Source organism: Alosa pseudoharengus, unplaced genomic scaffold, assembly GCF_046254945.1.
Source record: "Alosa pseudoharengus isolate Yale_2024_CS ecotype anadromous, Long Island Sound unplaced genomic scaffold, YU_APseudo_1.1 YU_APseudo_1.1_scf_10, whole genome shotgun sequence".
NCBI lineage: Eukaryota > Metazoa > Chordata > Actinopteri > Clupeiformes > Clupeidae > Alosa > Alosa pseudoharengus.
In genome coordinates, this window is record NW_027468565.1 from 19,290,635 (window position 1) to 19,425,348 (window position 134,714).

Consider the following 134,714-nt stretch of genomic DNA (forward strand, 5'->3'; position numbering starts at 1 on the left):
TGTACATGTCACACACACTGCTTAGCCATAGCGGCCTCTCACACACACACACACACACACCAGACTGCATAAATCTTACTTGCTCTATCCACTGTTACAACAACGCTAAATCATGACAGAAATTACCCGCAATGACTAGAAATTGATTTTTCCCCCCATACCCCATCCCTTTTTATAGCAGAAGCCATTTTGAAAATTTAATCAGCCTATGATGTACAGGTTGCCACGGTAAAGTCAGCCCTTTTGTTATGACATTGAGAATGTCTCCAGGCACTGGACAGTTACAGCTATGTCTGTCCATGAGGAAGAACTCGGATGCCATCACTTTCCACATTCACATCCAAGAAAAGGTGATAATGAACATTTATTTTTCCTCGGGCAAGAATGGAAGAAATCCAATGACAGGGGTACTTGTTTGAGAAATCAGAGGTTCACACACAACTCTTTTAGGGACTGAAAAGAGAAAGTAAAATCACAAATTGTTTTCTTTTTTACTTGTAATTGTGTGCATGTCTGTGCTATGTTGGTGTGTTTATGCCCATGTTAGTGTGTGCATGTCTGTGCCACGTTTGAGTAGTGTGCATGCTTATCCCATGTTAGTGTGTGTACATTTGCACTGGACAGGCCGGAGAGCTCTCTCACACACACACACACACACACACACACACACACACACAGGAGAGCTTGATCATTTCAACGCCATTAACACTGTCAGCAGCAATAAGCAGCACTGTCTACTCCAGTTAGTGTGAGCCATAGGTCCACACACACACACACACACACACACAATAAGCCGTAATGGACTGCCTTGAGGCTAATTGATTACAGTGGCAGAGGAGTAACAGGATGAGCAGTGGTGGGGTGACCCCTGAAATTAGTCACATGACCCCCAGACCTCGAAGGTTGCTCGGGTGTCATGCCTTAATGTTGGGCTAAATGGGGTGACTCTGCTGTAAATGTGTGTCTGTAAGTGTGTGTCTGTTAAGTGTGTGTTTCAAACTGCCTCTTGCATGCACCTCTGACAGCACTGCTTCCAGTCAACCAGTGAATGTGATTCAGAATATGTCTTTGGGGATTACTTTTGAGGAATTACAAGAACCAGGGAGAAAACGGGAGCGCATCCTGAACACACACACACACGCACGCGCGCGCACACACACACACACACACACACACACACACACACACACACACACACACACACACACACACACACACACACACACACACACACACACACACACACACACCTCAGTGGAGGCAGTGGAGGCTTTACTCACATGTGTATAAGGAAATGGCAGGGGTGACTGTGGAGGGGTGTCCTCGAGGTGGAGGAGGATCAAACCATCCCCACAGGGGCGTGGGGGGAGTTTGGTGATCCACTCAAGCTTTCGGGAGACTCCACTCCTCTGTGAAAGGGGTAGGCTCTCACCATCCTCATCCAGAGTGACATCTGGCTCCATAGAAATGAGCTGAAGAGACCAAATAAAAGTGAACGCCTTCCTTTACCTCTTCCCAAAATAAGCAACATAGTCAACACAAACTAAATATTTACCTGCTTCTACTTATGTGCTACACCTACGTTACTGGAAATCATTGCTATTCTTCTAATACTTCCTCACTACTAGAACAATGCTCCATCTGCTTACTGGCAGGACACTCAATGATAAATTGAATAGTGACTCTCCAGTGAAAATACTGTTTACCTCAGGAATAAGGCTTAGCCCTGAGGAACAACCCCAGCTGGACATGGGTAGAGTTAGCCACACCACACCACACCACACCACAGCACCACACACACCACCACACACCACACCACACCACCACACACAACACCACCACCACCACACCACACCCCACCGTGTGTTACCTTGGCTTCTGTGGTCTGTGGAGATGGTGGTGGAGAAGGTCTAAAGTCCTCTGGGTCCTCCTGGGCCCTGGTTCCATTCTCCTCTGGTGGCAGTGGAGGCCCTGGACGTGTAGAGGGGCCTGAGAATGATGGAGGAGCCCCACCATCAGGCTTCTCCTGCCCCTGCCCTCTCGTCCCATCATCCCCTGGCTGGGCCGCAGGCGGAGGGGAAAGACGGCCGATGCTCCTGTCCATAGCGACGGGCCGCGTCTCGTGGAAGGCCACTGTGTAGAGTAAGCGGCCGCAGTGCATGGCCAGGTGGTCGTCGTGGGCCCTGAGGAGCGCCATGATGCCGCTGTACTGGTATAGCTCCTCATCCGGACCAGCGAACAAGTTGATGCGTGGCGCATTGGTGCGTGGGTAGATGGCGAAGAAACCCTCGCCAGCTTTGCTGGCCTCCTTGGCGCCAGAGTCAGACAGTAGAACGGCTTCCACTTTCAGACGCACGTCGTGGTTTTTGTCGTTCTTGCAAAACCCTTTAAAAATGTATGTTGCATAATGTGTATTCATACTTTTTTTATTTATATGTGCCATAATGTAGTAGAAGAAATCCAAAGGGATTAATGCAGTTTCTGTCAACATTACTTGTGAAAGCCATCAGAGAAAATAATCATGAAGAATTAAACATCTGGAACACAGGAAACACATTTTCATTTTCCCTATGGCCACACTAAGTCATACGAGAGGTACCTACCTTTAGGGAGAGTGAAGACAAACTTCTTAGGGCTGCATGTATACATGTTGTCCACATTAGCCTGCTTGATGGTACCAGTGGAGCTTGAGTTGGCTTGGAGAACCTCCCCATCGTTGACTCTCAATCGGACCCCAGATCCAGAGTTGTCCAAGAGCGGGTTCTCCGCGGTCAGAATCAGCTGGTACTGACCCGTCCGGTTAAATTGCACACTCACCAACTCAAAGACAAAGTCCAGCTCCTTCTCTTCAACCTTAACTTGGCTCCTGTGCATGGTAAAGGAACTTACTATAATTTATTTCTATTTTCTTACTTACGGTATTTCATTAAAAGGGTATTTTGAGTGAGTCCTTGTTATACAATGTTAAACAGTGACAAACTGCAAGCCTGATCACTAACATTAGTAGCCAAGGAGGGATATGATGTATTGAGTTGTCTTTCATGTTGCTGCAGCTACGGGCAGGGCGCCAATCCTTACCTGTCATAAAGGTAAACACCTGAAGCAAACCTATTGGCCAGCTAAGATAATTAAAACGTATAGCAAATACTGTATGCCCTACTGCAAATGTTGGCATGGCAATATATGCATCAAACAACATTATTATTTTTTTGTAGATTTATGATATCAGATAATTAAGGCGGCAATGAAATGTTATGGTTCTATGGTTATATGTTACCAGTGAAGTCAATAAATCAGAGGCAGCAATGAAGCCCTGATAACTGTAATGGTTCAATAGCATTTAAGCCATGATTTTGAGCTTGGGTGCAGTATAGTCTTTGTTGTACTTTCACCTGTGTTTTTTTTCCCCCTCCCACTCTCTATCTTGAGTTAATTCCTTGAGATTGTAGACACCACAAGAAAATGGATTGGGTCAAAGTCTGTTGTCTACTATGTGTGCCTCGTGCAATATTAAGACTGGCTGCAGCTGCAACTCAGTGTTCAGTTATTGACAAAGAATCCACACAGCTGTAAATATACAGCAGAAAATATGATCATCTGATAATTACAGCAAGTTGACTGACTCCGCTGTGTGAATTTAAAAGACTTGCAACCACATCCTCATATTGCTTGCTTGGTGTTGACTAAAGGATAAAGGATAACTAAAGAGGGAACCAAGAAATCAAGGTAAAGAAATAACACACATCACTAAGGCTACATTGATAATTGATGACACTGATACAGTAGGCTAACTCTCTATTAGCTCGGGTGTCTGTAGTATTTTTTATTTTTCTGACTGGCCATAAAGTTTTTTTTTTTTGTCTGACTAATTTATTTTTACCATAATGCTAATAGTTATAGGCTCAGACCGCTAAACGCACGTTGCAGTAACGAGGGCATTCGGTTTTTTTTAAGGCTTTTATAAGTTTAGTTAAATACTTTTTAAAAATTAAAGGTAAACTAAATTTCGAGTTGATTGGCCTACCTGTCCAGCGTGTAAATTAATGGAAATGATAGTGATCTTTCTCACTGACAAAGATGAAGTTCAGTTGTTCGTCAAGCAAGTCCATCATCACTGAAGGAGGTAAGCTTTTCAGGAGTTTGCAGGTGTAAAAATGACACCGAGCACCTGGAAGCATGGTAGCAAGCAAAATTGAAATTCGGTAATCGTTAACAATATGTTATGATGTGTAATGTTAATATCTGCATTTGTCTGGCCACCAAGGTGTAGGGTTTGGATTCTCCAGGCTATATAGCCTACACGGAAATGTCAGAGGATTCACCAAAACACTTGCTACAGCATTCAACTTGCAGCACGCTTGGTGTTTGCGGACAGGTTTCTGGTGAAAACTGCAATTTGTGGCTGCTATGCATCTTCAGATTCCCCTTTCCTCTACGGTCAGTGGATCTTCTGGCCAATCGATTTCCGTTTTAAAATACAAAATCGAAAAACGAGAATCAAGTCGTTTTCCGTTTTCCTAATCGGTTTCAAAACATCAAAATACAAATATCGAAATTAGTCTTAAATTTCGACGGTCATTATTCAATGAAGCCTAGTCTTAGGCTAATCTGAGTAGCCTAGGCTACCCAGAAGCTCGCACCATAGTCTTAGGCTAACTTGGTAAAAATAGGCTACCTGTTAGATATGGCGGCCTTGGGAAGTGTTGCGAGGGATATAGAAGAGATGGTTAAAAAAGACATGTCTTATGCAGAAAACACTTTAAATAACTTTTGTTCACAAAGAGGTTACTCTGAGAGGAGCATCCGATGATTTTGCACCCAGCATAATTAGGCATCTACTAACTCGGGACCACCTGGGAACTAAGGTGGCAAAAGCAGTTTGCGAGGTAGCCTAGGCCTTAGGGGATGCCAGGCCTGCGGTCATGTAGCCTACCATGCCTACTGTATGCAATCACTCATTTTACTTTGATGTATTTATTAGGTTGGTCCAACATACAGTACCTCAGAATTATTGGCACCTCTGCTAAAGTTGACTAAAAAGAGGAATGTAAATCTTTTGGAAATTGATCTTAATGCCTTAAGTAAAAAAATAGGAAATATTTAACCTATAACACCAATTTTCTTTGTGAATGATTAATGTATCATAAATAACTACATTTTCTTCCTTAAAATAGGGTCATAAGAATTGGCACCCGTATGTTACATTGACTTTTATTTTTAAAGGCCAGTTATTTCATGGATCCAGTATACTATGCATCCTGATAAAGTTCCCCTGGCCTTTGGAATTAAAATAGCTCCACATCATCACATACCCTTCACCATACAGATTGGCATGGTTTTATTTCAGTTAGCCTATAGCTGGTTTGCATTGAGCTCAATGAGCATCAATCATCCATAGTGTCTATTTGTTTACTGCTACTGCTCTACTATTACTATTCTACTGCTCTTCATCCTGCACTTATTCTTAATAGGCCTACTATTATAATGTTACTGTTTCTGCACTACGATGGTACTGTTACCACACTGCACATAGCTGTACATACTGTACATATCTGTTTATATGGTTCATACTAAATATCCATATTTATTCAGTTTTTCTGTAATATATTCTGTTAATACACTGCATATATCTATATTGTTCTTACTACTATAATGTATACTGCCACTACATTGCACATATCTGTACATGAAGTTCATATATTGTTCATATTACAGCCATATTTATTCTGCTCTTATAAGGTTACTGCTAATACACTGCACATACTTATATTTAATTTATACTACTCTAAACCACCTTCTGAAAATAACTGTATACTACTGTCTACACTGCACTATATCTTTTCTTCTGGTTAGACACAAACTGCATTTCATTGTCTCTGTTGTACTCTGCACAATGACAATAAAGTTTAATCTAATCTAATATAAGATAATCTGAGAGAAAGTGGAATAGAACATTATGTCCAATATTCCAATATATGGTTTAATGTTCTGCATTATGTCCAATATTGCAATATGTGGTTTAATGTTCTGCATTTCTCATTAGTGAGTCACTTTGATACTAAAAGTATGATTCTATTTAATGACTGTATGATATCTGTACTGTCCCTGTGTATATCTGTGTGTGACTGTGTTTAGAGATAAGCAGGAACATTATGACTTTGCAGTGTTTCACTGTTCTGCATGGCTGCGTCAGTAGCTATCTGCTCCGGATTGCCAGGTTGCCACTAATCAGGGTCTGATTCAGTGTAGTCCACGTGAGATGGGATGACCAACACCATCTCCCGTCAGCCTGGAAGGATACTTAAACCCTAACTATTTCCTTGTCTAGTTAGAGCAGCTGATGAATCTTTAGGTGAAGTCATGCTGTCTTTCCCTTGATGCGCATAATTGTAAATAAACTCTGTTCCTGATTTTTCATACTATTGGTCTGACTGGGTCTCTATTAAATCTATGCTATCAAAATTACCATCAAATCAAGCATCTGAGCATCAAATCTGAGCATCGAATCTGAGCATCAAACCAGGTGTCCTTAGGCTATACGTTGGATATTTCCTCATTTTTCTACTGGCATCAACTTTAGCAGAGGTGCCAATAATTCTGAGGTACTGTATGTTGGACCAACCTAATAAATACATCAAAGTAAAATGAGTAAAATGATTGCATACAGTATAGGCTACGTGACCGCAGTAGGCCTGGCATCCCCTAGGGCCTAGGCTACCTCACAAACTGCTTTTGCCACCTTAGTTCAGGTGGTCCCGAGTTAGTGGATGCCTAATTATGCTGGGTGCAAAATCGTAGGATGCTCCTCTCAGAGAAACCTCTTTGTGAACCAAAGTTATTTGTTAAAGTGTTTGGGATTTCTGCATAAGACATGTCCTTTTTAACCATCTCTTCTATATCCCTCGCAACACTTTCCAAGGCCGCCATATCTAACAGGTAGCCTATTTTTACCAAGTTAGCCGACTATGATGCGAGCTTCTGGGTAGTCTAGGCCAGTGTTTTTCAACCACTGTGCCGGGGCACACTAGTGTGCCGTGAGAGATCATCAGGTGTGCCTAAGAAAATTACCCAAATGTCACTCACTGGTCCAGAAAAGCAACTGTTGCATCAAAGAATTTATAACCACATGCTCTCATTGATTGTATGATTGCACTATTTGTGGTATGCAGGCATTGTACAACGGGGCCCCATATCCAGTATTCACAGAATCATCACATATCCAGCACAACAATTAAATTAGATATAGTCACCTACAAATGAAACAGAGGGCGCTTGTTTTATTGAGCAGGTCTTGCATAGAAGCCATAATAAGGCCATATCTGTGTATTATTTGAAATTTTAGGCTATGGTATGTTTATTTTTTCTTCACACAGGATGTTAGTGTGCCGTGGGACATTTTAAGTGTCAAAAGTGTGCCGTGGCACAAAAAAGGTTGAAAAACACTGGTCTAGGCTACTCAGATTAGTCTAAGACTAGGCTTCATTGAATAATGACCGTCGAAATTTAGGACTAATTTCGATATTTGTATTTTGATGTTTTGAAACCGATTAGAAAAACGGAGAACGACTTAATTCTCGTTTTTCGATTTTGTATTTTAAAACGGAAATCAAATAATCCCTCGTTTTTTGTTTTGTTAACTTTCTAATTTTCATTTCCGAAACGTAAATCGATTGGCCAGAAGATCCACTGACCCTCTACACCTGTGCGTCTTTCACTGAGAAATTGAGATGGTAAGTTGCTACAAAGGCGCCATTGTTTTCCACGGTGCAGTTGAAACCGCTTCAAAGCTTGCCCATTTTGAGAACATCGTCCATCAGACATAATCCTCCATGTGGAAAGACAGGGAGGCTGGCGCGGAAAGGACAAATAACACAGGAGTCTGATCATCTCAGAAACACAGAATGTGGGCGAGTTGAGCATTATATAGAGGACTGCTAAAGCTTTATCAGAAAGGTTCCTAATTAATCCAGAACTTCAGCACAGCCCTGCTCTTTAGGAGAGCTGTGGATTTATCAGTTCAAAGCTTTAGATCCGCCCCAGGTCTCATGGTATCAGTTCTGTTCATTTGTAGGCCTAACTGCTTATTCTTCAACATTACAGGAAATTGTCTGTCTTCTCAGCAACATCAGTTTGATAGGTCTTCGACATCGACCGTGAGGTCATTCTAATTAGTTGTTCAGTGGTTACAGACGTACAGGTCTCAGCCACTTAATAAAAAGTAATAACAGTAGACCTACACAACACAGAATAAGTGAAAAAGTGAAGTGCTACCTATAGCCAGTCTGACAGTCTGTCCAAACACCATGATCTGTAGTTACTGAGAAATGTAATCTAGCTCTTCTTGGCCTGAACATACTGTGGATGTGGATGAGCAGCGCTGAATAGCATTACCCAGAATGTAGGCCTACTGTCAAAGTCCTTTTAGGCAAGTCCCTCCACTCGGCAGCCATAATGCAACGCTTTTTGGGCACTCATCGGGCATCCTATTTGGCAGAAATGCGCGTGCGCAAGGCTTCAGACACCAGCCTTACTGCAGCGGCGAGTTCACAACACATGATTGGCACGATGTCTGCACAACACACCACATGATTGGCTCAATGTATTCACATGTCGACGTTTTGCCATGGAAGGGGTGGGATATGTGTAGACAACGGCCATATTGGCATTACAAACTAACACCATGCATTTTTATGGAGGATTTTTTGAGTGCTGTGTCTCCTCATTAGAAAGTATCTGGTACTGTAGCCTACTCGGCTCAAGTGCAGATGGATTTGGAATATCTGTGTCCCTTTTTATAATGTAACTATTGTACAGTGTGTTGATTGTAAATCTTTGATTTAATACAACTAAAATTGTATAGCAACACAAACATCACATACAAACTAACACAATGTATACACAAGACACAATAACATGATCACAGAAATTATGGATATAAAAGCCCTATCAGAGTTGCTAGTGCCCCCCTGAATGAAGGAAATGGCTAAGGCCTGCCTGTCTAATGTCCTGGTGACTCAGGACTGTGATTTCCCACATGGCGGTGGAATTCCACAGAGACAGGCTGTCTTTGCGCAGGCCGATACAACAGTGTGTTTCCCCATGGCTCCAGGCCAGCCTATGCAAAACTCACTGACTGACACAGATAGTTCCTGTAAAGGTCAGACGCAGAGTAGCCCATTCCGTTTTGCCTCTTGTCTTCTGATTAAGGTAGGAAATATATTTCTCTCTGTGGTGCAGCTATTTTTAAATGCCTACCAAAATACATCTGGGCAGGTGCCTTGCCAATCAATTAGATTTGATTACTTAGTGTGTGATTTCAGATGCAAAGAATTCATCCAACTTATCTTTTTTTTTTAAATAATAAAACTTTGACAAATGTATCACTTAAAACTGTTACATTTTTGTTTATTATAGTGAAGGAAGATAGGTTGAGGAATAGTCACAGCAGGGATGAAGCTTGGTCTTGTGGTTATGAGGAAGAGCAGCACAGTGTTCCATGGATCAGGTTAATCCCATCCATGGGAATTCCCTCTATGGAATTTTAAAGGCCTTCTAATTCTACCACAGAATGCTTCCAATTCTGTGATTCCCTATTGTGCCTTTGTCAGGCTGGCAGACCCACCTGTGAGTTGGGGAGCTTTGAAGACAATTGGGGTTAAACAACCATCACTTCTCTTTGGCACCAAATGGATGTCTGTTTTTCCTCCATTAAACGTTCCGCTCTGTCAGTGAGACACCTAGTTTAACACACATTTAACACACACACATATACACACACACACACACAAACACACCACCACTATTCCCAGTTCTTGTCTTTAACTGGCAGACTTAAGCACCCCCGTGGGGGTTGTTGACGGATGACGGCCAGTACAGAGCCATTATGAGGAGCATCCATCTTCCTCTCGCGCTCCCCTCTTCTCTCCCCGGTGCCTTTAATCAGATCCGCTCCTGTTCCGTCCCGTCACGCTGTGCCGTGGTGGTGGTACACGCTGAAATAACAGGCCTTTATAGTGCTGCCAGCGCAGGTTGTGTGAACCCGCTTCTCAAGCTGTGGTTCACACGTCGCTTCGACATTCTCCTGACTCTGCGGTCGGCCGCATCAAGGCCCATGATCTGAGCTTGTGGGAATCATTTTTATAGTCATTTCTGTGGATAGACCAGATGCTTAGCTTTTTAAAATGGGGGTTTAATGGAAAATATGGACTTAGTCAAATGTTAGCCAGTTAAGGAATCGGGTTCTGAATTTTGTTATGTTGTGTGGTTATCAGGCCTTGGAATATCAAAGCTCTGACATCGGTTCTCATTGTTAAAACAGTGTACCAGTACTCTGTTTTTGAATCTGTCATTTAAGTAACAGAGTCTTACTTCACACCAACCACAACAATACAGTATGTGTTTCAGAGTTTCTATTTTTCATGGTAATTTACAACCTTATCTGACATCCATCAGCTGAGTATTGTTTCTTCACATCTTCAGGCTCCCTGGCCTTTTAGAGGTGCAGGCGAACATGAGCGGATTATGACATTGACTTGAGGAGTGTTTGCATTGGTCCGGAGCACATTAGTGCGCTGCTGTTAATCCAATCAGGCCCATATTAGTGATGGGTGAAGTTCATTGTGTTTCCCCTGACAAGTTGTGGTGGTGAGAAGCTGATCCAAGCCTCAGAGGTTTTAGCCTGGCTTAGTGTTCGCCCATAACTGCACCTGATACAAGCTCCTCGCTCTCTGGCTCAGACCCAGGGCCATGGCAGTGATGTAATTATCACTCTTCAAAGCATTCTTTGTTCCCTGACCTTTATTTGTTAAGGCTCGCCGGTCGTTTTTTGAGGTTTTTGTCTGGGGAGATGTATTAGTTTTGGGGGTCCGCTGAAGCAACTCTCTTGTAAGACACCAGTGGGCGGCTGTGTGTTTTCTCAGGAGTGTTAGGGGTGGGTCTCTGACTAATCCCGGCATAATGAGGGGGAGCAATTCATTTTGACGCTGGCCTGCTTGCAAAACATGATCAAGGGAAGGGAATGGGAGAAGACAAGGAGGGAGAGGGAGAGAGAGAGGGGGAGAGAGAGAGGGGGAGGGAGAAAGAGGGAGAGAGAGAGAGAGGGAGGTAGGGAGAGAGAGAGGAAGGGAGGGAGGAAGAGAGAGAGAGAGAGAGACATGGAGATTTTAACTTACATCACAAACAGATACAAAGGGAAAGCTTAAAATCCTAGTGTGACTCTTTTCCCCACAGTTCTATTTATAGCTCATGCATGTATTGTATGCAAAGCTGGATGTGCGTATCAACTGGCCGGCTGCAGTCACTGCCTTTATTTAAATGCTGTGTTCTTTAAGAGGTATGCACATTGGTATAAGGAGTGGGAATATAAAAGGACCCTTGACCTATTCCTGTCCTCAGTAACTCACTGGTGTTCACACTTTCTCGAAGTGTTACCAAGCAAATGGGTAATGAGAATAGCCACTGACCAAAACAGCAACTCAGAGATCGAGTCCCACTGAGAAGGAAGTATTTTGACTATGGAACGATTTCACTGGGCAGCAGAGAAAGCATGCTGTTCTGTGACGTAGCTGGTTCCTAAATCAGTTTAGTATATGGTGCTCCCCTAGCATGTCACAACAAAAAATGATTCAAGAGGTGTTTCCTTGCTTCAGTTTATGACGTTACTCAACTTACAGCTCACTGTAGCAAATGGTTGCCAAGCCTGTTTCATTTTGTAAGTATAATTGTGGTGTATCTTTTTGTTTCTACCATCATAAAAAGTGACTTATCTTCCAAAGTGCTTAGTTAATTGGGCTTGTGTCTGTGTTAGCCAGATGAATGGTAACATTGTGCAGACATGTATATCCTAGATTCCCCTCAGATGGGGCTGTGTGTGTGTGTTTGTGTGTGTGTGGTCCTAGGTTATTTAACACTTAAGGCATCAGAGGGTGTGTGTGTGTGTGTGTGTGTGTAGGAGGATAGTTATTCACTGCCAATGTGAATTTTCCTGTTATCATTATGGAAGGTGTGACTCCCTGATAGGGTGTGATAGTGCATCTCTCTCTCTCACACACACACACACACACACACACACACACACACACACACACACACCCTTAGGTGTCGGGCTTAAAAGGCCAGGGATCCCTCTGCCTTTGTCTCTCTTGCTCCCAGCTGTAGGCTCCCAGCTGTAGGCTCCCTGCTGTAGACTCAGTGCTGTGCTGTGTTGTGCTGTGTTATGCTGTGCTGTGCTGTGCGCTGTCCAGGACGTGAAGTGAAGTGAAGTGAAGTGAAGTGAAGTGAAGTGAGTGTGAGCTCCAGCCCCACAGCTACAGGTGGTCCAGAGCAGAACGGAGCAGAGCACGGCTCACCCTGTCTGGAACATTTCTCTCCCTCCTCTCACATCACTCTCTCTCTCTTTTTCTCTCTTTCTCTCCCTTCTCCTTTTGTGCACTTTTTCTTGCTTTACCTCTCTCATTTCCTCTTGTTCATTTTGTCGTTCTCTCTCTTTATCTTTCATTTTTCCCTCCCTTTGACCACTTCATTCTCTCCATCCCGCCTTCCTATTCTCATTCCCTCTCTCTCCCTCTCTCTCCTCTCTCTCTCTCTCTCTCTCTCTCTCTCTCTCTCAGGTCCTCCCCGTTACTCTGTTAGTAATCCTCATCTGACAAAGGGCCTGTGCAGGGGAAGAGGATTGGGGGGTGGCACTCAGCAGCCTGCTCCCGTCCCAGTCACATCACACCTCTGCAGGAGCAGCGAGGGACCTGCAGATACGCCGAGAGAGTCGGGAAGAAAAGAAGAGAAACAGGGTGAAGAAGGAAAAGAAAGAGGAGAAAAAAAGAGCAGAGCACGGACACTGGACCCCACAACGGCAGCAGCCACGGCAGTGCCAGACACACCAGCGACGCTTTCAAACTTCAGAGAAAACTTTTTTTCTCTCTCTCTCTCTCTCTCTCTCTCTCTCTCTCTCTCTCTCTTTCCTTTTTTCCTGCCATCTGCCTGCAGTGAAGCGTGAGCCGCAGAAGAGGAGCCAGGGACGCACTGTGAGGCTCTGTGAGGACAAGGACCACATCGAGGACGAGGGCTCTGGTGTGTTTTTCAGAAACTGGACTTGGGTAACACACACCTGGCACCATGAGTGCAGAGGTACAGGACTACTACAGTTATGACTATGGGAACGCCATGCCCACCAAGCCCCCCAAAGAGTGAGTACCCAACTCTTCAATCTCATATTGCTGCAACCTAACTTCAGGCTATGTTCATTAGGGATGGGATGAAATGATTTGTCTATAGAAAAGGTAGTTAAGCCTTGACTGGGCCTTGTCATTGGCAGTCTGTATATGATGCGAGAGAATGGTGTGCTGGAGAATGATGCTGTGTCTTGTTTTAGACAGTTTGAAAGGATTTTAAAATCTGTACTGTACCCTAAGTCATAGTGTTTGCAGTCATGTGTTTGAAGTGTTTAAGTAAGCACAGCAGAGCAATGGGAAACGCAAGCCAGAACAAAGCTCAGTTCAACTTAGGATGTCTTCTTATCGTACCCATGGTCTCTATTTTCAGTTCTCATTCATGCTGGCCCTCACACTTAATGTGTGGGAGACCCCCCAATTGGTAGTGGTTCTCTTCTCACATTAAAGGTTCTCCCTCAGAACGTGCTAAATTTCTCAGGAACGTGAGTCCAGCTTAGTCGCATTGACCAGCAATCGGTTTAAACATGTAATCTGTGCTTCGGGCAAAAGTTTGCCTGTTACAAATGGTCTCCTGACATGAAAGGGTGGGCTGTGTGTGTGTGTGTGTGTGTGTGTGTGTGTGTGTGTGTGTGTGTGTGTGTGTGTGTGTGTGTGTGTGTGTGTGTGTGTGTGTGTGTGTGTGTGTGTGTGTGTGTGTGTGTGTGTGTGTGTGTGTGTGTGTGTGTGTGTGTGTGTGTGTGTGTGTGTGTGTGTGTGTGTGTGTGTGTGTGTGTGTGTGTGTGTGTGTGTGTGTGTGTGTGTGTGTGGCAGGGTTCTGTTTGGGGTGATCAGTTACCCACATGTGTGTGAGTAATCGCTTTAGACCCCAACATCTCACAAGCCTCCTCTCTTCTCTGAACCTTCCAGAATAATCCCTCCCTGTGATCCCACAGCGGACGACAGGCTCTACCACATATGCATTGCAGCAGTGTCCGTGAGTCGCCCTTTCTCATTTGTGCATCTTGCTGTCAATCACTTGCTTTCGTTCATTGTTCTATGCCCCCAATGAGTTATACAATGAAAAATGAATGTTTTCAAACACCGTCAGGCCCTTTGCACCAGTTTATGTGTGGCTGTCATGTAGCTGCAATTAATCAAATGTTTCCCCAGAACAGAGGCATTGTAGTCATACAACACAACTACCTGTGAATGCTATTAGCAACATTAGATCAACTAAACAACCCATTTGTAAATCTGTTATATACCCTAAATTTGGGCTGAATGCATAGAACTCTGTCTCAAATACCATCCTTCTAAGTGAGAAAGCTGTGAAGAGTAGAAAACTTGAGATTCAGCCGTAGCCTACTGGTTAGCGCTTCAGACTTGTAACCGGAGGGTTGCCGGTTCGAACCCCGACCAGTAGGAACGGCTGAAGTGCCCTTGAGCAAGGCACCTAACCCCTCACTGCTCCCTGAGCGCCGCTGTAGCAGGTAGCTCACTGCGTCGGGATTAGTGTGTGCTTCGCCTCCGACTGTGTGCTGAGTGTGTTTCACTAATTCACGGATTGGGATAAATGCAGAGACCAAATTTCACTCACGGGATCAAAAGAGTATATATACTTATACTTATACTTATACTTATGCTTATACTTAGATTCAGTTGGATAGCTGGAATTAGATACGGGCTTAGGTAAACTAGAGTTACATAGAGTCCAGTCGCGCAGCTGGACAGAGGAACACCCCCATCCCGACACACACACTCTGCCTTCTTTGATGCTTATGAAAACACCCCTGTGGTAATTGAGTGTGATGGACCCATGGTGTGATGTGAGCTCTTGTCTGGGACTTTCTGCTGGGTCAAAGGTCAGGATCATCAAGGTCCTGCGACCCAGCCCTGGTCCTGAATGATCGTGACTAATAGGGGACATCTTCACGTCTGTGTCCGGGGAAGTTGGGTGTAGAGGGTGGCGCTGTGACCCCTCTCTGATGAGATGAATGGCTGGTCTGGGGGGGGGGGGGTGTCCTCCATCTCTGCCTTTGTCTTGGTCTTGGTCTTCCGCTGTCTTCACCACTAACGACTGTCAAGGGTCATAGGGCAAGTTTGGCCCTCTGTGTGTGTGTGTGTGTGTGTGTGTGTGTGTGTGTGTCTGTCAGAAAGGAGGCCTAACATATGTGTGTGTGTGTGTGTGTGTGTGTGTGTGTGTAGCTGGTGATCATGCTGGTGCTGGCGGTGCTGGCCAGGAGGAAGAAGGTGAACGATAACCTGAGGGGATTCTCAGGACTGCTCAGGTGAGCCGACGGCACGTGACACTGACACACAGGATGGTAAACACTGACTTTGACCCCGGGACAGGTTACTGAAGTTCAGACTCCCCACAGCCACACACACACACACACACACACACACACACACACACACACACACACACACACACACACACACACACACACACACACACACACACACACACACACACACACACAAGCCTAGATGTTGGTTTCATTGAAACAAATGCACACTTACTTTACATGGAACCATCATACTGGATTGGTTTGTTTGATCATATGGATTATGGATTGATCATTATCAAAAAAGACTACTCACACACACACACACACACACATACGCATACACACACACATACGCACAAACACACACATAGACACACACGCATACACACGCACACACACACACACACACACATATGAATACACGCACACGCACACGCACACATACACACGCACACGCACACATACACACACAGGCATTGCTGATACTAAATGCTGGTTTCTCTCCTCTTGGCAGCCCAGTAAACTTCCTGGACCACACTCAGCACAAGGGCCTGGCGGTGGCGGTGTATGGGGTGCTCTTCTGCAAGCTCTTCGGCCTGGGCATCTCCCCCAGTCCCCTGCCCTTCGTTAAGGACTCGGCCCACAGACGTAAGAGCAGGACAGAGTTCTGGGCAGTCTGACAGACATGTGGCTGGGGTGTGGGGAGACATGGGTTTGGGGAATTGAAATGATTGATTGTTTATGAAGCCAGATTCAAGCCAGTTTTCTGATTTTCTGTATTCTGATTCTGAATTTGCTTCCATTGAAATTAGTTGCTAGGTCCCGGTGATAATTGTTGTGAGGTGTTGTGATGTATAAAAACGGAGCTCTTGAGAAGTAGCCTTTTACTTTGGTCTTTCATACTGGTTCTACATGAGCTCCCTAGAATGTTCTTCTAGATCTAGCTCTTATAGTTCTTTGAGTTCAGTGTGTTCTTCTAGAACAAGGTGCAAAGAACCGTACAGTCACCACGGGATCGAATTCCCATTTCTGGAAGCACACCCTGTGATGGTGAAATGAAACACCTGTAGAGTATGTCCAGACGCTGTGGCAGATCTGCAACAATAGAGGGAGAACAGGGGTAGGACACAGCCAGCGGTGCAAGGAACTTGGGATGAAAGAGCCTTTTTAGCGAATTAATGTCCATGTAATGTGCTCTTGCTTGGGTAAGAGGGAAAGAATGGCAGACAGTAACCAGATAAAGTAGTCACAGGCATAAAGGTGTGGATACCAGTTCTGTCTCTGTCTCTCATTCTCTCTCTGTCTCTCTCTCTCTCTCTCTCTCTCTCTCTCTGTATCTGTCTCTCTCTCTCTCTCTCTCTCTGTAGAGGTATCAGGCTGTCTGTGCAGATGGTGTGTTTTATCCCCCGTGGGCTCAGTGAGTGAACCCTACACTGTGTCTGTCTGATGAGCAGACACCTCGGCAGCGCTTGGCCCCCTTCTCAAAGAGACTAAACAAAAGGAGTTTCTGTCTAAAACATGAGGGAGGGAGGGGAAGGGAAAGGAAGAAATGCTCCGCTCGCATTGGCCAAGCAGCCACCGCTTGTTGTTGTTCCCTTTTGCTCAGACGCCCAGGCCTTCAAGGTGTGTGTTGTGCAACTGGATTATCATGCCTGGGTTCGGAGCGCTGCGGCTGAAGTTCACCGCTGTGGCTGTTGCGGGGCTGTTTTGTGTTGTGTTGCGCAACGGGTTTGGCCTCTTACGGCGCCTGTGGCCTTGCGATTAGTGAGAGGCACGGTGGCTCCAGATATGGGACAGCATGGCTGTGGCAGTAGTGATGGTGTATTGTGTGTCTTATCATGTATGTCAGTTACATCATTAACATTCACATGTGCTTATTTAGTAGACTCCTCTCTAAAGCACACACTGCATGGGGAGGGTACGTCATTTCTCACTGTGAGTGATTCCTGGATTCAAAACAATGGCCTTAGTGCATTGTGACTATAAAGTTGAATCTAATCTAATCTATCTAATCTTGTGTCTGAACAGAAACTAACAGTGTCCGTCGACATCTGCTTATGGTGTTTTTGCATCTTTCTGCGGACCAGTATATTCTCACAACATTGAAGCAGTGACTTGACTTTACACTGATTCATTAGAATGTCTATGTTCTATCATAGCTGGGTAGCATAATGTGAATGGTTGGTTTCAGACATGGCTGTATGATATTGGTTGATTGGTTGACACTGCTACAATTGAATTGGTTGGTTTCTGTTATGTTTGTGTAACACTAATGCAAGAGGGTTGGTTGTTTTTTTCTTTCATAGCTATGTCAAACTGCTGTAATATGATTGTTTGCCATCATTTCATCATGGTTGTATCACATGGTTGGATTGTTTTGTTTTTTTAGACCGACTGTCAGATGAACACGTCCCAGAACATGAGATTCTGATAGAGTCGATGCCACATCAGAGTCTCGTCCATGAGGCCAAAGTCATCTGCTAATCTGTAGATGGACTGCAGACTGTACGCACTGTGCATGGCATTCAGGAATGGGCCATTTGAGATCTGAAAATAGATAGTTATATACAAGGGCTTGACAAGCTTCTGTTAACTTCAGGGATGGGAATTTTCCTTGCTCTAAGCCATGCTGATGTCATTGTTGTCCTGTTTCCTCAGAGTACTGGATGATTCTTGCCCTGGTCTACTACCCAGCCCTCTACTACCCGCTGTTGGCCTGTGGCACACTGCACAGCCAGGTGGGCTACGTCCTGGGCAGCCTGTTGTCCTGGTCACACTTCAGCGTCCTCGTCTGGCAGAAGGTGGACTGCCCAAGAACACCAGAGGTAAGGCAGCTGTTGATCCAGGAATTGGGATGAGCACCATTGAAATCACAAGTAGTCTATGATGATGGGCTTTGCCAATGCTAGGCCTTGCATTTCTATTATGCTGCAATTTCTCATTCCAACAGAGGAGGAACTTGCTACTCCACGTAATTATATATTAGGTACAGCTGCTTTCCGTCTAAATTATGTGTTTCACATTTGGATCTGGTTTCCAGGATTTACTGCCCTATAGCTCCTCAAGTCCAGTTTATTTTACTGGTGGATCTAAGACAGTCAGTGTTGGATCACATAATCATGTCCTCTCTCATTAGCCGGACAAACACTCAGTAGTATTGTCATATCCATCATGAGAAAGACTGAGTACCCCCTCACATAGTCTCACACACTCTGCTTCCAAGCAGTAGGATACCATCTAAAGTCATACACAGGAAAAGGTGTCTCATACGTAGCTCTATGTCTAAGGAATCTGGTGCCTTCCACGCAGATCAGAGTCTTTGAATCTTTGAGACATTAATCCAAGTATGAGGCTTCTGCGTGTGCTCACTGTCAGCCGTCTCGTCCCTGTTTCACACGACCCAGGATGAGCCCCCACGGGCAGGCTGCTCTCTTCAAAGGCACTTCTCCCCTCATCTTCCAGCCGTGGCTGACAGAACATTTTACAAGCATCTTGACGCTTTACTTGTCTTAAGTCGGGCACCCAGACTTTGGCCACAGTATGACGTTTTTAAGTCTACATCTCTATTAGAGTAACATTGACAGACTTTGACATGCATGTACAGAAGCTTAGGACTGTACTGCTGTCATGCTGGGATCCCATACAGTGATTTCCACAGGAGACTCTATTCAGGCCTTTGGGAATGAATTGCTGGGGCCTGAAAAGCTCTGTGTTCAGTGGCCAGCCAGCATCGGCCAAGCGGCTTGGTCACAGTTAATCATTTTAGCATCCGCTAGCTCCGAGAAGAGGGAGGGAGGGAGGCGTCCAGGCCTGGGCATTGTGAAACTCTCATCTCCTTAAGAACAAAGAACCTGGCCAAGTTTGATTGGTCTGACAGCATTCTTTGCCCGAGAAGAAATCCAGGGGTATTGTGTGAAAATAATGAATTAATCAAATACTGAAATAAATGCGATTATGGATCTCAGAATGCTTAGAAAATGGAAACTATTCTTATTGTTTCTCTGAGATGGATTGCGCAACGTGTCTTTGGAGAGGTTGCCCAGCACATGGGCTGGACTTTCAATCCATCCACAGCAGATATGTGAAAAGGAAATGAAAAGCTAAATGTGTTTTTGTTTCTTTGTTTGTTTATTTGTTTGCAGATTTATAAGTACTACGCCCTTTTCACCAGCCTGCCCCAGATCGCTTGTCTGGCCTTCCTTAGTTTCCAGTATCCACTGCTTCTCTTCAAAGGCCTGAAGGGCTCAGACAAGCACGATACCCATGAGGTGAGCATGGGGTGTGTGTGTGTGTGTGTGGGGGGGGCACCACTTCAGAGAATAATTTTACAGTTACAGAAACATTAAGCCCAACTAAGACCAATATTTTCGTTTTTCTCTGAAAAAGGTATTGAGTATCATAGTATTATAATCAACATGTCAAGACCTCTCACATAACTCCCTCCGTCCCCTCTCACATGAGAGCATGTCGTAAGCGCTTATGAACAGGCTTAACGTGTGAAGCAGGTGACGTAGAGACGTGTTAGTGGTGCTGTGGTGCTGCTCATACCATTTTAATCAGCTTTAAAGCGACTGGTCTGTGTGTTTATGGGACCCACTCAGATTAAGCCCAGATTCGGTTGTGTTGTTTTCCTCAGAGAAAGACAGAGTACAGTACTGTGTTTATTCTCTAATAATCCCAAGAAAGGTTCAGATGATTCATAAAAGAAAAGGCACATCTTACTGGGCCCACTCTCTTTTTGGGAAGATGACACAAAAAGTTTCTATAAAAATAATTAAACTACTGTAAATATAGAAGACATTTGAAACCAGCAGTTAAGAGTTTTGGTCTGAGACTAGCGTGCTATCTAGCCTTGCAAAGATCAACAGCAGCACAGTTTGCACTGATAAAAGCTTTATTGTTTGGTAACTGGTGTCTTTTGGCAATATGTGATTTGGCAATAATGAAAATCTGTATTTGACCATATATGTGCAATCAAAATGAATTTGAAGACAAAATACAAGAAGCATCATGTTGCTATAATATACCAGTGGAGTGCAGTGCATGCTATAACCTATTGTATTTTGTCGGACCCTCTTCCAGGACCTTAGGAGCAGCTACTACAGGGATTACGTGAAAAAGATCTTGAAGAAGAAGAAGCCATCCAAATCAAGGTGAGAATCGCCACTGGAAACCCATCATGGTTATGGTTATTGTTATGGGATTTGGCAGGCGCTTTTGTACAAAGCGACTTACAAATAAAAACAATACAATAGTTAAATTAACTGTGAACAGTTTTAAAATGTTGGTAAGACCACATTAAGAAGAATAGCAATAATAAACAATAATGTTAATGCAATATTAATTATCAATAGCTTAATGAAAATAAACAAATACTATAATATACAAACCCTAACTCATAAGAGCCACTTAATTAACTAAGTGTATGCTGAACAGATATGTCTTTAGACCCCTCTTGAAAGACATCAAACCGATGATGTCACTCTTCCACCATGACTAGCATAGGTGTTCCCCCCAAAGAGGAAAGTGTCTTCCATGTAAATGCCTCCATAAATGCCCCTATGAATAGACATTGGCATATACATTACAGATGCTGTGTGGAGCATCTGTCTAAATGCCATGTAAATGAAATCCCATGTAAATGAAAATGCTAAGGTCTTATCAGGAGCGTTTCTGTCACTTGGCTGAAGATGGATGGGGAAAAAGGACCGGCTACTAATGAAGCCGTGAAGCAGCTAATCCTGGGCTTTCCGTGACCAGTGCCTTTTTTGTCCGGTCCTCCACTTCCTCTAAACTGCTGCTGCTGCTCTTTAGTGTCCACTTATGCAAATGACAGGAAACCATAATAAAGCCCAGGGTTGTCATTTAAAGGACACGCCCACGCCAACTGGGCGTTACCTGGCAACAGGCACGTGAGTGACACGGCTCCCTTCATAGATGGCAGAGATGCAAATTGCCAGCTGATATTTGAAGGCCAGGGATGATAGCCAAAAGGAAGTGGTTCCGTGTGTGTGGAACCTGGAATATCTATTCCAGATCTTTGTGTATATGAATATGTGAGTGAATGCACGTGTGAGTGTGTGTGAGTTTGCACGTGTGTGTGTGTGTGTGTGGGTGTGCGCGTGTTTCTTGATGACTGCGTATTTTGTCTGTTTTTTTATGTCTGTTTATTTATTTCTAGCTCCAGTGCCTCAAAACCCAATTTGTTTGAAAGGATCTCTGATGCTATTAAGTCCTACATCTACACACCAGAAGATGGTAAGTAGGGTTTCCATTAGGAAGTTTACAACAAAATTACTTTGATTTTCATCATTACTTTGATCTTCATTACGAAGTTCAGTTATTTTTATTTTGTAGTTAATTTCTTTTGAATTGAGTCACTTTCTGTTGCTAATTTGATTTTCGTTCTCCCACTCCAGCTTTCAGGTTTCCATTAAAACTTGCCATTTCTGTTGTGGTGGCTTTCATTTCCCTTTATCAGGTAATTCACTCTAAATGTGTATTCATATAGTCCACTGATTCCCTTTATCAAATACTTCACTCTAAATGTGTATTTATATAGTCCACTGATTCTGAATGACGTGTCCAAAGCCAGTCAGAAATTAAAACAGATAGGTGTTTTTGTTATTTTAAGAAATGCATAGTGTAAGACTAGTTGCTTGTTATGTTACATGGTCAGTGAAAGGTCTTCCTAAAAATAAAACGTACAGCTTACTGATTTGATTTGATTTGATTTCTTTTGCCTGCCTACGCATATCATTGACACACCATTTTATGTTTCTGATACCTCTCTCCTTTGGGACGGTCTTATTTGTCTCTTTGGCTAAGTGTTCCCATCTCTCCTGCCCCACAGATGGCTGTGCTGCTGGTCAGTTGTGTAGTGCCCACCCTGCAGATCGTACGTAGCGGCGTAGACGAGGACATCGCCTTCCTCCTGGCCGGCTTCAACATCATCCTGTCGGAGGACCGCCAGGAGGTGGTCAAGATAGTCATCTACTACATGTGGTGTGTGGAAGGTGAGTGAGGCTCTCTCTCACACAGCACACAGTTGAGGAGTAGAGGAGATCATTAAAGACTCTAGCACACAGCACCCTTGAGAAGAATGTATAATAAACGTTTACATGTTCACATATAAAAGTAAAGATTACACTTCAGAAGTGTTTGTCCCTGTAAAAGTCTTGAAGAACCATCTCACTAAGGAGAATCTGGACTATTAGAATTCTTAGTGGAACTCAGACCATTCGAAGAGCACCTCTAGAGAACTTTGGAGGATGAGAACTGTTTTCTGATGTTAAAACTAGTTTAATGAAACTGATAGTCTAAGGATTAGTGGAAGAGCCCTGAGTAATGCTTGATCCACACACACTATGGAAACTCTGTGAATTGTTAGAGGGCCAATCCACATTAGTTATCCATCAGACAATACACTGATCAGAGAATCTGAGTGTTCATTTGACATGTAACTCCCCACTGGTGTTATCACACTGTGACCAGTGTCAGGGCTGATTAATCACACTGGAAGTCAGTACACTAAAATAGCACAGAAAACAAAAGTGAGACTATTGAGGTCAAGGAGTAAAATCCCCCCCATCAGTTTCACCACCGAATTCCTGAACACATTCATGCACTGACGCATGCCTCCTTGCAGCAGTCCAATCCTATTAGCAAACAGGAGGAGGAGAGTAAAGCTCGTTCTGCCCGTCTGACACACTGATTTAAATCCACATGTGCAAATCAAGCTGGGATCGACACCAGAGGCAGAGAGGCAGGAATGCTGCTGTCAGCAGCCCGGACCGCTCAGCTGTATCCTGGCACTCTCTCTTTATCTTTCTTTCTCTCTTTCTTTCTCTCTCTCTCTCTCTCTCTCTCTCTCTCTCTCTCTCTCTCTCTCTCTCTCTCTCTCTTTCTCTCTCTCCTTCGCTGGGAAGGACATGGTCTGAGGCTCTGAGCAAGAAATGCTGAGTAGGCTGAGAAACTGTTTGTCTACTCAACAGCAGTGGCTGATTGGCTTTGTGATTTTTTCTCTCTTCCTCCATCTTTATCTCTCTCTCCCCTGTCCAGTGTGCTACATCTCGGCCATGACCCTGTCCTCATTGGTTAACCTGGCTATGCTGATGAGGTCCATGGTGCTGCACAGGTAAGAAGGAGTTACAAGAGGGAGAAAAACAGCTAGCTAGTCATTAATGTCAATTATGTAGAGGAGCAGTGCCAGCTTTACAAATACCCGATGCTATCACCTCTGTTTATACTTGCTGTTGGAAGAGATAGGCTTTTATGGGGGTGTTAGATGAGAAATGAGAATGTCTAGTGTATTTTTTTACATGGTCTGCCTGAAATGTTGCTGTAATTAGTTTTGTCATGCACTGACATGTGTACCCACAAGTCTCTTTTAGAATTCTGAAATTGGGATTGGCGCACTCATATCAGCAGAGGCACGCACATTCAGACACACATGTGAACACGTACTCACTTACACACACTCAATACACACATGTGCACAGATGCATATACAGAAACACATACACATACATATACTCATATTCAGATACACACATCACTTACACACACTCAATACACACATATGCACAGATGCATATACAGAAACACACACACACACACACACACACACATGCTCATATTCAGATATACACACACACACACACACACATACATAGAGAGTGAGAGAGACAAACCTAGGGCTGATAAAAAAGGACTGTTTTTATGACTGCCTATTATTACTTAGATAGCTATTATTGCAGACGGGACTGCCTCAATTATCTCTCTTAAATGAAAATGAGGGTCATTACTAGGGAATTGTGGTGTGTCAAATTGCTGTCTAAGTTGAATTGTGACCATTTAATTCAACTCATTACTCCTCAATTTGCCTCCATCCTGCAAGCACAATACATCTAATGTCTTCATTGTGCCCAAAAATGACTTAAAAAATGCTCTTTTGTCTTCTCTGCATTCTCTCTATCTATCTGTCTCTCTCTCACTCACTCTCTTTATCTATCTGTCTCTCTCTCTCTCTCTCTCTCTCCCTCTCTTTCTCTCTCTCCCTCTCTTTCTTTCTCTCTCTATCTATCTCTCTCTCACTTACTCTCTCTCTCTCTCACTCTCTCTCTCTCGCTCTATCTCTCTTTATCTCTCTCTCTCTCTCCCCCTCCCTCCCTCTGCATTCTCTTCTTCGTTCTCAGGGACAACCTGCAGGGCTTGTATAGAGGGGACATCTACAACGTGTTCAACTGCCAGAGGAGCATCAGGCCATCTCGGCCGGCGCTGGTCTGCTGGATGGGCTTCACCAGCTACCAGGCTGCGGTCATCTGCCTCAGTGAGTAGCACCGGCGCTGCACCTTCCTCTGGGCAATGAACCACCCTTCTCTCTTCTGTTCAGTGTTTTTTTGTGTGTGTGCGTGTGTGTGCGTGTGTGCGTCTGTCGTCAGGGCCCCTGACTGCACTTCCAATCTCCTCTCATTTTGAATGTTACATGTATTTATCAAGAATTCTTAAGCTAACAATAACCATAATCTGGTCCTGCATTCAGAACTGATAAATACATATAAATACAGCTTTGCATAATTAATAAATATATTATGAAATATAGGTTTTAGCTGTTGTAAATGCTGTTTGTAAATTATGTTTCTCATTGTATTGTGCATTTGTAGCTCTAACTCTAATGCATGATTAAGAATTCATCTCCCAGCATTACCCTCCCTGTCTAGTCACTTTAGAGTGTTTAACATGACAACACTGGGAAATATCAATAAGATGTGTGGAGGGGCTGAATGCATCTATCATGAAAGGATTTGTTTTTGAGTGAAGGGTGCATTTGTAGTTGAAAAACATCAAGCAAGCATTTTCTGCAGAAAAAAACAATCTTCATATTTTGATGTTTTAGTAGGCAATTAATAATCATCAAATGTGTCATGCTTTTGTTGTCTGGTATAGCATTAGTGTCTGAATGCTATTTTTTAATAAATTATTTCTTTGAGGAGAAAACAAAACCCTCTTGAAGTTCAGTCATTTTTTCAAGTATTTGTTAATTCTGCTTTTTTTATTAGTTTAGCGCGTCCGAGAGTTTAGCCTGCTGACATGTATCGCTATGCTGTGTGTCTGTCTACAGGCATGACCATCCAAACGCTGGTGTTTTTCATCTGCCTGCTGTTTGCTGTGTTCCTGGTCATCATCCCAGTTCTTTATGGCCAGAACCTCTTCCTCTTCCACATCATATCAAACATGTGGTAAGTCAGCGTGCCCTCCATAAAAGCACCTTAAGTCACCAGAGGACTGATATCTACATAAACATGCAGGAAATGCACCTTAAGTCACCAGAGGACTGATATCTACATGAACATGCAGGAAATGCACAATAACGTGAGCACACTGTTATTTATTGCTTCAATTCTGAGGAGCCGAAGACCCAAGAATGTTACTCTCTTATGCCAGTATGATGTAATGTAACATTGATCTTCAATCTTATCATACTGATGATGAGGTCCATGATCAACATGATGGAAGATTATCATTATGGTGATGATGATGATGATGATGATGATGATCATGGTAGAGATGATTGTGACGATGGGCATATCAAAGGGGAGGAGGATGATAATGATGAGGACTTTGAGGGCATCACTGCATGATATAATGCATTTTTCTTGCCCTTGATATGCGTTTAGCCCACTGCCCTCACGGTGAACTAAGTACTCTTAATGGCAGCACATCTATGGCTCTTGGCAGGCAATCTCTTGGCTCTCATCCCTATCGATCTAATATCCCACAGAAGAGGCTCTTCTGGCTGCTTCCTCTCCAAGTCTCTCTCTCTGCCTCTGCTAAGCCTCTTCTCTTGTGTCTTGTGTGTTTAGGCCCTTCTGGCTAATGCTGATCCTGGCTGTGTTTGTTCAGCACCTGGCTACCAGGTTCCTGTTCATTAAGAAGGTTTCCGGAGCACGAGACCTCCACAACAGGTAAGGTGAAAGGTTGTGACCTCGTGACCTTGATCATGACCTTGCATCCTTCCAAGACAGCAGCTGACTCTAGAATAGGGCGGGGATCACATTAGCCAGCGGCAGGTTTCCTATTGTTCTCTATGGTTCAGCAGTGGAACGGTGGCAACGCTAGCGTTGAGCAAGCTGAGCATTGAACTTGGTTCAACTTTCAAAGCGCAACGCGAGCGTATTCAATTGACAAACCATTTTGTTGCTTAGGAACGAGATAAAACTTATTATGTTCTGATCGCTGCGTTACGTTTGCCGCTGCCGCTTGCCGCTGGCAGATGTGATCCCCACCTAGGTCTGGCACTGACCTGGCAGATCCACACTGCATCAGGACCTAATCAGGGTCAGGAAGAGGTCAGAACTAATCAGCAGTAGTGTGGGTCCAGTTCAGGGGCAGTAGCATGGGACTGCTCAAATGGATCAGAATATAAGATAAGGCTGATGATGGATTTGAAATTATTCTGTTAATGTGGTACTTTATCATATCTTAAGATCATTCTGCAGCTACGTTGGCACAGTAAAGGGTCCCAGGGTCATGGCTATACAGCACTTCTCAGGGAACACATATGCAAATAACACATATTCCATGTTTGAACTGTAAGACAAACATCTGCTACATTAGATTAGACAACTGTAGACAACTGTATTACATGCTTGAGTCCAAAGTGATGATTTGTGTGTTGTATGTGTAAAGCTTTACTTCCACGCGAGGCATGCTGATGTGAGGGAATGTTCCGGTCTCTGTCTCTCTGCAGGGGTAGTCTGTTCCTGATGACCTACCTGCTCTTCCCCGTCAATGTCCTGCTGGGTGTGCTCTTGGGCATCTGGAGGGTGGTCATCACGGCCCTCTTCAACATCATCCACTTAGGCAGGATGGACATCAGCCTCCTCAACCGCAACGTGGAGGCTTTCGACCCAAGTGAGTCCCGGTTCCTCCATGTTTAGAGTGTACGGACACAACGTCTCGGCAACCCAGATGTGTGTTGCGTTGATCTCACTCTACCAAACAGCAGTTCTCCCCCAGACTGTCACTAGTGTGAGATTTTCTATCCATCCATCCATCCATCCATCCATCTGCCCCTGTTCAGGGCTGGCTACAGTGAAGCCCAGTTGAGCATAGTCGAATCATTAATTCTCTATTGTTTCAGGCTTTGTAATACAAAAACGTCAGTCTTCACAGCACCAATTTTATTTACTGTGTGGATCACAGCGAGTGTGCAATATCCAGTGATGGTAATTGATCAGGGTCTTTGGATGTGTTCCTATATTAAAGCATTGATTCAATACACATGTTTTAAAAATGTCCTGGATATGATTTCATGGAGATGCTCTCACAAGCAGCACTCCCACCATTATGGTAATGCTAGCTCCTAGCTCTCTACTTAGTATTCAGTGTTTTTTTTCTGTTATATTAGCTATATTATCCCAGCCAAGTACCCATAAAAATGTGAGAATTGCATAATTTTCCTAACGGCTACTAATGGAAGCTGTACCTATGTACACACACTCTGAGGGATGCTAGGGGCTGGATGTTATTCAGATGATACCAGCCCTGTAAATGCCAGGCAGTGATTTCCTTGCAATTCATGCCGCGAGCTGGAAAGGGGGGTGTGAGGTGAGATGAGATGCGTATGGAACGATAAAACCGACAGGTAACCGTCGCCGACAGAGCCGCCATTACCTCTGATTGCTTTTGATCGCTGCACGCTGGTAATCTCAGTGCAGATTGCTTTCGGACCAACTCTTTCTCTCTCTCTCCTGCTCTCTCTCTCTCTTTGTCTCTGTTATTCTCTGTGTCTCTCCAATTCCCCACCCCACCCCTACCTTCACTCCTGCCCAATCCTCCTCCAGCTGCCCCCTCTCCCCCCTCAGTAACCCCTCCTGACGCCCTTGGTGTTGTCTACTCTGCAGGTTACCGCTGCTATGCCCATTACCTGAAGATTGAGGTGAGCCAATCTCACCCGGTCATGAAGGCCTTCTGCGGCATGCTCTTGCACATCTGCAGCCAGGACGGTGTGCCACGGACCAGGGATGCTGAGGAAGGTAAGCAGTTTGCCCAGGACACACACTCAATAGACAACATCAACAAAAATAAAATAAAAAACTGCTCATATAGCAGGCTAAATGAGCTGTAAATCTCCAATGTGAAAAATAATAGATAACAATATGTTCTTCGGATTTGTGTTTTTGTTTCTCTCCTGTTTACTAACAGGAATAGAGAAGTTGTGACATAAATAACATCAAATAAATATGTGTAATGGGGGCACACATGCATAAATGGTGAATGTCACAGAGAAACATTTAGACCTACAAGTGACTGCAGTGTGCTAAGGACAGAGGTAAAAATACTAGATGAGGCCACATTAGGGAGAATGATCAGGGTGAGCTTAGTTTGATACATCCCTGGCTTCTCCGTTGTCTGGGAGAAAAAATTGATTCAGAATGAACAATGAGTCAGTGCTCACTGACACCCGCCTCGCTGTGTCTCTCCACCCTGTCAAGGCCAGAGCCGTCACGGTGTGATGTGCCGTCGGCCTGCCTAATGTCTAAAAAATGGATTCATCAACATCGCTGGCACGGGGCCGGCAGGCAGGCAGACATCTTTATACTGATTGAATCTGTCAGTGTAAATCTGGCCACGCTGAGCAATCATTTAACATGGCCTCTCCATTGCCCTCAATCAGGCATGTCTTCTCTCTCTAAGCAGCTGCACCTCAGCTGTGGCCTCCATTCACTGCGGAGTGTGTGTGTGTGTGACACCAGGGCATATTTTTCCTGTCAACAATACGTCTTAATTTTGGATTTCCAGGCCAGGAAACTCAACTGTCTCTTTATTCCCCACCCCCTACCCACACACACTTTCCTTGATACATCCTCTTTCGCATTTCCATTTTGAGTGTCGGATGAATCTAACTGCATCCTTGTCAACCCACGCAGCGTGTTTCAGTAAGACCAAAGGAGGATAATTGGGAACTGTATGGTGATCGACACACATTCACTCTTGTGTATCATTTCATAATCTCCTAAAATCCAAGTGTGTGTGTGTGTGATTCATCAGATTATAAATCCTGTGACCCCGCCAACCCCACCCACTACCCTGGTGCATTTTGTTGCAGCCACAGCGCTCCCTTGAGCGAGTGAACAACTGCCGTTCTTTTGGTGGAGATTAGCTGTGGATTACGCAGATGGGTCTGGCTAATTGACTGCTTCATATTTATGCTGCCCATAGAGCTTGGTGTTACAGGGTGTAATTGTAAGCCCAATATGTTCCTACTGTGCGCATAAGATTATATCAACACCTGCCATTATAAGAATGCTGTGAATCTATTCATGTACTTTTATCAGACATCACCATGCAATGCAGTAGAGTTCAGTACAAATTTAGTCTGTGATTCCAATCCAAAACACTTTTTGTCAAATTTCGACTAAATTTCCTTTTATTTTATTAAAATTCCTTAATATACAGAAATTTTACTGTAAACAAAAACAAGTGCTGTATACCCTTTTATACAATTTGGTACGGTCATTTTAAAAGCACATTTATTGATTTTGTGTACAAATTAGACATCATCTTCGAAAAATAATCTCTGTGGTTTCCTATGTACTCATGGGGAGTTGCTATTCAGTGCAGACTAACTGATCACAAAATGTGGGGGGTGGTGAAGTGTCACATCACTGAATCCATCAATGGCTCTAGACCTTTTTAAAAAACACATTTTTGGCTTGTATTGGCTTTTTCTCAGTCTCATTCCATCCTCTAATCATTCAAGCCTAATGAAACTCATGCATTGTGTGTGTGTGTGTGTGTGTGTGTGTGTGTGGTTGGGTTCCGAGTTGTTGATCTCACGTTGGCTGTGTTAACCCTTCACAGGCATCCAGCTGGTGCAGCAGGAGAAGAAGCAGAAGAAAGTGTCGAGTGCGAAGCGCGCCCGGGGCCACTGGCAGCTGCTCTACACGCTGGTCAACAACCCGTCGCTGGTGGGCTCGCGCAAGCACTTCCAGCGCCAGACCTCCGAGGGCTTCTTCAACGGCACGCTCTGCCGCGCCGGCAAGGACGGCAGCATCCTCAAGGAGCCCAGCAAGGAGGCGGAGAGCGCCGGCTCCAAGTGAGCTGGACCCAGCCAGTGACCCCCGACTGCCCAGTCCAGTCCAGCCTGACACTGCACTCCAAGCCACCGGGCCTCTTAGTCTCTCACACATGCGCGTGGGCCTGCTGTGGACTCCCCTCTTGGCCATATTAAAGATGCTAGTATTATCTGTCTGCTGCTGCTGCTGTAGAACTGACCTGCGTTGGGTGAACTCAAGTGAGTGCGCTCACATAGCGCAGCGCTTCAGGACAAACTCAGTTCAGTCTCATGGGGTGGGGTGGGGTGTGGGAGTTCAATCCAGCTATTTAACAGCTATGTCCGTGAGACATTTAGCCGCTAAATGCCTTGATTTGACAGTCTCTCTAAAAAGCAGGCAGTGATTTGGTTATCTATATGAGTGAGCGTACAGCATGTATGTATGCATGGGTGGGTGAATGACCTGTATGGGCTGTGTGTGTGTGTGTGTGTGTGTGTGTTTGAGACTGTTATGTTCAGAAATACACAACTCGACTATCAGCAAATTGGCGTGGCACTGACATTGTCTCTAACCATTTCTGTAAGGTTAGAATATTTATGAATGTACAAAGTGTTCTATTTTGAAGATTTAGCTAATGTTAATTTGAAGTGCCTATAATTTCACACACATATTGGTGAAATGGTCACCAGTTTTGAAAAGAATAATAATATAGTTAAGTATGGACAGATCCAACTATTTATATACTAGATAGCTTGACCTGTCTGTTTTGTTTGTCATCTATTATTTGTCTTGTGCAACCGTTTTTCTCATCTCTTACTGTGAAATTTTATTTCAACACTGGACACTCTGCTCTCATCTCTCCTTTGTTCCTTCATTTACAGATCAGCTTCTTCTCTATGTTGCTGCTCTTTATGTGTCAGAACCATGTCTCACGTTGCTTTTGAGGAAATCTAGTGAATTTATTTGTGATTAAAAGACAGAAGTGTGAACAATAAAACTTGAGATTATTCTTTATTTCGGTGAAATTTGTTCAGATTAACTGTTATTTTGAAAGAACAAATGAAACAATGCAGCGCTCCGTGGGGGTTATGGAGAGCCTTGAGAAAATATTCTGAAAAGCGATATTTTTCGATGTTAGACTAGTCTCCTCCGTAGGCATATAACTGTAGAAAGACGTTCCGCGTTATTTTGTAAAAATAAATAAAATAAAACGTTCTTCTCGTTGCTCAACATGTTGCATGTAGTCTGAACTGATCTGCTACTATAGGCTTAACCTATATGCTTTATTTTTTTTGTTGTTGTTTTGGGCTAATTTTGTATTGACAGTTCTAAATAAATCTACAGTTGGCATATGGTTTCTTTCTATCGAAAATGTATTTTTGCGCTCTTGGGATTCTTTGTCAACGGTGTACAATTGTGTAGGCCTAGGCTACCTACGGACCGTTTTTTCTTTTACAAAAGAAAAAAGAATATGAAACAAAACTTAAACGATGTAGCTTAAAGTTGTGATCAACTGATACGCTATTAGCCTACAGCTGTATACGCTATAGCTGCATTTTATTCGGCCAGAATCTTTCGCAGTATACCTTGTATGCGAGAGAACAAAGGCAAGAAAGTCGCCTTGTTGAATCCACTGTGTTAAATGGAATCTCACGCATCCTCTCTTTTGACCGAGAAGAAACATATCAGCACATTTCCATAAAAGGTACATACGAGTGTTCCAATAAAATATTTGTCTTTTCAGGTTGCATAGGGCACTTTGCAAATTGAGTAGCCGATCATGTGACGTAATAACCTGTTCTGATCTACTTTGTAACAGAGAAAACAAAGGCACGATTAATCTGATCTAGAGTAGCCTATTCATTTCCGTCTAGTTTATATATATCATATATTTATTTATTTTTATTATTGAGGATAATTATATATATATATATATATATATATATATATATATATATATATATATATATATATATATATATATATATATATATATATATATACACACACACACACTTTTTATATTGAGGATAATTTAAACAGCACCAAAATGTCAGTCCAGCCAAACAGACTTACAGTAACTGTAGCAAAATAGATATAGGCTATAAAGCTATAAAGTCAATTTAAGTTTTATTGATGTTTCTCTTTTTTTCCATAGTTGAACAGAATCAAACATTTCCCGCAGATCTTTCAAACTAACCAACGCCCACATATGTCCTCCGAATAACAAAATAGTCTCACAGCCTGCAATTCAGTAGGTATGGCCTAGTAGTAGTATAGTATAGTAGGAATCAATTGCACGCTTTGTTTTCAGTGTTTTATCCTCTTAATTTTAAGAAAAAGAAAAAAGGTTACATAAAAAGTAGCCTACTGGATTACATGTTGTTAAATAAAAACGAACATCTTATTTCTTTTTCTTACATTTTATTAAGTTCACGTACATAAAATCATATCAAAATCTGAAAACGCTTGGGATTTTTTTTCAACATCGGCAGACAGCTGATCACAAAACAAGTCACTATGCGTCAATGTACAGAACACTCGAAACCTCCACGCGCTCTTCTGCGCTATTATGGTGATAGGCTAGTAGAAATCGACGATTTGTAATCATATAAAAGAGAAATCTTTTGAATTTGATGGGCTAACATCACATATAAACATTTAGGATATCTATCGTCCTATTTTCTAATGAAACACACATTAAAATACTTCTGTGTGACATGCCACGAACAAGTATCTCAGAGAAGAGAAAAGACACGTTCAGAATCAATCCGGAGAGGAGAGGATAGCACCCGTTCGTCATAAAGTCACACGTTTTAGAGTCTCACATTACATTTAACAGCGTCCGTTGAAATAGGCTTGAGTTAACTTTTTTCAAGCACTGTACGTACATGCTGTGACAATGGGTAAAGTGAAATCCCCCTAAGGGTGACGATACATGGTGCAACTTTTTGAGCAATGCTGCTGGTGCTGCGCAACCACACAACCACCTCTCTGTGTAGGATGGTCGTTATAATTTGCCTATTGATGATTACAGTTCAATATTGTCCAATATTGGATTGGGATTGTGATGGACCAACAATAATCACGAACATTGCCGGTAACATTGCTCAAAAAGTTGCTTTGTGTATCATCAGCTTAAGTCTCGAAGAACAATGGAACTAGTCAGTGCCTGGACACGTTCAATGTAACACGGCTATCCAGCAATCCGACCGACTGAAGCGGACGCTGAAATGTCACAAATGATACGCTTGCGGCTGCCTACGCCCTTCATAAAATTCGTTCCACTATCAGTCGAAATGTGTAAACACTGATGACTACAAAGTTTTATTCGATTGGCTTTTTTATGAAGTAGCCCATTTCCGTAGGCTACGTTTGACTGTACATTTTCTTCTCTCAGAAAAGACGGGTGATCCGTTCGCCCTATCCAGAGCGCTCAGTCTTAGTTTCATAAACCTCCCTTCCATTTGGAAAATCATAGCCTATACATCGATTGACACTGCACTGAGGTAAAATAGGCAACCCACCTTTATCAGGGCGATTACATGTGAAATGGTTGGTAGATTTCTGGTTGATAACATGATTAAAAGTTACTATTTTACAAGATCTTTGACCGTTATGAAATTGACTCAGCGACCAGGCTGTTTGTAATTGCCGTTGATTTCCTCTGAAATATTCACAGCCTCGGCCCCTAGGGGCAACCTGTCGCTGTATTCAGACCCCACCTCGAATTCCTCCTGCGTTTTGGACTGCGAGCCGGCAATGGACTCTGTTACCACGCTGCCCTCCATTTCACCTTCCCCATCCTCCTCTCCCTCTGCGTCTCCCTCAACATCACCCAGCTCACTCGGATTGAAGGTTTTCTCCGACTCCACAAAAGAGGCTCTCGGGTCAAAATCAGTAGTTATGTTTTTCTCCATCTGGTCGGGATTTTGAGCTTTCATAATTAGCTTGTAGGTCTTTCCCTGATACTTGTATAACAGATGACAACAGGTGGCTCCAAGCAGAGGTACAGTAGCCAAAGCCAGCAAGAAAATACTGACCACCACAATGATGAGCAGTGAGGGGATTTTCTTCCTGGTGGTAAACACAACCTGGACCTGACAGTCCTGACCCCCATAGGTGAGACAGAGTGTATAATTCGTGCCAGGCTTTAAGCCTTGGAAACGATAGGCGTTGACGCCATCCTCAATCTTGGACCACTGAACAACCGAGTGGCCGTTGCCAGTGCTGACACAAAGGTAAAGCATGTCCAGGGGGGATTTTTTTGTGATAGTCTGGTACAGGCTGAAGGGCTCCTTCTCCACGGTCTGCAGGTCTTGGGTGTGGCTGATCTGAAGGTTTGACTTGCTGTTGGCCAGCTTCAGTGGGTTCAGCTGGACTTTGGCCTCAGTCTCGGACACCTCCAGCGCAATCACCCCGAAATCAAAGGTGTACTGCTTGAGCTCGTCCAGGCTCAGGTTGAAAGCGTGGTTAGATATGTACTGTGTGCCGTCGTTTACACCACACTTGCTGGCAAAAGGCAGGTCTTTGGTGCCCTCTCCTATCTTCTCTGAGTCAGCCGTAACAGAGACTGACCCGGTTGGAAGTGTTTTGGGTTTATCCTCGGATTTGATCACATTGTTAATGGAGATCTTGGGGCCAGGTTTGCCGACAGGTGGGCGCACCTTGCCAGTAGAAGTGTCCAGCCCGGAATCAATGGCGTGTTTTGGGGTGCCAGCCATCACCACTTTGACGGTGCCCTCAGCTTTGCCCACTTCGTTGGCGGCAGAGCAGCTGTAGTTGCCATCTTCCTTCTTGCTCATGCGCGGGATGATCACGGTGCCATTTTGAAACACCAGGAAACGTGTGTTGGTCGTTGCATTGTTGATCGGGACCTCAGCATTTTCCACAAAAGTGGGCAGAGCGAACTGGAAGTGCTGCTTCCCGTTTACCACGTCCCACTGGACCTTTGGTTTGGGACTGCCCTGGGCCTCACAGGTCAAGATGACCTTGTATCCCTCATAGAGCTCAGTGGTCTCAACGTTGGGCTGATGGGTGATGGTAACAGTGGGTGCCTTGCAGTCCATTTTGGGCATATTCACCACGGACACCCCCTTGAGGTGCGTGGGCAACTCGCACACAATGTTCTCCTGCTCAGGCACCGTGATGGTCACCCCTCGAATCCAGTCCCTCAGCCACTCCAGGCTGCAGGAGCAGGTGAAGGGGTTGTTGTAGATCTGGAGGTGAGACAAGCTGAGGGACTCGAACGTGCCCTGCGCGATGGTGGTGAACTTGTTGTTGTTGATGCGGAGTGAGCGCAGCTCTTTGAGGGTGAGGAAAGCATCCTTGGGCAAGGACACCATCTCGTTGTTGTTCATTTTCAGGAGCTGCAGAGCAGTGAGGTTGACCAGGTCCTCCCAAGGGAAGTTGACGATCTTGTTGTAGCTGATGTCCAGGTTCCTCAGGTTGACCAGTGGGGCCAGGGTGTCCCGCTCCACGGTGACAATGGCGTTGTGGGCAAGCCACAGAGAGGTAATCATGGTGACATCGACAAAGCTCTTGGCCTTGAGCACCTGGATCTTGTTGGCCGACAGGCTGAGGGTCGTTACATTGGAAGGCAGTCCCACGGGCACGAGAAGCAGCTGTTTGGAAGCACAGTCCGCAAGCTGAACAGAATATTTATCCATGCAGTTACAGGGTTCAGGGCAGCCCTGCACTGTGCCAATCGCCACAGTCCATAAGCCGAAAATTAGCAGGTACCTGGAGTCCATTTTCAGTACCTGCGAGGAAAGCACTGGTTAGTATTGCAATACCCAGAATGAACTGATCATTTTCATTTCCTGATCATAAAAAAACACCTTGGAATAAAATACATTGAACTTCCTGATCGTGACTATGTAGCTTCTGATCACCTTCTTGTGCCAGAAATGCAGTAGCTTTATTATGCCACTTGAAATGTGGGGCAGTGTGTGAATTCTGTTTAGGCAGGACCGAGAGCTGCAGCTCGGAAGAGCGCAGAAAAGTCACTCACGGACAGGCAAAATAAAGCTCGCGTTTTACAGTTTACAGTTTGCGTCGACTAATAGCAGATCACAACACCAAATCATCAGCCTTTTTTTCTAAACCAGCCCTGGGTGTAGTTTATTCTACTTCTACTATTCTACTGCACACGAATACACAAATACAGAAATATATTCAGTAATTCCGAACTACTAAGTTCATGAATACATTTTATAAAACGACGTGGAAGCGCTTGTCCTTCTGCAGCACTGTGAGAGCTCTGTCCGTGGTGCTGAAAGCACCCCTGTCTGGCACACAGATGATCATGATTTGATTTGGCGACCTTTTCCCCCACACACAATGATAAATAATATTTAAGGATAAATGATAATAAGCTTACGCAAATTACAAAGCATGCACTAGAACTACATCTGCTACTGCGCATCGCATGGAAAGTCGAAAACGAGACTGAATAAGTTCAAGAATTTTTCATTTGTACACTTTTTCACACATTCTTGCCTTACATCGCATAATTTCCCTTTGGTAGATTATAGTTTAACACCTTCCTTACTCAGAAATGGTCTTACCTGATCATGGATTTCCAAGTCCTTTAATGCAATATAGTTTGTAAGGAACAGCAGTGGTATTTAATATGAACAGATATTAGAGGCTTAGTGCAGGAATATTGTAGCATATATTCGATCCTCTTGCATGACTTTGGAAGGCGGTGATGATGTTGGTGAAAGACAAACGAGGAGACATTTTTGTCTCAGTGTGATGTTGAACAATCCCGAGGCTGTTTTCTCTGTGCGGTTGAGTTTGAGTGGGATTCATTGCGCGTTCCCGCCTTCGTAGGGGAAGGGGAGGGCTTGTGAACGCGCGGCCTCTCCCATCTCTCCCATGTTAAAGCTACAGGGTCCTTGCCATCCCGAATGAATATTTATAATTTAGACACTGATGTTTAATTCATCTAGCTTCCTAAAGATCATCCCTGACCTCGTTCCATTGTGAAGACCAACACAATAAAAACAGCAGCTGATCATACCATTTAGCCTACTTGATTTTAAAGGTATTCTTAATTCTTAATTTTTAAACCAATTAGGGGACTGTCGTGCAGATGAATACCAGTCACAGAAGAACACGAGCCAGTCTTTAGCTGAGCACAATTATGAAATAATTCAAAGACTTTCCAGAATTTTCGAAACCTACCGGTATAAGGATTTTGTTCTGATGCGCCATGGGGATTAACTGTTTTAGTTGGTAAAAACCCATTAGCCTATTGACTTTAAACGCAGTCATGAAATTACAAGGTGTGAGATCAGACTTTATAACGTTGCTCAATGGTTGTCCCGTTGTTTACGTTGACTGTAACAGATGACATTCGTACAACACTAAATAAAGTGAACAGGATGTTGTTGAATAAGACCAACGTGAAAAAACTAACCATGGATATGCTTAGCAGCGATGTTTGTAAATGTAAAGGATGGGAAGAAATTATTTGAGATAAACTATCTCTAGACTACTGATCGGAGAAATACAAAAGAACACCGACTGTTGATTGTTAACACAGAAAAAGACCAGATGTAGTTGCGGTAGCCAGCCATCTTGTCCTATCTGTACGGCAACATTGTGGGCTAAAGGCTGTGTAGATGAGCGATAGTGTTAATGTGTGTTTACATGGCAGAGTCAGACATTCGGTTCTGCTGAGTAACTTTGGCAGACAGCACAGTGTGGTTGCACCCGAGAGCATCTTCTGTTAGTATATGGCTAAATGCTGCCACCTGCTGATGAACTTTGCACCACACATGTTGCACAAATTCCATGCTTTCAGTTTACGTGATCAGAAATGAAAAACCTAATCAGTCAAATCAAATATTTTTTGATTGATTGGTAGAATTTCTCTGACATTAAACCATGTTTTACATTTCAGTGGGTTGTAATGCTATCTTATTATATGTTGTCAGGTTTTTGTTTTGTTTGGCAGCACATTAATTTCCTTTCCCACAACAACTAAGTTATTTGATTATTACGCTGAAGAAACAAAACAACACTTATCTTTATTTCAACCTCACTATTCTCGACTTAACTAATTTGACCGCTGTGAAGGGCCGAAAAAGGGCCCTTTAGGATTGACCTGGATCAAGCAGAGGGACATTAAACAAACTTAAAATGAAAACGTCCCAAAACATCCCAAGGAGCACAAAAAGGCCAATGCCAGACAAATGAGCTCCTCTAAAAGGCCTGCCAGTCCAGACACCCTCCAAATACAGCAATGTGTATGTGAAAAGCGAAGGTCTCGCTTTCACGGGTCCCACCGTTAGTGAGCCTTAATTCCCTACACGCAGCTCCATTTACACCATTTACACTGATAAACGCATACAGTTCCCGACGTGCATCACATACACCGACCCGCGGCGTTTCAAAGCCTACCGTGCTAGCGACCGCTTCAAACATTATATTTAAAACAACCACAATGCATGTCAGTTCAGTCCACTACATTTATTAATCAACATACATCGCGAACAGTGAGGTACCCACTGACTCAGCTCCATTTGTTATTCCGTAGTAGCAATAAAATCACTTTTAAAACATACACAACACTCACGCATCTTGTTTGCCGACTTTCTGCTGGGTGCGTCCGAATACTGGTCCCCAGGGGAAACACGAACCGCATTGGAGCCAGTTCCTTATTCACTGTCCCGGGACAGTGGAAAGTGGGTTGTTTGGCGCGGGGGTGGTGAGTTGGCGTGTGTTTAATTAGTTTGTTATTATTTGTTCTGATTGTTGCATGTAAAGTCCCTGTCTGTATGTAAAGTATATGTGTGGCCATTTATGTATTTTGTATGGTAAAATTATGTGTTGTGTCATGTTATATATCTGTATGGAAAATGGTCCATAGCTATTCCACATGTATTACACCTTGTTGGACAGTGAGCTCTACCAATTCACTTTTGATTGGTAGGCCTATTTAAGGGAGAAAGAGAGTGGAATGGAGGAGTTGTTTGGAATGGCAGAGTACTGCGTCAGCTTGCTGTGAGGCTGTTCAGTGTGAGTTTGTAACGCCTATGATGGCCGGTTTTCTTTTTCTAAGTATTTTTGTTTGTTATTTCATATATTGCACCTGCGCACTGTAAATGAACCTGCACCTTATATTACATTACATTACATTTAGCAGACACTTTTTGACCAAAGTGACTTACATATGTCAGCTATATTACAAGGGATCACATTGTCCCCAGAGCAACTTGGGGTTAAGTGCCTTGCTCAAGGGCACAACGGTGGAAGCCGGGAATTGAACTGACAACTTTCAGGCTACTGCACGCTAGCCCAGCTCCTTAACCACTACACTACCACCGCCCCCCACTACACTACCACTGCACCTTTATCACTTAAAACTCGAGAGCTATTTGTTGTCTGCCAACCCTTCAACAACTGGAGTTTTCTGGACACGCCCATCCCTTAAATGTGAGTTGGGGGTTGCAAAGTCTCTTTCTCACAGTGTACAATATCTTGATCCAGAGCCACTGACCCAGAGTAAATATTGACAGGACCACTTCAAATAAATTCTAAATAAATTGTGTACATCTCCAAACTACAAAAATGTCCATGCCAGGCACACGAGGCATCCCTCCAAGGGCACCCTAATGTGGGTCCCCCAACCCCAAAATGTTGCCCACGATCTTAAAACTTCAGAAAATATGGGAAATAACTTTGAATAATTATAATTGTATTACTTTTAGAACAATAACCTTTCAGCCTATTAGAACACAAAATAGCCTGTGAAACAATTATACAATAGTATGATTCGGTGCTCTCCATATTTATTGGCATAAAGAACTTTTTTTTTGTTTTACCAAAATGCACAAGTCACAATCATTGGCACCCCTAGAAAATCTTTACCTCTACAAAATGCAACTGAAACTTTGTTTTTTTTTTAATTTTACACAACTTCTTTAAGGCATCAGATGACACAGAAGCTCCAAAACGGGTACCTACCTGAGAATGTCTGTATTTACAGTTAGAACAATTAAGATATTACAATCAAATGGAACCATTACAAACTTATTGAGGATCATGGTATCATACCAGTAAATCATTTTTAGATCAAAAGTTTGACTAATAAAAAGCAATGTAAACCTAACCTCCTTGGCAGGGGTAAATACATATATGACTGTGTGACTTCCATAAAGTGTAAGTCTAATATTTCACATCACAAATCAATAGGCTACAGAAACAAATAAAGATGGTTATGGTTATGGTTATGGGATTTAGCAGACGCCTTTGTCCAAACCGACACACAAATACAAAAACAACATAATGTTTAAAAATTTAACAGGGAACAGATTAGAATGTTGGTCAAACTATAAGGAGAATAGCAATAATAAACAACAATGCCAATTCAATCAATAGCCTAAAAAAATAAGCAATGAAAATGAGGGAAAAAAGCAATAATAAACAATAATGTCCATTCAATCAATAATATAAAAACAATGACATGGTAAGACTACATTAAGGAGAAAATCAATAATAAACAATAATGTCAAATTAATCAACAGCCTAATGGAAATAAAACAATATTATACAAACCATAACGCATAAGAAGCGCTTAAAGAACTAAGTGCATGTTAAACAGGAATGTCTTTAGATCCCTCTTAAACGACCCAAAACTACCACAGGAACGGAGAGCACTGGGCAACTCACCAACATGGAACCACTGAGGAAAAGAGTCTTGAATTAGACCTAGTGTTTATGACTGGTCGACACCACAGACGCTCATCAGAAGACCGCAGTGGGCGATTGGGGATGTACGTCTTGATTAAATTAACGTCTTGAATTAAAATAACTAGGAGCAGATCCAGTCAGTGTCCTAAAGGCCAAAGTGAGAGATAAAAATTTAATTCTGGCTTCTATAGGGAGCCAATGGAGAGTAACTCTAAAATATATGGAATAGTTTAGTGAATGTCTTTTAAAAAAAACAGTATTACGTTTTTTGGAGACTATATGCACCGGGCGACACCAATACTAGACAAAAGGCGCACACTTCACCTTCGCCAAAAAAAACAGTAGCCCATGTCATTGTCCACCTTACCTTGATCATCGACTTCATAGCTTAGCCACCTCTTTTTATTTTACCATTTGACTTACTTGCCTGAGAATGCCCATAAACTAAGCTCAAAATATTAAACCTGTATCCTACAATAAAGGAAAGGAAGGTTATAAGGCTACTGTTCTATTAAGTTGAAAATGTTGATACAAGGATACAAGGATACAAGGAATTTTATTGTCACATGCATATAGTTATTTCACTGCATTTCTTACATCCAGTAAATGGTTAAAGTAAAGTAGTAAAGTAGATGGTGGTGGATTTCCGCAGGTCTAAGTCCGCTCTGCTACCAGTCTCCATTGATGGGGTCAATGTGGAGGTGGTAAACACCACCAAGTTTAGAACAAGTTTAGAGGTGGAGAGCAAGGAAATCATGTAGAGCAGTGTTTCTCAAACTTGTTCTGACCAAGGACCACTTAACCAATAAAAAAAAAATCATAGACCACCTAGCTAAATAAATAAATAAATAAATAAAAGAGTAGACCTACTCCAACAGTATAGTACACAATAGGCCTACTCACTGAACCACCTTGCTTATTGTCTTTGCACCTTGCTTATTGTGTCAGAGGATTCATATGATTTAAACTGGCATAGATTACATAAATAGTGTTGCAGAACTGTTTGGATTTACATACAAGTTGGTTCAATATTGCACACAACTCATCTATATTATATTTTACCATTTCTGCTCGCGGACCACTTGGGGTAGCTTGCGGACCACACTTTAAGACCAGACATACTCTTTTTGCATTCTTCCCATTGACCTGTAGGGGTCATCAAAGAGTAAACAGACCATCTCTGCCCCCTGAGTGACAGGTGCATACAGTTTATCAAGCAGGAGAGTTACCTCAGCAGTAAAGTCCCACTGACTGTTTCTTCTAGGTAGGAATATGGATTGCTGTTTTACTCAGGCCTTACTTACCCAGGCTGAGGCAGTTTTTGAGAGATTGGCCTAGCTTTTCCTGTTTCCTTTTGGAAATTGGGCCAGAAGTTTTTTGCATTGTCCTGCTTACAAACAATCTAACAGCACTGAAAACATCCTTAGGAGAGGTAATTACTCTGGCAGACATCAGCGAAGAAGAGCAGAATAAAAATAAAAAGCCTAGCAACAGTGTCACTGTGCAGCTAAGAGGCTTTACAGAAGGAGAGCTCATTAAGGCCAGACAGAGTTCAACTGGGATTCAACTGATTCACCCGGTGATCCTTACTGTGCATGTACTCTACCAACACCTGCTATGAGTGGACAGTGTGGTACATCACACCAGTGGGTGGTGTTGCCGACATACTCCTGTCCACTCAGAAAAATGATGAATGTTTTCGAGCCCTCTTTTACCAATGTAAACATCCGTCTGAAGGTTCCGGCACAGGCTCCCACTTGGCAGAGTGGGAGTGCAGATTCTTGAATCGAGTTCAGTAGCCTACCACTTTGCTGACCTTTGATGACACACACATGCCCAGACAGTTATCGTAATACAAGACATTTAATTAAAGTCTGAGGCAAGTTTAGAGTAGGAAGAATTGAATAAAATCAAAAGATGGAGAAGTCATGAGTTGAGGGGATGTTTTGACGTGGAATAAGGTCACATGTTGTGTGAGATGGAGAGGGAGTAATTTGTCATGTCGGCCATACCTCTAAATTAAAGTGTTGACACAGTTGTGTATGTACAAAGTCCTTGTTTTCAGAGATATATGGGCTGCGTAAGCTGTTTTAATCATGACCGACAGACAACAGGCTCTCTGAACTCTTCCCCTCCCCTCCTGGGTACTCCCTCACAGCCTGGGCCAGTTTATAGGCACTTGCTGAAACCTATTTGCTGCACACAGAGGCTGCTTGGTTGGTGATTTTGTGTTGTCTGGTGTGGTTCGTTGTCAGTATTTGTTGGTAGAGAACCCATCATGAGTGTGGAGGGGGGTGAATGTTGGACACTAGCACCACTGTTGAGCCTTCTGGAGGTGTCATGGGCCTAATTCAATGAAAGCAGGAAGGAAGTTGCCTTAAATAAGGTGCCTGCTTGACAACCCCAGTGAAATGCTCTTGAAGGCTGCTCTGTTGGTGATGCTTTTGTTAGTGATTTGTTAGTGATTTTGGTTTTGACAGTAAATAGGCTTGGTTGTAGATTGGCCGCTGTGTGAAATCCCCTACCTATAGCACAAGGAATTGAACATCTATCCTGTGTATATTTGAAATGACATGCATTCTATTTATTCTCTATTTGTGGTCAACTATGATGAGGTGCAGACATGGCAAAGGTGTTGAATTCATACTCAGAGAAGCCACAACAGACCAGACATTGACTCATGTCATGCACTGCTACTGTATTTAAAACTTCCACTTACAGACACAAGCTTTACTTGTCAGAAGAGTATTTTAGGACACATCTATTCTTGCAGTGTGAAGATCAAGTTTAAAAAAAATAAATAATAAAAACAGATGGTGCTGCACCTGTGCAAAAGATAGCATAACTATTTTCATTTAGCACATACATTTGTCAACATTTGTCAAATTGGCTTGTATTATAATCATGAGAATAAAAACAACTTTATGTTCTCCAATTTCAGTTCAATATTTCTCTGGCTGGGACATGGTTGACATCCTGTGTAACCCTAAGGAATGTCTATCCTTTATGCAGTATTAGCAGTAAATATGCCCTTTTTTGGCGTTAAGAGCATCCTTATTTACTTTTCCCATTTTAAATATTTACAACTTTTTCGGGTACCCAAACGCACTGTTTAAAGCTCAGTTTGCAGTGCACCAGAGTGCAAGCATGAGTCCCTGTGGAAGGTAATAGTCCAAATGTGATCTCTCTGATCAAAGCCAGACCTAATTACGAGAGCTGATCTCTGTCCTGAATCAGTCTCCTCCTGATCCTGCATCCTGGAACAGCTTCAGCACTTAATGCTAAATATACAGGTGGCCCAGCTGAACATGTCCTTCCACTGTAGGTTACCTAGCATGTGATCATCTTGCAGATAAAGAGGCGCTGCTATTTCCTACTCAGTGGAACTGCATAAACCCTCTGAGTGAGGCGAGTGGTGCTTGAAAAAACACATGGTTACAGTCGAGACAGGGAGAACACACACACAAACACACACGCACACACACACAAGGGTGTTCCACAACAGGGAAACTGGGAGTATTTCCTGTGAGATATACTGATAAAAGTTATGCCCTAGTGCCATAGCAATCATCAAAGTTGGTCCTAATGTGGAGCCTGCCTTTGCCCCTACCGTATGTTGTGCGATGAAGGATGAAGATTTCGCTTCATGAACAACCTAGTCATTAACACATCCCTAATGTAAACCCCTACTCTTACCCAGAACCGTATCATTATATGGGTAGCCTACCAACATGGGCTCTCAAACCACTGAGGCCAATTTACCAGCATGGAACGTCAAAGCCCTCAAGATGCTTTCATCAGCTGGGATGATCAATCCACACACAGCCTCTCACCATCATGCTCAGGGGATTCCCAGGCTGCCCAGTCCCAGTCTTACCTCCAACATTATTACTGTCTCAACTCAACTTTCCATCCCACGCCTTGCCTCCTGTGCTGCCCGATCACGCTGTTTACCGAGTCTCTCAGCACTCTGAATAATGGAACACTACACACTGCACATCCTGCTCTGCTTCACTGCCCTGGTCAAATTAACAAAGGAGCCGTAATAAGCCTAACAAAGGTGTTGTGTGCCCACTGTTCCCTGAAACTACTGATGCTTTTTCCATGAGTCTACTCTCCTCTCTGGACACAAGCAGTATTGATTTCACAATGACAGACACCAATGGAAGACAGTGGACATGTCTAAAAATAATGTTTTATTTAAAAAAGAAAGAGAAAAATAGAATAAAGCTTTTTAGGTCAGAGCTGTCACATGACAGTGAAAAATATTAATTACCAGTCCACATTTCTAATCCAACAAACATGAACATTAAAGTTTCTATATTTAATCGTTGTTGAGCACAAAATCATAGTTAGGTATAACATATACCATAAATAATACAAATAAATATTATAAATAAATAAACATGCAAAATGTGTCAGCTGGTCTATATTGTATCCATGTGGACAGACATAGGCATTATTATTCTTCATCCATGAGCTCACATTCACTTGTTATTTTGCAGGCCAATTTAGAAGCAATCCCTTGCTTATTACAACACCATTCAAAACGTTAAAACCCACCCAACAGAAATGCGTATTTAAACTATTCTCATGGGTTCTAGAAAACTTTATATAACAGCTTCCTGTTTGGTCCGTTACGCCCTGTCCAGAGGAACACAGTGGCAGTGAACTAAATTAACCCCGCGCACACAGAACTTAGCGGTCACACCCCCTGATGCCATGCAGTGGCTCTCTGATATGGACCCCCCCCCCCCCCGCTGTGTGTTGAGAGCTACCTAAAGCCTTCATCCCATCCACTACATTGACATTATGTCTGTGTCAACTTCATTATCCACAACATGCTAACGCTTTTCCTTTCCATAGCCTGTTTCAGGGTACACAGACTGAACAGGGCTTGATCAGTATATATCGCTTTCATACCCCCCATGACGCATACCGGTACTCACTCTACTAAGTACACATCTCTACTAAGTCTACTTGAACCAGTCATACCCCTAATGACACATACTCACTCTACTAAGTCTACTTGAACCAGTGGTGAACTAAGACTGACCCAAAGTCGGTCTCTATCAGGCATCTACAGGCCAATGGAAGACCGGGGCGCTTTCAGTAACCATGCAGCTGATGGTCCTGACGACAGACACTAAAGATGACACTGACCATAAGGACACCTGATAGGAACACCTGCTGTCTCATGACAAGGCCTGTATCTCCTCTGAGTACAGGATCAAGATTCATGTTCACACTGGGCACATGAAGGTCCTCTTTCCCAAGGCGCCTTTAAGGTGCCTGGATGCCTGTTTTTTACAGTGCTCTATACTGTACAACTAAATTGAAATACTACTGGGTAGCCTACCAACATGAGCTCTCAAACCACTGAGGACGATACGAACCAGAGAAGCCAAAGCAATCCTCTGGCAACCTTCTGGTACTGGCCAATTGACCAGTAGCATGAAACGTCAAAGCCCTCAAGACGCTTTCATCAGCTGAGATGACGCCACACACAGTCTCTCCCCATCATGCTCATGGGACTCCCAAGATGCCCATCTCACACTGTGGAGCAGACCACTGGCTGAACCTCCACTGAGCAAGGCCTCGATTATACTCCCTTGTGGACACACGCACAGACACAGGCAGCTGCGGCTACCTCAGAAAGACAGATGTTCAGATTCTGACTCCTTACTCTGCTTGGAGTATGTGGACTTAGACGTTCGCTACACTGCTCCTTCTTCTCTTCAGCTTCTTTCCTGCTGTGCATACACACACTTCCTTCTTTCCATGTGGAACACAGAGTTTACATGGGTATTTTAGGGCATTTCAAATACAGCCATGCAATTTTATTGGGTCAAAATACTTCTCTCTCATCCCACTCTTGACCAAAAAGAAACAGCTAAAAGAAACAGTGGGGAAAAGATAGATAGTCTAAACTAAGCTTCAGCCATTCAAAGGAGCTCCACCATCAGTACGACCATAAGCACTGACGTAAGGTGTGATGTGATCTTTGCCGCGTCTCCTCTGATCTTGGGAAAGATGACCCTGGGCTGAGAAGGAGGAGGAATAGGACGCTCCTGCTTCAGCAGCTGGTACTTCTTGACCACTCTGGTGTAGTCGCGCTCCCTGGACACACACGTGTAGTTGCCGTAGTTTTCGGCGCCCATGGCGGGAATGAGATGCAGGCAGTTGGAGCCGGCCTGCTGGCAGGCGCTGCTGTGGCGGCCCTCGTGCTCCCAGGTGTAGGTGGCATGGTGCGAGTCGATGGGGCAGGACAGGTAAAAGGGGAAGTCCAGCGGGACGGAGTGCACCAGTCTCTGGAGGTCCGGCGATGACATCAGGGTGGCCCGCTTGGTTCTGGTGGAGCTGCTGGACGCTGGGGAGGCGGCTGTGGGAAGCAAAGTCAGACATGGGTGTTAACGAACATGAGACAGAACTAGAATTGCGTTTCCGAGGAACTGCTAGAGTGGGTTTGATCAGGTGCAGTTTGGGCACACAGACCAAATGTTATCTGCATTAATGCAACATCCAATAAGCCAAAACGCAAAAATAAGGCGGTTGCTATGCTGGTTGCTAGGGTAATCATGCTGGTTGCTATGCTGGTTACCAGGGTCACATTATAGTGGTAGTTGCTAGGTTGTTGCTAGGGTAATTAAGGTGGTTGCTAGGGCATTGCTAGGGTAATTATCATGGTTGCTAGGGCGTTTCTAGGGTACATATGGTGGTTGCTATGCAACATAACATGGTTGCTATTGGGGTTGCTAGGGTAATCATGGTGGTTGCTATGGTGGTCGCTAGGTTAACATTATAGAGGTGGTTGCTAGGTTGTTGCTAGGGTAATTAAGGTGGTTGCTAGGGAATTGCTAGGGTAATTAGGATGGTTGCTAGGGTGTTGCTAGGGTACATATGGTGGTTGCTATGATAAATCATGTGGTTGCTATGCTGGTTGCTAAGGTTGAAGACAAAAATGTGTATACAGGTCATGTACTGTACATGGTCTACTGTGGATCTACAAAGATCTGTTTGACATGGCTTGGCTTTAAAAAAAAAAAGATGGGACAGCGCTTCCATCTTTTTTTACATGACCTTTACAACTGGTGCTGGCTAGGCATTGAACTGGGCTTCATTCGAGGATTCCAACGGTACCTCATTTTTGAAACTCATTTTCGGACATACGGGTCAAAAGTTACATGCACACACCTTTACAGATACAGATAGCCCAGCCCAGCTGCCAGATGGCTTAGAACTCCAGGCCAGGTGCAAGCTTCACCAATTAGAGCTGTGATGTCATAATCAAAATTCAAATCCTAAACATTCCGCCATTAATTTCAATGGTTGCTATGCTAAAACGAAAAACAGGAATAACGCAAAAACGACAAGGGGCAGCCACACGAAAAATTTAAGCAAGCTACACCGGTTCGGACATGAATTGGAGTTGGAACCGTGTCGATAGCTCAAACGCTCTAGGAGCAGTAGTCCTTGCAAAAAGTGGGTGAATAGGAAGATACAAGAAAACTTAAGAAGAACAATAGTAGGTTGCTGGATCGCTGGATCAAACCCAGTGCATATGTCTGACCTCAACATGCCATTGAGTTATGAACCAGAAACAGCTGGAATCTTTCCTTGGTCTAAAGCCTTCAGGGAAATCTGGGGGAAAATGTAGTTATACTTAATGTTCACTGCAACAGCCAAAGGAAGGGCGTAAAAGGAAAACAGTTCAGATGGTCGCTACCTGATTTATTGTGGCATACGTCTGTTTTGCCGTCTGCAATGTTCTGAATACCCCGACTGTAAAAAAAAACATAAAATAGAAATGAAACACTGCAACATGATCCTTGCATGGTATGATCAACAACATGACAACATGATCCAATGCATCATAAATAATCATAATCCCCTGAAACATTTTGCTCTGAAACATGCAGACATCAGATCAAAACACACTGCATGCATAGCATAGCATTCTAAGCAGCATCATTTTTATGATGAAGACTTACGGCATTTCAGCAGTGCATCCTCTAGATGTCCAGGAGCAGTAGGGGTCGCGAGCCAGCACACAATCTTCACAGGACTTATTATAATCCTGACAGTGCTGCAGGTCCATGTATGACATCTGCCCTGGATATCCCACCATTAGCTTCCTCTGCAAATGGAAACCAGCATCAGTGCTCTGGATTTATGACTGCAGCTGACCTTTCAATGTATCTTGCCAAAATCTGATTTGGGATTAGTCGCTGTGCTTTGGGTGAGTTATCACACAAACATCATACTATACTACACATATTAACAAAGATATTGTGTGACAATGTGTACAACATACATGTCTATCTGTACATGTTTACCATAAGCAACATACATTACAGTAGTGTGTGACTATATAATGAGATTATGCTACGAGCCCTAATTTGAATGATGGAATGGTGCACAATCAAACTACAATAGTGCAAAAGTAAACTAAAGCTTATTTTCAATTAGCCAATGAGCACAATCCTGTCCAGTCATGGGAGGGGTAGTGGACTGCTCCCACATTCTGACACTTTTCACAAAATGAACAAAGTCTGAAACTAAGCCTATTTGTATAAGTTGATAATTTCAAGTGTTTTCTTAATTATATGGCTACAGTACAGTGCTCCTGTTTAACTAACTCGTTTTTATTTGTTTTATGTTTTTATGTATTTTTTTATTTTATTTTTTCTATTCCATTTGTTCTTACATTTTTGCTGTAAAAGAGCTCTCTGGGCTCGGTCAAATTTCCCTGAATAAATAAATTACATTATAACAATACTGCAAATGATCTCATCTGACTGGGCGGAGTATTGTGGGGACGTATGTGTGTGTGTGTGTGTGTGTGTGTGTCAGTCATACCCTTTTTGAGTCGAGCTTCATGGACTGGATGGGGACTGTGAGGTTGTACAAGCGAGTCTCTGAGATGATGAAAGCCCTGAGGTCATTCTCCAAGATCTTGTGGATGGTTCCAGTGTCTAAACGACATGGAAGGCGGTGCAGACATGAATGACTCATCACAGACGCTCATGATTAATTGATGTGGGTAGGAATCAGCCTGGTCACTGACGGGGGGCTTCTACATATTTCCAGGGACTTAGCAGCAAATCCTGAAGCAGCACCATACAAAGCACACTTTGCTCAACTCTATGGAGTATACTTGGGATACTGTGTGAGTTCTTCGAAAAACAACTATTCTAGGTAACGAGCGGTTTCAATCAAGGGGAAGAAATCGGACAAAGACAACACAAACTACATGTACCAAATAGCAGTGCAAAATATGACCGTTCTCAGTCATATTTTGCAGTTTGCATTTTCATTTCTTATTGGGGGTGTAACCAGAGACTTTCTAATGAGGAGTCACAGCACTCAAAAAATCCTCCATAGAAAGGCATTGGATTAGTTTGAAACGCCAATATGGCAGTTGTCTACACATATCCTGCCCCTTCCACGGCCAAAAGTCGACATGTGAATACATCGTGTCAGTCAGGGATGGACTGGGACAAATATCCGGCCCTGGCATATTTGGCCCAAGCAGCCCTCAAATCGGTCGGATACACCTTATCAAATACACAATCCTTGCATTGCCCTTAAATATACATATATTTACAACTAAGTGTCGTGCAGCACTGAAAATGGACAAATGTAGGTCTCAGTGGCTATTGTGGTGGGGAAAAAAACACACCTACCCATTCAATTCAAGACCAAAATTAGCACTCTGGTAAGTGACACAGCCTGACTAAGTTTAAGCCCATGCAATACTGAGCAGTAGAGTGAATGTATATTCTGCAGAATACAGTATTTAACCCAATTTAAGATCTGTGCAAAATCTGAGGCTGGAGGAGCTGTGCTTCATCCTTTATCCTCACGAAGGGGTCAAAGGTCTTCCTATTTCCTATATGCAAAAATCCAATCAGAATTTGGCGTTCAAATTCTGACGTTTTGGCAAACCAATAAGGGATATGACATCAATCCACCTTACAAAGCATTTTTGGAATTGTCATGGAAACTTTTCTTACTTATCCGCAGATAACCTTTTGCCCTCTTACTTTTATTAATTTTCTTGTTAACCAAATATACAAGTGCACCCCAACAACTGTCAGCAAATGCCATATTCTTCAGCTGGCAGACTGCAATCAGCAAAATAAAGAGCTGAGTGACAGACTGAGGTTAGTAAAAACCTGACTTATGAAGAATAAATAGCTGATGGACAGGCTAACGTGTCTCTGACCGCAAACACTTGCTGTGTTCAGATGGCCCTTCTCTACAGAGAGTACAATACTGACCTTTTGTTGTCTGTGTAGCCTACACCATCACTCTGACTGATCAGAGGTAGTCATGGAGCACATGATCTCCATATTCAAGTAGGATATACAAGCAATTATGAAAGAATAATTTCTGCTTGAATTCAAAGTATCATTTCAAATTATTTTATAGGCTACATTTAAACTATACAATGCTCAGTTGATAGCATTAGCAAAAGTTCAAAACATTACTGAAGCCTATGTGTAAAGAACTAAGTTACCTAGATTGTTGTAGACCTTAATGCAATTAATTAATACCAGTTATAGGGCAACTGAAACAACAGAAAACAAACAGGGCCTATTGGTGGAAATATGTCATTCCTGTAGGCTATACTACCTACCTACATTGCTGGTACATTTTAGAACAGTACAGCTACAAGAACTAATTCCTGTTAATGTCTTTCAGTAGCCTATCCTTATATACAGCTTAGTTGGCTTGTGCATTTTGTAGCCGTTGACGTTTTGTAGCCTACATTTCCGTCAGTCTACAGTATTTTAGGTTGATGTGGGCGCTTGAGACCAACATACCGCAAAATGTCTTCATCTTGGGTGCAACGGTTGGTTTGGGTAGTTATTTCACAAAAACTGCCTAGGGCCTAGCGCTAGCGAGGGTCATAATAACAAAGGTTTGGGCATGTTCCCATCAAACGAGCACAAAACAATGCACAAAGGCCTTTTGGGGAGATCCTTGCCAAAATAAAAACCCAAACATTATCTATGCAAACTCGTACCAGTTATAAGCCATATTTTGCTTGTTTATTCGTTTGTGTACAGAACAAGTTAGCCTGTGTAATGTCATGACTGGATTTTCTTTCCATACTCTGGAACAGTGGGACAGTGTTTGCATCCTTCTGGCCACTGACATTCTATGGGCTAACTCATTCCATATTACAATCACAAGGGCAAGGAGACAATTACTGTACATAATCTTGTTTTTTGGGTCAACTGGTCTTTTCAGATGAGTTTTCACTCCTGCAGGCAAGGGCTCAGACAAGGGCTATGAATAATTCAGTGTTTATATGATGGTTGACCATTTGATTTTTGGTAACATTGAATTGCTACGGCAATCAACACCCTTCCAGCACCTGTTTCTGGAGCAGGCATGCTCAAAATCTGTTCAGAACTGAACACATGCTCAACAACATCCGTTCAGAACTGAACATTCAGTCTCCCCTGCTCTCCCTACTTCACTAACTACCGACCACAACAGCCTTAAAAAGTCACACTGATCATCTACTGAATCATTTACTATGCTATGAGGGTGGAATGAATGTGCAAAACATGTTCTAACATAGTTTTAAGCATCTTTAAACTTACATATGTATCAAATCAATGAAAGAATGCAGTGGACCTAATTTGGTCTCTCCACCAAGTCTAGTGAAACCTTAGCCTGACGTAGTCATACTCAATTCTAGTCAGAATATGAGTCTGATACTGCTCCATTGGGACGTAATTATGGGGCGTGTTTCAACCGATACAGGGGGGGGGGATGCCTCTGCACTCAATTGGATAGACCTAACCAATCAGAGCAACAAAATAGCTTACCGTGAGGTGTAGGAAGAAAACACATGAACCATCCTTCTTCTCCTATATCCCCTCCGTTTTTAAAAATAATTCTGTTGAACAGTGATATGCTACAAACATGTTAAACAGCTGGCAAAGGCTGTCGCAAATCCCTCGAGCAGGTGGTCAATCAGAGATTTCAAACGAACGAGGGAACATGTCGCAATGCAACAGCGCTGTTTTCCCTTGATGAAAGTGAAACCACGAGTTTTCCCACATCAACTTTGCCCAAAGTTTTCAGAAATAATTGTTTTCAGTGACACAACCTCATTAAACAATATGAATTTTCCGTATGGGATCTTAAAAGCCATGTATCCTTCTAGCCACAGCGTTTTTGTTTCAAACATAAGCCTAATCTAAGCGTGCTCAGATGACGTGATCTGACATTGCTCACCTGTCCATCATCGTAAAGCCTGATTTGATTGGTCCGCCCGATATAGGGCGAGCATACTTCCACCACAATGGAGCAATGCCAGACTGAACTTCCCGAACTCAAATGTTGTGGGCGGGACTAAGTTCGGAATGGCACCCAGGCTAGTGAAACCTAACACAATTAAGGAAATAGCAGGCTGCCAAGTCTGCAGGATGTGGCTTGTGGGCCTTACCAATGTGGAAGTTGCCCAGTGTGTGTGTAGTGTGCCACACAGCTTACCAGTGGCAAGAACCAACACATTGTGTGTGTTGTTGTTAGCTGCCTCAACGCGATCCACTGCGATCTTGGTGTAGTTGTTGCTGCTGACGTAGAAAGGAGTGTGTCTGTGGATGGGATGAATCCAGTCGGTCATTTCTGAATACTCCTTGATGACGGTGATAGTGGCAATAGGAAGGGTCTTGCTGTTTCTAACACACTGAAAAAACAGACATGCAATGGAAATAAGATCAGAATAAATGTTCAAAGGGCTTGCCATAGGTAATGACATAACTTTAACTACATTCCATGTTTAAGTGCTTGTGTTTGTTTGTGGCATGTGTGTTTAACAACCTGAAGATACATTTAGTCATTTTGTCATTCAGTTTACAAATCATGTATCCAAATTCAGATGTGTTTGTGTGTGTGTTTGTTTTTTTTTGGGGGGGGGGGGGGGGGCAATGTTTAATGAGGAAGCGATGGATGGGGTCAGGAAATAGCAGAAGGTCAGATGTGGTACAGATACTGCAGCCACTTGCTGCCACAACACCAACATTATGGGTTTAATAACCTGTGTGCACATAAAATGATCGAAGGTAACTATTGTTGACTTGGATAAAGGTGTCTCCAAAAATATACATTAAAACATTTTGGACACGAAGAACTAATGAAAAGCACTATTTTCGATCTTTTCTGAGGGCTGACACATGCACACCCAAATGTGTGTTGGTTACAACACACCCATCAACATAGCACTAACCACTATGCAAAAACAAAGCCAAATGGCATCAAATTACTGGCAAAACATTTAAGTCATGTTCCATGCGTGTTCCATTTCAGAAGCGCTCATCTAGAAATAGGGAACCCCATTGGCCACTACACGCTCTTGGAGTCATACAGGCTGATTTGAGATTCAGTGTTTCCACATCTATATGTTATGTGTTTTGTGTTTCCATGGGAACATGGGAGGAATCTAAATAATAGGAAAAGGAAAATGTTATGTCGGGGGGAATACCAGGACACCGTGGTACAATACTGACGACCACGGAACACTACACCCAACGGTGCTCAAGCAAGAAATGCTTTCAAGATGTTTGTTTTGGAAGTTTGACACTTGTTTTTGAAGTGCAAGTCTGTCAATATTATCTTCTGTGTGGACTTATGACTGCAGAAAAACTCTGGACTAATGACTGCAGAAAAAGCACACAAAAAACATTTCAAGGTGTTCAGGGTCCAACTTTTTTACACTCATAGAAGACTGAGGCCTTTTCCTCCATCTGGACAGCAGTCCAGTTACGAGTAGCGTCGGAGAAAGAGCTGACATGTAATGACTCATCTGCTGAGTGGTGAAACCTGACCATGACTCTACATGTGTGTGAGGTTGCAGAGAAGCTGACCTCAGCATTTCAGGTGTTGGGATGCAGAGAAGCTGACCTCAGCATTTCAGGTGTTGGGATGCAGAGAAGCTGACCTCAGCATAAGTATAAGTATAAGTACTCTTTTGATCCCGTGAGGAAAATTTGGTCTCTTCATTTATCTCAATCTGTGAATTAGTGAAATACACTCAGCACACAGTGAACACACAGTGAGGTGAAGCACACACTACAGTAATTCCGACGCAGTGAGCTGCCTGCTAAAGCGGCGCTCGGGGAGCAGTGAGGGGTTAGATGCCTTGCTCAAGGGCACCTCAGCCGTTCCTACTGGTCGGGGTTAGAACCGGCAACCCTCCGGTTACAAGTCCGAAGCGCTAACCAGTAGGCCTACGGCTGCCCCCTGTTGGGATGCAGGGGAAGAGAAAACATCAGAGGTTCCTTACCGCTCCTGGTCTGGGGTTGGGGACAGGGTCATTGTAGCCTTTGAAGGAAGAGTTCTCAAAAACTCTGTCAATATCCTCCATGGAGTAGATACAGACTGCAGTTGAGTTCCTGGGGAACATTTGGCAGAGATTTTAGAAAGATCTGATCAGTTTACGGAGCTAAAGGTCATTTACAACAAAACAAATGGATTCCAATCCATCACACGTTTTGTCAAATTCAACAAGTTGCTGCTCACAGACCTCTGGCTGTCCTCAGTTCTGTGTGTGTGTGTGTGTGTGTGTTTTGATAAACAGTGCTGTAACCAATTGGAAACCAACAAAGTGGCTTGGACCTAGACATAGGCCTAAACTATTTCAGCCAATCAACATGCAGCTTCAGGAGCATAGAAAGGAAGGCTGTAGTTTCATTGGTTGTTGAGTTCAAGCATTAACAACATTCCTCCAGAATCACAGTCTGTAAAATTCAAGTTAAAGTTTACCAGAAACACAATATACAGTTGGGAATTGAGTCAAAGCCAACCACTGGTCAGATGCTGCTCCACCATGCCCGCTAATACTAATCTGAATAATAATCGAATAATAATCAGTACCCCTAACAGACATCTTTAGAATGTGTGCATCTGACAGAGCGGTGAGCAGCAAAGGCTTTCAAAGACAAACAAGAAACACAAATGGAAAGTTGCGTTCATAAGAGTGCTTATCCCTGAGGCACTCATAGACTGCTAAATAAAATATTTTTTGATGAAGAAATGCTTTTTTGTGCCTCATCCAAATGCCATTACAACAGGGCCCTGGGCCAAGAAAAGAAGAACAGGTGAGAAGCAAAGCGCACCAGCTACTGAAGAAGAGAGCGTAGACCCTCGTCCTCCTCCAATCAGCCTCATGCTGCACGTGGATGTCCTGGAGACGGTTGAAGTAGAGCGACTCGCTGGGGATTCCGCACACCAGCCGGGCCTTCAGGAATGAGGTCCAAATGTTCTGGAAGAACCTCTTGGACCCGCCCTCATCTGCCTGCGGAGGGAAGGTGGTGGTCAGGAGCAGAACGTCATAGAACAACATGAAACTCAACTGACCTCAGCTCAACTCAAAGTTGGACAAACAGAGCGGGCATGCACGCAATCACACATTCTTTGATCATGTTAAACCCATATAGGGCTCTCACAGACTGAGGAAGAGGCAGAAAAATCCCACCCAAGCACACCTGTCAGCCCCATCCTCAATAAACAGACTGAGCCAATAAAACCCCCCAATAATAACAAACAAGACCTCCACATTAAACAATTAATTCCTCTGCTCGGAAAAGCAATGCATGTCTTAAAAATCCTGAAATAACAAAAGCAAGAGAGTGAGTATGCGATCAGTCATTCTGCGGAATTATGAGAACAATGCTGGTTCTCACTGACAGACAAGCCTATGGCCTATGGCTCTCTGCTGATCAATGACCAAATGATGCATTTCTAACCCCTTACAGCACGACTTGTAAAGAGACTCTACACAGATCCGGGAGGGCCCATTCATGAACCCATTCTCTAAGGTGAGCTAATGGCTATGAGGTCTAACATTACAGTGAGTCACCTTTCTAGAAGTTTCCAACATGACTCGGATGAATAATGTAAACTCAATCCACTCAGTGGCATCCCGGAAATAAGATATCTTAAGCAGCATTACATGCCAGTTCTAATCAATGGGCCAATGATTTAGTAATGATGGAGACTGTACATTAGTGTATATATATATATATATATATAAAATATGTAATATTTTATAATATATAAAAAACACCTTCCGTTCATTGTGAATTACAGGAAGCCTCTACTATCAACAAAAACAATAGGAACAATCTATGAAGATATGATCGCTAAACCAGAGTGCTTTTTAGTGTCAAGCATTCTTTTCATCATTGCCATTGGTTACTAGATCTATAACATCTAGTATTCTGGAAAAGTGTATGAGTGTGTGTGTGTTTAAAAGTATAAAGGCTACTATATGAGTATACCTTGCACACACGAGCCACTCTGGATATCCAGGGGTCAGCCTCTGGACTGCTATCAGAGTTCTTCTCACGGACGAAGACGTAAATCTTTTCATTGTCAGGGTCGTTCTCACGGGGAATTGAGAAAGCTGAGATAAAGGTGGGTTCTACAAGGGTTTTAGGGAGAGAACACACACACACACACACACACACACACACACACACACACACACACACACACACACACACACACACACACACACACACACACACACACACACACACACACACACACACACACACACACACACACACACACACACACACACACACACACACACACACACACACACACACACACACACACACACACACACACACACACACACACGGAGAGAGAGAGAGAGAGAGAAATAAATAAATACAATGACACTAAAATAACTACCAGTACTTCCTTTTTTTTCTCCATTCATGACCATCATGATTCATCTGGCTTGACTGTTTTGCTGACAAGGCCACCATAATGAGCAACTGAACAGCACAGTTGTGGCAGAGCGGAGATAAGCAGCCAGTCTAATCTGCATTGTGGTGACTGGGGCTAGGTGGGCGATAGCATTATCACTGCAGAAAAGAATATGACCAAGGCTACTTCAGCAGGGCAGGGTGCAATTAAAAGTCTGCCAACGCTGCAGACAGCTGGCATGGTTGGCATTTTTGGTGATGGTCAGCTGGTGTGACTAAGTGTGGGAAGTGAGGGAATCAGCATTTGTGCGCACACAAGTCTGCATTCATTTAGCAGCTGCTTTTAGCCAAAGTGACTTCCTGTACAGACGCACATTTTTAGAGGTGGGCTTAGGTGTGCTCTCTGAGAATTGCACCCATAATCTTTTTTTTTTTTTTAACACTTTTTTTTTTTTATTTGTCAATGGTATCATAAATTGGCATCACCAAAAGCCCAAATAAACACAACAAAACATACACACAAGAAAAGGAAAACAACAAAACAAAACAAAACAAAAGTCTGGATTGTTATGGCTCTAAAATGACCAATAAAGTATAATTTCAATCATTCAGTCATTGATATATATTCCATTTCCACCATTTCTCTACACAACTACACAACATTCCACTCGTAATCTTATCCTGTGTGTCAAATCCTCCATTACGTACATCTCTTTCACAAGTTGCACCCATAATCTTGATATTATTAGCACCTTGATATTGTTAGCACCCTGATATTGTTAGAACCTTATTGATATTGTTAGCACCTTGATATTGTTAGCATCTTGATATTGTTAGCACCTTGCGCTACCAGTTGCACTCACCTGTAACCCACTTGTCGTACATCCACACGTTAGTGCGCTTGCCTGCGGTCCTTCTGAACTGCAAAGAGCTGCCATCCTTGTACAAAGGGGCAGCGGTGTACAGATCTCCATCTGGAGAGGGCGAAAAAATTATGAAACCATCTCAAATATTAAGTCAAAACCAGAAAAGAAACTTTGTATAAGCTAATTGTAACTTGGATGTGGGATGAAAATAATCTAGGCTAGAAATACAGCATTTGTTGTGTACATCAGAGGTTGCTGTTGTAACCCTTATTAGTGAAATTTGGTGCTTGTTACTCGGCACAGCAGGTCAGTATATCAAGCTATCAAGCAGGTCAGTATATCAAGTCTGTACATGTGGAACAAGTGATCCCTCACTAATGAAAAAACAATGAAGAGAGCTTACTTAGGAGGCCAGGAGGATATGATATTAAATGTGTCCTCAGACAACCTTGTCTGCCAGAAAACGCTTGAATTTCTTTTTCACTTTCACTAGTATAAGTATAAGTATATATACTCTTTTGATCCCGTGAGGGAAATTTGGTCTCTGCATTTATCCCAATCTGTGAATTAGTGAAACACACTCAGCACACAATGAACACACAGTGAGGTGAAGCACACACTAATCCTGGCGCAGTGAGCTGCCTGCAACAACAGCAGCGCTCGGGGAGCAGTGAGGGGTTAGGTGCCTTGCTCAAGGGCACTTCAGCCGTGCCTACTGGTCGGGGTTCGAACTGGCAACCCTCCGGTTACAAGTCCGAAGCGCTAACCAGTAGGCCACGGCTGCCCCTAATACAGTTATGTGACTCAGTTTTCAAGTGCAGGACTTTGTGGCAATGCAATGGCCTTTTTTGGTTAGTCAGTTCATCAATCTGGAATTTCTCTTGATGGAATCCATGAGGTGATACAGACATGCAGCCAAAGCATCCTCAGCTTTCAGATAACCACCCACCCACTGTAAGTCTGGTATCCTAGCATGCCTGCTGAGGTCTGGCCACAGAGATAGCAGCTAAATATAGTCAGAAAGCCTCTAGTAGTCTGCATCAGAGTGTAGCATTAAGCATGTGGTATGATTTACTTACCCACTGAGAGGGATAAGGAGTTCTGTGAGAATGTGAGTGGGGCGATTCCTATCCCCTCAATGCTCCCGACTACCTCACAAGAACGATTGTTCTCTTTGGGGAACTATATAGAAAGAGAGGCATTATGTTTAGCACACAGTGATTGTATCCAGTGGTAAACAGCAGTAAAGACACTTGCGGTTGTCTTGGCAATGAGACACATGGGACACATCTGCATGAGTTTTAAGTCATAGGATGTGACCATTAAGGCAATAGACCAGTAGGTGGCACTCAATAAAGTTAACTTCAAATAACATTATCAGTGCAACATGGCTTAGTTTGATCATAAACTATGATTACAGGAGAGACTTCTAAATTAAGATGTAAGAGTTAGATGTAACCCTTACACCAACCCAAAGCATGGCTTTGAAGTCTCTCTCTAGTTCATGATGAAACACTGTAAGCACTCCATTAGTCTGTCTGTGTGTGTGTGTGTGTGTGTGTGTGTGTGTGTGTGTGTGTGTGTGCGAACGTGTTTGTTTATGTGTGTGTTTATATGTGCATAAGTGTGTGTGTGTGTGTGTGTGTGTGTGTGTGTGTGTGTATATGTTTGCGCACGTGCAGGTGTGTAAATTCCTTACCAGCCTCCAGCATTGGCGCCACTCTCCATCAGTACCACAGACGAACAAGCCGTCCAGGAAGTCTTCAATAGTCGTGACAACATTCTCACAGGGGCCCTAAACCAAGGACAAGCTTTTATTTGACTTGTTTATGGATGAATAACACTAATATCAAATTCAGTACATTGTACTATTTCACTGGCAAAAAAAGTTAAATGTAATATTTGATATACTAACTCTGATAATATGATTACATACAGGGTTGGGTCAGATTACATTGAAATGTAATCCATTACTGACTACAGATTACATGGCAATATTTGTAATCAGTAATGTAATCAATTGGATTACCAAAACATGTAACATAATCGGATTACTGTAGGATTACTTTTTTACACAACTTGCACACGACATAGCCTACACATTCTTATTTTCCACTGTCTTTAATTCAAAGTTGTTGCGATATTGCCAAGTACTGAACACATTTTTCCAGACTGCATTGTTTGCATGATAATATGTAAGTAATCCCCAACAATGTAACTATAATCTGATTACACTTTTGTTTCATAATCTGGGTTGATTATAGTTACCTGATTTTTGTAATCTTGATTAAGTAATCCAGATTACATGTAATCCATTACTACCCAACCCTGATTACATACAACTGTTGGTGGAAAGCTGTGCTTGGTAACCACACCAAGTAAATAATACAAAGTAAAAATACATATAAAAGCTCACCTCTCTGCAGGAGTGGTCTGATGAGAGTGTATAGTTCTGCAAAAAGAAACAAGTAATTTCACCTTTCAAAACGTTTCACTTCAGAATCAGAATCAGCTTTATTGGCCAGGTTTGCGTAAACAAAAAAGGAATTTTGACTCGTTGACTTGTACACACACATATAAGAATAAAAAATAAAAACCATTAAAGAATAAAAACAGAACAGTAAGAATAGAATGATCCGGGGGGTAAGAACAGTTCGCCCATTGTCTAGATTTATATAACCAGATAAATCACCAGATAAAGTATCATCAAGTCAGATAGGAATCAGCACATGAATGCGCACTGGGTGTTCAAGGTTAGCATGATGCGCTCAGCTTGTTGCTCAGTTTAGAACTTTTACACGAAACATTCGGTGCCATTTATTTCGGGACTTCAAGAACTCACAAGCTCCACAAAAGATGCTACGGTCCTACGGATATTACGTATCGGTGTGTGATCACAGCCTAGCAGTGCAGGCAGTAAAACACTGGCGATAACGGCTGAGACATAATAAGATTGGCATAATCACAGGTGAGTGTGGTGGAGAGGACATATAGGATGACATTTAACCTACCTCCAAAACATGGCCGTTTTGTAAATCTATCTGAAGCACGTAGTTAGTTCCTCCGATGAAGAGACTGTCAGATTTCCCATGATAATAAAACACGGTGTGACTTAAATTTCTCTCGTATGGAAAGCGGTCTTGAACTCCATCTGCAAAGAAGAAAAAAAGCGTTCGGTCTAGCCTCTCCTGAACACAGTTGAGAGATAGGATGCAGGCTTTTTTTTGTGTTTCGTATCTAGTGCTGAAAGTGTGTCCTATACATTAAAATGTTCAATGCAATTGAGAGAGCGACTTTATTTATTTAGCTTATCTAAGTGCCCGCTTTTCTTAATGCGCTTATTCCAAGCGGCTTACAATTTGATTTCTAACGCAGTGCCTTCTCTAATGGGATACATTTAAAAACTGTAGAAGTGAATAATTTTCCAGAAATTACGTATAGTTTATCAATTACAACATACCAAATACTAATTGCACACTACGACAAACACCAACAACACTTCACCTACGGCTGGCCAATGTTAGGCATATCTGAACTAGGTATTATACATTCAACGCCACCCCTTATTAGTAGGCTATAGTAAAATAATAAACATTATTGTCCCAGTGGAAAAGATATAGGCTCTGTGACAAGGTGACAAATTAAACTGTCAACTTACCCTGACGCACATTGAGTCTTGGAATATCCCGTGGGTTCCCACAAAACACAAATGTTACGACGAAGCTCCATACACAAAAGCGGAACTCAGACAGAGACGGTCTCATTTTGGTTGATAAACTTCATATAGTATGGGTTCCCATTTATTCACAACATTAAAGCATTTAAATGGGCGATGTGGGATTACCTTCAATGGCCCCGCCCGTAGGCTAGGCTACACCTCGTCAGACGCACTAATTAATTATCAGGCTCAAATTTAACGCGACAACTAAAATTCTTGGATATTACTCTCGTTCTCGAAAAATATAGGCTACCACGCATAGGTTTTACAAAAGTAGCCTATGCCTACCCATTTAGGCTACATTTACATGTAGTCTAATTTAGCTGACGCGTTTGTCCAAAAGAATAGAACAACAGTGCGAATAACGTGGTTGGACTCGGAGTTTTGCACTCTGAGGGCGGCCAGCATCCTTGTGATTTGCGGGCGGCTACAGTTTTGTGGAGCTCGATAAGTCTGATATTCTATTAGGCTATTTATTTTGGTCAACTTCAGCCAAATGCTTCTAATCTAGCTGTCCGGTGTGCGATACCATTGGGGAACTTTGCTCTGGCTCTAAATGACTGGGAAATAAAAATAATTATTTTTAAAACAAAATATAGCCTCGCGGTGGTTCCAATGATCTTGTTTCAACTCCAGGCCGTGTGGTGTCGCTGTAGGATACTACCAGCTAAAATAGGCTGATAGAAACAGAAGAAGAAATTTTCACATCAGCTGACGCGGGTGGTTATTAGTCCATCAACAAAATGGTACTTCAGAATATGTTTTTTTTTTAGAAACGGCAACGTCATATTAAGCTCTTTGTTTGATCGTGTTATTGCCTGAGATTTTCCAAGAGAACGCCATCTGATGATGACTTAAATGCCCTTGTATAGCTAATTTAGCTTGTGCTAACCACAAGCTAACGTAAGTTGTAATGGGCTGACAAAAATGTTGTTCTCATTGAGATCTAAATTATATGGTGTGCACAGTTAAGATGTTGTCTTCTTCTAGCGATTCCGCTTCTGTGGTGATTTGGACTGTCCAGACTGGGTTCTTGCAGAGATAAGCACGCTGGCTAAATTGGTGAGGAAGCTCCCCTAATTTACTCAGAGTTAATTGACATTGTTCAGTTTGAGCATAGCATGATAATGGATTACATTCAGTTGGCTGAATTGATTTACCTTTTCATCCGCTACTGTCCTCTTCCATCCTGTGTAGTCCAGCGTGAAGATGAAACTGCTCTGTGTTCAAGTGTTGAAAGATCTTTTAGAGGATGGCATTGACGTAAGTGATGTTGATAGAATAGGTCTATTTCATATTAAGTCATTTTCATCCAATAGCATCATGACTTTGATGACCCCTGATACAGATCTACCGATTTTTCTTTTCAGTATGATAAAGTTGAAAAGTTGACATCGGATGCAAAATTTGGTAAGACGATTATCCCAAGTTGTGACCTCATGGCAATCCTTAGTGCTGTTTCATTGAGTTTCCCCAACTTAAATTCACATCTGTTGCAGAGATGGGAGACATCAAAGCCAGTATTGCTGTGCTTAGTTTCATTCTCACCAGCGCTGCAAAGCATGACGTGGATAGTGAATCTCTATCAAGCGAGCTTCAGCAGTTAGGCTTACCTAAAGGTAAAGTTGCAGTCCTTTTATCGTAGTGTCAGCATTCTATGGGAAGTTCATTGGATTACAATCTTTAAACACAACATTTCTACAAATATTGTTACCTTGGGTATTGACCATTTGTTTGAATTATTCTAGAAGTCCAGGTTTTTCCATATCACAGTGTTTCTATATGCTAATTCCCCAGAACACACCACAGGCTTATGCAAATCCTATGAAGACAAGCACACAGCCCTTCAGGATAAACTAAGGGAAAGCAGTTTGCGACGTGAGTATACAGGTGACAAATGACACACTACTGATCAAAGATCTTGGAGCGTAGAATCTTGCTGCTGGTTCTAAACCAAATCCCATCATTCTGGAGAAGTGGGATCTACAGTAGTTTGTGGCTAAATCTGCAGCTCTCTAATTTGTCTGAGGTCAGGGTTAATGTTTTGTGGGGCCAGTGATTACTGACCCTTCTGGATGACAGAGTACATCGGGAAACAACCTCTAAATTCAGATTCATGTTCAAAGGGATGGCTTCCCTCCCTAAAACTCAGCTAATACTTGACAACAACTACATTTATTATCTGTGTGTGTGTGTGTTTTCAATTTGACACCACTGCTTGTACCTTCACTTTCATAAAGTTCTTTATTTAGTTTGTAATGTTTCATTTATGGAAACCTAAAGATATATCCATTCCTCCCCTTCTTCTCCCTGTGTCTCAGTGGGTCGTCTGGAGTCTGTGTCCTGGCGGGTTGACTACACGCTGAGCTCCAGTGAGCTGAAAGAGGTGAACGAGCCTTCGGTGCAGCTCCGACTACAGGCCCAGGAGCCAGAGTCGGGCTCCACACAGACCACCGTGGTGGCTATCACAGCAGACAAGTTCAGAGTACTCCTGACAGGTCAGTGCACTGCCACATGATGGGCTTTACACATCGTGTAGTCCCTCTCTTGCAAGTAGCATCACAGATAATATGCCCCATGTCATCTGGTAATGTAGGAAGCTAACAATGCTACTTTACATTTAGTCATTGAACAGACGGTTTTATCCAAAGTGACGCACAAAAATGAGGAATAACATTCTAGCTATAATACAGAGGAGAGCAGTTAATTCTACATCAATTACAGTAGCACTGATAACATTTATCTGTGTATAAGTAAGTAAGTATATATACTCTTTTAATCCCGTGAGAGAAATTTGGTCTCTGCATTTATCCCAATCCGTGAATTAGTGAAACGCACTCAGCACACAGTGAAGTGAAGCACACACTAATCCCGGCGCAGTAAGCTGCCTGAAACAACAGCGGCGCTCGGGGAGCAGTGAGGGGTTAGGTGCCTTGCTCAAGGGCACTTCAGCTGTGCCTACTGGTCAGGGTTTGAACCGGCAACCCTCCGGTTACAAGTCCGAAGCGCTAACCAGTAGGCCACGGCTGCCCCTAATAATTAACTTTGCCCCTAGTAATTAACTTAATGTTTTTGCTAAATTCTTATAGGCAAAATGAACGTAATGCCACATTGATTATTTTCTTTGGTAGAGCATATGCCACTATTATACTGAATCATTAATTTGTTTCAATATTGGCAGATGTATGTCAATCCACCATACTGACAACACCACACACACTATCCCTAAACATTTCAAATTGAGAATAGCAGGCAGCTATAATCCACAGACTTTGAAAATGATGATGATGATGATGATGATTATATTTTATATGCACCCTTTCACTGTGTTTCAGAACTCAAACAAGCCCAGGCCATGATGAATGCCCTACAGTGACCCACTGAATGAATGTAGCACTATTGTATCATTCACGTATTTCATTGATCAACGGAGAATACCCCACAGCACTGTCATGCAGTTTTGTACAGAAGTGTATACCACCTTTGGCCTTGTGTGTGTTGTGGTCTATTATAGATTATATATTTGCTTTTTCACATTCCTTGAGGGCCTGTGCCTTTTTCATTGCATTACCTATTCCATGATGAATATCTTTGCCTCAAGCACATAATGTTTTATATGTTGAATGCTCACTTAATGTACAGTATTAAATTGATTCATTTGACGAATTGTGAATATTTTGATTAGTTACCGTCATACTTGTTGCTTGCTACATTGTGTAATCTTCCAAGGTGATGCTAAGGGTTCTGGATGGTACAGCCGTGCGGTCAAAAAAAAGACTACAACTCCCGAGATCCTCTGGTTTCCGTTTTGTAAACACCGTGCACGCTTGATGATATAACCAAGCTGATATAACCTTACCTTTTACAACCAACCTAATCTTACTCGCACAGATCAACACAGGTAAGCAAGCAAACGAGGTAATGTCGTAACTGCATAACAACTGCATGCGCATTCGTTTAAGACACATGCGGTACAGACAGCAGTTAATACAAAAATGCATGCAGTAACAGTTAGCCTAAAACGGACTTTTGATGTTATGCGATTTTGTAACTGAAGCTCTCGTAATGAGCTGCATGCTACTACTAACGCTAGCACAACTGCACTGTCGACAAAGTTACGGTAAACTGTGTTGCCTACCAAATAGATTGCCAAATGAAAATACTTCCCCCGCATTGCATTTTAGGAAATCAGTTCACGTTATCCATGGTAATCTTGAGATCGAATCCATGCCAGTTGCCAGTTTTTAGAGTATACATGTCGTAGCAGTTCGCCACCTATTCCTCTGTTATGATGTCCCTAGGCCTTATGCAAGTATTTTGTTAACAAGCGTGCTGTGCATCCTTCCAAAGGGTAAGAGCAAGGGTCTTGAGCTAATTGTCACCACAGTCGGACTAAGAAAGCAACATTTATGAAATTAAAGATAAAATCCAGCAAAGTTTTCACAGATCACCAGTTGAAAATCCCTAGAGCATCAGACAATTCTTTCACACAAACTCGCGTCACTACGTACGTCACCGCCCATTTGGAGGTGCAAACAATCGGATTTTTGGTCCTTACTATGATATCTCAGTGGAAATGCAGCGTTTGTTTGCACCTCCAAAAGCATGGCGTACCTTGTTACCTCCCAACATGTCCACAAATACCTGTATGTTTGTGTGAAAGAATGCATTGTTCAATTCAGATGGACACTCCCTTATTCCCCACACAATGCACATATGTGGTTAACTTAATTTAAACCCTAACTGTGTCTGTAGCTCAGGGTGCACCATGCCAGAGGGTCCGGAGCTGCACCTGGCCAGCCTGTTTGTGAACAGGGTGTGTAATGGCGTTGTGTTCACTGGCGCCGTGGAGAAATCCGAGGTCAGCAAAAGCCCTGACGTGCCCTTCACCTGCGATGCGTACCGAGTAAGCGCCACCTCTAGGGGCAAGGAGGTGCGCCTTACCCTCATGCCCATCAAGACCAACAGCGACGACAAGCCGCCCAAAAGGGCTGGGGCCAAGGCAGAGCAAAACCAGGAGCCCATGGACGTCGTGATCCGCTTCGGGATGTCTGGATTCTTCCGTTTCACTCCTGAGAACGAGCTCCCAAAGCATGCCCATCTCCGGTTCTACACGTGCGAGGAACCTCGCCGGGTGCTGAGCTTTGTGGATACACGCAGATTTGGAAGCTGGCAACCGAACGGCACCTGGCAACCCGACCGGGGTCCATGTATTATGTTTGAGTATGAGAGCTTCAGGTGAGCCCTAGAATGCACAACCAGCACATGACTCACACCCTCATTCAGAGTGGCTTGCCATACTAGTAGTATTATTAAGTTGTCCAGCATCATGATTACTAGTGTTACAGTAAACCTCATAAGCAGACCTGTGTACATCATGAGTTAGACTAGGGCCTATTACGATACAATGTCATCATGCAGGGAAAACGTTTTATCCAACCTTGCGGACAAGGCCTTCGACAGACCCATTTGTGAAGTGATGCTGAACCAGAAGTACTTCAGTGGAATCGGCAACTATCTCCGAGCAGAGATACTGTACAGGTGACGTGCAATCAAAGATGTTTCCCCTCCCTTACTGGGAGACATTACTCAGACAGTTCATCCCCCTTAACCTGATACTACCTACAAAGTTGTGTGTAAAGTTTCGGAACTATTATGTTAATTACGGTTGCCTAAGTTAAATTCTGTAGTATCATACTTGTCTCTGTCACTTAACTACCGCCTTGTTTTACCATTATAGTCTTTATGTCATATCGTGCAATCTTAATAGTCATTGTGCATGGTGGTCCATGGGGCTCTCTTTGAAGTGATGTTCAATAAAAGTCTTTGTTCTTGCTGAACCGAAACAAAGCCTTATTGTTTGCTTTTCCTCCACCCGTCTGGCATTAGACTGAACATCCCACCATTCACAAAGGCAAGGACTGTTCTGGAAGCTCTCAAGTCACAGAGAGAGGAAGATGAAAAGACGGCGGTCAAGGGGGAGGTAGAGAGAGAGGATATTAATGTCATACATTACTCACTAAGCTCCGTCTCCCAGGCATCCTCCTTGACCGCTCTGTTTCCTTTCCTATACAGTTGGAAGCCAGGTCAGGGAAGAAGGGAGTGACCGATAGTGCTCCTGACCTTCAGACAGACGGCGCTCCTGACCTTCTCAGTCTGTGTCACACCGTTCCCCTGGAAGTTGTGAAAATGGGTAAAGTGTTGCTATCCTCATTACATCATTACATTCAAAGTGACGCACACGTGACGTCAGTGGTGGACGAAGTACACAAATCCTGTACTTGAGTGAAAGTAGAGATACATATGGTCAAATGTTACTCCAGTAAAAGTAAAAGTCCTCCTTTTACATTTCCACTTAAGTGGAAGTATAAAAGTACTTGCCTTCAAATGTAAAAGTCCTGAAATGTATTATGCCTAATACAGTTCCATTGTTGAAATGATTCGGCACAGACATAGGCCTTCATTGAGCCTTTCTCCTCCATTCAAGGACAAAATCAGCTAATACTTGTTGTATGTAGAAATAACTAAAAACAAACTAATGTGATATCTTATCTTAGATACTTCAAAGTAACCACATTTTTCTTTGTTGAATGCTTTACACTTTCGGACCAAATCAAGATGTTCCCTTTTGTGTTTGATAGTGTCAGATTGTCTATCATTGTCTATCATTTGCTTGATCAAGAGGCTAGTTATGGTAACATCAATATTGTGAAAAGGGGTCAACAAGTACAGTAAATAGTGCATATGACAATAGGGCTGGGCGATATATCGGTATTACGACTACGACCGATATATTTTTGAAAACGATATGTAGTTGAGACAATATCGTAATACCGGTATTATGTCAAATAATGGGCCATTTTATCAAAGCCACTTGCTCTTCTGTGTTCAGACCATTCAGATAGCCGCAGCTCTGCTCAACTGCGCCCCTTGCGTGTGCACGTTCTCCCTCGCAGCACTACAAGCGGTTTTGTACACGCAGATTTAAGTTACAACACTGTTTAGCTGCTACAGCTCTTCGACTCACGGTAAAATGTCATTTTTGGTACATAGCCTAGCTAATTTAAATACACTGATGAATGCTTGCGTTTAGCGACAGTAGCAGATCTAAAGTCCTCAGGGAGACAACCTAAACGCTGATTTTATTAAGAGGATATGCACGCGACTCGCGAGCAGTTAGGGCATCATTTTTTATGATTCCTGAAACCCCATTCAATCGTGCATAGGGATTTTTCTTACGAACCGGAACATGCAAAAATGAACGCATACAAAACGACGGTAGCGTCTATCACACTCTTGATGAGTGACTCAGTTACGTTGTTTAAGTAGCCTAATTTTTTAAAACTTTTTTTGTTGTTGATAGCAACATGTCTAGGCCATCATAGTCTACATTTGCTTGTCATCTAGGCCCTATCAAACCCTTGCAGGTAAAAAAACTGCATTGTGTGACAAAACTGCAGGTTTTTTCAATATTGTTGTGCCCAAAATAGCCTATTGCATTGTGCAGTACAATGTAGGCCTGCGTTGTCAGTCAGGGTCAACTTTTGGTCTTTTGTTATTTGCGCAGCTTTATCAGAGCAACTGTAGCCTATGCCTATTGTAGGCCTATGTTATTGTTTACACTTTTTTGCACAGCTCTGTTAGAGCAGTCTGAAATTAATATAATTAAAACTGGCTGTGTTGTCATAATTGTTGTGTTGAGTGAATATATGAAGCACTTCGCTCTTTCTGTTTGAAATATCAATATCGTATCGATATCGTATATCGCCAATCAGCCCCAAAATATCGGGATATCAGTTTTGGTCCATATCGCCCAGCCCTATATGACAATAACATAGCCATACATATCTAGCTCGCTTAATAGAAAATATACATGTACACATGTATTTGTACAGTCTTTTTTCCAAAAGGAACTTCAGCTGTCATAAAATGTAGTGGAGTAAAAAGTAAGATATTTGGCCTCGAAATGTACTGGAGTAAAAGTAAAAAGTTTAACAAAATTGAAATACTCAAGTAAAGTACAGATACATGAAAAAGCGACTTAAGTACAGTAATTGAGTAAATGTACTCAAGTAATGTCCACCACTGCGTGACGTACAGTGCAGACAACGTGACTGAGCCCCCTTGTTAGTTTGCCCCTCTGTTCTCACTCACAGAGGAGTTGATGTTCCCTACTTGTGTAGTCATGTTCATCACACATGCATAGAGTATTTCACTGTTTTTTAACAGTTGTCTTGCTCTGTGTTTTGCAGGAGGTAAAGGCTATGATCCGGAGAAGGCCGATTATTCGGCCTTTAAAGCCTGGCTGCAGTGTTACTATGTAGACGGCATGCAGTCCATAAGAGACCATAATGGCAGAACCATGTGGTTCACGGTAGGTTCTGAGACAACCAAATTGCTCAGGGTCTTTGGAAAGTTTTGGACACCCATTTACAAACAAAAACATGATACACATAGCGAAAGCAGTTTGTCTTTCTCTCTCAATATGAGACTAAGACAAGATGACCATTAACATACTGTTGTTCTTTTCAGGGAGATCCTGGCCCCTTGGCTCCAAAAGGTAAACACCTCTATTCAGGCCATGACCAGCAGGAAATTGGTTCATGTACCGGTAATTATATTCACAGGCAGTAAAATGTATTGGTTTTCTGCCCAAAAATAACAGTTACAAAATCCCCTAAAGCCAAGAAGCGGTTGAAGAAAGAGGACCACGACTACACAGACACAAAAAAGGTAAAAGGGGGACTTTGAGTTCTAAACAAAAGTCCTGTGTGTGTGTACACATTTTACCTTCACTTCCTCTGTTCTTATACAGGGAGACAAAAAGAAACGCACTGAGACCAGCACAAAAGAGAGCAAAGTGTCAAAGGCAGCGAACGGCACAAAGACACCCACGGTGCAGAAAAGGGTTTCTCGGAGACGGAGCATTACGAAGGCGCCCAAAAGTACGCAGGAGGAGCAAGTCAATCACTCCAAAGAAAATGCCAAACCGAAAGGGCGCAGAAAGAGCAGCACAAGCGGTAACAGCCAAAACTAAATCAATGTGTACACCACCACCGCCCAAAAGAAAGGGCTTAGTTAGATCAAATAATGCACATTTTAAATTAATTAATTATTTTCAGTGCAGTTTGGTTCAATTGAATGTCTGAATTCAAATGCCTGAATTAAAAAATGTGTGCTATTGACAATGAACACCCAAGGAACTGTACAGAACCATCGGTCTGAACCAACAAAGGTGATAATGATATTTTATGCATGTTATAATTCCGAATAATTTAGTTGATTACTAATATGAGGTGGGACCCTCTTTCAGTGGCTCAGAGCCAGGCTAGCAGAGCCAAGAGGACCAGGGGCTCCAAGAGCACCCCAGAGGAGCCAAGCACTCCCCAGATCAATAACACAGGAATGAGGAGGAGGAAGAGCAGCTCAGCTACTGGTAAGCAACGCACACACACACACACTGACCCGACCACTTACTGGTATTTGTACACAACTCCCCTCAGCAGTGCACGTCATTTCTCATATACACACACACACACACACACACACTCAGGAGTGCACTTTCCTACAGGCGGATTCACACACTGTAATTTAAGCACAAGTACACACACACACACACACACTGTTATTTTATAAGTGCTCAGACATGCACGGTACTTATGTCTCCCACTCATACACACAGATCCACTCATTCTCTCTCCCAGTCACACGCACACACATATTTACACTTACACTAAACAATCTCCCTACAATATACATACACTGACACATGCGCGCGCACACACACACACACACACACACACACACACACACACACACAGGCCTTTCAGATGAAATCTGAGCCATTAGACTCTGGTCAGTTTATGTGCAGTCAGATAGAGATTGTTTATTATAATGTGATCATGTCTGAAGTCCTATCCTGTGTGTGTGTGTGTGTGTGTGTGTGTGTGTTTCAGAACCACAGAGGAGAGGCTGTAGAGCAACCAGGGGGAGTGTGAAACAGAGCACCTGATGACACAAGAGTAAGAGAGACGAGGGGACCAGATCAACTCCACACACACACACACATTCCCCACACCTCTGTCTTTTTACTTGATTTTTAAACTGGGAAACGGGTTTTGCTACTGGAAAAGGAAAAATGAATGTCACTTCTGTTTTTTTTTACGGTATTTGTTTTGCTACTGTAAAAGAAAAATAAATATGTAACACTGAATATCTGAAACGGAGTCTCAAGGTTTGATTTAAGCTGTGAAAATAAGTGCACTCCAAGTTAAATAACAATATTCTAATTTATTTCACAGTTGCATCCAAAGAAGCATACAGTATATCCATTACAAAAGTGCACTTTATTGTACAAAACTATTTTCACAAACACAGCCAATCATGATGGGCACATGAGAGCTTAACACGTTAATTAGGAGGAAGTTAAATTAGTTAAAACGTTAATTAGGAGGAAGTTAAATTAGTTGGTGTGCTGGACAGCAGGAATAGAAGAGAGAGAGGGAGAGAGAGGGTAGCGTTCACTAAAGGAGAGAGAGAGAGAGAGAGAGAGTAGCATTCACTGAAGGATCAGCAGGAGGGACCGGATCTGGAAAGGACCGAATTCCAGAGAGATTCCGGATGGCATAATGGCCACTCTGTGCTTAGGGTCAGTCCGCTCCAGAAGATCACAGCTAGGAAGAGAACACGAAGGTGACTGATCCTTTATTGGAGAATCACACGGACTTCACATAGTCATACAATCCTGACAGATATAATGAATGAAGTCCATGTACTTAACTTATATGTATCAGTGTACCGGTAGTTATTGAACCCCCCCCCCCCCCTTTACCTTGAATCTTCTCAAATATGTTAGTCAAATGGTTGTTATTCACATCTATTCCCATGTATTATACTACTGTCGGTCACATGAGGATCAGTGGACACTCACAGGGTGCTTGCTCGTTGCCCAAACAGAAATTCCTGACGTTTCTGTACGACCTCTACTTTTTGTTTCGTAAATCAAGTTCTTGTCTGTTGGGATATTGAAGGGGGAAGCTGAAGCATACTTACTGCCAAGCCTCACGCAGGGCTAGGGAGGTGGACAGAGTCACAGAGCCACTGCCCCCATGCGCCTCATACAGCCGGACAATCAAGCCGTTCTTTTGGGTCTCCGCCTGACAGGGAAGGGAAGGTCAGATTATGGTGTGTGTGTGTTTGCATGTACGTGTGTGTGTGTGTAAAAAACGTTTGACTGGACAGGGTCACAGACATCCTTCCTGAGAAGATACCACCTGTGTGTGGGTGTGAGTGTGTTAACGGATATTTTGCTGAATAAGGTCACATCCATCGAGTCTTCCTGGGATGGTACCTGTTTGATGGTTTCAAGGATGACCCCATCACCACTGACTGAGAATGCGCTCCAGGGTTGAAGGTCAGAAGCTTTTGGCACCAGCACAAGGGGAGAGTTGAGGTTATAGGCGCACTGAATGACGGATGCTTCCTGAAAACACCCTGCAGAACAGATAGAAGCAGACAGATTTGCACTTTTCGACTCACAATTTCCATGCACATGCATCATAACTTATATGCCACATTCCTTTTTATGTTTTCCTGCTGAGAGTGCACAGCTGAAATGCACATTTGCACAAAGGCCTACCCATGTGAGGCATGAGTGCGTATGTGAACGTGTGACTGCCCATGTCAGCGTGGAGATCCGGAGCTTTGGGCGCTCGGAGTCTGAGAGAAGAAGAAAGAAGATCACTTTTACTTGCTATGGAACTCAGTCAGCCGTGTGTTTATGCACTGATGATGTGTCAACGCCAACACTCACAAGGACAGGGTGAGCGTGTTCTGGTCACAGGAGTAGCCGTATTTGCAGTCGTTCAGCACAGCGACTCCAAAGCCATGCTCTGACAAGTCAGCCCATTTGTGGCCCCACACCTGAGGAGGGGGAACATATTCTCACGTTACTCTGATCCACATGTATCAGAGTTACTGACTCCAAAGCAACTAAAAAAGGAGAGAGTCTTATTGCATATTTGCATATGCAATACATACATAATCCATACACAGGGTTCCCAGGGGTCATGGCATTTCTGGAATATCATGGAATTTTGGAAAGACTATTCCAGACATGGAAAATCAGGGAATTTTATCATTTGTGGGGCCAAGTCATGGAATATCAGGGAATTTTGTGGTAGCAGTTTAAAATTTACTTGCCAAAATACATTAATACAAATATTTCCACACAGAACTGGTGCATATATGGTTATTAGCTTTCCTGCTTGCTTGAGTAGCCAAACTTTTTTATTCAATGCCCATTTATTCATTTCCCGCTATAAAAAAGTAAAAGACTATTAAACGCTACACAGCTGCTATGAAATCATCGGTCATTATATTGTACCATTCATTATATAGTAAGTCATGGAGATTTAGTTTTTTTGTCAGGGAAAAGTCATAGAATTTTACATTTGACTTGAACCCTGATACAGTACGTACTTATTACTCTAGAAGAACGTGTACAAATTCAAACAGTCAAATCCTGCCAGTAATTACTACCACAAACAGGTGGTTGCATAGCCCTGTCTGTCCATCCAATCATTAAGTTAACCATTGGCTATGTGTCATAGCCAGACTGCATGTCTCGAAGGGAGTGGTCAATCTTTCAGTCTGATCAGGCTTTCAGCGGACAGTGGGGCCTGACCCCCAGTACCTCAAAGCGGGCCCAGTCCCACGAGGTGTTCCTGTGGGTGGGCCTCTGCAGGTGGCCAAACTGGATCTCATAGGTGGCGTTGGGGCTGCGCACCCGCACTGGGAATTCCACTTTGAGAAACTTATGGCTCTCTGCCCACTCCACCTACCACAGGACCAAAACATATGAAGTACAGCTTAAAGAACACAAACAAATAAATACAAACAGGTATTCATTTCAAAATCACACACAGGACAATATGTTAAAAACGTTTTGCTAGTGGTTCGGTTAGGGGCCTTCACACAATCTCTGATATCTCAAGCCATATGCATATCTGTGTACCTAAGCAACCCACTTCCACTGCTCTCTACTATAATAAACAGATCACATCTCATAATGAGACAGCAAAGGATTCATATATGCACAAGCATGTCCAAGTATTCAGCCTACAATAACCTGTCTAGAACTCTGTATACCTGTATGGTAAGTCATTTAGTATTTGCCTATATGATCTTCTCAGACACTGTCTCATGCATTGTAGCTGCTCTAGACAGGGAGTCGGTGAGTTCTGTGTCTTACCTGAGTGCTGAACTTGAGGTAGGGGCATTCAGCATCCAGTATGACCTCCTGAGTGATGGAGCTGCGGTCGCTGATCCTCACAGAGAAGGAGACGCTGCCTCGCAGACCCCCTGAGCTCAACACTGCGGCCGGCTTAACCACGTCCACCAATGGCCTCCTGCACAACACAATAATCAGCCAGTCATATTAAGGACACAGGAAGATGGAGTCCGTAGTTCAAGGCATGTTTCCTTACATAACACACTTAACACAGTCGTGGTAAACTGAGATGATAGAAGAACAGAACAATTAGAGATTTCAAAAGGGCAAAGTGCATTAAATCAGTTAAACCAACATAGAGAAAATTAAAATCAGAAAATAAAATGAGAAATTATTTCAAAAGATGCTTTAAAAAGGTGCATTATGTGCCAACCACACAGATGCTGAGACAGTGTAAGGTTACATTTAGGGTTTTATTTCTTTAAAGGAGAATTCCGGTGTGATATTGACCTAAAGTGTGTTGAAACATGATACCGAGTGTGAACGTATGTCTCATAGCCCATCTCGGCTTGTCCCCTGCACTCCAAAATCTGGCGCTAGTTAGCCGATGCTACCAACAGCTTTTTCAATTGTGGTGCTTCGGCATCGGGCTAGCCATGCAAATAAATCACTGTTTTACACCATTTACGAGGCTCAATGTATCTCCACACTTCATTGGTAGACTACCGAAGGCCCTGACATTTAAAACGAGACATTGAGAACTTTTAAAAAGCACTGGTAGTTTACTTACAAGACGATTTATACAGACAGTATCTTCACGAAGTTTAGCGTTTGCAGCCATCTTGAATTTAGTCACGATAAGTCGAGTGATGAGTAAGAATGAACAGGTATGATAAGGGATCAGATTCCAAAAATAATTCAGTGGAAATGCATGGATTCCAGTTTCTTACAGTAGCAGCAACTGGAATCCATGCATTTCCACGGAATTATTTTTGGAATCTGATCCCTTATCATACCTGTTCATTCTTACTTAGAAGGGCTCTGATGATAGTGAAAGTGGAGAGTGACAGGAAGCGAATGGGAGAGAGAGCACGGGTGGGATCCGGAAAGGACCACGGGGCGGGAATCGAACCCGGGTCGCCGGCGTACGGTGCAGGTGCCTCAGCCAGTTGCGCCACAGCTGGGGCCAAATATTAGATATCTTTAAAGGAATTATCCGGAGTAAAATGCACTTTAGATCGATTTACGGATGATTGGGGGTACATACGTTGAGTTGACATGTCATCATCATGTCATTCGGATGTGTTTTGAGAAAGTTCGATTGTACCGTTTTCAGTCACACAACTCGTAGCCTGGAAGTGAGCAGGGCATTTCAATTTCGCCGCTACAAAACGCTATTTTTATACCTCTTCTACAGTTCCAAACATAACACTTACGTGGTAGTGAGTAGAGTGTCCCTAAAGCCAAACCGAAGTATCCCGAGGTCTTTATGTGGTAGAATAGAGAGTCCAGAATGAATTTCATCAAGCCAGTACCTTTTCGGAAATGTTGCCATCTTTGCTGTAGGAGTCTTATTGCTGAGTGTGTTGTAACACGCTCTGGAAATTCACAATTTCGTCGCCTTTTTAAAAAAAAAAAAAAAACATAGTCCAGTCCATACAACTTCATTTCAATTTCGAAAGAAATACTGGACTATGTTTTTTTTTTTTTAAACGGCGACGAAATTGTGAATTTCCAGAGCGTGTTACAACACACCCAGCAATAAGACTCCTACAGCAAAGATGGCAACATTTCCGAAAAGGTACTTAGTGGGGGGCCTTAAGCACATAAATAGGTCGTTTCGCGCAATTTCTTCTAAAAGCGCCAAATTTGGCACAGATGTAGCTCAAGTTATACTGAAATGATTTAGCTAGGGCGCCGGAGCCACAGACCCTCGGCGCCAAGATGGCAGCCAATCCAATATGGCCGCTGCCTGAAAAGGGTTTCGACTAGCTTTTAACCACATGAGCTACAAATACAAACTTGATGTCTTTTTCAACTTAATTGATCATGGGAAACACATAGGAATGTTTATATTTATGACCCAGTATATCTGGACAGCTTAATCCTCCAATTCCAATATGGCCCCTGTCCAAAAAAGCAGTTTTGACTGTAGTTATTCCCCATTGTTTGCGCCAATTAATCTACAAGCACAAAATTTGGCATGGATGCAGCTGAGGGCATACTGAAATTATTTAGCGAGGATGCCGGAGTCAGTGGCCCCTGGGACCAAGATGGCTGCCAAATCCAATATGGCCGCCACCTGAAAAGGGATTACTGTAGGCTGCATATTTTGACCCAGATGAGATACAAATGTAAAATTAATAAATATTTCACCTTTTCTGGCTATGGGAAACACAATATATATATATATTTATGATTGGGTATATGTGGACCCTCAAAGTCCCCAAATGCAATCTGGTGACTGTCCGAAAAAGGGTTTTGACTACAACTTTTGAACCGAATAAGCTACAGATGAAAACTATTTTTTTACCATGACCACACATTAAATGACCTAAGCTTTCTCAAAAAATAAGAGTCTGCTCTGACCCTTCTTTGGGGCAGCCGTGGCCTACTGGATAGCACTTCGGACTTATAACCGGAGGGTTGCCAGTTCAAACACCGACCAGTAGGAACAACTGAAGTGCCCTTGAGCAAGGCACCTAACCCCTCACTGCTCCCCGAGTGCCGCTGTAGCAGGCAGCTCACTGCGTCGGGATAAATGTGTGCTTCACCTCACTGTGTGTTCACTTTGTGCTGAGTGTGTTTCACTAATTCACGGATTGGGTTAAATGCAGAGTCAAATTACCCTCACGGGATCAAAAGAGTATATATACGAATGTATACAGCCTCAGTGTTGTACCTCCAATCCAGTTTATTGTCTATAAGAACACGCACATATTTGTAGTTCTCAACAACTTCCTCACCCAGTATTGAAATGGTATTTAGCTCAGGCCTGGCCCTACGAAAGTCCACCACCATTTCCCTTGTCTTAGCCACATTCAAGACAAGGTGGCTGTTTCTGCACCATGTCACAAAGTGGTCCACCAGTTGCCTGTACTCCGTCTCCTCACCATCACTGACACACCCCACAACTGCAGTCTGTGAACTGTCTGAGAACTTCTGCAGGTGACATGACTCAGAGTTGTACTGGAAGTCTGAGGTAGTGATGTAGTACTCGAGTCCGGTCTCGAGACCAATTTCTGCTTTCTCGGTCTCGTCTCGGACTCGTTCCTTCAAAGACTCGGTCTTGACTCGGTCTCGGACCACAGTGGGAGGAGAAAGACTCGTAATTTTAGACCGAGTCCTCGAGACCAACGCATTTTTTATGTTCATATAAAAAAACACACAACACATAACAACAATAATAATAAAATGCAATGTTGACCGGCATTATTTAAAAATGACATCCCATGGAGCAATGCAAAGATACTGCCGTCAGAGCCGTTTATTTATCTCTATGGCTCTGCTGCCGGTGAGTGTCTGTAGGTCAGCATAGTCCATATTAAGACGTTAAGACTGCTCCTCTAAACAATTCCCAATCTAGCTTAGTCTGTAGGCCTAATGGTTGATTTTTAACTGGGGTGATATTAAATTATGAATTTGAAAACTGACATGTTTTTATGGTCTTGGTCTCGACTCGGTCTCGACTCCTAAAGGACTCGGTCTCGACTCGGACTTGCTTCCTCAAAGACTCGGTCTTGACACGGACTCGACTGTATTTGGAAACCAACAGACTCGGTCTTGACTCGGTCTCGACCCTTCAAAGACTCGGTCTTGACTCGGACTCGGCATAGGCGGTCTCGTCCCCATCACTAGTCTGAGGTGTACAGTGTGAAAAGAAAAGGAGACAACACAGTCCCTTGTGGTGCTCCTATGCGACTGACTACCTGTTCAGACACACACCCTTTCATTCTCACAACCTGTGCTCTGTCAGTCAGGTAATCAGTAATCCATGAAGTTGTGGAGGTGTCTACTTGCATCCTTCAAAGCTTGTCACGTGGCAGCATAGGCTGTATGGTGTTAAAAGCACTTGAGAAATCAAAGAACATGATCCTCACAATACTACCAGCCCCTGTCCAGGTGAGAGTGTGTTCTATGAAGCAAGTAGATTAAGGCATCCTCCACACCCACCTCTGGACGGTATGCAAATTGTAATGGGTCCATGTAGTGGTCACCTGTGGTCTCAGAAGATAACCAACAACAGTGTTTAGCCAACTACTTCCTTTCCTACCAACTTCCTTCCTAACCAGGTGTACTTTTTTCCATAAGTGTTTTGTTCTTATGACTACAATTGTGAGAGAGACCATGAGAATGAGAATTCATGAGAGAGCAAACAGTTATTGTGTGCACATCCCACCTTCTGGCAGGTGCAGGACAAATTAAAACTTACTCAATTGAAAAAATATAATGTCCGCAACACTGCTTTTGACTCCCATATATTTAATGCACAACAGGCAACGTTTCGACCCTGCTGGGTCTTCTTCAGGCAAAAATTCATGAGAGAGACCATGAGAATTCACTGTTGTTGTTTTTATGTTATTGCTGTTTTTTTGATATGCTAAGCAAACCTTTGAAGAGTTTTGGACAAATTGACTACATTATTCTTTTTAACAATTTGACATATTATACATATTGCCTTGCAATAATAATTGTGTCTTATTCCTTCTTATATGATTACATTTCAAAATGTATTCACCTGTGGTACATTGAAAGCATTTCACTTTTATAAGGAAATTAATCCACATTGAGAATAACCTTCAAAGTTGTGGTAAAAAAAGATTTTCAACCAAAGTCTTGAAAAGAATACAGGTTCCAGACTTACACAAGCATACATATAAAATATGCCAATGGACTTCCTTTTTCGGACAGCAGCCATATTGAATTTAGGGAATTTGGGGGGTCCTGATAAACCCAATCATAATCATGTAAGTATTCCTATGGGTTTCCCATCATCAAAAAAGGTAAAATAGACATCAAGTTTGTATTTGTATCGCATCTGGCTCCAAAGCTATAGCCGAATCTCTTTCAGGCGACAACCATTTTGGATTTGGCTGCCATGTTGGTCTCAGGGACCACTGGCTTGGGCGGCCTGGCTAAATCATTTCATTATTCCCTCAGCTGCATCCGTGGCAAATTTGTTGCTTGTAGATTAATTTGCACAAACAATGGGGTGTAAGGCCCCATACTACAGCCGAAACTGCTTTTTTGGACAGCGGCCATATTAGAATTGGAGGAATAAGTGGTCCAGATGCACCGGGTCATAAATATTAACATTCCAATGTATTCACCATGATCAATTAAGCTGAAAAAGATATCAAGTTTGTATTTGTAACTCATGTAGTTCAAAAGTTATAGCCGGAACCCTTTTCGCGCAGCGGCCATATTGGATTTGGCCGCCATCTTGGCCCCAAGGGTCGCTGTCTCCGGCGCCCTAGCTAAATCATTTCAGTATTACCTAAGCTACATCTGTGAAAAATTTGGCGCTTTTAGATGAATTTGCGCGAAAATGTGCTTAAGGCCCCCCACTAACTGGCTTGATGAAATTCATTCTGGACTCTCTATTCGACCACATAAAGACCTCGGGATACTTCGGTTTGGCTTTAGGGACACTCTACTCACTATCACGTAAGTGTTATGTTGTTTGGAACTGTAGAAGAGGTATAAAAATAGCGTTTTGTAGCGGCGAAATTGAAATGCCCTGCTCACTTGCAGGCTACGAGTTGTGTGACTGAAAACGGTACAATCGAACTTTCTCAAAACACATCCGAATGACATGATTTTAATGTCAACTCAACGTATGTACCCCCAATCATCCGTAAATCGATCTAAAGTGCATTTTACTCCGGATAATTCCTTTAAAACATTTTTTATCAAAGATCTTATCTGCACACACAACCTCGATTTTCTACTTTTAACATGGTTAGATCAAGCAAACAGTGCTACTACCCTCATTCGCCTTATTCACCCGGTGGTCTCTCCGATAATGTTCTAAACTGGTTTCAAACCTACATTACTGGCAGAGATTTTTATGTTAGTCTAGGAGATCATGTATCTGTAAAACATGACTTGCCTTTCAGTGTGGCCCAAGGGGAGCAGTCTAGGTCCTTTGCTTTTTTCCCTATATATGCTTCCTTTAAGAAACATCATAAGTCAGCATAATATAAACTTCCACAACTATGCAGGTGATACACAATTATATATTTCTGTGGAGCCAACTAACCCAGATGGCCTTTGCTCCCTTATCATATGCTTTGCCTCCATTAATCAGTGGATGAGCAACAATGTTTTAAAGCTAAATGATGACAAAACAGAGGTACACTTGGTTGGACCAAAATCAAAGCGAAACACCGTTCTTAGTAATCTTGGGAAAAGGTAAGAAGCCTAGGTGTCATCTTAGATTCAGAGTTAAGCTTCAAACCCCATATCAGTAAAGTTACCCAGACAGCTTATTTCCACCTGAGAAACATTGCCAAAGTGCGGCCCTTTTTAACTCAACACGATGCAGAAAAACAAATCCATGCCTTTATCACTAGTAGACTAGATAGACTACTGCAATGCACTTTTTACTTATACAGAACTCTGCTGCTGGACTTTTAACTAAGACCAAGAAGAGAGAGCACATCACCCTTGTGTTAGCTGAACTGCACTGGCTCCCTGTTTCCTATAGAATTGATTTTTGGTTCTGTTAATTACTTACACAGCTTTAAATGGCATAGCACCTTCATATATCTCTGAGCTTTTAATATCTTATCAACCACAAAGGAACATTAGGTCTTCCAATGCTAATCTTTTAACTGTGCCCAAAGTGCTCCACAAGCAAAGTGGAGAATGTGCTTTTATCTATTATGCACCGAAGCTATGGAACACCCTGCCTCTACATCAAACAGGCAAATTCTGAACCTAATCTTGAAAAAATACCTGAAAACATACCTATATATGAGAGCTTTTAGTTAACTCATTTTATGTTGAAGCCTATTTCTTCACATTATTTTACATTCAACTGCTGCTATTTACAGGTCTTCCTATTTCAGTGCACTGGTCTTACTATAGTGATCTCCTTACCATCCTGTGAATTCTCATCTTTACTCAATTCTTTTACTTAATTAGATGTTTTGCTGTTGATTGGTGACCTCGAGAAACACAGATCTATTTGAAGAATCGTCGGAATTCTCTTTTAAAATCACTGGGAGTGAATGCCTTTCTATTCTATCGGAGTATTCCTTTGTATTCCTTTTTCCTTTGTTTAAAACGTGTGTGTTAATAGCAAGTTTCTTTCCCACGTGTCGGCTAAATCTGGCTGCCAAATGTAACTATAGATGTGGAGAAATACTTATCCAATACAGAACCGCATCAAACATTGATATTTGGGTAAGGAAGAGAGACGTGTGTGTGTGTGTGTCCTACAGGTATTCGATACATAGATACCTACAGAAAAAAGACACATGCATCCAGTTTAATTTTTTCCAGTATGAGAAAAGTTATAGGGACAACCATAGACATATGAGCAGGGCATGTGTATAATCAATGACAGTCTCAAATGAGAGTATGTTAGTCACTTCACCACAGGCCAGCTAAATCTAAATGACATCAGACAATGATATTTTACTGAGAGTGAGAGAGAGTATGTCTGTGTCTGTGTGTGTGTGTGTGTGTCTGTGCGTCTCTCGCACCTGGTCTGGAGGTGGTAGTCCATCACATCCCAGGCATCCCAGTACAGAGGCACATCATCAAACACCACAAATTGGTTTCCAAAGCAACCGTCAGCAATAGCTTCCCTGAAATGGGCGTTAGATGAGACTATAATTCAAAGCGGTTGAGTGGAGTGGGCAGTAAAGTTAACTGTCTGAGTGGGCACACTCTTAAAACGAATATGTTAGAAACAACACAAACTCTGTTGTCCCTATCTGGACATAGAGATGTGTTAAAAAAACAACAACAGAAAATTTGTTATTTTCAACACATTCATTTTAAGAGTGCATTTTGTGTTATTTTCAACACATTCATTTTAGAGTGCACTTTGTGTGACCAGCAGACACATTCTAGCAGGGAGTGAGCTTCACTCACCTTTTTGTTTTCAGAAGACTCAGAGAAAGCAAACCGCCCTTCTGGTCCAGAACAGCACGCAAAATACCATTCTCCATCAGAACTGTACCGTCAGCCTAAAACCAAACAGAGATTAAGCCTGTGTGTGTGTGTGCATATGTGTGTGTGTGTGACTGACAGTTTTTGTTTTATTTTGTTTTTGTTAACCGTTTTCAGGATGCTTACCTGTGCTGTAACCGTTACTGGACAACTAGGCTTGGCAGACTCCTGAACTGCAGCCAAGCCCACACTGGGCACTTTAACTAGAGCTGTAGAGAGAAGAATAAGCCAAAGATGTGAAGAGGCAGAATTCATTCATGTTGAGCAAATTTGAGCAAAATGCATTTCCTTATAAAGCAATATATACTTAATTTACATAATAAAATATGTTCAATAATGTTTATGAAGAGGCCTGATAGCACTCATGAATCATGAAATCTATATTTTACACAGCACCTAGCTTTGATGGCGTGGTGTTTTCTGTCAGGGGCACAACCTCAGTGCGCTCCCAAGCCAACGTGTTCAACACTGCGGTACGGGCACCTGCCCGGTCACCCGAAATCAGGGCCCCACAGGCCTCCTGCAGCAGCCTGGAACCAGTAGAGTGGACCTCTGAAGAAAACACAATTCCCCAAAGCACATAAAATCACATTATGAACACACACACACAAATAAGACGAAAACAAATGTCTGCTGACCACTATTGTTCAATATGCTTCAAATATCACAGCATTAATGTCATACTGATGTTTTAAACAGTTAACTAATAATGCTTGTGTGATGCTCTACACATGTTCTACATAATTTATGGGAAGGAAAAGCTCTCCCACAGAAATTAAAGGAAATACTTCTCTGAATAGTAGTTTGTTAAAAGTAAATATTGGCAATACACACAGGAAGGCCCTGCCGGGTCAACAAAGATACAATCTTACCCGTGTAATATTCAAGAGCATCATCTACCACCATCTCTGTGCAACTGCCAGGAAGCACGTCATGGAACTGGTTGAGAAGGAGCAGCCTATGTGGTCATCAAAAGAGAAATCATTGCTTACGGGACCTAAATGTATCTATGGTTATGGTTAAGGTTCTTAGTTATGGTTATGGTTATGGTTATAGTTATGGTTATAGTTTTTGGCAGACACTTTAGTCCAAGTTACAAAAATACTAGTAATAGTAATTTTAACAGAATAATAAAAGTAATTTGTGCCATTTAGTAGATTCAGTAGAGTATGTATTCTCTAAGGCAGTGTTTCTCAAAGTGTGGTCCGGGGACCACTGGTGGTCCGCAAGCTATCCCAAGTGGTCCGCGAGCAGACGTGGTAAAAAACAATATAGATGAGTTGTTTGCAATATTGAACCAACTTCCAAACAGTTATGCAAAACTGCCTATGTAAGCTATGCCAATTTGCCAGGACCCGAGTTCGTTTGGACTGATGGTTTGGTGATTTTTGCTAATGTGAACGCAGTCTACGGAAGTCTACTCCGCTGGAGAACAGTGGTCTGGGGGACGGTTTGTTAGAACTCTGTTGCAGTTCGAATGCTATCTGTTCCAAAATCAGGAAATATAGGAAATATAGAAAATTATGACGTTGCCAAGCCATAATGGCAAATAGACGCTAGTGTTTATGACATAAACAGGCTCAGGACCGCAAACAAAAATGTAATGTAAACAGAGACCAGCTGGGTCAGGGCTAGGGGGGAATAATCACACTCAGGTACGGTCCAGTTAAACGGACCCCAGTGTGAAGGCAACTTAAGTGTATATGTAAATGTAAATCAGGTTTATAGGCCAAGTATACTTGCGTATACAAGGAATTTGGTCTCTACATTTATCCCATCCGTGAATTAGTGAACACACAGAGCACACAGTGAATACACAATGAGGTGAAGCACACACTAACCCGGGGCAGTGAGCTGCCTTGCTACAGTGGCGCTCAGGGAGCAGTAAGGTAAGTTAGGTGCCTTGCTCAAGGGCACTTCAGCCGTGGATGTGGACATGGGAGAGCAGTGCTCAATCACTTCCCCCGCCCACATTTTTCCTACTGGTCAGGGATCGAACCGGCAATCCTTCGGTTACAAGCCTGAAGCCCTATACAGTGCTGCAGTGGCTCAGGAGGTAGAGGAGTCGTCCAACAACTGAAAGGTTGCCGGTTTGAGCCCTGTCGAAGTGTCCTTGAGTAAGACACTTAACCCCAGTGCTCCCGATAAGCAGGTGGCTCCATCACGCCATCGGTGTGTGTGTGTGTGAATGGGTGAGTGTGAGGCATGACACTGTAAAGCGCTTTGGGTGCTCGGAGGAGTCGATAAGAGCACTATATAAATGCAGTCCATTTACCATTGACCATATGCTGGACAAACCTCTACACCAGGGCTCTCCAACCTTTTTGGGAATGAGGGCTACCTGAAGGACCCAATTCATATGGATGGCTACTCATTTGAAACAAACAGACTCACCCCTTTTTGTGAGGTTAATCCTCCAAAATAATATGTCATTTTTATATTTAAATGATCAATATTACCGTTATGTACAGTATAGGACGAACACGGAATGGCCACAGAACTTTTGCATAGATATGCTTCCATTGGATACACCAGAAGAGCGAGCTTTTTTTTCTTTTACTGTCTATGAATGAATGGAAAAAGGATTTGGAGCCAAAGGCTAAAATTTAATCCAGCTACAATTTTTAAGGTATCACCAATATCAAGGTAATGTTATAGATGTTTGGCTACATACATTCTTAAAATGGTTCTGGTCTACAATAAAATATCTATCAAAAACTTGGAGGATGTTTTTGAAAGTGTGTTGCGTTGTAGGCGCCTCAAAGGGCATGCTCTACACCAGGGATTCCCAAACTGTGGTACGCGTACCCCCGGTGGTACGCGAGCTGCTTCTAGGGGGTACGCGAGATGAAAAGGGCTATGGCGGACAGGTGTAAAATGAAAATTTTAAATCTTTTGTAATTAATTAATGAATAAATACATAATTTCGAATCAGGTCATAATGATAGGGGGGAAGGAGCAAAGCTAGGAGTTATTTCAGATGGGCAAGAAAGGTAACATTAAGCTAGGCTTTACATTTAACAAACTAAAGGTAGCCTTTCTAGGCTGTATAGCCTAATGTTGTCCAAACGAATACATCCTTGTCAGGCGTTGCTGTAGGCCTATTATAAGATATTGTATGTGGATGTAGTTAGGCTACTATGACCAAATGCACCTAAAACCGGGAAATGGACAAATATTGTCAACGCGGGGGGGGGGGTTTATGTGTTGGATGGTGGGGGTACGCGAGCCGAGTCGGAATGTAGGCGGTGGTACGCGGGGGGAAAAGTTTGGGAACCGCTGCTCTACACAATGGACAATGTCACGGAAATAGAAAGACAATAACACTGGGCACTGTACAATTTCTCTTGCTCTTGAAGAGGTCCCACACAAACTGAGGTCCTATAACACAGGAAACTGCCTTTATAAATAGACACGGAGTTTGTCCCAGCGCGAGGTTACCTCCAGATCTCCTGTAGTTTGGCTGTGGGGTAGGAGAAGGCCTTATTGTGACACATGGCCAGAGAGCTGGCCACCTCAACATCATGGAGCAGAGCCTCACTCTGGCGGTTACCCTGCTTGATCTGCCAACACAAATCACAACACACAATCACATCTGTAATCCACAAGCGCAGGCAGAACACACTATCACACATATAATAATAAAAGCATGTATAATACAGACACAAAATCACAGATACACATAAAATGGCAAACTCAGACATAACACAACGTTATGCAGGAGTTTTCTTTGGTGACCCTGTGGTCCTTCTCCGACGCACCCGTCCCAAGGAGGTGTGCAAAAGCACTCAACTTTCTCAGTTTACTGGAAGTTAACTGAGAACATTTGCATGCACAAACGGTCTGGGGTGGTAGTTCTCTGTAAACAATCAAAAGTAAACAAAAGAAAACACAAGGAAGTAAAAGGACTCTGGTGATGCAGTGGGACTACCTCACTCTACTTAAAACTAAAGGCGCTTGGGTCGATACTGTTACTTTGGATAAAAGCTTCCGCTAAATTAATAATTATCAATAATGTTGGGATAATGCTAAATTAATAATTATCAATAGTGTTGGGATAATGGCCAGTGGATAGTGAGGATATTACCTCACTCTCAAAGTTACTTCCATGAAAGGCTATTCTGTTGTTTAACTGGAACAGAGAAAAACTTTGATGACAATAGAAATGCTTAGATTACGCATGTCAAACAATCACTTCCGATTCTGAGTCAAAGCTCACATCACTTTCACAGCTTGATTCAGAGTGAGGCATACTGGGAACTGCGGGAAGTGGGCCCCACCTTTGCCTGGGTGGTGTAGGTGCCGTTGTGCAGTTCCAGGAAGAGCTCTCCGGTCCACGTACATAGGAGTCCTGAGTCAGACCGTAGTGCTGAGAAGAGGCCGTCTGGGCTAGACATCTGAACCCTGGTAAAGGAGAGGCCGAGAGGGACAGCTGGGGATGACAGGTTCATGTGGGCTCACTAAAGCCCACCCACTAAATACACCTACTTTACATCAAAGCATCATCTTTTTTTATGGGCTGTAGAGAGAGTGAGACGAAGCGTGAGGCGAGCGGGAGAGATGGCGTGGTACCAGGAAATGACCTTGGTCAGACTCATAGGCACGCAGACCCAAAATATGGTACGGATGCTGTTACCAGTTGCGCCACAGCGCAAGTTGAAGAACGCATACTGTTGCTCAATACTCTTCCTAGCCTTTATAAGTACATCTGTAAGACATACATACATTAATTTCATAAAAACAAAGCGGCAACAGTTACTTGAGAGTTCATACTACTGTAATATACTTTTGAGCATGCAACCTTCTCTATGCTGCCATCCTCACGTCATTGTCCTTAGCTTCCACATTGAAACAGATAAATCAGAAGGTGACCTAGCATTTGGATTTCCTGAGCCTTCCACTGCCCCCTCTTCACATACACACTCACGCACACACACACTCTCACACACACACATTCTATCAAAAAATTGCCAAAACAAAACAACTGAGCAATTAAACTCATGATAACATTTATGATAACAGTAATCTGAACTAGATGTACCGCAGAGCGGTACAAAATATGACCGCCGCCCAGTCCAGCACATTTTTTCCACAAAAATAAATCACGCTGAAAGGCCTATATGATTCTAACTGTATCACTAAATTGCATTATCCACACTCAATTCTCACTGATATCTGCTAGACAACAAGTACCAAAACATGATTAGTTCATAGATTTCAAATGTAAAATTCATTTTATACAACCCCACCTCCATCTTGCCTGTTCATAATTCTGACAAATTCTTGAATTGTGTGCATGTACTAGCCTGGCAAGCCAGACCCACATTAACATGTAGGGTCTGGACACTCACCGTTCGCAGTGCTCAGTCCGAGGGGCGGGATAATCAGTTGTCTTTCAAATTCCCTCTGCACGCAATAGGACAGCGGCAGCGCTATGAGTCCCATGCGTTTCCCACCAGCGGAGCTAGTTGGCTAGTTCAAACTTAATAAAAGCTTAACTCGTGTCACACTGTTCGCCAACAGCAACATCCATCTTATTTGTTTTCAAGTAGCAGGGAATTCAAGCCAAACCGTTGCAACTCTGCCATCAATCATTATGTTAAGCCCACCTAACGACTCTATACACGATTTCATTGGCCCGGAGAAGTTTCGATATCTGGAGCTCACAAGCCAACGGAGAGTTGCTAGACTAGCCCTGGCAGCAAATGTAATTTGCTGCCGCTAGGGGCGCGTCTAGATTTCTAGGCTATGCATGTACATGTTTATGTTATGTGTGTGTGTGTGTGTGTGTGTGTGTGTGTGTGTGTGTGTGTGTGTGTGTGTGTGTGTGTGTGTGTGTGTGTGTGTGTGTGTGTGTGTGTGTGTGTGTGTGTGTGTGTGTGTGTGCGTGCTTGTGTGTGTGCCTGTGTATGTGCCTGTGCATGCAAGCGTACATGTCTACTGTGTGAGTATGTGTCATACATATGATTACTGTGAATGTATGTGTGTGTGTGTGTATCTGTTTGTGCACATGGGTGCACATGAAATGGGTTAACATGACCCCTGGAGGCAAACGTACGGAAAAAAATGGTCATCCTAGTCCCTACGGTTCTCAAGATATTCACAGAGAACTGTGTCTGCCCTACCCTCCTTTCGGGGGGTCCAGTCCAGCAGGGGGGCTGGTGTACGTCACTAAATGTACACATACATTATTTTATTGTAAGGCCCCCCATGAACGAAAGTACACAAAACTTGGCATGCATTCGGAGGGTGTCATAATGATCCTACACTTTTAATTTCGTGCAGTTTTGACCTTGTCAGCCAGAGATATTGTGATGAAAACACCTAATTTTTTGCTTTTTAATTTTTAACTAGGTGGCGCTATACATGAAATAAGTGGTAATGGGATGGGTTGACATGCCCCCTTAAGACCAACATACATAAAAAAGGTGGACCTCCTAGGCCTTACGGTTCTTGAGATATTCACAGAAAACTGTCTCCGGCCACCTACAGGCCAGTTGGTGTATAGTAACATAAATTAATTTATTGTGTGGCCCCCCATGAACGGAATTCCACGAAACTTGGCGTGCATACAGAGGGTGTCATAATGATCCTACACTTCCAATTTTGTATTCTTTCAGTGTCCCGGGAATCATTGACGGAAATTTGGGCATGCGAAAAAATAAATAAATAAATAAATTTCGCTGCGCGGCGGTCATAATAATGATTCCACCTGAACAGATCTAATACATGGCTTAAGGCATAAGGCATTACCAAAGGCTTCAGTGCACAAGGTTCACACATTCTAACCTTACAACTCTGGCAATGTACATGCTGTCAGGGCAGGACACATAAAACGCTCTGAATGAGGCCCAAACCCAGCAGCATGTGGTCAGTGTGTGTGTCAGTGTGGTCAACTCAGCTGTGTAAACCATGGGCAGTGTGTACGAAATAAAGGGGATTTTGCTCAGATCCTGTCCCCTGCTGACATTCTCCCAGCCTAGCTTATACAGTCCTGTCCGGTTCCAGCAAACACCTCTGGAGGAGTCTTTCGTCACGTCCCGTCAAGCCGCAGTAGTGACTGGACTGAGCAAACAATACAGTGTGGTTCTGGCCAAACAATGTTCCCTCTCTTTTACAGCCTCCTGTCTAGACTGGGTTGAGTAAGCTGTGGGTACTAAATGAGCTTTAGGAGGGGTGTGGGTACTAAATGAGCTTTAGGAGGGGTGTGTGTGACGGTTTGTATCTGTCCATAGCAGTGTCTATATGTGTAATAGAGGACATTCTAAAACGCTTAACATGAAAAAGTTTAAACGTGGCTTAATGTCCCCAAACACTGACTGACCAATCATTACCAAATTTATCTCAGAGATGACTTGTCATAAACACTTTAACCTGTCAAAAAGTCAGAAAATATGTCGGGAATGAAGAAGAAGGTAGGCTACACTTTTGGGGCGAGGAAGAAAGAACAGTGATCAATGATCCCCAAATTTCTCTCACACCTATCAAAAAATCAAAATCAAACTCCTATGAGTATGAATTTAACATTTAACTGTTTCCTATGGGTGCCTATAATTCGTACATATACATTTTTAACAGCAACTTGCTCTTTCATTATGGTTTTGATTTTTTCACAGTGGTGAATGTCTATGACAAGAGGTGTCTGATAGAAATGTGGGGATATTTGATTGTTGTTTTAGGATATTAAATCACAACATTAGATAACTTTATAATGGAGCGGTGGTAGTGTACTGGTTAAGCAGATGGGCTATCATGCAGTGGCCTGAAAAGCTGTGGGTTGGAGAGGTCCGAGAGAAATTTGATGATGAGTGGTCACTGCTTGGGATCATTAAGCCATCCCGTGTGTGTTTTTATATGCATTTGTCTGAGTGTGTGCCTGAGTGCATGCATTATGTGTGTGGCTGGCAGGGAACTGACTTGGGCAGTCCATCTGTGTCTCGTACACGTTCCAATCTGTCCAGCATAAGTTGGGTTGGACCGCCCCCTCCGTCTCCAAAACCAAACAGCGCTGCACTGTGATTGGCTCTCCCTTTGTCCTTGTTGTTCTTCAACGTGTTCACCAGCTAGGGAACAGAGGAGGGACACAGAATGAGTGCAGTGGGTGCAATGACCACAGTGCCCAATAGATGGCGATGTAAGACAGCGTAAGTGAATTGGTAGCAGACTCACATCCTCCACCTTGCCCTTCATCTCATAGGAGTTCCCAGGTGGGAAGTGAGTGAGAACCTGTGAGCCATCTATACCCTCCCAGAAGAAGGTGTTGTGCTGGAGGCAAAAATGAGAAAAGAACAGCAAAAAAGAAAAGAAAGAAAAAAAGAAAGAAAGAAAGAAAGAAAGAAAGAAAGAAAGAAAGATGAGTACAGGCATAAAGAAGAAACAGGGGTATATATGCACAGGAAAAGAAATAAGAGTAAATATGCACAGGAAGAGAGAGATAATTGCAGAATATTAACAATACCTCAATGATGGGCCAAATTTATTACGATTAGAACAAATGAAATATCATCCCTGACCTCCATTCTCATGTCTGCCACCACTTCAGTATGTTTGCTCCCCTGCTCTTGTAAAATGTCTGACATCACTCCTACATTTCATTACAATATACACATAGTTTCCAAATGTAATGGTAGCTAGCCAGTACTGTGCATTGAGTACATCTCACAAACCGACGTGCAAGCAACAGTATCTATGGGTTTAAGTCCCACAATAGTATAATACAAAACGCAGGTAACATTTGCAACAGAATGACTGTAAAACAGTGAGAAGCATCAAGGGCAATGCACCAGGCTGTCCACCCACCAGCCAACTCTCTATCTAAGCAAGTGGAGGTGAATCTTACAGGAAAGGTGTTGACCAGGTTCCAGCTGAGCTTCTGCGTCAGGAAACGGGTGATCCCAGAGCCCTGCATCATCTGGGGCAGCTGGGCGGAGTAGCCAAACGTGTCCGGTAACCAGAACTGCGGTTATAAACACATGCAGCCACACACACAGACCGGAGATCAGTCACTATTCAAGACATGACACACCAGCCTTTAAACAACAATAACCAGAAAGCGTCGGCAGCAGCTCTTTTTATCCCCATCTATAAATGTTTCTTGGTTGCGTTAACAAGAGCTTGCGGGTGAAAATCCCCATACCTCTTTGCAGTAGTTTCCAAATTCTGCCTTAAAGAAGTTCTGGCCTTCCAAAAACTGTCTGACCATGGATTCACCAGATGGCAAGTTCCCATCCTGACGCACAATAAAAGGGAAAACGATCACACTACTCTTTATACATTGTGACTATTCAAAACCACACACACAATTACACGTTTGAGATACTCCAGAGTAGAGGGTGCATTATATATATGTATGAAAAAGGAAGCTAAAGCGCCTCGTAAAACTCCACTCTCTCTGTGTATATCTGTATGTGTTCTCCAGGATCTCATAAAGCAGCTCTTACCATCTCGACCCACGTTCCGCCCACTGGGATAAACTGGCCCTTTTGAACAAAGCTCTTGATCTGGGAGTACAGGCCTGGATACCACTCCTTCACCCAATGAAACTGCTGAGCCTGGAAACAGACATAAACACACACACAAATGAATTTGCATTAATTGGCATTAATTACAAATGTAATTTAAATTAAACTGTTTACCCTCTTCAGCCATACACACACACACACACACACACACACAGACACACACGCACACATAAATAAATTTGCATTAATTGACTAATTGACAATGATGCACTTGAACTCCCTCTTCAGCAATCCACACACACACATATTTCACACAGACAATAGTTTAGGTTTGTTTAGGGTATTGTGGTCTCATTAGATTTCAGCCATGTCTGTGGATCACATGCGTTGTAGGAGAACTAGTGTTCTCTCTACCTGGGAACAGGTGAAGGTAAAGTCAGGGTTCTTCTCCATCAGGCGAATCACAGTGACCCAGCTGCGACCACACTTCCTGATGGTCTCCTCATAGGGCCATAGCCAAGCTGAAGGAACAAGCAGAGGTCTCTAATGCAACTGCCATGCAGCTTTTACATGCAACAGAACAACAGCACTACTGCACTGTCACCCATTATCTTAAATGGCTTGCACCGTACAGTAACATCAGGTAAAGCGCAGCGCAAGCACATAGCTTAGCCACGAGCAGGCTAGGGCTCTTGAACACTCCGTTAAACTTTGACCACATTGCATGGTGGCTACTACTATTTCGGACTGAACCCAGTGGTCATCAGAGGCCAATACTGCTTTGCATCTGGAAGGGCCTTCAGAATAATCATTTATCAACAGTGCACCAGAGGGGGCAAGCAGTGAGATCTGCTGTAAACGGATCACAGTGATCATGTATGTACCAACAGCATCTACCGGCATCAACCTTCCCAAATACCAGGAGACACCTTAAGCGCATGTCACTCTGAAGTATGACTACGTTTCACTCTGAAGTATGACTACGTTTGCTGCCTCTTACTCCTCAGGGCCTCTGGAATGATGTTGCGATGATGAATAGTGATAGAAAACCAAAGCAAATTACTTGAATGTATCATGCCGCAGTTCCCTCTGGGCCTGCATATGTGTGCATGGTGTGTACATGTGTGTGTGTGTGTGAGAGAGTTTGTTTGTGTGTGTGTGTGTGTGTGTGCCCTGGGCTTTGTCACCTGAATCGATGTGGCAGTGGCCCATGGCATGGACGATGTGCTGACTCTCCCCGTTTCTCTGCTTAAAGAATTTCTGGGCCAGGTACCGGGATGCAGAAAAAGTGCTGGGATTGGCTGGATCGCAGAGATTGACCATCTCATTGGCTGTGAACAAAGCCTGGAACCCTCGCTGATCCCGCTCACCAAGCAACTAAGCGAGACAAATTAGGACCAATGAGAACCTTCCCATAAGACCTCTGAAATCGAACACGCTTCCTGTGGCCTTATACGCTCCTCACAGCCCTACCTTAACAATGTCCACCAGTATCTCAAAGTCTGTCAGGAGCTCCCTGACATCGCGGTTGAACACAACTAGCTCTGCCTTCTGCAAAGAGAACTTCCTGTTGGGGTCTGGAGCAGCGATCATGGACCCCTGACCAGCCCCAAAGAGACCATTGCAGGCCAGCTCCACGTAGAGAGTGATGCTGTAGAAACAGACAAAGGTGTAAGACTACAGTATAAAAAACACAAAACTCTTCTGTTACAGCTTGCCATTGAGCAATGCATCTGTACAGGATGTTTGCTGTAGTCTACTACATTTGAACACTCAGAATCAACTCAGAAGCCATTTATGTTTAATGGCCTCTTATTAGTATTGTTTGTAACAGTAACATGTGTATGGTATAGCTTGTGAATACAGACACATTATTGATGATGCAGCAAACCTGTGGGGCTCATTGTCCTGGAGACACTCGGACAGTATGTAGGATGTCTTCTCCCCCTCTTTTGTCAGTCCCTGCAAGAACAAAACCAGAACGCTTCTGCGATGTTTGAAAGTGCATCAGTCAAACTACAACAGGTAGGGATAGCCCAGTGGTGTAGTCTACATGATACGCAGGACTACGCAGTTCAGCCACTTCAAAAGCATCACCATCTCAGTATACCAACTTAAAATAGGCAAGGATAGGTATTAAGTAACATTTGGGATTGATCACAAGAGTCTATACCCACTACAGCTAACTAGACTACCAGTACATCACAGTAGGACCTATACCCACTACAGCTAACTAGACTACACCACTGGGATAGCCTACTTTACAAACAAATTCAGCTAACTAGACTACACCACTGGGATAGCCTACTTTACAAACAAATTCTCTGATTTCTACTATGGACAGAACTATGCTATGCTACTGCAGAAAAGGACAGAGAAAGTTTATCAGCTGTGCATAGTTGTGTATCCCTCCTTTCCTGTCTGATCTCACCTGAACTGGCTCTCCATCCCTCCAGACCATCGCCTCTCCATCGCTCTCCCACCTGAGGTGCACTTCCTTCCCTCTCCATGAGTCGGGGATCTTCAGAGACACCTTGAACCAGCATGTCCACCACCTGTCAAAAAGGGATGTCTTATCTAAAGGAACGTAGGCCTACAATCTATAGGAAATAGGAATACATTCCAAGAACGCTAGTTAAGCTACTATCGCTACAGTCTACTTACGTGGGTCCAAAGCTGTCTCCAACAGTATGTGCTTGGAAGGTTTGTTTGATAGCCTCTGAGAAGGGAATGCGCTTTGAAGACAGGAAGGCAGAGAGAGACTCTAGCGGATAGGTGTCTCCGTAAAGCCTATCAAAAACAAAAGGGCAGCCAATGCAACGAAAATCCTGATATCAGAGTGCAGTAGTAGACTACTACAAATCAGTTGTAACCTAGGCTAAAGAACTCTCCACCATTAGTGAAATCATATAGGCTAAGTAAGTTAGAATATCACACACAACACACCGAATTTAAATCACAATTTGTATCATGTAGGCCTACTTGCACAAGGCTGTGGCTTAACCACTTCATAACGTTGAAGTTACTATGATTGACATGATACCTTCCTCTAAGATTGCAGTCCGTGAAATAAATGTCAGATATGAACTTTTCTGCGCGCTCAAGGAGCGTCCTCCGATTCTTTAGCACGGGTTGATGATACATGGTAAGTGAATTCCTGCAAAGCTAAATATTCGATCAGTTCACGAAGCAAAACAACATCAATGGACCCAATTACAGTCCAAAAGACACTCCATTCACGTGCACCCGGTGAAGCACCCGATTTGGTTCCCCCGGAATTCCTGTTTCCTTTACGCCACTGTTTTGACGTTCTTGCGTTGTTGCTAGGTTACCGTGCGTATTCACAGTGCTGTATTGCGTTTTCCGTGTTTTCAGCTACGGTAACCGACTAGAGCTTCCGTGTAAAGACCTAGAGGGGAAACATGAATTGCATGGGGAACCAAATCGGGTGCTTCACCGGAAGTACAATACACAATGATTTTCTGCTTGTCAGGTCTACAGATGTCGCTGTTGTACAGTACAAGTCAGAGCCGTATATCTCGGCTCTGGTACAAGTTGTAAACTAGCCTACTTGTTTTATTAGCTGACTGTTTTCTATTATGTTTCATGTTATTGGAAACGTGTTGTATTTTCCCAGTTACGTTGTTCTATAAATTAAAGTGTGTATTTTTACAGACACATGATGGACAAATAATTGTGACTTAGCCTATAGGCTACCTCCTGGAATGACTGTCCAGACCAGAGCTCATCAAAATTTACAGAGATAGCAAACTGTGCATCTGACTGTGCAAAGTATAGCTTTCCCTGCAGTCAACAGGGCTCAACCCTATATTCATTCAACGTTCAAATGACATCCTATAGGATTCCTATGTGTTATAGGACCTCTGACAACCAGTGTTATATTTTATAGCCATGCAAACATGTAGGCCTAAACGATGTTAGACAAAACACACAGCCTACATGCCATTCTGTGGCTTAGTCAGTTTTAGATCTCACACAGGCTCCATCTGTGACTGATATGCATTAGTGTTTGGCAGTAACAGAAAATATTGCTTCTCTCCAGCTCAAAGTTCATGTCACCAATTATCTTTGAAAATGTCATAAAAACGTTTTATTGTATTATGAAATTGATGTGTCAATGTGTTTCGTGTGACACAAAAACTTTCCCAAGTACCCACCTATCTAGACATTAGACGTGTGCAAAGCACATTGGTGTAATATAATCTTTTGTCATTAGCACCTCTACACAAAATATTCTTTGTCCTTTCCACGCCAAAATGAGAACTGTAGGCCCAACTGTTTGTAGTCCCATTCACTCTAATTATTATTGTGCACAGGTGCTATATCACAGACCAGGGACATAGATAGACCATGAAAGATTCAGGGTCAGCCAATCAGAGAGGTTCTGGAACATGTTGGGTCAGTGTAGATTTTGAGATATAGGCAAATAGAGATTGAAATGTTTGTGTCTGTACTAGTTGATCACATTTTAATGAATGCCACAAAGAGAGGTCGTCAAGGGAGCTGAGTTTAATCAAGCAGAAGAAAATTGGCTTGAGGTGTGTGTGTGTGTGTGGGTGTAACCCTATGTGTATGTGTCTGTGTGAGTGTGGTATGTTTGTAGGTGTTTGTTGTTTTAAGCCCCCAACGTCGTCTTCCAGGCATGCGCTGCATGGAAGGCATTAGGGTTAGGTGCCTTGAAGTCGACGGTTGCAGCGCTGCCTTGAAGTCAAAACCTTAAAACACCATCGAGTGTGTTTGTATTGTGCTGATATTGTGTGTGTGTGTGTGTGTGTGTGTGTGTGTGCGTATAGCAGCTGAGAACTGTGTGGAAATCAGTTGGAAATAACACATTTGTTGTGCTTGGATGTCCACAGTGTTGCCTGGAGGCCTGATATCACACCACAGAGAGAGCCGCGCTGGCAAATCCCCACAGACAGGATGGCCCGGGATTTGTGTCATCTTTGCTAACTCCCATGAAAGCAGCACAGGATGGATGTGACACATTCCTCTCCACATCGTTTGAAGGGGAAAAGCAAGTAGGCTCTTAGTTTAGGAATCGCAAAGTTTGTAGAAGCATACACAGGCCACTGACTGTTTTTATGTAAAAATTCTATGTAATCTGGATGTACATGATTCCTTCTGGGTTTTGAAAGGCCACGGTAGACTTCATGGAAACTTTAAGTTTGTGAGATACATAGCCTACTGCTTTCTTAAGGGTGATGGAAATAAGTCATGACAACTTTGCTTCCAGTCACCACAAAATCAACGATGTGTGTGAAATTGCATACCCATTCAATGTAGATATGATGTGTTTTTAAAGGAGAAGTCTGCACGACAACTGGTGTTCATGAAATATCTTTACTGTCTGATAGTCAATTGTAACACAGTGAATCACTACTTAAGAAATAAACAAAAACATAAACATAAACAAACAAACAAACAAAAAACACAAAACATCAGTTCACATTCACATTGTACTGTATTCATAGTCTTCATCTCACAAACATCACTCTTTCATATCGATAACTAGCCACTGAAAACAATGATGCCGTGACACAATGTACAACATTTAACACCGAGTATCACTAATTTATTGAGCTGTTCTGCTATGTTAATAGGTGAAGTTTTTTTAAATGAAGTGGAATGTCTCCTTGCTTGAATGTTTAGAATGTCTCCTTGCTTGATATGATAGCCAAATAAATGTCTTCTATGTTGATGAAAACAATGTCATGAATGCAGTCAGAATGCCTCTTCAATGCACACTAAATGCATAGAATGTCAGGCCACAGAGACACATGTGACCACAGAGTGTGTGTGTGGGGGGGGGGGGGGTGTCAGAGGGGAGAGAAGAGAGGGGAGGTGCGGCGACATGAAAAGCATGCCAGCATAGCCCATAGCATGCGTGAGGCTTGTCTGAATAACATGCTAGAGAGGCAGCGGCAGGGGAGACCTAACCAATGACATACCAGAAGAGTCTTCTCCTTTGAGTCGGCTTCAGGGCTAGCTTCAGTGGTCCTCCATGACAACTTCTTTTTTGGTTGTGTTATGGCCTAGACAGAATATTAAATGTATACCACTAAAAGAAGTTCATATTATTCCAAGCATTCCAGCTTTTCATTAAACTCTGGGGGAATGGATGTACATGTGTACACTGGTCAATTCATTATCCTCATCAAAATATATTTTTCATAACTAAAATAAATAACAGCTATGGATAAAAAATAGTGCTCATCAGAAGTGTGTTTAGAGGCCCCTGATCTAGCGTCATAATCGTATCACATATATTTACCCGTAGGTGCACACTCAGGTCAGAGATCAATGGAAGCACTTGGGCGTAGTGTCTCGTGATTGGTCAGGCTCGGAAGGGGTAAGGGGTCAACCCACGCCTAGCTCGTGGGAAACAAAGCAATCCTTCTGTGAATGTGAAACGCTCTGCGCGGTTTCACACGGTTCCGTCGTCTGTATGAAAGCACCGCTCTCTTTCATTACAGAGATCGCAGCACACCGCATGCAGCACAATGGTAAAGTACAGGGTTGACTTCAATACTCCCCAAAACCTCTGACCGTCCCGTGCCAGAGCCGGACACTGCAGCAGCAGCAGCAGCAGGGGCCTTGGCCACGGGTCCTTGAGCTCATCCCCGGTCTCCCTCAGTGCTTCGGCGCTCGGCCGCCCTGGTGTTTGGACAGTGGTTGCGTTTTTCCCACCACGTCTGGCTGGCTGGCCCGGGTGTGGGCAGACGCAGACCGGGGCAGACTGGGGATGCAGCTTCACTGGGCAGATGTCATGGGCTGGGCAGACGCAGGCCACAGAGAGCCAGAGTATCCCAGTGCAGGGCCCAGACAGGCCTCCGTGGTCAGCTGGACGACTGGCCCCTGCCTGCTTCTGCCCCCTTCGGCTCCTGTCAGTTGCGTGCTTGAAAGGCTCTGGCTCCGACACGCAACAGCCAGGGGTAGAGCACGACTCACGTGCTCACCATGCAGGAGGGGGTGCGGGGAGCGGGGTAACATGAGGTTGGTGGTGGGGGATTGGGCTTGTTGGGAGAGGAGACGAGAGGGGGGTTGTCTTGTGTGGTTGGCACTGTGGTGGGGACGATGGCATCTCTCTCAACCCCCACCCCCAGGGACTTGAACGCAGTGTGAAAACAACCCACCCCCTTCCCAGCTCTGAACCACACACAAACCGACCCCCACAAACACACATACTATGCCCCCAACCCACCCCCCACACACACACATAGTGTACTATGCCCCCAACCCACCCCCTACACACACTAACTATGCCCCCAACCCGCCCCTCACACACACATACTATGCCCCCAACCCACTGAGCAGTGATGGGTCTCAGATATCTCCTCCTCCTGTTAACAACAAATCAAAAAAGGAAGTCCGAGTGGTTTGAACACAGAGCGTTATCCCCATGACGTCCAAACCTCAGGAAGCTTGGTGCACATTTTGTCCTCTCAAGACTAAATATATACATGCACATACACACATCTTCTAACACACACACACACACACACACACAGGTCCCACAAGTCATGAAACACAAAGATGACTGATTTCTAGTGTGCCTCTGAGCTTGAGCTTCACTGTGTGACGATTGGAGGTTTATTTTTGAAGCCCGTTTTCTCGCTCAGGTTTCTACAGCCCAGAGAAACTGAAGTACTAAAGATGAGCTATACTTTCGAGATCTTCTCCTCCCCTGGCTTCTTAGAGTCACTTGTGTTTTTCTCAGACTCCATCTCTGACCTGTGGGGATCAAGCAAAAGAGGAAACTCACAAAACTGTAGTAGAGCATCAGATTATTATATTGGTTTAAACCCTTTCAAATGTCACTTGTTTATCCTTTTGCGTTATTCACCCACACTTAAGTATCATTCATTCAGCTCAATATACTTCTTATCATTGAAAATGTAGTGACATAGTCATTCGAGTTAGTGTCAAGTTTAAAGTTAGGCGTTATAGAATGTAATACTATACATACAAGAACTGAATATATGTTATAAATATAATAATACAGGTTGTGACCAGGACAAGTAGAACAGTATCAAGTGTGACCAGTTTACGCTGCGTCTGCAGAGGTCTTGAGGAGCATATAAGAGCCTCTTGTCCTCGGGGGCGGTCATAACTGATTACTTTTTTTTTAAGTAAAGTGCTCAACACTGGTGGTCAGAAGTTGCAGAGGCTCATTTGAGTGCTTGAGGCTTGGGTTGTTTGTACACTCATTAGTTTGACATGTTCTTGACAAACCGCATGAGGGCCAATGTCAGTCACAATTATGCTGAGGTGTGCAGTGCAGTACTGCAGAGCACAGCATAGTCTGATACAGCCAGTTAGTTAATCATTCGTCAGGGCCCACCTCTGTCCTCCACACACATGCTCACGTCACGCCCATGATGGACGGACGGCTTTTACTGAAGCCTCTGTGTTTCTCTTCCTCCGTCACTCCTGATCCGTCACATCTGATTTGGTATGATTTTTTAATCATCTATTCTTTAGTCACTTGCTATTGAGTATAACAGGATATCCAGTGGTTAAAGTGGGATTTGGCAGGTGGGGGAACCCTGAAATCCAGTGTCGGTGCAATGAGGAAAAATGACTCACCGTTGGACAACATATTGAGTATCGTGGTGTAGCAATACTTTTTTTAGACAGGAATGGCTAGCTTGTTGGTCACCGCTGTCATTAAAAATAGCCCCCATATTGATTTGTGCCAGGGGTGTCACTAGACCTAGGACTGCACTGGGGCACCCTAGGGGGGTCCGGGGGCATGCTCCCCCATAAGAAAATTGTGTATAATTTAAAATTGAAATGCATCAATCTGGTGCACTGTGAAAAGAAATTCAGAGGTTAGATTTGCTTATTTTTTTTATCTATGGATGGAAATATTTGTGCTGTAGCCAAAACTGTTTTGCACACACAGGTGGAATAGCTATGATGATGATAGCCTACAACAATAAGTTCACAACTACAAAGCATATTTGCTAAGTTTCACAGTTCATGAAATTATGCAGAAGTGGTCACCTGTTGTATAGCTAGTTAATCTAAAATAAGATAGTTATCTTGGTCATTGTAATGGCCATCTATAGGCTACATGCTATAGCTTCCTTTTTCATTCTGAGCTACCCATCTGGGAAAGTATGATTTGTTTTCCCTTCATAATTTTTTGCATCAATGTCACTAGGAAGCATGCCAGTAGAATATATATATTCATATCTGTTTAGGTGGGATTATCTGTAATCTGGCAATATAAGAACTATGATGGGGGGTGATATTTTGATTTGTTGAACACCGTGATCCTGAAGCAGAGGCAGGCTGCAATTTGATGGTACACGCGAAAAAATAGCTCACCATTTAATTTAAACAATATCATCGTGCTATGTCAATGGTATGAAAGAATATATTTATTTATTAATTTATCTGAGGCGTTCCGCCCCACTTTAACCCCTGAGGATATCACATGTAAATTGTGTATTGCTATGAATATGAATGCAAATGTAAGGCTGTGTAAGGGACACTGCAGGTAAGTGACTCTGGATTGTCTCGCCAGTCAAACTTAGAACGAACTAAAACCAAAGAAACACTTGTTTAATAAGAACAAAAAATTAGGGCTGAATGGGATTTCAAAATGTGCAATCTGTTATGACACTGCTTTCTCTACCCCCTTCTCTTCCATGGCAAACTGGACAAATCACCTCTGATAAAGCAACTCTAACAGAATGGAGCTCTGAGAAAGGATGCTCTCAAAAACGGACCATTAGATTAGGTCAATGCCTCCTCTCTTGATTGAGTCAGAGAACACAAACCCTCATAAACAATGGCTGACTGAGAGCAAGACACTGGATTTATATAACACACCAGGATGAATCAGAGATTGTCGCTCTAGCCCTGTCAGAACGATTTTTAGAAGTTGTCTCTTTTTATAAAATGCAAAATGGATACTTTCAGGGCAAAAGTCAGACAGCACTTGCACCAAGTTATTCTGGGGGTGGATAAAAAGTAAACTGGTTTAAATCACAGGACCAAATGAGAGCTGGCAGCGATGAATATTCGGTGAATGCATACAGTATAAACCATAATCTCTTCAACCACGCGGATGCAACCATATCTTATTTTACAAGACAGCCACCACAAATGGAGCCTGACAGGATGGTACTACTTCCATATTCCCTTTCTGTCTGAGACTATACACTCCTAGCACCCACTGTTATTTGTGTGTGTTTTTGAAGAGAAAGGGTGTGTGTGTGTGTGTGTGTGTAGAGTGTAGACGTACCCTTTTCTTCTCAGAAAGCAACAGAAGAGTGTTATGATGATTATGATGCCGAGCACTGATGCCACTATTATGGAAATCAACACACCTGCAGAGAAAAAAACACACTGCACAGTGAACCTGCAAATCTGTAATGCTGTAGGGTGTGTGTGTGTGTGTGTGTGTGTGTGTGTGTGTGTGTGTGTGTGTGTGTGTGTGTGTGTGTGTGTGTGTATGTGTGTAAGAGTGGGGATGTATGTTTACGGGTGACACAGGGGGACAAATATTTAAATTTGTTACGCATGACTATGGGAGTTTGTATGTGTGTCTTTACTTTATAATACAGAATATTCATTAAGCACTTGCTGTAATTTCTATGGAATTCAAACACATTGAACTGGTATGAACTGTTGCAGTGATGTTAATAGTGGTTGGCATGCTGTCTACAACTGTCACTTCGGAGATGACATTCATAAATCCTCCTTTTGGTGACTTCACCTGTTATTTTCAATGAAAACAGATTGGAACTAGCTAGAACCTACTTATTTTCAACAGAAGGTCTTAAAGCCTACAGTTTATTAGCAACATAATGCAATATTAAAACAGTCCCATACAACAGTGTATATACAGTACTTATAAGATAAAATTGAGAGAGGAATGATGACATTATTAGCCATACTCTAAAACTGCTTAAAGTGTGACGGCAAAAATCAGCACACCTGTTCTAGAAAAAGCCTATGCCTGCCAAACCCTGGACGGTACACACACACACGCACGCACACAAACAAACAAACACAATCCACAAGCAGCCCTGAAACAAATAGGCCCGTGGTTAGAGTCATCTCTTCATCAGAGGGTTGAACATGTTTGATGCATAGGCATGCATTAGAGAGAGAGCAGTGGTTAAGCAGTGTGGTGTGGTGAGGGGCAGACAGACCACAGTGACGTAGCGGAGAGTGTGTACGTCATTCGTTAGCCTCTGACTCAGGCCTGCCTATATACTGTATGAATGAGGCTGTGATGATGGGGGTGTGAGTGAGTTTGTTGAGTTAGATGGAGAGAGAAGCTGACTGACAATGACATGCAAGAATACAAAGACACATTAATGCATGCGTATGCGTGCACACGCACACAAACACACACACAAAAAGAGATGCATATCAACTAATCTTTCAAGTGCACACACACTCAAATAGGCATACAAACACAAACATGCACACACACACACAGTCTAATGTTGCTGAGTGAAACATACCCAAGCTCATTGAAGGAAAGATACCTTAGTGAGAAAAGAGAGGAGAGAGCAGTATCAGCATCCCACTAGGAGAGAAGAGTCAGCACACACACAGAGATACACAGAGGAGGTAGTGTGTGTGTGTGTGTGTGTGTGTGTGTGTGTGTGTGTGTGTGTAAAAAGAGTCAGCATACAGATAGAGATACACAGAGGAGGTAGAGTGTGTGTGTGTGTGTGTGTGTGTAAAAAGAGTCAGCATACAGATAGAGATACACAGAGGAGGTAGAGAGAGTGTGTGTGTTTGCATGTGTTTCTGTATGTGAGGGCACATTGTTAGTTTCCAGATCTCTTCAATATAACACCCACTCAGTCATATAACTCAAACAGTCTCCTCACATCGTACATACAAACAGTTAAGTGCTGCTACGGTTAAACAAATCACATAATCACGATTTAATGGGTTTATTATGTAATAGCTTTATTTTGACCAATTAATACAAGCACATTGAAACAAAATATATGTCAATCCCAATTTGGTTTGTCTTAAATGAGGAAATCAAACCCAAACCGGCAGCAAACAATGCTTGAAATACAGGAATGTAGAAGCACTTATAGCTTTTTTTAGGGTTAGCTGCCAGCTGCCATCGTCCACTTTGCACCACCCTTCAACCACTTCAATATATAATTACCACGACACAGAGCTCAACTTTTCCCATTAAACTTAGACAGAATTTCCTTGCCAGTAAATGTGTTCATCACGACATATTTAAACCCACGCAAGGTCCAGTGATGTTTGGAACAGACCTCTGCTCTACTGGAATGCCTTGGTCAAGAAAAGCTCCCATATGCTGAAAAGTGACCGTTATGTAATGTTGCCCTCAATTAGCTGTTGAAAAAAGAGAATTGTCCAACACATTCTGCACCACCCCAATGCAAGCTAGAGGAAATACATTTAGAAATATAGGCATTAAGCATTAACTAGATCTTTAGCTATTGGGCTGTGTGACATAACCTCTTTGCTGCTCATGCATGTCTTTCTGTGCTTTAAATGTGACAGGAGCGTCCTCCATGCCAAAGAGCATTTCTGAACGCTCACAGTAGCTTTTCAGTTCCTGTGGCATCTTAGTGCTCTAATCTTCCCATTCCAAGGGCTGGATTCGGTTGTGTCTATGGGCATTGATGTAGGCATTGCTATAGGCGTTGTTGTTGGCGTTGTTCTTGCCAAATGTTGACTGGGAGTTCCGCATTGGTTTCTTGGTCGTTGCTCTGGACGATGCACGATACGACACAGCGGGCTTCTTCTTGCGACCCATGGTTGCCACGGTAAGTGAGTGGTCGAGCTCGTTGGCCTCGTCGCTGGGCCGCCCGCGGAGCAGGAGCCGGACGGTCTCCAGGTCCAACTCAGACCTGCAGGCCAGGTAGCTGCGGAGGTTGAGCTCGGGGAAGACGGACTTGCGGAGCGCCTGCGTCAGCTGGGCCTGGCCGTGGCCGCCCCTCAGCTGCCGCTCCGTCCTCTCTGCCAGCGAGCCGTAGCACAGTGCGGCCTCGTTCACGTACTTACCCACGTACTGCCAGCCGTGCGTGCCCTTCTGCCACGCTGTGGTGGGAGCGTAGGCGTTATTACCGCCCCGGCTGCCGGTGGTGTCACTGGGCAGGTTGTTTTGCTGCCAGCGCTGTTTGTTTATGCCCGGAGCGTGGGTGCGCTGGCTCTTCCTGGTGTTTTTCCTCTTGCCGGTGGTCCGGGGCTTGGGGCTGGCGGCAGGCAGCAGCTGGTACAGGCCCTCGTCTGCCAGGTCTGCCAGGTCACCCACCAGCAGCTTCTGGATGACCTGTCTTCGCTGCAGGGCAGTGGCCGCTTTCAGGATGCCATGCAGCGCCCGTCCTACATTACACCACATGGAGGAGTCAGACACTTACCAGGCAAACAAAGGGACAGAACATCCCCGCGCTGAGAAGGGACAGAATGTACCCACGCTGAGAAGCTTAAGCAAAGGAGCCACAGAGTGGAGCTTGAAACCCGGGCAAGAGGCATGGCTTAGTCTGCCAGTTTGGAAATGTTTTGAAAAGCCATTCAGCTCAAGCCAAGTGCAAATGTAATACCATGCAAAAGAAAAAGTTGAGAGAGAGAGACAGAGAGATTTTCCCCAGCACAAGTGCAAGAGCAGACAAGCAGACAGGTTGGTGAAAGAGTGAGTGATGAGTGGGATGCAGATCTCAGTCATCCTGAAGGAGACCAAGTTCCTGTGGTGAACCACTGTGGGCATAACCCAGGAGTCTGGAGACAGATTTATCAAGTGCCGAGCTTCTAATTTGTATTGTTTTCAGTGGGAGAATCACATTTGTTGTGATGTCTCGGAGGGAGGATTCCTCCCTCAGACCCCAGAAAAGGAACTGTCCACTGGAGGAACGTGTCACAGATGAGGAAAAGGACAGAAACGGGAGAAAGTACCCATTCAGCCAGAAACCGCAGGCGGCAATGCAGAAGCGCCTTGCCAACTGTCCTCGCCCTGAGAAAGCCCCGATCCTCATCACAATACTGCACACCAGAGCCCTCTTTTAATAACAACACGCTTCCTGCCCCCAACCAGCTAGGTCAATACTATACTATTTAAGTTGCTTTGCAGTTGCTTTGTAGTGCGAAAGTTTGCCTGTAAGCCAGCTTGTATACATCATGCTTGCTAAGCCCAATATTTCCATGATGCATGCCAAACCCCAACTCACCATCCTGGAAGGACACCAGGACAACTCTGTTGTCCGTGAGCTGCGGCTTCCGGTAGTTCCCGTTCAGAGGCACTGGGGCAGACTCCTGCATGCTGGAGGAGTACATGGCGGACGCCAGGGCCTGGAACTGGTGATGCAGAACAATAACAGAAGCTTAAAAAACAATGGCGGTCGCCATTGGCAATGCATATTAAACTTCTGTGGTTCTAATTACATCTAAGAATATATGATGCTTGTTTGATTATTATACTGGCTGTCTGACATGGTTTAGAATGCCCCACATTGAAATGACTGTATTATGGGAACAGCTTGAGATCCTTTTTAAATAATAGGATGGAACAATATCACAATAGATTGCTAGACTCAACAATAAAGCAACTGAAGTTTATGTGTATCAAATTATTACAATTCAATTTCATTCATTGTTATTTATACACTGAATTACACTGAAGTTATTTAGCACACTCACATCTAGATGATAGGAGAAGGTTTACATTTATTGGAAATTGTATTACACACATCCCTTGGGGAAACAGCCTTTGTATTCATTCATTAATTTGTATTCCTTTGTGCCATTCTGTACCAGTAGAGCAGTAGGACACTATACTAGGTGACACACCTGTTGGATTGAGAAGGTGACAGGGTTCCGGAACACAGTCCAAAGTACGCTGGGATAGCACGGGGGCGTGGTCAGAGAGCCGTCATAGCGATAGTACTGATCCAGACGAGATGGGAGGAGGTCTCTGATGTTGAAGGCTGGGACCTGAATCTTTTGATCTATAACAATCAATACACACAATTCACAGGCATGAAAAGGGCACATTTCAGGGCTTCCGTAGACAATGAAACCAAATGTGTGCAATGGGTCACTAAGCAAAATTCCAACCTTTGTATTTAATGCCATTGATGTATTTCAGAAAGTGTTCAAAGGCTGGGTTGAATTCACCAACCTGGGAAAAAAGACCAATAAGTCAGGGAAAGAGAGAGAGAGAGCGGTGCCAATACTATAAAAGATCCCAAACTTCTTTCCGCCTGCTGAACAAATACAGAAAACAGCACCGACCTCAATCAGAACCCCCAGGACAGCCAGGCCATCTGACTTATCCACAGCCATGGACACGTTGGGGTACTTGTCGGAATTGAAGTGCACAATGTGCAGCTAGACAAAAGGCAAGGCAAGGCAAGTTTATTTATATAGCACATTTCATACACAGGGGACATTCAAACGGTCCATTAACTGTGAGAGGACAGAAGGGGTACACAGGGGTACACAAGGGTCATTCAAACGCTTCATTAAGTGTGAGAGGACAGCAACGCCCTCTTTACTCCAATAGTGCTCCATTTTTTCGTATTCCCTCAAGGCTTTAAGGACACCTTTTCTGTTTTATTTATTTATTTTTAAAGGGGTATTGCAAGAAATAAACATAGACTATATCAGATATTTTTTTACAGAGTCTGAGGACAGTCCTCTTAAACTAAAATTATAATTAGTCATGCCTATTTCACAGTATAATATGCTCTTCCATGACATGAGCTGAATACACATGAGCAATGTAATAATAGAGGGATCAAATTAAACATCTCTAGCCATGCAATAATTTGTTCCTATTGTGAAGTTGCTCTCTGATTTATATGTATATTGTTCAAGTAGCCTACAGTCCTGTCTAGACTGTATGATGTAGGCCAACATCCCTGATCTTTCATTTTAAGTCTGATCTGGAGACAGCACTTACTGTCTGCATACAGCATTATGGGTAACAGATCTAGAACAGATCTCTCACAGAAGCAGACTGTGAAACACAGTTGGCGCTGAGCTGGTGCATGTCTGCCAGATGTGGTCCACATTAATCCTGGACTTATTCCACACCATTAGCAGGCTCACATCAAACAAAGACTGGGTCCACATCCGATCAGGACAAAATCCACGCCAGTGGTGTGTTCAAAAATAGCAAACAAAGGCAAGCCTTCACTAACATGGTTAAATGGTTTAAGAGGGTACTTCACAGTATAATAATAAAAAGCTTTATTTGTATAGCACCTTTCATACACAGAATGCAGCTCAAAGTGACCGTGACAAACGCAGCTGCTGGACTAAGCCTTTCCACTGAAATAAGAAAGGGAAAAGATTGTAAATCAGACAAAGTTACTATGCAAAATGTGTTGGCCTTGAACGCTTGCCTCTATTTGGCAAATTTGACTGCACCTCCAACAAACGACCAGATTGTTGTCTTCAGAGAGAGGGTAGACTGGTCAGTGATTAGTCACTCTCATCCCGCTACTAATGCCCTCCATCAAACACCTCATTTTCACACACTGCTGCAGGCCTTACCCTGAATCCAACCCCTGTGCAGGATGGCATGCTGCTATGTGACTGCCAAAACAGTGACCCACTGGAGACAGAGTGTGTGTGTGTTTGTGTGTGTGTGTGTGTGAGCATCAGGGCAGGCATGATGCAGACACGAACTGCAGCAGTATTTATAGGCAGGGCGCGGCTTCGCCATGGGAAAAAGAGGGGGGCAATTCCTGTATTTCAGGGAGGTGCTCATTTGAACAGGACTCCATCCCTCATTTGGTAGTCCTTAAGGAACAAAAGGAAGACTAGGAAGTGAGCCGGGAGTCAAACAGAGGAAGACAGCCCTCTGCTCAAAGTGTCCACTGAAGGACTTGGGTCAAGCCACAGACGCCCAGCCAGACTCTGGTCAGGACGATTGATGGCATTGTAATAAAAGGTGGTGAGGCCAAGTAGCAGGTTTCATCATCTTTCCTTCCTTATTCCAGGAACCCTCTGAGCTACCAACAACCGTCATCACGTTTACAGAAGCTGGCGGTGTCCTGAAACATAATAGCTACTAGTGCACTTGCTTCTGTTTTTTCTTTAATCAGAATGCCTCTTACAACTGAAACATATGACTGGGCCAGAGAGCGAGCTATATTAAGCCACTCCGGTCTTTTCAAAGGAGGATTCCTCGCCCACGCTTCTCTGCATGCTCAGAAAAGGACAGCAATGGCTTTTTCGCAAAATTAGGGCAACACAGAAACTCTCATAATGTCAAGGACCAGTGGCAAAACAAACATTCTGACCACAAACTGAATGGCAGCCACCCAGTTATGTGAAAACGTTTACTGGGGACAGAGGTATTTAAATGAGCTCGGACTGGGACCGCACTCAAACGCGTCGCCACATAAGGGGTGATAATGGCTGGCATTTCACTACAACAATGTTTAGGAGCTTCAGCGTAATTGCGCCGACTGTCCTTCATACTTTGCAACATGCAAATGCTGACACTTTTGATGTGGGACTATAAAGTGCATGTCTGCACAGAACAAAGATAGAGCACAGACACAAACGTTAGAGAAAAAGTTAGAGCACGGAGCACGTATAAGCCTGAACAGCGAGAGAGAAACTAGGGCGACATCAGGACTCTGCATTCCGATATATCATTAACTAAACCACCATAAAGTTACATAACTACAGTATATGATAAAGCTGCTTTCTGCTCATAAGGGCAATAGTATGATTCTTTTAGGGGAAAGTTCTGTGACAGAAGGGTATCAAACACTTACAGGTTAGCATTTATTGACTCTGTACTAGAGGGTGACAATTTTTCGGGACTCCCGCGGGTCACGGTATTCCCGTGGGTTTCCCGCAGTACGGGAGTAAATTTCACTGTTGGTAACGTGATTGGGACGGGACAGGAAATAATAAACGGGAGCTGGCGGGAAGCCAAAAATTAGGCTATTAACTTAAAAAAATGACGCTGCAATGCAGTGAGTGCGCCCAAAGACGTGAGACATTTCGTTTTAGAAAAGATAACCAATTACAACCCACAATACGTTTGTTGTTGATTGGTAGCCTATCAGAGCAATACAAGCAGCTGCCCTGTTCACAATCAATCAGCTTCAGATAGGCCCTGAGGCAAAATGGATGCAAAGAAACACTTACAGGCGAAAGTGTCAGCAAAGGACGGCTCTATTCAATTGCACGAGCTGTCCGGGAAAAGCGATTCTCGTTGAGTTTAATGTGTCATGCAATGTTGGGGCATGGCACCTCGACGATCGCATTCCTCAATATATTTAGCCTATCTATCGCATAACCTGGCGGAACGCAAAAAATAGTTTTGTTTACTCATAGCAACAACGTTGCTATGCTTCGCTGGTTTAACGTGATGAGAACGGTGCAAACCAAAGATTCTAGAACAGAGCTCTGTTCTAGAATCTTTGGTGCAAACTTAACTGATGGGATGAGATCTAACTAAGAAATTATTTAAGCATAGCCTACAGCAAAGTACTGTAAAATATGTAATTTTAATGTAGCCCAAAATGATCGGCTATTAAAGAAAAGTTAGACAAGGCTTTCTGCCCTACCAAAATGTATGATCACCGCACGCTACTGTAGCCTAACAGTAGGATAACTTTAGACATCAACATAGGGAGCGGGACGGGATTCGGGAGTCTTTCTCTCGGGATTTTGCGGGACAGAATTTTTTTGGGGGGGCTGTCACGTGATCGGGATATGACGGGAGTATTTGTGCGGGCTCGGGATGGGACGGGAGTGAAAATTGCTTCCCGTGTCACCCTCTACTCTGTACCATAGTCTTAAAAGGCAATCAAGTGCCTGTTTCGTTAAACTGCAAATGTTTTTGGAATCTAAAATGGGACTGTTCCATTTTCTCAGCGGAATATAGGGATGGGTAGCAAAGTGGGCCAAACCGCAAGACCAGACACCAAACGAGAGTTCAATTACCAAGTCAAATTGCACAATAAGCCGTTTCGTTATGGGTGTATACTAGAACATGCTCGCCAACTTCCTAGTGCTCAGAAAGAGAGACTGACAGACAGAGAGAGGGGAGAGAGATTCAAATTCTTTCAAATTGTTAAGGTTTAAAAATGAGCACATTCTGCACTTAATCTAAAACAAGCAACAAATACAGAGACATGCATTGAGGCATACATTGTATGTGAGTGTGTGTTCAATGTCAAGCACTTTAGTCACATTATAATGAATAAATGTTATGGCTCCTGCCCTCAGTGGTGATGCTTAACTATGTACTGCATGCTGTCCTTCAGTGTAACGTGGCATGTCAGAAGCTCAGTCATAATTTGTGTCATACATTTCTGTCCCTTGCCCTGGGGGAAGATCGGCAAAATTTCCACTTTGTTTGAGGGCTGGTGGAATATTCTTGGCACAAAAATGTCTCACCACCACACCCATTAAAGTCTTAAATGATAGCTCATAATGGCAGACAGCAGAGAAATGTTAGAACAGAAGACTAGTTAAATGGCGTTTTAAATTCTGACATCATCCATCTTTTCCTTCACGTTTCAAGTGAAACTGACATAAAATAGACAACATAGAAAATGCCTAATGAATATACAGTTTATGTCTCATATGTAATTTGCAAGATGGCCTCTTTAAGTCTGCATGTAATGAATGATTTGGTTTGCATGAAAACAAAGAGCTTGGTTCACTGTCTGCAGACATCTGACTGCATCTAAACCTGAGCAGGATAATAAAATGGCTCTCTTGTAAAACAGCAATGAGAATACACCCTAATAGAATTATGTATATGCATTTCATCATGTAAATATCTATGAAGGATGAAACACCTGTTTGATATACTCAGCTTCCACGATTTATAGTCTGTGGATTAATATGGACCCTTTCAAGAGAGTTCCATTATCAGCATCATAGTTGGCCCCACAAGACTTCCGTTTTAACATTCCATGTGTTATCTTTATGCAGAGGAAGTAGATTGGGGCCCAAATAGAACGTTCAAGCATTGTTTTTGTTTACCTTGTTGAAAGGGTCTATACTGAGGATTCGAGTAAAATAAGTGTTTCCCATGTGGGGTCATCTTTTGTGTGGGTACTCCTGAGAGTAATATGGCCTGCGACCCTGCAGAGTGCCTCACCTCTGCAGCGAACTGCTTGCCATTGATGGTGTGCTCAGAGCCGGGCAGCAGGCTGGGGGCGCCCCAGTGGAGGTGCATCTGGGCGGCCGAATAGCGATTGGGCAGGCTGGTGACGTACATCCTGGAGGGCAGGGACAGCTGCACTGTGGTAAGGAAATGACACGCCATGCTTGATACACACTCTGCAGATGGATCAGGACATGCCACAGAGATAAGGACACAACCATCTAAAACTATCTCAATTCAAAGAGAAACCGTCAGATCAATAGATCGCTTAAGTTCAAGTCAGTCAATACAACTGAATAGTGTTAATCCTTAAAGGCTATAATTAGAGCATCGTTCATTTGGCAGGAAATGCCCCCGAATGATATTTCCACACATTGTCAGCACTTTACATCAACATAATTAAATGTTTCTCAGCAGGGAATCTTAATTGGTGTTACAATCAGAAAGACGAAATAGAGTAAAAATACTGCATGCATCTCCTGTGTGTAAATAGTTTCAGCATATGAGAAGCATCCACAAATACTTCATCCAGCGTTCTCACTCTCAGTCAGGGAAAGCTGAAAGCTCATCGTCCTGTCGGGAATTATGACAAGATTTTCGCACAGCTTTTAAAACCTGTCAGATTACAGGACAGGAATACCTGGGGGGAAAATATAAGCTTCAGAGTGCAGGCATACGGTTCTGAAAATAATGTGCAAGACTGAGGTTTATATGTAGTCTGCTGCTGCTGGTACAGGCATGCTGTTCGGCCAACCATGTAACCACAGAAGACGGTGTGAAAGGTCTCTATGTAGTCCTGTCCACTACTGTCTGAAGGTATGTGCTTCTGTCAGACTGCGTACCAACTGACAAATTAGTACAAGAAGAGGTGTGCATGTAGTCTGATGCTGTTGGTATGTAGCCTGGAAAATCCAGACCCTGGTAATCTAGAAAGATTAAGGGTCTGGCCACGAACAATGTAATGGCCCAACTCGAGGGGCGGCACCAAGCATGCATTTAAAAATCTCACTACACGCAATTGGATAGACCAATGTTTACTCTGAATGATTCCGGACTTCGACGCAATTGGATAACACTACGATCAATGTTTCCAACATTGCAGCGCTGTCGTCATCAGTTTAGCTCGCCTCTGGCCCGCCTATATCAGATACGATTTGATTGGTTCCACGGGATGCAAGGGGTAAAAGTAACGTGCATCATTGCTCATTGCCAGAGTGTCTCACAGAGACAATTCGATTGTGCTCTTGCGAGAACTCTGGATTTCCAGGGTAGTTGGTATGTGCTTCTGTCAGACTTGGTGAGGATACTGTGAGAGGTTTGTCTGCAGTCCACTGCTGCGGGCACTGGTACTGTATGTGGTTCTGTGTACCTGCTGAAGAGAGGGACAGGTGAGAGGTCTGTCTGTAGTCCACTGGACACAGGTACAATATGCAGCTCTGTTAGACTGTGGACTCAATGAGACAGACTCTTCACGTGCATCCATTCAACAGTTAGCGTTAGCGCTAGTGCCAGCCCCAGCACCACAACAAGCCCAGTGGCAGCCACTGACCTGCCTCTGACAACCCACCAGTAGCATGCAACCCTGAGGAGATTTACTGCATTTACTGAAGTTGAGGTATCAAAGGCACAATTACATAACGCTCATCAGCTCAGATTAAAATCTAGCGCTCTAGAGTAGGCTACACACACACAACCAAGAATAGCCATCAAACGCTTCGTTCCCCACAATGCGCCTGAGAACATGTTAATAGCCTCTAACAAAATCAGCAGATGAAAAGACGTCAGTCACTGTAAAAAAGAGAAAGTGTAATTAAATAATTACCACAGGAATGTTCCTGAGTGGGAAGGAATCAATCGTTCAACGACCACACGCAACTACTATGCACCTCAACATGGTCTATGGTTACACATGCTGCATGCTTGAGGTCTAGATGCCTCAAGGCTGAAGGGATCAGGTGCTGTCTGGCTGCCCCCTCTCAGCCTTCGTCACTCCTAACAAGGGACCCATCCAACAGGACACGCACGGCCCATCCTATCATTATGATACGCAGCACTACACCAAGGCCAGGGCACAGACTGGACGTTGGCCCTGTAATGAGATACACATAAATCAGGCAACGGCAACATTTTCTCAGAGATCCTCCACATACGTGTGCACTGACACACACCATGTTTATGTCTGTGTTAGGGTAATAGGCCCTAATTATACACTTCTCACCAAACACCAGCGCTAACAGCGAGGAGTGACCACAGTCTCATGATGAGGAGCTTGGTTGTGAAGTGCGCTACGTGCTGCTACGCTACCTGGGGAACAGCTGATGACTGCAGCAGCCTGGATGCATCCAAGACCAAACATGCACAGCGCTTGCGTTGTTTGCGTACATGGGCAGCTATCATAATAAGAGGGCGAGTGCAGAAAATTGCTGTGGTTGAGGAGAGAAGGGGGATGAAAAAGAGCCTCCTGTAATTTTCTTCGTGTTGACCCAGAAATTAAAAGATCACCCTAATTCTAGATTGTCTTCGATTTTCGATGAAATATTTGTTCTTCAGGAGGATTATTTTCAATGCACGTGGTTGTGATTACAATAAATTATATCCAGACTTCAAAAAGGATTACAAAGGGATTGTGCCCATACTTTGGATCATAAACTCCAGAATTACAGGGTGAAACTGAAATAGTCAGTCGTTTGGTAATGTCTTCCTCTACAGACTTTAACAGGTGCCAGTGTTCCATTGTTTGTAGGTGGGATGAAAGGAGTCTCAAAAGAGCACCTTGCATAAATCTTAATAAATCTTTCTCTTGAGCAGCCATAGATGGTTCTCTTTCATGTCTGTCCTGAGACAGACAACATGCATAAGCTACAAGCGTGATATCCTATGCTCTCTTGATTTTACGCTGGGATTACTGCTCCAAACGGGACACATGGTGGATATGCCACTGGGAGAACAGCTGTGAAAGTAAAGTGACACGAACATCAAAACCTTCAAAGAGTCGCAGAAAAAGTGAGTCACTTGATTAGTGAGGCATCTTACACTTGCACTTGTGCACATATACACGCACACATACACACACACACACACACACGCGCCCACCCACAAACTAGTGTACCGTTATGACGCAATGGTAGGGGAGCCTGACAGTCGGTCAGCCCCATTTCAATTTCCAAACCAGCCATTTCCAGTTGCTTTAGATAAAGCATCTGCAACATATCAGTCACCCTTCCATTTCACTGTTACATAATACGTAGTATGCCATGTGCCGTGCAGCTTACCTGAGTGTCCGTTGTTGCTGAGGGTAAGCTGTTCATTCCAGGAGAGGTTGTAGTTCCGTAGCTCAATTGGTGCCAGGTTAGGTTCGTACCTCAGGAGAGGGGTCTGGAAATCGATGGGGGACTGGAACGCCCCTCCACAGAAGGGGTAGTGTTTGGCCCAGTGATGCTCCCCATCCGGACCTGCACAAGATGGAGAAAGTATGTACACTTTACACGGTCTGCCTACAGACTTTATAGATGGGTTTGCTGAAATTCATCAACAAACCCAGCCTTCAACCCCAAAAATAAATTGTTGTTAAGACAGTTTGTACATAATCTGAGCACCCCCCACCCCCCCCTACTCTCTACAGAGCCTCCAGAGCAGCCGATGTTACTGATAGCCCTTCCTGTAGGGTCCGTATGGTGGCCCTGCCAACGGCTTTACTTCTGGACAACCAACCTGAACCTTTGTCTTTCTGAAACACTCTGAACTCTCCCTGAACTTGAGTGATGCTGTGGCCCTGTCTGCTCCAGATGTACCCTTTAGTAAAGAAAGGCTTCGAGATGTTTAATTACTCTATTATACGGCTGGTTACGAGAAAGGGCGCACCCACCAATCATGAGCTGTAGTTTTCTAGAGCAGCACACTCTGGGGAGAGAGAGAGGCAGCGCCTACGGAGACGTTCACCTTAGGAGCAGCACATGAGCATACAATGCTGTCTGCACACACACAGCGTCACAGCTGAGTGTGTGTGTGTGTGTGTGTGTGTGTGTGTGTGTGCGGCTAGAGAAGCGCCAAGTGAGCTGCAAGGGGGCTACCACACGTTGCCTGTTCAGCGGTCGCGTCACTAGGCCTCAAGCGTTTGAAGGAGAACAGCCTGCTATTTGCAGAGCAAGTCCAAGGCAGACCGGGACCGTGCCGAGCCCCTTTCTAAATTAGAGGTTTGCACAACAACGTGTGGAACCTAAAAAAAGAGTGCTGGTATGTGCAGGGTGACCTATTTCTCTGTCGCACTCCAAGAGGTGGTCTTCCGCTGAGAGCAGGCAAGGATCCGCTCACTACACCAGATGCTTGTACACGCCCACCATCATTGCCTTGGCAACACGTGATTGACAAGCCGCTCTGGTGCTGAAAGGCACTGGAACACACACACATCCAGAGGCACACACATCCAGAGCAACATGTCTGGACTTCCTGCAGTCTTCTGTAGCGGAGCTGCATGGGCACTGCAGTTGGGGGCGGCAGAGAAGGATGTAAATAGGCTTTTCAGAGATTTCACTAATCCTATTTCATGACTGTTCTTAGAGTGCAGACCGCTGAGAAACCTCACAAGGCAAACACAGCCAAATCCAAACAAATCTCTTTATTGTGAGAACACTTAAAAAGGGCAGTAGAGGTCTTCTTTTACACTACTGACAAGCTTGTTGGTTGGTTTTTACATGCAAACAGATGATCCAAAGACCAATTTAATGAGCATGTGATTAATTTGGAGCTGTGTGAAAATGACTGTCATGCCTCTGTTTACAGAGTATAATTAAACATAACATGACAAAAAAAACAATGGCTTGAAATAACCCCAAACAGTATTTGTTTATTTTCTACTGCATTTATCCCACTCTAATTCAAATGCAAAAATCCATGACTTTTCCCTGACAAAAAAAAATATTTCCATGACCTATATAATGAATGGTACAATACATCGACCAAAGATTTGAGAGCAGCTATGTAGCGTTGAAGAATCTTTGACTTTTTTAGGGAGGTCAGGAGATGAATAAATAGGCTTCGAATAAACAAAGTTGAGCTAACCACAACTACACTAATCCTGTGTGGAAATATATGCTATTGGTATTCATGTATTTTGGCAAGTGAATTTTAAACTGCTAAAATTCCCTGATATTCCATGACTTTTCCACAAAAATTATAAAATTCCCTGACTTTCCATGTCTGGAATAGACTTTCCAAAATTCCATGACATTCCAGAAATTCCATGACCCGTGGGAACCCTGAAAGGGACACTTCTTCCACAAATATAAATTCTTCCCATCAGCTACTCAGCCTCATACTAGAGGTCATCAATTCAATGTTTGACTCTTCGAATTAAATGCTGAATCTATTCAGTTATCTTGAAAAGAGTCAGTGACCAAAGACAACTGACCACCAGTGACAGGAAAAACAAACACTGCCCTAATTCACACTGCCACCAAAAACACCACCAAATTAAAATACCTACATTATGGAGGTTTGTACATAAGCTGTATTTTCATGAGGAAATTGCTTTTATGACATCATATTCTAATTCCACTTTCCATTTTCCTCTTTGCCGTTGAAACCTTTAGTACTTCACAGAGAAATTAGCCTCGCATGTTTTAACATGTGAGGATAAACAACTGATGACAGGGTTCAGAGTTATGCATGAACTATAGCTTTAAGAAGGCATGTCTTCTGTTATGAAATGTACTGCCGTGTGTGTGTGTGTGTGTGTGTGTGTGTGTGTGTGTGTGTGTGTGTGTGTATGTGTGTGTGTGTGTGTGTGTGTGTGTGTGTGTAGGCGTGCGCACTGCGCAGACCTGGGCAGTATTTCAATTATATGTATTTAAAATACTGTTACGACCCAGTGGGTCTTTGTGTGGTGGCTCCGCCCCTATTGTGCTACTGCTATCTTGTCTGTCCTACAGGCTGCTGAGTACAGAGGTGACGCCTCCTGAAGTTAATTTTCGTGGCCATAAGAGGGCCGGCTCTGGCATGATGTCGCTCTCTCTCATTTCTCTGGCCTGCTCTGACGGGAGAGCTCGTTGGGAGCTGCCTTGACTCGCTGCCCTTCTGGGGATCTCGCCTCCTTCTGTGTCTCCGTCGCATTATGTTTAGCTAATTCATCTACCCCTAGACACACATTGCACAACATTTTACTTTTGTACCTAAACTGACATTCTCTACTTTTATGTTAATAAATATCCTTTAAAACGTTACGCTAAAGTGTGGTCTCCCCTATGTTGAGTCTGCCTTGAGCCAAGCGGTCTTAACAATACGTATTTAATTACTTTAGCGTATTTTGTCATTTGTATTTTGCAGGATTGGAAAAACTCAAATGTAGTTTGTAACAAAATACTTTGAGGGATTGTATTTGAGTATTTCAACTACTTAAATACTTCTCAAATAAGCCAAAATGTAATCACTCAATTAAATATACTACCCGCTATAACCATGACAATAGGCAATGTTTATCATAAAGCCAAAGGCCAGAATCTTGGTGAATCTGGTTTTAAGAATAGGCTGGGTGCCTGGAGATATCCCTTGGGCAATTCCCTATATTCAACTGTAAAGTTGACCTAAACATTTCATTACCTTTTTGGAAGAAAAGCATGAAATGTTTACCCATTTTCCATTTTTCTTGCTGTGGTATGCCACATTGTGACCAACTTAAAAATGTTAGATCCAACTTTCTTCTATTATGATCCCCTCTGAACATTTGTAAAAGTTGAAACAAATGAAAAGAAAAGTAAATTGTGGGAGCCAAAATGGTCAACTTTATCACCCTTCTGTAAGGACAACATGGGGTGTAAACCCAATTTGTTTGTTTATGTCAATTTTTGTCACCCTGTAGACAACTTAAAGCCCCTTAGAACCCCTTAGAACATGTCGATAGAAATTAAAAAAGTAACTAGGAGCTTGAATTGTCAGCTGTGAATTAACAGGTATGTTAAGTGCTACAAGACTAAAATTTGAAAACGATACAGATAAGATGCTGAGGGAGAATATTAGGACCACGGCCTTTGACCCCATGACCTTGAGTACCTAATAGCTGATGTTCATTCTTACTACAGGAGTGTATTAAAACTTGGATTTGACATGATTTATGTAAGGAGTAACATCCACCGAGGTGTCCTGATATGCAGAAATAATCGAGGAGACGGAGACAAAGACCTCCCGGAGTGGAATTCTCTCCCAAATTAATTCATTCCGTATATTGGGACACCTTATAGGTTGTTATTCTGTTTATCCCCCATGTTGCCAGTAGGCATGCATTTATAGCACAACAAGGGAAATGTAGTTCAGTTTAAAAATAGGCTGACCTGTTCAATTTGTTGTACTACTTCCATTGGTTACAGAAAATGATGGTGGGTAGTTTGCTTTGTTAGTTGATTCCACTTTTGCGAAGCCTGCTTGTCAGGTCAATCATTGTTTACATTGATATAGGACGGTGATTACAGATCTACTTCATAGGTGCCCCAATGTACAGAATTAATAGCCCCCTGCCAACTAATCAAAAATAGTATTTCTTGTCTCTTGGGGATACATTTTTAATAATATGCCTTGTTAGTATACTATGATTATTGTGTGGGTATTTTTGTATTTCCAAATTACTAATTACTTGTATTTTAATTAAATACATTTTTCACATCAGTATTTTGTATTTTATTTTGTTACATTTCATGAGCCAGTATTTGTAACTTGTAACAAAATAGTTATTGATGTATTTGTGCCCACCTCTGTGCGTGCGCGTGTGTGTGTGTGTGTGCATGCGTGTGCAGGGGCGGTTCTAGGGGCGGGGCCACAGGGGCCCCGGTCCCACCTGAAATCTCATTGGCCCCTGAATGGCCCCTGTACCGTTAATCATCAATAAGTGTCAAACTTGTTGAGAACGATGATCAGAGATGCAACTCCATTCCCAAACAACTGGTGGCAGTAATGCACCTTTTGAAGCTTGAAAGCTAAAGCACACAGCGAACTGCTTAGGTCTGTGCACGAAAGAAAGAATACATTTGGCTAACCAGAAAAGTATCAGCTAACGTGAAGAACCGATCAATGGCGTTTCATCCTCCACAGAAGTTTCTTGGTGAGTCACAAATCTTTATGTTGGTTATCATTAATATGTGAAAAGGACGTTTATTTGTTGCTGTTAGGTTTGTCAATTATGAAGCAGCAGCAAGCTGCTAACGTTAACTTAGTCAGTGAACTGTTACTTAACGTTAGGTTACTTGAGTTCAGGTTTGAATTCATTGTTAGCATGCTGATAGATTTTATGCATGGAAAGGTAATGTATGAAGTGTTTGAAATGGTGTTATATGAAATGTCACTGCAGAGAAATGGACATCCTGTTTGTTTGGGGTCCAACATTAATAGTATTACATGCGCCAGTGCGCCTTACCAAATGTAAGTAAAGTTCAATTTTCAACTTGAGGAACAAGTTTAGCAGCTGCTAACATTAACCTTAAATCTCATGAGAATGCAGGCCTAATTGAGCTGTAACTTTAGCTAACACTACGTTTTTGTAGAGTTAATGTGAGCTATCATTGCAAAGTTATTAACCACTATTCTGAGTTTATTTGATTCATGGGCTTCGCATGAATTCTGTCTGAAAGTGTTAGGACAAGGAGAGTTTCATTGAGATAAATTGGTTACATTTTCTACCCTATTCACTCAAGCTTTATCATTTTTTTTTATAATAATAACTAGTTTTACAGTTGCTAGACGACATGCTGAATACAAGTATTAATTTTGTGACACACATTAGTGTTTCACCTACAGACTGGGATGGCGCAGGCTGAGATTGGAGCTGGTGACTTCAACCCACAATCTTCAGAACCACCAGACACCAAGCAAAGGCCCTTAGACTTACACACCACTAATATAATGTAATCATGACATTAAAGGTAGGTGTTAAAAGGTAAAAAAGTTGACAGTGGGTTATGAAAGTTAATAACAATTAAGTTACTCAAACTTGTTTCATGTTCTTCTCTCCAGACATTTCCCATTATAGAGCAGATGGTTCTGTGCAACCTCTCTTAAAGGTATTCCGCAAGATACAACATGGAAATAGGAAGAGGCCACTCAATGAATTCTGATACAAAGACTTCAAATGGTTGGAGTATTCCATCTTTAGTGTTTTGCTACCCCTTCCGTAATTTTTTCGCTTCCAAATGCCCCATCGTCTGTCTTCAAATCAGGCTTTTCTAACTGGAAGCAAGATGGTGGCATCAAAGACCATTCCAAATCAGACCATTGTAAAAATATTTGTTGAAAAAAAAAGGGTAAGGCTATTTGTACCCCTCGTACAATTAGCAGTGTATGCTATTCGTACCCTGGTGCAATTAGAAGTGAATTCTATTCGTACCCCGGTGCACACAGCAATGTGTCCTATTAGTACCCCGTCTGGTACAAATATCAATGCATGCTATTCGTACCCCGGTGCACACAGCAATGTGTTCTATTAATACCCCGTCTGGTACAAATATCAGTGTATGCTATTTGCACCCCTGTGCATTTATTCATATTGATCACACAATGTAATACTAATAAAAAAACAAGCAACATGTTGTTACGTAACAGGGTGTGAATAGCTCAGCTGTGTAATAGACACTCTGAATAAGGTATGCTGTTTGCATTAATGTATAGTTAGAAGTGGATGCTATTCGTACCCTGGTGTATATAGTACTGTATGCTATTTACACCCTGGTGCATGAACTAGCTAATTGTTGCAATCAAAACTTCCGTTTGAGAACCGATTTCTTGTTCAAATTGCGCGCCTTCTCTCCAGAGACGTTGGTACACATGCACAGTCACTCTGCCAAAATGCATTACACGGGGATCAAACCCCAGTCTCCCACATGCTAACCCATGTCTATAACCACTGCACTATCTGTTTCCACAAGTGGACTGTGTTTGCAGGTAAACTTATAGTTTATAGGCCTGAACGTCATATTCACTAAATTTTTGTTAACTAACAAACTGACGGTTGTATGTGTTCACGAAAATAAAAAACACAACTTTTCAATCTAAAACTTAATCTGAACAGATATTAGTGCCGAAACCTTTCAGAATTCTTCACTTTCTGCTGACGAAAAAACGAATGTCCACCATGTTTTTTGTGTACGTGAGCAACGTCTTTTTGTTGTTATGTCACAGGGTGTGAATAGCTCAGCTGTGTGGCCAAGGCTATTCGTACCAGGGGTGTAAATAGACACTCCGAAAAAAGAAAAAAAACATTTGTGTAAATATGATGTAGTTGTTGCTCACATGCTATGTGTGTTTGTTTGTTTAAATGTATGCAAACTGGCAGTGAAAGTGGTTTCTCTTATCAACAAAAGGGGAAAGAGTTTAAGTAAAACTTGTTCAATTGAACAAAAATTAATGTGATTGAACAAATATGATGTATGATTTCTGTTTAAAATATCAATGCATTTCCGCTGAAGTGTCTATTATATTTTTTATATATTGTGTTTTCAATGCACATTATAAATAAATGGGACATTTGTTAAGATTTATATTTTATTTTTTTAGCAAAACTATTTGAACAAGGTGAGACTGGTGAAATATATGCACCTTACTGCTATGGGGTAGTCTAGTTAGCTGTAGTGGGTATACTGTGATTAACCCCAAATGTTAATACCTATCCTTGCCTATTTTAAGTGGGTATACTGAGATGGTGAACCTTTTTAAGTGGGTATACTGCATAGTCCTGCATATCACGTAGACTACACCACTGCCATACTGAACAAGGGATTTTCTGTGCATGGATGTTGACTGGTTCTTGGCCCCTCAGTGTATGATGTGGCCCCTGTCTCAGAAAAATCCTAGAATCGCCACTGTGCGTGTGTGTGTGTGTGCATGTGTGTTTATGTGTGATATAGCTGACGGTAAAATCCAACAACCCCCAAGTATGTTCAAGACTAAAGCCTGAGGATAGTGACAGTTACGACCAAACCCGCAGAAAGCATACATAGCATTTCATAGCTATAAGAAAAGATGCACTGCGGCTGACAGGGTTGTTAGGAGACTCAGAGTGTGACACACAGGCTCCAGCTGTCGCGCTCGGAAATAGCAGCCTACCAAAAATGTTTCAGTGGAGTCCCAAAAAGAGTGTAGGAAGTGTGGAACTCAGGACAGACTGACCGCTTCAAGGCATAAACCAACTGACACTAGATCTGTTTGAGAGGACACTAGGAGAGGAAAGTTGACCATAAGGACAGCAGCATCCCTTAACAAAAAAACAAAAAAAAAACACTCCAAGTCTGTCTGCACATAATTATTCACACCACACTTCATTTTCCATTTTAATTGGAGCAACACACACACACACACACACGCACACACACACACACACACACACACACACACACACACACACAGCTCGCCTCTAGTAATCCCCTAGTCTGTGTTGCTTGGCCCGAGTTGGGCGCTTGGAACTGCTGGTGCTCAGTCATGAAGTTGTGACAGGAATTTCAGTCTTGGACTCTGGGGAGTGGATGAACACCAAAGCTGTCCAGCTGGAGGGGGTAAACCGCTTTGACGTCATGAAAAATGTAAGCATGACGTGGTTGGCCAGAAAAACGAGAGAAGTTCTTACTCAAAGACGTTTCAACCATCAAGACACGTTTACATCAGATTAGGATGACTTGTGCAAGTTTGTCTAGTGGTCTTTTAAAAGTGACCTTGCAACTGAGCAAAGTCAGGGTTCAAACTCATCGAATCATTCGCTTCAGCATAACGCTAGCTACCTGGGGAAAAGAGCAAGTGACATTTGAGGTTGTGTTTATCCGCAGTACTTGCGAGCAGCGGACATCATCTTTGTTTCATGGACATCGAGTTCTCTTGCGTGAGACCGAATCCGGGAAAACAGACATGAAGGAGCTTGACTCAGCTCTAGTCAGCCCAAGTGAAAATGCCAGAGGGCCCAAGGGTCAGAGTTCACCAACAACAGCCCCAGGCCTCTTCCTGGTTTGATGAGCGAGAAGATGATGCGACTGGTGCTACTGTAGGTTCTTTCCAGGGCAAGAGCATCATCAGACCACTACCCTGATCCCTTTCTTCCAGGATTGTCACTTTTTTCAGTTCCCTGTTTTTGCATAGCCTAGCATAACAACATTTTGATGGACAATACTGATTCTTATGACAAGGAGAGTCAGCTAGCCTAGTCTAGCCTGAACAGCTTTCAGAGTCTACTGAGCTTCACTATTATAGAATAGTCATATTCATTCAATTCACCTGACCGTGCAGCATACTGGGTCCTGATTCAACTATGATCTCATCTGACGTGTATTCATTCCAGAGTTTCCGCTAGAAAAAAATGGTTTCGTTTTCCGGACATTTTGATGATCAAATATCCTATTATCCCTTCTTAATTAGTCAAATTGAGGAAAACTGGAGACAGGCTATGTAGCTTAAAGAATGACATAATCAGGCTGTATAGAATGCACCATGTTCATTAGCCTAACTTAAACATGCCTAACAAGATCTAGCCAGTATCTTTTCATGGACAGCAATAGTCTGCTTCGTTCGTTGTTTTAAAAAGGCTACGTTGTTTGTTGCTGCTACCCACGTTATCTCCAGTGGTGACTGTTTAACTTACACACAAGAATGAGCGCTCACACCACTAACCCCTAATGCTATGCCTCTTTATTTGATAACAATAAATTAAGAAATGTTTCCTATTCTGGGAAATGTTTAGTTTCTTCTTCTTTCGGCCGCGGTTAAATGATACCGTTTAATTGTGCCAGAAATTATCCGCGGACCAGTAATCGAGGCCCTAACCCTGCAGATCACAGACAGAGAACGCATAGGCCTACTGTAGGCTATGCTTTGGGAAAAGAACACTTTGCATGTCCAGTGTTTACGGAGAATGACAGTGTCTTGGAGCGGCCGCACCCCCCGCAACTCACTGATTCCGACAGATACGTCCGACACTTCTGCTTTTTATCTGGTGGTGGTGGAGTTGACCGGACATCTGAGGCTTCAGACGTTACCAATTTCTCATCATCCATCACGTCTGGCCTCTGAAAAAACTTTTAAGGCTAGTCTGCCTGGGCCTGGCCATGTTTGAACCGCCTCACTCATTTGTTCGTTGTTTAACATTCGACGTTTTAAGCGTGCGCTTCCTATTTGAAATGCAGCATAGGCTATGCGTGTTGTTTAATAGCTTACTTTTCAAATGGTAGAGCCTGTTCATTTAAAAACATAGCCAGAGGACTTATAGGCTAATATAGTCTTACATATTAAGGCTTATTCTCAAATTCAGAATGCGTTAGGGGACGGGATTATTAGCCAATTTCAATCGGACAATTTGACCGGAGAGATTTAATTTTGTCGGACATTTCATTTTTTTCCGGCCAATGTCCGGTAATTACCGGACAACGGAAACCCTGATTCATTCCACTGTCATCTCCTACTTGTTCACATAAAATGACACGCATTGTATTTGTCATGTATAAACCTACAGGAGTATGAAGATACAGGATGTTTGTTTTTACGGCACCCCCACTAGTCAAGCACCCAGTTCAGTAGTCATGTCTTTGTTTGAAGAAAGAGTTCCTGTAACAATACTGACAGAAGTCCAAACAAAAAGAAGTCACCATGCAGTAGCAAATACTGTCCATGTAAACAACTCCGATTTGACTTCAAACTGAGCAGCATATACATACCTAGGGTACTGTAAATATTGACTATACACTCTGCCCTCTGACAAAATAAGCCTGGTTTGTCCTGGTCTTATCACGCAATTCATCTGGCTTGCAGAGGGGTGCTACACTCAGTAACTTTATGTAAGAGTGGGTAATGACCTGAGTAGCCTCTTCAAATAGATCTGGAGTAGAGTGTCAGGAGGGGGTGTCTGTGGAGCAACATGTGAGCTGCTGTAATTGCTGCTGCTTTTCAAACGGAGCCTGGCATTTGGCACATGCAGACGATTAACACAGTAGATCGGTTTCAGTCGAGGTCAGGACGAGGTTGCTTTCTAGAGGACGAGGTTGCTTTCTAGAGGACGAGGTCACTTTCTATCCAACAGCAGCCCCCCACCAACACACACATACACTTCGCAGCCAGGGGGAATTTGTTGTTCTTGATACCCTGCTAGTGTGTATGATGCAAGTGGTTGCACTGGTTCGGATACTGGCAATGCTGGCAATGCCAGAGACAACAGGGTACAAGATGGAGTCCATAAATAACTATGACTATCAGAAGGGCCAAACTAAGGGTTGTGATTGGTTACAGTGACTGAAGGCGAGCCTTTGACTGTGATTACAGTGTTGTTGGTGATGATCTGCATCTTGAAGCTGAGAGATACAGCACTGATCTTGAAAGCTTTGTCTGCTCAGAGAAGAATTAAGATTCAACACTCTTTTCTAAATGGAGGGCTGTCCACTACAGTTACAGTACAAGAAAATGGAGTTCTACTGTGTGTAATACATCCATCCTAGATATAATAATATGTACAGTATGGGGGCAAGTCTGTGAGCGCATGCAAGAGTGAATGTGCATGCATGAATGTGTGTGTGTGAGTTTATAACTAAGTCAGTTTGCATGTACAGTTTGTCTGTCTGTCTATGTATAATTACATTATGAGCTTTAAATAATTTGTTGAGAGCACCATAGTTTGTCTTTCTCATAATATGGTTTGTCTAAGATGTAACACTGAATGCTTGAGACTTGAGAAACATTGAAAATGAGAGAGAGAGAGAGAAAGAGATAAAGAGAGATAGAGAGAGAGAGACATAAAGAGAGAGAGAGAGAGAGAGAAAGTGCTGCAAAATCATCTATCTGTACCACCATAGCGGACTAAAAAAAAAACACCCGATTATAAACATTGCTCTAGGAATGACATCCTGAAACAACACTCACCAGTATATGTCCACTTGGCTCCTGCAACACAAGAGAGAGAGAAAACAAGCAGGTCATTATAAAACCATACCGAACCATACCGAAGTTAGTGTCTGGTTAAAGACTTCAGCCAACAGACATCATTTTAAAGGAATTTTAAAGGTGTGTTCCTTTCTAAAGGAATAATGATGCAGGCTGGAGCAGGCTGGCCCCTGCCCTATACTGGACGGTACCAGCTGGTTCCAGTCAGTGGGGGTGGGGGGGGGGGGGTTCACAAGACACATCCTGATTCCTGATCAGTTGCAGTCTTTAAGCCAGTACACAGGTCCTGCAACTGCACCAAACTAGTAGCAGGGTGGGTAGTAATAAAACTGTCCCCACAGAGGCTAAATAAGTAGTTTTAATAAAGTAACCACATGTTACACAGGGAATAAAATGAGTGGGATGTCTACTGGAACCACTGTGCAGGAAGACAATGGTTTTAAAGTGCTATATTCAGTAGATAGACTACAGAAAGCAGGCATATAATTCTCAATGTAAAATACTGTACTGTACTCAGTAGATGCCTTTTCCTCCTGAGCAACTCTGTCGTCGTCACAGAGGACAAAAATAAATTGTGTTTGTGATGTTGACGAACCGTTTACACCGTAGCAGCCTAGCAGCTAAATTCTTATACGTGATTCTTAAATCAGCTGTCTTTTGTTCGAAGGACATGCTGAACAAATTCCTGTGGGGTCAATACCCCCATTAACAGCAGGGGCTCACACTAGGTCACCTTTTCCTCCCTTCTTTCCCCCATTTAACAAGTTTACAGTCTCCCTCCATCTCTTTGTCTTTCTCCAGGATAGATTCTCAAGTATGAGACCCCTCACTCAAACATTTATACGAGTAAACTGGTACACACTGGTATACAATCTAGCCTTGTGTGGGCTGAACATTATCTCACTATTTTTGCATCCAAACAAGAGGCATTTGTGGGGTGCCAATTTTTTACAACATACCTGACTCCCCTAGAGTGTCTGTAGGCCCAGACACTCTAAAGCATCTGGTTATCTAAATCTAAGGTCCCACTTCACACCTTGCTTCTGTTTCCATGGTTACTACATCTGAGCTTGTACCAGAGGATGTCTAAAATTGCTGACAATCTGTTATGTGCGGTTGTAACAGTGCAAGAGAGTGCAAACACAGAATTTCACATTTTCAACAGGATAAAAAACATAAATCATATTTTGTATTTTGTTGTTTTTAGTTTTAAATTGTTTGCTAATCTTTTAAATAAGTTAAGGTTATACATGAGCACATTCTGCACTTAATCTAAAACAAGCAACAAATGCATGTATTTCCAGAGAGAGAGAGATTGCAAGTGGGAAAATGTCAACTGATTAAAAAAAAATGTTAAAAAAAAGATCTATAGTGTGATGACACTATATACTTATATACAAATGTACAAATCTGTTACTCGAGAGAAGCCTACGCCATTTTTACAACACACTTGTAGCAATAACAACAGAATACTTACCATAAGAGACCAGAATATTAATAGTGAGGAGAATTAGCCCAGGAACAGATAAAGAATGGTGCGGCGGCAGCATATTCACTCACTCAAGGTGCTGGCAATTATTACTTTGAACACTAGATCGTCCTCTCGACATTGGATCCGAACCCGGCTTTTATACCAAGCTTGTCAGGTTCATTCAGAAGCGTGACGTCAGAGCCATGACACAACCAGCCTGTCGAATCTTCCTTGAAAAAAACTGAGGGCAACTGACCAAAGACGAAGAAGTGGAAAAAAACGGTACTCGCCCATCATTTGTATTTTGTTACAGTAGATCTAGGTGTTGGGTTCCATTGAGGAAAGTTCCACGTCCGTTTAGGCACTAGTTCGCCCACGCAAGTTGATTGAACAGAGAGAAACAGCGTCCTGCATCCTCAGCAGTTTGCCCGAAACAATATATGCTACTATATTTTGGTCCGAGGACACGTGTACCCGGCACTGCTGGCACTGCCAAGCTCCAGCTTGCCACCATAACGCTCTTCTGAGTGCATTTTTGTAACGCCCACAGCCACACAGCCTGCCGTCACTTTTCACTCATTTGTGGGCGACACTGGTGCAGTGTTCAATTACACAACAAAAGTTTGCACTGACCGTTTACTAAAACATTACTTTTAAACATGTTTGGCTACTCAGATTAGGCTAGTGTCCTCTACATTTTAAATATCTTTTTCCTACACGCCACTAAACATCACGTTTTTTTACTCTTCTCGTCTGATCTCATCTCACAAGACTGAGATCTCTGATAACGTGGAAAAACTCTCTTAAGATGCTTTGTGGGTTGACCCCTGCCAAGCCTTACCCATGGGAGACCACAGCATGAAAACCATAGACGGTATATATATAGATATACAGTCTATGATGAAAACAGGTGAACAAGTGTCAGCACCTGTCCCAGTTACGCTGGCTGATAATGGATGTTTGGGGAGCACAGTAGCACTGTTGACTGTCCGCAGATCAGGAAGGCAGTGGTTAAGTCTGGTCAGGCCCAGGGGATAAGCAGAAACACCCTGTCAGACTTGGACCAAGATACCCTGTTGAAAATGCATTTCTGGTAAGTTGCTGTGGTATAACAGTTTATTAGTTCAGTCAATTATGCTGTGTCGACTAATACCTCATTTAGAAACTGTGGCGGTCTGCTGTGGTAAACAGTCGATCTAGCAGTGCATTACAGAGACTTTCTATTCATTATTGTCTGATTAAATTTCCAGACAGGGTGCTTAACGTGCATTCTTGGAGGATATTTTCATATTTCCTCGGGTTTGTGGATATGACATTGTCCTCTGTGGAAAATCACGCCATGGCTTATTAGCCGCAGAAGCAAGCTTCACACATCTGCGCAGATGGGGCATGACCACACGTTGTGCTGACCTGTGGCACTGCCAGTGTTATGATGCCTAGTAGCTGCCTATGAAGGCATTGTTTTATTGATGGTGTCACTAATATGCCTTTTGAAGCTTTTGTATATGTTTTAATTATTCCATAAGGAAATTTGTTTGTGTGTGTGTATCTTGGGTAAAATATGATTGTTGTCCTTGAGGCTTGTAGGAAACCAAAAGCAAATGTCAGTATAGAGGTAAGAGCTTCTCAAAGATGAGTGGCAGGTGTCGTATAATCAATACATTTGGTGTCAAGAGAAATAGGGAGTGAATTGTAGGGAGAAAGAATTAACAGCAGATAGCCTGTAGTTGTGGAGTTATAATAACCTACTTCCATCAGCATCCTCATATTGCACTAATGTGTGGACCACAGCAGTGTTCAGAGTTAGAGAGTGAGTTAGAGCAGTGTTTCCCAAACTTTTTTTCTGGCGACCCACTTTTTAAAAATGACAGACCATCGCGACTCATTTCACTTCAAATCCCTGCAACCACCAATATTGTTTTAGGCCACAGGTTCTCCAACTTTTCTATGCCTCCCCCAACCATACATTGCTATAGGATCTAGATAGATAGATCCTGCTTTGAACACGGTAGTGTTGCATTTTGAGCACCATCAGGGTGAAAAGTTGGAAATGACTACTGAAAAGATACGTTTTAATGCGCATCTGAGAGTTTGGGGAAATTCGCATGTTGCGCATTCGTCAGCATAGTAAAGCTGTTCCTGTATTTCTAAAAAAAATGTTGTGGGCTACGTTGCGTTGCAGACAAATGGGTCCATAACACTGCGGGCGTCAATTCCGATGTAAACAGCAAATAACTCAAGTCGTTATATTGTATTGTATTATATTATATAGTCGTTATATCAGAACAAGGCTTTTGGGCAATAGCCGGAAGAATGCGCATTTACTTTAGAGTTCGCGAGGTAGAAAACGAGAGAAATAGTGTTGTCTATGTCTATTTAAATTGTAGCCTAATATAATGCACTGTTGTGCATTTTAAATCAGAAATAAGAATGTGAGGAGGTTGCTATTAACTTTAAAGATTGCATCTACAATCGAAACTATCTACATGCAAATTGAATATCCTTATCCGGTCTATGGATGTCTGCTTTAGTTGACAGCACGGTCACTAGATTTTAATCGGTAAAGTTGAGGAGGTATCTGTTCAGGTCCGTAGTCACCATAGACTTTGGGGGGGACGTGTCCCCCCCAATATTCAGACGTGACCAAAATGTCCCCCCCAATATTCGGACATAATAAATAAAGAAAGAAACGCTATAGGCTTACAGGAAACCAACAAGTCCCGCCATCTGAAATGCAATCAAACGTAAATAACGCACAAATTAGTGACCTGTTGGTGGTTTCAGAGAGAGAAGCCTACACTGTGAGTGGTTTGTCCTGGAGGTTTTGCGTTTATCGTTTGAGGCGTGCGCTATTAAAAGCTTCCTGCACCCTGCTGCGGTGCGGGCTGTCACAATATCGCAAAAGATACCGGTATAATTCTCACAAAACTTGTTGGAAAGGTGTAGCACTGTCTAAGGAAACCCCATTCATTTTTTAAGCTGATCAGACTCAAAGGGAACTTTGAAGCAATTCCATATTGTAGCCTATTTTCTCGCAATGATAGCGAAAGTGAAAAAGCGAAAGTGTCCTTTTATTTGAATTTGTGCGTGCCTGTGTCATTCATTTATTTCACATGTCTTACAACATAAATAATGTATTCATATGCTAGTAGTAATGTCAGAAATGAACCGGTTTATAAGCCTTAGAAATGGCTGTTGCATCTTGCATGTTACATTTAGATTCGCGCTCAATCACGCATCCACGCAGGCAAAACGTATAGTAGCACTCAAATGTGGCGACGGCACAAAAGTTGAAAAAACGTTTACAATGGCGGTGATAGCCTACAGTTAATGTGAATCGCGGACAATAACCAAAGAAAGGAATTTCCACCTCCAGTCACCAAATAAAGGCTGTGTTTCTACATGTTAACACAAAACGTAATTTCTGTCAGAAACCAGCCTATATGCATTACTTGGGGTGAGTCAGACAGAAGAGGGACATGACTTAGTAGGCTAGCCTATCTTGAATCCCATCCCTTTCAAATTACCTTAAAATTGTGTGATTAGCTGCCAGAATAATAAAATCAAAATACAAAATATTATTGGGCTATAGGTCCAAACCTATGAGTAAGCATTCAGTGTAATATAGAGGTTATCAAAGATACTCTAGTTTGTATTTTCTTTTAAAATATACATTTTGGAGACAAATGGAGTCATACCACAGGTCTATATCCAGGGATGGATTATTGAATAGACCTACTGTGCCCAAGAGCTCAGGGGGCCCTGAAGCCTAAGACTGTGTGAAGTTGCTTCTCCGCCCTTCTCTTCTATTTCCACAAAACTCACAAGTCGTCATAATATAAAGGGTCATTTTTTTTAAGTCTTCCGGGAGAAGTATGCCCCCGGGCGCCCCTATCTTAACAGGGGAGGTTTTTTTTGCATCTATGCCCAGAGGTTCATAATCCATCCGTGCCTATGTCCGTCAAAAGTTTGGTATATCTTAATTGACTGACTTAACTAATGACTTGTGAATTGTGAATTTAATAATATTTTTGCATGGCAGGAAATGTATTGAAATTCTGTTATTAAAATTCAGACCGCACCACAGATTTGGTCCCCCCCAATGTTGACATCATGGCTACGGCCTTGTATCTGTTAATGTTCGTGCAAATAGGCAGATTCTCTTGCAGTTTGCAACTGCGAGGTAGGCCTACAGGTCATGGCAGGCGCCGCACAGAACGGTTTCATTTTGAGAGGTATATCCATGCTCTGGCTCCCCCTCTGCGATGCGTTCGTCCCCCAGTTTCATGCGCCAGTTTCATGAGTTTTTATGACAAACCCGTAACTGTGGTAGTTAACAAACTACATCCTAATAGAAAACTGTTAACTTTCCTGGTGTCAAATGACAAATGCTATCAGTTAGACCTATAACACAACATAAATTGTGCTGGGTTGGCGACCCAAATAAATTCTCCTGCGACCCAGACTTTGGGAAACACTGAGTTAGAGAGTGTGTGTGTGTGTGTGTGTGTGTGTCTGTGTGTGTGTATCAACATGTGCAAGCTCTTGTGTAAATTGGGTTGTATTCAGGGATGGATTACTGCACGGGCCTACCGGGCCCAGGCCCAGGGGCCCAAGGGGTCAGGGGGCCCTGAAGCCCAAGCCTTTGCATGGAATCATTGCCTCAATATCAACAAATCAGGATGTAGACTGAATCTGATTGAATTTAGTATTGGCCATCCCCCAAAATGCACCAGAATACAGGAAACCACATCAAACAAATTCAAAATTTTCTGGGGGAGGACCCCCAAACCCCCCCTCCCACATATACGACAATACGTGGGGGGCCCTT

At 43.0% G+C, this 134,714-nt stretch overlaps 7 protein-coding genes across 10 annotated transcripts; 3 read left to right on the top strand and 4 right to left on the bottom strand.

The window, feature by feature from the left end:
• The first annotated feature begins 13,110 nt into the window (after positions 1-13,110).
• On the top strand, positions 13,111-30,690 carry stra6 (signaling receptor and transporter of retinol STRA6). The gene is made up of 17 exons (XM_076298527.1): positions 13,111-13,181; positions 14,073-14,139; positions 15,351-15,433; positions 15,951-16,084; positions 18,095-18,261; positions 19,579-19,704; positions 20,519-20,589; positions 21,618-21,694; positions 21,856-21,917; positions 22,290-22,452; positions 23,498-23,573; positions 24,634-24,767; positions 25,560-25,677; positions 26,302-26,403; positions 27,189-27,352; positions 28,345-28,476; positions 30,305-30,690. The coding sequence occupies exons 1-17, from the start codon at positions 13,111-13,113 to the stop codon at positions 30,541-30,543; spliced, it is 1,986 nt and encodes a 661-aa protein (XP_076154642.1). The 3' UTR covers positions 30,544-30,690.
• Positions 30,691-32,514: 1,824 nt separating this feature from the next.
• On the bottom strand, positions 32,515-37,396 carry islr2 (immunoglobulin superfamily containing leucine-rich repeat 2). The gene is made up of 2 exons (XM_076266749.1): positions 37,068-37,396; positions 32,515-36,260 (listed from the first exon to the last, which is right to left on the bottom strand). The coding sequence occupies exon 2, from the start codon at positions 36,249-36,251 to the stop codon at positions 34,128-34,130; it is 2,124 nt and encodes a 707-aa protein (XP_076122864.1). The 5' UTR covers positions 36,252-36,260; positions 37,068-37,396; the 3' UTR covers positions 32,515-34,127.
• An 8,557-nt stretch (positions 37,397-45,953) lies between these two features.
• Positions 45,954-62,681, bottom strand: sema7a (semaphorin 7A (JohnMiltonHagen blood group)). Its single transcript, XM_076266761.1, has 14 exons — positions 62,469-62,681; positions 61,822-61,961; positions 61,227-61,262; positions 60,510-60,605; positions 59,890-59,992; positions 58,808-58,918; positions 57,507-57,649; positions 56,343-56,521; positions 55,511-55,619; positions 53,719-53,914; positions 50,062-50,177; positions 49,194-49,339; positions 48,929-48,984; positions 45,954-47,584 (listed from the first exon to the last, which is right to left on the bottom strand). The coding sequence occupies exons 1-14, from the start codon at positions 62,572-62,574 to the stop codon at positions 47,148-47,150; spliced, it is 1,974 nt and encodes a 657-aa protein (XP_076122876.1). The 5' UTR covers positions 62,575-62,681; the 3' UTR covers positions 45,954-47,147.
• commd4 (COMM domain containing 4) lies at positions 61,672-66,190 on the top strand. 4 transcript variants are annotated; one of them, XM_076266798.1, is made up of 8 exons: positions 61,672-61,778; positions 63,519-63,590; positions 63,726-63,791; positions 63,899-63,938; positions 64,028-64,147; positions 64,326-64,418; positions 64,850-65,026; positions 65,864-66,190. In XM_076266798.1, the coding sequence occupies exons 3-8, from the start codon at positions 63,738-63,740 to the stop codon at positions 65,902-65,904; spliced, it is 525 nt and encodes a 174-aa protein (XP_076122913.1). In that variant the 5' UTR covers positions 61,672-61,778; positions 63,519-63,590; positions 63,726-63,737; the 3' UTR covers positions 65,905-66,190. The 4 variants fall into 4 exon arrangements, with proteins under 4 accessions (XP_076122913.1, XP_076122892.1, XP_076122899.1 ...); XM_076266777.1 differs by lacking the exon at positions 61,672-61,778 and adding an exon at positions 63,184-63,274; XM_076266784.1 differs by lacking the exon at positions 61,672-61,778 and adding an exon at positions 63,190-63,274 and having other exon boundaries at positions 64,326-64,406.
• Positions 66,191-66,338: 148 nt separating this feature from the next.
• neil1 (nei-like DNA glycosylase 1) lies at positions 66,339-72,753 on the top strand. The gene is made up of 11 exons (XM_076266767.1): positions 66,339-66,429; positions 67,284-67,766; positions 67,950-68,069; positions 68,418-68,511; positions 68,604-68,721; positions 70,781-70,902; positions 71,061-71,088; positions 71,194-71,261; positions 71,344-71,548; positions 71,842-71,964; positions 72,485-72,753. Exons 2-11 carry the CDS (start codon positions 67,297-67,299, stop codon positions 72,538-72,540), a joined length of 1,404 nt encoding a protein of 467 aa, XP_076122882.1. The 5' UTR covers positions 66,339-66,429; positions 67,284-67,296; the 3' UTR covers positions 72,541-72,753.
• A 102-nt stretch (positions 72,754-72,855) lies between these two features.
• man2c1 (mannosidase, alpha, class 2C, member 1) lies at positions 72,856-96,693 on the bottom strand. The gene is made up of 26 exons (XM_076266754.1): positions 96,448-96,693; positions 96,069-96,194; positions 95,836-95,959; positions 95,296-95,366; positions 94,878-95,055; positions 94,592-94,781; positions 93,819-93,925; positions 93,384-93,494; positions 93,080-93,172; positions 92,783-92,899; positions 92,113-92,208; positions 91,861-92,006; positions 88,224-88,347; positions 87,385-87,506; positions 84,816-84,901; positions 84,340-84,495; positions 84,070-84,152; positions 83,866-83,960; positions 83,472-83,576; positions 75,781-75,937; positions 75,223-75,366; positions 74,341-74,450; positions 74,167-74,246; positions 73,879-74,021; positions 73,581-73,684; positions 72,856-73,201 (listed from the first exon to the last, which is right to left on the bottom strand). Exons 1-26 carry the CDS (start codon positions 96,546-96,548, stop codon positions 73,087-73,089), a joined length of 3,084 nt encoding a protein of 1,027 aa, XP_076122869.1. The 5' UTR covers positions 96,549-96,693; the 3' UTR covers positions 72,856-73,086.
• Positions 96,694-105,176: 8,483 nt separating this feature from the next.
• Positions 105,177-130,282, bottom strand: ca12 (carbonic anhydrase XII). The gene is made up of 9 exons (XM_076266810.1): positions 129,890-130,282; positions 128,392-128,412; positions 116,802-116,981; positions 113,524-113,666; positions 108,675-108,770; positions 108,498-108,561; positions 108,231-108,388; positions 107,612-107,738; positions 105,177-106,772 (listed from the first exon to the last, which is right to left on the bottom strand). Exons 1-9 carry the CDS (start codon positions 129,960-129,962, stop codon positions 106,021-106,023), a joined length of 1,614 nt encoding a protein of 537 aa, XP_076122925.1. The 5' UTR covers positions 129,963-130,282; the 3' UTR covers positions 105,177-106,020.
• Between the last annotated feature and the right edge of the window lie 4,432 nt (positions 130,283-134,714).

What these genes read in the sequence shown, in the direction of transcription:
- stra6 (XM_076298527.1), top strand. Translation starts at nt 13,111, where the DNA reads ATGAGTGCAGAGGTACAGGACTACTACAGTTATGACTATGGGAACGCC. An exon ending in GGATTCTCAGGACTGCTCAG is followed by an intron (nt 15,434 to 15,950) that starts GTGAGCCGACGG and finishes TCCTCTTGGCAG; the next exon opens with CCCAGTAAACTTCCTGGACC. An exon ending in ACTGCCCAAGAACACCAGAG is followed by an intron (nt 18,262 to 19,578) that starts GTAAGGCAGCTG and finishes ATTTGTTTGCAG; the next exon opens with ATTTATAAGTACTACGCCCT.
- islr2 (XM_076266749.1), bottom strand. Translation starts at nt 36,251, where the DNA reads ATGGACTCCAGGTACCTGCTAATTTTCGGCTTATGGACTGTGGCGATT.
- sema7a (XM_076266761.1), bottom strand. Translation starts at nt 62,574, where the DNA reads ATGAGACCGTCTCTGTCTGAGTTCCGCTTTTGTGTATGGAGCTTCGTC. An exon ending in CTCCTTATCCCTCTCAGTGG is followed by an intron (nt 58,919 to 59,889) that starts GTAAGTAAATCA and finishes CGCCCTCTCCAG; the next exon opens with ATGGAGATCTGTACACCGCT. An exon ending in CCAACCCCAGACCAGGAGCG is followed by an intron (nt 53,915 to 55,510) that starts GTAAGGAACCTC and finishes CTGTTTTTTCAG; the next exon opens with TGTGTTAGAAACAGCAAGAC.
- commd4 (XM_076266777.1), top strand. An exon ending in TTTTAGAGGATGGCATTGAC is followed by an intron (nt 63,792 to 63,898) that starts GTAAGTGATGTT and finishes TTTTCTTTTCAG; the next exon opens with TATGATAAAGTTGAAAAGTT. An exon ending in GTTCAGAGTACTCCTGACAG is followed by an intron (nt 65,027 to 65,863) that starts GTCAGTGCACTG and finishes ACTGTGTTTCAG; the next exon opens with AACTCAAACAAGCCCAGGCC.
- neil1 (XM_076266767.1), top strand. Translation starts at nt 67,297, where the DNA reads ATGCCAGAGGGTCCGGAGCTGCACCTGGCCAGCCTGTTTGTGAACAGG. An exon ending in TTTGAGTATGAGAGCTTCAG is followed by an intron (nt 67,767 to 67,949) that starts GTGAGCCCTAGA and finishes GTCATCATGCAG; the next exon opens with GGAAAACGTTTTATCCAACC. An exon ending in CAGAAAGAGCAGCACAAGCG is followed by an intron (nt 71,549 to 71,841) that starts GTAACAGCCAAA and finishes ACCCTCTTTCAG; the next exon opens with TGGCTCAGAGCCAGGCTAGC.
- man2c1 (XM_076266754.1), bottom strand. Translation starts at nt 96,548, where the DNA reads ATGTATCATCAACCCGTGCTAAAGAATCGGAGGACGCTCCTTGAGCGC. An exon ending in TTACCTTCACCTGTTCCCAG is followed by an intron (nt 93,495 to 93,818) that starts GTAGAGAGAACA and finishes GTCTGTTTCCAG; the next exon opens with GCTCAGCAGTTTCATTGGGT. An exon ending in AGTCTTCTGAAAACAAAAAG is followed by an intron (nt 83,577 to 83,865) that starts GTGAGTGAAGCT and finishes CGCCCATTTCAG; the next exon opens with GGAAGCTATTGCTGACGGTT.
- ca12 (XM_076266810.1), bottom strand. Translation starts at nt 129,962, where the DNA reads ATGCTGCCGCCGCACCATTCTTTATCTGTTCCTGGGCTAATTCTCCTC. An exon ending in CAGCAACAACGGACACTCAG is followed by an intron (nt 113,667 to 116,801) that starts GTAAGCTGCACG and finishes TCCTTACCACAG; the next exon opens with TGCAGCTGTCCCTGCCCTCC. An exon ending in TCACCTTCTCAATCCAACAG is followed by an intron (nt 107,739 to 108,230) that starts GTGTGTCACCTA and finishes CTGCATCACCAG; the next exon opens with TTCCAGGCCCTGGCGTCCGC.